Raw genomic sequence first — 126,055 nt, forward strand, 5'->3', positions numbered from 1 at the left:
TTAGCACTCTTCCCTCCATCCTCTGTCTGTCTTGTCTAGTTATAGACTGTCCAGTATCTGGAGCAGGGGCTGTCTCTCACTCCGTGTCCATGCAGCACAGTGGGGCCTTAGGTGCTACTTTAATACAAATAACAGAACCACTTTATCTTAGTCACGGGCTCTGGGAGAGGTGCAATCTTTAAAGGCATTTGTGCTAGTCCCTGCTGTAGTCTAGCAGCAACCTGGCTTTACTGGCAGCTTTATTGTTCACTGAAAGGGAAGCTGAAAATGCTCACTCTTGAAACACAGACTTTATTCAGGCCTCAAACAGAAAAAAGAGCTGAACAAAATCATTTCTCTTCTACCCTCTGCTTTTCCTTAACACCAGACGCAATGATGGCAAAAAACAATTCCGGAAAGAAAGTGCGAATGTAAAGAGCTGCCTTGGGGATGGCGTTGGCCATAAACACCTCCTGTTTCTTTCTGCTCACTGTGCGCAGAACTTCCTCAGCAACCTCCATTGGATGCACGCCATATGCCAGCTTTCTGAAAAAGACTGTAAATCAGACCAGAGAGGAGTGAGCAGCAGCCAGATGGTGTGGAGCAGGACAAAAGTGTAGCTGCACTGAGGCAGACCTGGGGAGCGATGGAGCAGCAGACAGACCAGCTGTGAATTAGTGCTAAGAAGACCCCAACCTGCTTCCTGAACCCCTAGTTCTTCCCACTCCCACCCTCCATCTGTCCCATTCCCTCCTCTCTCCCTCCATCCCCAGCTCATTTAATCGTTTTACAGCTCTCCTCTAAAAAGATCTCCTTCTGTTCCCTCTTTCTCCTGGCTTCCTTTTTCCCATACACATCATCCTTGTGTGAATTGGAAAGTCTACAGGCCTTTCCAACATTGAGCACATCTTTAATGTTTTTAAAACCCTGAAGAAATTTTCAGACAAGAAGCTTTGTTTAAGAAGAAGGTTAAAAGCATACTTCAGTGGAGTTCAGGTAACATTACCAGTTGCCACCACCAGCACCAGCACCTAAAAATATTACACTTAGAGCTATAGAATTCCCGTAAATTAAGGAAAAACCCTTAGAAACTGTTAGAAAGTCTGGAAATGCAATTAAGGTACCCAGGTAACTCCTCACTGCCACATAATAATCACTTAGCATTCACTCTCCTCTCAGGAGACATGCACACCCTACACAACCCTACATGTTTGTCTTTGTTTCTTTGTTAGGAATAAAAGCCTGGTTCTGAATGTCCTTGTACCTGTTGTATAGAGCTCTGTGATGTCAATGGAATTACTTCTGATTCCAAGAGAGAGCGATCAGAGTCAGGCCTTTGGTGTTTTATGCATAGTTCTGAATATACATTTTATGTGATATATTGTCAATATCAAAAGAAGCCGGCAATCGGGGGATATTATTGTGGAGGGATACTTGGGGGTGGTGGGAAGAATATGTTTATGAATTAGGACTGTTAAACGATTAAAAAAATGAATCACAGTTAATTGAGAGATTAAAAAAATAATCACAATTGCAGTTTTTATTGCACTGTTAATCAATAATAGAATACCATTTATTTAAATATTTTGTATGTTTTCTACATGTTCAAATATATTGATTTAAATTATAACATAGAATACAAAATATACAGTGCTTACTTTGTATTATTTTATTACAAAAATTTGCACTGTAAAAAAGATAAACAAAATAAATAGTATTTTTCAATTCACCTTGTACAAGTACTGTGGTGCCATTTCTTTATCATAAAAGTGTAACTTACAAATGTTGAATTATTATATTTTTACATAACTGTACTCAAAAATAAAACAATGTAAAATTTTAGAGCCTACAAGTCCACTCAGTCCTACTTCTTGTTCACCCAATCACTCAGACAAACAAGTTTATTTACATTTACGGGAGATAATGCTGCCAGCTTCTTATTTACAATGTCACTGGAAAGTGAGAACAAGCATTTGCATGGCACTGTTATAGCAGTCTCAGATGATGACATAGCACATGTTGTTAGCTAGCGTTGCAAGGTATTTATGTGTCAGATATGATAAACATTCATATGCTCCTTCATGCTTTGACCACCTTCCAGAGGACATGCTTCCATGCTGATAGAGGGTTCTGCTCAATAACGATCCAAAGCAGTGCAGACAAATACACATTCATTTTCATCATCTGTGTCAGATGCCACCAACAGAAGGTTGATTTTCCTTTTTGGTGGTTCGGGTTCTGTAGTTTCTACATCAAAGTGTTGCTCTTTTAAGACTTCTGACAGCATGTTCCACACCTCGTCTCTCTCAGATTTTGGAAGGCACTTCAGATTCCTAAACCTTGGGTCGAGTGCTGTAGCTATCTTTAGAAATCTCACATTGGTGTCTTCTTTGCTTTTTGTAAAATCTGCAGTGAAAATGTTCTTATATTGAACAACATGTGCTATGTCATCATCTGAGACTGCTATAACATGAAATATATGGCAGAATGAGGGTAAAACACAGAGCAGGAGGCATACAATTCTCCCCCAAGGAATTCAGTCACAAATGTAATTAACACATTTTTTTTAATGAGTATCATCAGCATGGAAGTATGTCCTCTGGAATGGGGGCCGAAGTATGAAGGGGCATATGAATATTTAGCATATCTGGCACATAAATGCCTTGCAATGCTGGCTACAAAAGTTATCTCCTCTAAATGTAAACTTGTTTGTCTTAGCAATAGGGTGAACAAGAAGTAGGACTGAGTGGACTTGTAGGTGCTAAAGTTTTACATTGTTTTGGTTTTGGGTGCAGTTATGTAAAAAAAAACAATAATTCAACATTTATAAATTGCACTTTCATGATAAAGAGATTGCACTACAGTACTTGTATGAGGTGAATTGAAAATTACTATTTCTTTTATCTTTTTTACAGTGCAAATATTTGTAATAAAATAATATAAAGGGAGCACTGTACACTTTGTATTGTGTTGTAATTGAAATCAATATATTTGAACATATAGAAAAACAGTATCTTCAGTATCTTCATTGATCTGACAAAAGCATTTGATGCAGTCAACAGAGGAGGATTATGGATGATCCTCAGCAAATTTGGTTGCCCACCAAAACTGTTAAAGATCATTCATTTATTCCATGAGGGGATGCAAAGTCAGGTACTTTTTAATGGAGATCTGACTGTCTCCTTTCCCATTTCAAATGGAGTCAAACAAGGCTGTGTCCTTGCCCTGGTATTATTCAATCTCTTCTTCACCCAAGTTCTCAACCATGCTACAAACAGGCTCAACAGACGCATATACATCAGATACAGACATGACGGTTCAGTCTTCTAATAAGAGAAGCACTCTTTGCGGATGATTGTGCCCAGGCCCTTTAAATTGTCCCCGGAGCCCTGGGGTAGCAGCAGTGGGGCTCCAGCGGTGATTTAAAGGGCCCAGGGCGGTAGTGGCGGCAGGAGCCCTGGGCCCTTTAAATCGCCACCCGAGCCCCGCCGCTGCTACCCCAGGGCTCTGGCAGTGGGGCTCTGGCGGCAATTTAAAGGGCCCTGGGCTCCAGCCCTTTAAATTGCTGCCTCAGGAAGCTGGTCCACCCCAGTATGGCGCACCAGCTCTTGCTGGCAGGGGTGGCAGGTTTGTAGAAATTTTGGTGGTGCCCAGAACCTGCCCCTGCCCAAACTCTGCCCCCCCAACTCCACCCCCAACCTGCCCAAGGCTCTGGGAGGGAGTTTGGATGGGGAAGGAGGTCTGGGGTGCAGGCCCTGGGCTGGGGCAGGGGACTGGGGTGCAGGAGGGGTGCAGGGTGCAGGCTCTGGGAGGGAGTTTGGGGATGGGAAGGAGTGCAGAGAGAGGGGGTGCAGGTTATGGGAGGGAGTTTGGGGATAAGAGGGGGTGCAGGGTGAGGGCTGTGGGGTGAGGCTGGGCGTGGATTTGGGGTGTGGCTGGGGATGAGGGGTTTGGTGTGTGGGAGGGGACTCAGGGCTGAGGCAGAGAGTTAGGGTGCATGGGGATGAGGGCTCTGGCTGGGGCTGGAGATGAGGGAATTGGGGTGTTGGAGAGGCTCAGGGCTAGGACAGAGGGTTGGGGTGTGGGGGGATGAGGGCTCTGGCTGGGGGTGTGGGCTCTGGGGTGGGGCAGGGCTGGGGATGAGTTTGGGATGCAGGCAGGCTGCCCTGGGACTGGAGCCAGAGAGGAGGACTCCACCCAGCCCTCTCCCTGCCGGCAGCAGCGAGCTCTGGGGTAAGGACCCCCTTCTCCCCCCCGGCAGCACACTCACCCCCACACTGTCACTGCACGTGCTCATAGGGCCCCTCTCAGGTCCAGGAATGCCCCTCGCCTCCCCTGTGGTGGGTGCCATGCCGGAGGGGCTGCCATCACATGCCTCCTCCCGTGCTGCTGCCCCTCACTGCAGCCTTACTGGGGGTGGGGGATGGGGCTTTCCCTTGCCCAGAATGGGGCAAGAGCGGTGACTGCGGGCAAGGGGGGGCGGCTCTAATGGTGGAGGATCCCACCGGAAAATGAAAGGGTCTGAGGGGGAAGGGCAGCCTGCCCTGGCAGTAGTGGGAGTGGCACTAGGACCCTGCGGTGGCAATTAATGCAGGCAGGCAGCATGGAGATTTAGGGGAGAGACACAGAAGGGAGGTGCATGGGGGCAGCAAAGGGGGGCCAGCCCACAGTCAGGGGAGGCGCGGGGGGGCAGCAGGTGGGGCCAGGGGGGAGACCCGGCCCTGAACATTCGTGGAGCCGGGCCCCTGGACCCTCAATATTGCTGGAGCCAGGAGGAGGAGTCAGAGAGGGAGAGAATGCTCCATTTTCTTGCCGGTAGCTACTGCACCTTTTCTTACCGGTCCTCTGTACTGGCCCGTACCGGCTTACTTTCACCTCTGTTCATACCACTACTATAGCTACCAAGACACTCACCAATGACTTTGTCTGCCCGATCTGCTCACAAGCATACGTGTCACACTTTGGACTTCAGAGTCACTCCAGAATCCACAAAAAGAGCTAGCATGAAAACATCATTGTCGAACCAATGGACTACACAAAACAATGCATGTGAAGACACACTGTGTGGAGAATGCCATTTTGCTCTTCAAAATGGCATTTTCCTTGCTGTCTGTGGTCGCAGGAGGATAAATCACTAAAATGGGGTCATATTGGCAAAAAGTTTGGAAGCCACCGCATTAAGGCAAAGTACAGTGGGGAGCTTGAGTCATCAGAGCTCAGACCCATCAAATTCATCTCACACACGGACCACCAAACACCCAGTTTTTAGCCCACCTGACATGAGGAAAAGCCTGAAAAGGTGAACTGAGTGAAAACTAAAGACTGAGACCAGATGGTAAAGAAACAGACCCAACATTTAGTACTTTTAAGTCATTCTCATGATTTCTAGGGGCCTGACTCAGTGCTTTGGGTTGGCGATACAGGATCAAATCAACTGGCTGCAAAAGCTTTCCCAGTCGAATACTCCTCTGGCAGAATGGTGAGTAAAGTTGCATGGTCTTTTCTGTCACCCAAGCTGAACTCATTCACTGTTTCTTCTCAATACCCCAATTATACTCCTTCTCCACTGTTCTTCCCTTCCTCACCTGCCCTTCTTGCTGGCCTTCTCTTCCATGCTCCCATCACACCTTTCCCCATCTCCACTTCCTTTCCCCATCACAGCCCCCTCACTTTCACTTCTCTGCCTGGCACCTTTCTTTTCACACACTCCATTACACTCTCCCCTGTTTCTCCCTCCTCTCCCTACACTGCTCACATGACTTATGCAATCTCTCTTTTATTCTGCCCCCATCATCTGTTCTCTCTGGGGGCTTGTCTCAATGAACACTTATAGTTTGTCTAAGGACGGGAGTGGGCTTCAGAGCCCAGGCTCCAGCCCAAACTGCAACTTCAAAGAGCTGTCAATACATCTATTTTTAGAGCTGTCCACCTGGACTGAGAAGCTCACTTCCACAGGCTGGGTAGACATACCCTTAGTTCTCAGCAAGCTGGGATGCAAATCTACCCTGCAGTAATGTGTGGACTCTGCTGCCATGCACCAACATTTCTCCAGAGCTTTTTGATCAGCTCTGATCCACTTTAAAACATGGTCCTCTTGTCTCCCTTTATCCACCCACCCCCTACCTCACTATCCTCCACTTCTACTACTCCTTTGGCTCTCATTTGTTCTTTGAACCTTACATTTCCAAATGGAGGCCTCCCAGTTGCCAGGCTCTGGTTGAACATGGTATGAACGGATGAATGTTGGACTCACGGTGCTGATACAAACATCAAATTCTTCCACTTCAGCTCTAAGACAATCAAAAAATCCTTGTGCAGCGTGCTTAGAAGCAGCATCTAAGAGAAAAGCAATAGGAGAAACAGCCTTATAAAATGCAGAAACACTGACTTATGCCTTGACATTTCTGCTTCGTAACTCTGCCTGCACATGGTAACAGTTTTCCAGAGAGAGGAGAGGAAACCAAAGTCAACGATCGAAGAGATTCACTCTGCAACTGAGGACAGGTGAAATGGACACCCAGTGGTACATCATACAGACACAGTTATGAAAGCACTGATCACCATTTCATAGCTAAGTTGAGCATAGTTGAGTTGAATGTAAGGTTTAAACCGGGGATTTAACCGCTTTGGTTAAATAGATTGTATCTCCCCAAACTTATAGCGCTTATTCTTTGCATACAGAATAATTTTTATAAGAATTTACAAGGAAATCTGTTAATCGGTGTCTGAGTTAAAAATAGTTGCCAGCTCCAGCCATTTCATAGAATAACCCAATTTTGAGCCCTGCTGGAGCTAGGCTAGCATTATTGAGAAACACCAGCCATCACACATTTCCAGTCCAGCCTGTACCTCCGATTGGCTTCTGTGCTCAGGAAGTAGGGGCAGGGGGCAGGCAGAACTTTCCCCCCTGCCATGGGAGCCAGAGAATACTTTTTGTGTAGGAGAGCAGGGAGAAGGAGCAGAAATATCCCAGCAGTTCAGGGCAGCTCTCCATGTAATGGGTCACTCTGCTCCCTGCTCTTCTGTCCCCGAATCCTGCAATACCAGGCCTGGGAAAAGGAGGAGGGGGAGTGAAGAGGGGCCAACTGGAGCTGACCCTCCAAGGCCTGCAAGCAGGCTGTGAAGATCCCCCAAGAGCTGCAGCAGAAGCAGAGGTGTAGGGTAGAGGGGGCACAGGACAGATGCTGGGCCTGGGTGACTGTCAGATATGGGGGCAGAATTGATTTGAAGTCTGAGGAGCAGAATTAATTGCTGAGCGGGGTGGGGGTGCAGACATTGGGCAAGCATTGACATGCAGTGGGGGCATATAATTAGTGGCAGGGCTGGGGATTAGGTAGGTGTCAGGGTGGGAGAGCCAGAATTAATTCATGGGATTTGGGGGTCTGAAGAAAAGCTGAATATTCTGCACCATCAGACAGCAGCGAGGGCTCCTGCTGCTGGGAACAGAATCACCTCCCTCAATAAATCTGGGAGAGTTGGTGTGACTGAATACACCCCTGTATTTACATCCTACACAGTATTCTAATAATCTTTATACAAAGCATGCCTTTTGTTGAGATTCCCTCTGAGACCTTTTCCACTTGGCTTATCCAGAACCCCTTTTCCAGTTCTGGGAGAACACTTCATCCAGTTCTCTGGGATCCAAAACACTCAGTTCTATTCTGGATTTCATCATTCAGGTTCCTTTATTTGACATACAGCAAAGCTACTCTGTGTTTATCAGACTCGAAGGTAGGGGTGGGTATAGGGCATACCACATATCCAAAGTTACACAGAAAACCTCTTCCTTTATATATATTAACACATTACTTGTATTTGCTTTACATTAAATCACACATTTTTTATTGGATTGGTTACTTTGCAGGAACCAATCCCTGTACAGCATGCTCTATCCATGCGCTGTTCACGGGGAACCTGATCTTTACATTCCAGTTTTATTTTGTCCATTGTCTCTAGCATCAGGGTGCTACTGCTTATCTTAGTTAGCACTATCCTGACTCTAGCATACAGTTTGTCAAGCCCCCATTCACCTTTCCAGTCATGCCCACCTAGAAATGAGGCAAGTCACTTATGTTAAGCCAGACCTACACCTTGTATGGTATCATTTGAAAAATCATAATTGGCTGGTCAGTATTGTCCTGGTAAAATATGTATGGCAACACTGTATGTGAAATTATAAGATTCCCCTGTCTGGTGTTATTAACGCATGTTCCAAACCCCACAGCCCTGCCCAGGCAGAAGTCAGGTCTGTCCTAAATAAAGAAAGGAATGTGTGCTTGCCTTAATTTGCATTTAAGCAGGAAACAGAGTCATCAAGCAGAAAGGAAAACAAAGGAAGTTCAAACAGGTGAAAAAAAACAGTAGAGACTGTCCTTCCACATAGACTCTTTGGCTCCTGGTTCTCAGCTGGATGTTTTTGAAGAGGGGAACTGAAACTATAAAAAGGAAATGCAAACACCCCAAGGCACCCTCCCCACACACACACTGCCCATCACATTCACTGCACCTGAATAGACAAAGGAAGAGGTGGTTGGACTCTGGGGGTGGGAGGGAGTCCTGACCTAATGAGTTTGGTCAGCAAGACTGCTGAAAGCATGTAGTGAGAAAACTTTGCTTTGAATCTAACATAGTTTATTAAGTTAGGCACCAGTATGTATTTTATCTTTATTTTCCTTGTAACCACTTCCGGCTTTAATGCCTCATTATTTATACTTACTTAAAATCTAGCTCTTTGAAGTTAATGAACTTGTTTTACTATTTTATCTAATCCAGTGTGTTCAAGTTGAAGCATCTGGGTACCTTCATTTGGGGTAACAAATTGTGTGCATATTATTCTGTTAAACGAATAAGGGACTTAACATATTTGTACTGTCCAGTAGAGGGTTGGGCAGTATAGAACATACATTTCTGGAGGAAAACCTAAACCTGGGAGTGTGTTGGGGTCACCCTGCAGCATAACCTAGGCTGGGAAGAGCCAAGGTGTGACTGGCTGGCTGGAGCACACACAGATGTAGCTGGGAGTGACTTACATGCTGGAGGCTGTTTGTGAGCAGTCCAGGTTGGAGCAGCAAAGCAAAGCAGAGTAAAGGGCACCCCATATTACAGGGTGGGATGACACAGCTACTCATTGATCTGGATTGTATCCTGGTATGTCACAGCTGGCAACTCTAATTATCACATACACATACTGGGATGGGGGAAGGAATCAACAAGGAAAAGACAGATCCAGAAATCTGATATAATCATTTTTTTAAAGTTTCATGATTTTTTGGGATCTGACCTATAATTTTTTAACCTTTGGAGCTCATGATACTTCAGCAATGTGTGTTAGTAGGACAGTCGAAGAAAGACAGAAACCGAGCCAAACAGAACTGTCCAGACAGGGGGTGTCTTCACTGCAGAGTTAGTTGATCAGCACTTGGGCCTGAGCACCCCAATTAACCTTGTCAGGGTGGGAGCAGCCACACTGCAAACCATACCCAAATTACTGTGTCCTTACTGATGCTGCACTTCTCTGTGTGTTTCTGGGGACAGAATGGTTTTTAATGCTGCAGTCAGCTGGATCACTTTAAGTGAATTATGGGAAACTTGTGTGTTGTTCTGGGCACACAGGGACTTGTGAGAAGACATTGGAAGACTATCAACACTGGAGAATTAGCCTGCATCCTCAATGCAAGGTGAAAGCAGCACCCAGGCTCTAGCCTATAGCCTGCTCTGAACCAGGCTGGCCCAGACTGAAAGCACTTCCATACTCATGAGAGAGTGTTTGTGTGTGAACGGGAGGAAACACCCACATAAATTAACTTTGCATAAACTTAATGTGTTAATATGTTAATTTGAAAATAGGTACCTCTAGAGTCTGGCCAACTGATTGCACATCCTGCTTCTTTGTAGATTACTATAAATGAATGTGTTGGTTAGGCTGGTACCAAGGAAGGGAAATTGTCTCTTCCAAGCCTAGAAAGAGGACCAGAACTCTTTGTTGAAGAGAGCAAGGTTCCATGAACACTGCTCCTGTATCCAACCCTGCCTGTACTAGAACTCCATCCACTTGTAATGTAATCCTAGGGTTACCATATTTTGAGTGTCCAAAAAGAGGACACTCCACGGGGCCCCGCCCCAACTCCACCCCTTCCCCAAAGTCCCCACCCCAACTCCGCCCCCTCCCCTGCTTCCCGCGAACATTTGATTCGCGGGAAGCCTGAAGCAGGTAAGGGGGGGTGGGGGGAGGAGGCGCGGCCCAGTCTGGCCCCCCCGGCGTCTCCAGCCTGGGTCGGCTCGGGCCCTGGGGTGCCAGCCCCGGGCCAGCCCCCGGCCTGCCCAGCATCGCCGGCCCGGCCCCCGGCCCAGCACCGCCGGCCCCTGGCCCAGCACCCCCGGCCCCCGGCTCAGCACCGCCGGCCCGGCCCCTGGCCCCCGGCCCAGCACCGCCAGCCCGGCCTCCGGCCCGGCCCCAGCCCCTGGCCCAGCACCGCCGGCCCCGCATGTCCCGATTTTCCCGGACATGTCCGGCTTTTTGGGATTTCCCCCGGACGGGGATTTGAAGCCCAAAAAGCCGGACATGTCAAGGAAAATCTGGACGTATGGTAACCCTAGTAATCCCATCCGGCATGTAGGAATTTACTGAGTTCACAGTGAACAAGCCAGACTCCAGTGAGGGCTTTCTGCCCCTCTGGCCCACAGGATCTCCTATGAGGTATCTGGTGCCAAATGGTGGCTTCTTCCTTTGCCATTACACAGATCCCTGCTTGTAGAGGATGTCCCTTGGTGAAGCATATTGGGATATGATGCCTCCTTTTCTAAAGGCCCATTACACAGCTTCCTCCAAATGGCAAGGATCTGGCTCCAGTGGTTTGTTACTCCAGAAGCAAATGCCCTCATGTTTTGGTTCCCCACATGATGTCACTCCTTTAGTCATCACTACTCCCTTTACAGTGCCTAAGCTCCTTCCTGTCCCCAGCTCTGGGTGAATATAAAAGACCATGACATCTGTGTCTTATGAGGATGCTTGTTGAGATGCTCATCACCATATATTAATGAAATTTAAGGCCAGAAGGGGCCATTATGATCAGCTAGTCTGACCTCCTGCATTGCACAGGCCATGGAATCCTGTGACTCCTACACTGAGCCCAATAACTTCTGGTTGGACTATAGTGTGTCTTTTAGAAACAAATCCAGTCTTGATGTAAAGACTGCAACTGAATGGGAAGCTACCACATCTCTTAGGAAGCTGTTTCAGTGTTCCAGTTACTCTCACTGTTAACTATTTGTACCTTATTTCCAGTGTGAATTTGTCTAGCTTCAACTACAAGCTGTTGGCTTTGGTTCTGGCTTTGTTGGGTAGATTAAAGAATCATAGACTTTAAGGCCAGAAAGGACCTCTAAGTAATCTAGTATGACCTCCCATATATAACAGGCCACCAACTCAATCCAACAACAGAAATTAAATCAAAATATTGTAGCCAACAGGAGACTAAACTATTGTGAGTCACAGGGAGAGAATTGGAGGAAACAAGGTACACCAGTGCCCAAGGCCCCTGCAATGATAGGGAAATGATTTAGTGAGAGATATCCAGATGATCCTGGCAAGAGACCTGTGCCCAAATCTTTCATGATCCAGTTAAACCCTGAGAATATGAGCAAGAACCAGCCAGCTAAGCATCTGAGAGAGAAAATTTTCAGTGCCACTTCAGGGCCCTGGCCTTCCCCATCCAATGTCCCATCTCCAGACATGGCCATCCTGAAGCTTGAGAGCAAGGAGAAAAAGAAACAAACAAAAAAGCCCTCCAAAACCAGAATACACTGAGGGGAAAAAATCCCTTTCTGGCCCCTGCAAGTGACCAGCTGAAGCCCTAAAACATGAGATTTTAGGACATAAGACATGAACCAAATGGGACCCCCAGGGCTGCTGAACCAGTCTTCCCCCCATCATACAACTGCACTTATAAATGTATCCAGCTTGCTCTTAAAACTAATGAGGTTGTTTGCCCCACAACTCATAGTGGGAGGCTATTCTAAAACCTCACCACTCTGGTGGTTAAAAACCTTCTTCTAATTTCCAGTTTGAATTTGTTCCTGACCAGTTTACACCCATTTGTTCTTGTGACAACATTGTATTTTAGCTTAAATAGTTTTCATAGCTCTATTTTTAGAGAGCAATCAGATCCCCTCTCAGCCTGCTTTGTGTTAGGCTAAGCAAGCCAAGCTCTGTGAGTCTCCACTCATAAGACAGGTTCTCTGTTCCCCTGATCATTCTAGTAGCCCTTCTCTGCACTTGTTCCAATCTGATTTCATCTTTTTTGAACGTGTGACCAGAATTGTACACAATATTCCAATGGCGGTTTTACCAGTGCCTTGTGCAGTGGCATTGATACTTTTCTATTTCTACTGGAAATCCCGCATTTGATATATCCCAGGATTGCACTTGTGTTTTCTGCAGCCACATTACATTGGAGGCTCATTATCATCCTATGATAAACCACAATATGCAGGTCTCTCTCGTCCTCTGTTGCTTCCAACTGGCTCAGCTTGTAGCAGAAATTCTTAGTGTTAAACCTTAAATGCATGACCTTGCATTTCATACTATTCAATTTCCTCCCATTTCTGTTACTCTGGTCTTCAAGGCCATCCAGTTCTTTCTGCATATTACAATCTTCCTCTGTGTTGATGATGCCTCTTTGTATCTTCAGCACATTTTATTGTACACTCCTACTTTTTGTGCCAAAGGTCATTAATAAAAATATTAAATAAGATTGGTCCCAAGACCAGTGCTTGAGAAACTCCACTGGTAGCCACCCTCTAGTCTGATTATTCTCCTTTCAGCACAATCCATTGTCCTCTCCTGTTTAGCCAGTTCCTTGCACATCTTATAATTCTTATACTGATCCCCATCTTCTCTCATTTAACTAATAACTTCCCATGTGGCATAGTATTGAATGTTTTACAAGAGTCCAAGTTATAGAGAACCTTCCGCTGTCACATATAGGACTCCTTAAAAACCTGCTGAGCAGATCCTGGCTGTGGATTTCCAACACGGGATACCCCATGTTGCTAGAAGTCCTGTTGATTCCATGTAGATGATGATTTCTTCAATGAGGCCACAAAGACTAAAAACGACACTCTGTGGCTTCTCTTTCCTGGCTGGTAATGGCCCCTGAATCTCAGGAATATGTCTGGCAGGGGGGTTTAATGCACTACATGGGACACCTGGAAATTCATAAGCACTGCAAATACCTTCTCACTTATGGTTCTAATACTCAAGGCATGTCTATGCTACAAACACAGCTGCAACTACTCTACTGTTGCACTGTAGAGTAGACACTTGCTACACTGAAGGAAGGGGATTTTCCATTGCTGTAGTAAATCCACCCCTTTAGAGGTGGTAGCTGGGTCAATGAAGGAATTCTTCTGTCGACCAAGCAGTGTCTACACTGGGGGTTAGATAAGCTTAACTACTTCTCTCAGGAGTGTGACAAATTCAGAGCTCTGAGTACTGCTGCTAAATCAATCTACCTTTTAGGTGTAGAGCAGGCCTCAGAGAGGTGATGACCTTGTCTACTTCTTGGCAGCTGAAAGGAAGCGCTCATAGAGTGAGGAGGCAGGCACAGATGAAGATCATAGAGAGATCAGACTCCTCAAACTGTATAGCACCTGATACTCCTCCTTAACTACTCAGGTACTAGGTAGTAACTTCTCAGTTCCTCTTCCACACAATATCACCATGATCTGGCCTTCCCACATCAAAAACATCACTTCAACACCACCAACACCCACCTCTCTATCTGCTGCCCCCTCACCAGTTTAGCCTTCACTTCCGGACTCTTTGAATGTGTCTCTTGCAGTTCCTGTCCTCTAACTCTAGCCAGGATAACACCAGTCTGGCTTCAGCCCTCTCCACTCCCCTTAAACTGCTCTTGCCTAAGTTTCTGAGAACAGCTTCCTGGGGAACTTCCAGGGCATCTCTTCATTCCTCATCCTTGCTGACCTCTCAGCTGCATTCCACACTGCTGATCACACTCTCCTTCTTCACACCTTGTTTGCTCTTGGCTTTTGTGACCCTTTCCTCTTCTGGTTCCTGTCCTTATCTTTCCCAGGTACAAGTACTTAGGGTCCAACCCTGTGTTCAGATTACTAAAGAGTTAACATTATTTTAACCTGATACTTGTCCAGGCTTCCTACCTGCCACACCACACTAGGGCAGACAGTAAAGCAGTCACCAAAGGTTTGAGTATCTTAATCTGTCAGTCATACCTGAGCTATAAACATTGCACCCTGCAAGATACGCTTGGATCCACTAGATTCTGAAGAAACATATGGCTAATATAATGCAAGTGATTTTTGTAAAATATATTTGAGTAGCAAATGTGGAGGATAATTATTTATTGGAAGGAAAGAGGAGAATTATGAAAAGCTGGTTTAGAAGACTTATAACTAATTTCTGGCAACAGTCCTCCCAAACAGTGGGCCAGATCTTCAGTAGGTGTAAATCAGTGTAGCTCTATTGGCTTCCGTGGAACTATGCCAATTTATACCAGCTGGGGATCTAGCCCATTACCTCTGTTCCCTCACTGCCTCGTAAGAATTAATCTTGAAATGTATGTAATAAGTATGTAACTAAAATGTGGTTCTGGTAAATGTTGTATTATTATCTCAGATCTATACATTGCTGTTATTTCCAGAAGCATATAGATTCTGGGGTATTTTTATGTACCCCATCAATAACACTAGTGGGGCCATCAGCCCCTGTCCTGCAATCTGATGCAGGCATGTGCACCCATGGGAAGCCTCATTAATTTCCGTGCCCACCCACTGCAGGATCTGAGCCTGATTTGATATTTCCCAGTTGTCCATGGCCATCGTTGTTGTGAATTAAAAAAACTATATTAACAACTGCATAGAACATAATGACAAATTTAAAAAATAAATAAAGCCCAATACCACACTAGCCACTTCTTTGCAATTTATTCACCCCAGAAGTCATAGAGATGATTTGCTGAACCCTACTCCAAATTAGCATATTTAATGAGCTAATATCATAATCTTCATGTCATAGGTATAGTTCACACTTTACAATGTAAATTTTGTCTTGTAATGACTTACAAGCAGCACGAAATGGGACTCCTAATTTTCCTTGGATATTATTTACTAGGACAACTTGGCCAGTTCTTCTTGAGATCATGTTGGGAAGAAGGGCTGAAAAAACAAAAACAACAAGAAGGAAAAAGTGAAAAAAAAATGAATCTGAACTAAGCAGAGATACAGAAATTCTGTTGTAGCCCTATTGGTCCCAGGATATTAGAAAGACAGGTAATATATTTTATTTGACCAACTTCAGCTGCTGAAGGAGGCAAGCTTTCAAGCTTTACACAGAGCTCTTCAGGTCTGGGAAATGTACTCAGAATGTCACAGCTAAAAACAACCTGGAGCAGATTGTTTAGCACAAATAGTTAACACATATTTCAAGGTACCATTCAAGGGAAAGTGGCCAGTTAACATCCCTCCAGTCATGGCGGGGAGGGAGGGAGAGATTAGAAAGGCTGGGGAGGGGGATTAGTTGGTTATAGATTGTTCTAATAAAAATAAGCCATACATTTAGTGTCTCTATTCAGTCCATGATTTTTAGTGTCTAGCAAAGTTATGAATTTAATCTCTCAGGCTCATCTTTTGAAGGTGTTGTGAAGGTTTCCTTTGAGGATGAGGACTGAGAGATCAGATACGGAGTTATCGTTTTGTAAAAAGTATTTGCCCATGGGTGGTAGGGTGTTTTAATCTTTTATTATTTTTTTTCTGTGAGAGTTCATTTGAGAACATAGTGATTATCTAATTTCACCCACATAGTTGTTATTGGGGCATCTAGTTCACTGCATGAGGTACACCACATGTTGTGATAGGCATGTGTAGGACTCAAAGATCTTGAAAGGTGTGTTGTGGAGGGTGTTGATCATTGTAACAATGGAGATATGTCTACACATTTTGCATCTGTTGTTCTGGCAAGGTCTGGTGCCACTTTGAGTTGGTATTTCCTGGTCTGTGGGGACTGGCTTCTGATGATGAGCTTGGAGAGGTTGGGCGGTTTTTTGAAGGCCAGAAAAGGGGGTTAAGGAAGGATTAATTCAGGATGTGGTCCCCATCAAGTATGGGTTGTAATTAGGGCTGTCAATTAATCACAGTTAATGCCTGCAATTAACTGAAAACAAAATTAACATGTTAATTTTTAATGTATTAATCACATACCTCTGGGTGGCGAGGGAGGTGTTGGAGGCAGGGGGAAGGGGTTGAAGCTGCAGCCCACAGCTCCTCAGGCGGTGCAGGAGGCTGAAGCCCCAGCCTTGAGCTCTGTGGGTAGCGGGGTGATAGAAGCCCCAGCCTGGCCATCCAGAGGTGGGCAGGGCTGAAGCCCCGAGCCCCACACCCTCAGAGGAGCTGAGCCTGGACCCTGGAGCCCGAGCAGGGCTGAAGCCCTGAGCCTCAAGCCAGGCTGATGCCTGGAGCCCTGCATACCGAGTAGGCTGAAGCCCTGAGCAAGGATGAAGCCCAGAGCCCTAAGCCTCAAGTGGGGCTGAAGCCTGGAGCCCTCTGCCTTCAGCAGGACTGAAACCCTGAGCTCTGCACCCAGTGGGGCTGAAGCCCCCTCCCTAAGCCCCCTAACACCCTGCGGCTGAAAATGGGAGGGTCCACAATTTTTTATAGGGGGGCATCACTTTTTTTTTAAATCCAAACGAGGTCGCCAGCACACAAAATTTGAGAAACACTGCCAAGGAGAACAGGGGCCTGGCAAGCTCAGTCTCCCTGCACCAGCCTCTCTGCCCCTGCCGCATGTCAACCCTCTGAGGTAAAATCCACCCTCCTTTGCAAGCAAGGGCTCACTCAGCTGAAGGGAGTTATGTAATAAATAAATAAATAATAAATAATTCTACATTTCTAAGTTAAACTTTAATGATAAAGAGATTGCATTACAGTACTTGTATGAGGTGAATTGAAATACTGTTTCTTTTGTTTATCTTTTTACAATGCAAATATTCGTAATAAAAATCCTTCTTGATCATTGGTATGATGGGTATAGCCCACTCACTGTGTGAAACCAGTGACAAGATTCCAGTGTTCACTGAACGGTCTAAATCAGCTTCCTCCAGAGGCTTTAGAGCATAAGGCACAACTCTGGGCTTGCAATATTTCAACTGAGTGTCAGATTTAGCAGTGAGCTTCTGTGACCTTCTGCTCATCTGCCCAGGTTCTTTTTTAAAATTTTTGGAATGTCTGTCCAGTATTTCTTGAAGATTTTGAGGTGCTTCTGTGATCACCTTGATCTCGGTCCAATCATCTTGAGCATCACAAGCCAAGGTCTGCCAGATTATGGTGGACACTTCCCTTCAATCATATACAAGGGTAAATGACTGATTGTCCAGCTAGCTGGATTTTTGCCTGGAGTATTCCTTCTAGGACTAAATTTTCTCCAGTATAAATCCTCAAAACTGCAGAGGTTTCTTCCAGGGGAACTTGTGACAAAGTCTGGTGATAGGCAGAAATCAGTGAAACAGCAGCTCCAGTATCAAGCTCCATTCTTGTAGGAACTCCTTCGATCAAGGGTGTAACCTAGATACCATCTCAAAATCCAGCTTCTGATAACACATGCAGTGCTAGGTCTTGGTCAATGTCACTACAGTTCTTGTCTTTTTCCACATGATGAATTCCTGATTTCAATCCTTTCTTAGGTTCAGTCTTCAAAGGTGTCTTCTTTGATGTTCAGTTACTCTGTGTTGCTGGTCGCTGAATTGTTTGACAGGTCACAGTGAGGTGTTTCTTCTTCTGGCACTTTCTGCCAATAACCTGAGGTGCCCAGCAATCCTTCTTAGAGTGTGTAGTTTGTGCATAATGGCCCTCACAGAAATTCTTTGTGTTCCTTTGGTTTTCTGTTGCACCGATGCAGGAGGAAAACTCGGTTCACACACCTTCTCTGAGCTCTTCACTGCAACTTCTAGTTCACATGGCCTTCTTGAACATAAACATTGATAAAATCAGTACCTTTCTCCAGACCTATATAATCCAGAGACTAATTGGTCACACAGGGTATCAGTTAATGTTTGTCCAAACTGACAATACTCTGATAACTTCCTTGAAGCAGCAACAAACTGTGCTACTCATTCTCCACTTCCCTCATGTTGCTGATGGAACTGATATCATCCTGCTATCATCAACGGGGTAGGACAAAAATGTTCCTGTGTTGCTGGAGTAATTGCACTGTCCGTGGCAGTTCCAGGTACAGCTGGAGATTATAGGTCATGCAGCAGTTCGTATGCCTTTGGACTTGTCACTGTCAGCCAGGTTGAAACTCTGTCCTTCTGGAATGGAGTTGCAGGTTACAGATTGCTCAAAAATTTCAAGTTATACCACCCATAATTTGAAGTTTTCATCAAACTCACTAACATTGCCCACAAAAGGTGCCATTTCTCTGTTCCCTTGTTGGACTTCACCCCTTTTCCATAGGGATTTTTTTCCCCTGAACTGTGTGAGCTGGATCATCCTCTATTGGCTGTGTGCTTGCATGCTCCTTTGGCTATACTTGGGCTCCCTCTGCTGGCTATAGACCCTCAGTGCAAGCTAAGCTGTTTGCCTGCTTGCATGAGGTCAGTCAAGGTGGCTGCTTGCTTCCACTTAGCTATCTTGTTTGAACAGTCCCAGCAGTAACTGTAGTACTAGGGTTACCATATTTTAAAAAAACAAAAAGAGGACACTCCATGGGACCCCGGCCCTGTCCCAACTCTGCCCCTTCCCCGCCCCCACCCCAACTCCGCCCCTTCCCCAAAGTCCCCGTCCCAACTCCGCCCCCTCCCCTGAACGCTCCTCCCCCCTGCTCCTCCCCCTCCCCTGCTTCCCACGAATGAAATGTTTGTGGGAAGCCTGAAACAGGCAGGCAGCAGGTAAGCTGGGGCTGAGGCTGGGGCTGGGGTGGTGGGGAGGAGGCGCGGCCCAGTCTGGCCCCCCTGGCCGAGCGGCTCTGGCCCCGGTGTCTCCAGCCCGGCTTGGCTCAGGCCCTGGGGCGCGGACCCCGGTTCCGGCCGAGCGGCTCCGGCCTGCCCCGGCCCCAGCCCGGCGACTCCAGCTCGGCTCGGGCCCCGGGGCTCCGGCGCCAGCTGAGCGGCCGAGCACCCCCAATCCCGGTTCTGGTCGAGCGGCTCTGGCCCGGCCCCGGCCCTGGGCGAGCGGCGCTGGCCAAGCACCCCCAGCCCCGGTCCCAGCGGCTCTAACCCGGCTCGGGCCCCGGTTCCGGCCGAGCAGCTCCTGCCCGGCCCTGGCTGAGCGGCGCCGGCCGGCGGCCAAGCACCGCCGGCCCCAGCGGCTCCAGCTCCGGCCCCAGTGGCTCCAACCCGGATCCAAGCCCCACGACCCCTCCCTATTTTCCCGGACATGCCTGGCTTTTTGGAATTTCCTCCCGGACGGGGATTTGAGGACCAAAAAGCCAGACATGTCTGGGAAAATCCGGACGTGTGGTAACCCTAGTAGTACTTTTATGTTATGTTTGATCTTGATTTTCCTACTTCCCCCCTCTGGCTGGCTGGTTCATGCTGTCCAGGAGCAAAAACAGCAGTCTGTCACCTTATGCCTCTATGACAGGTTTCAGAGTAGCAGCCGTGTTAGTCTGTATCCGCAAAAAGAAGAACAGGAGTACTTGTGGCACCTTAGAGACTAACAAATTTATTAGAGCATAAGCTTTCGTGGACTACAGCCCACTTCTTCGGATGCATATAGAATGGAACATATATTGAGGAGATATATATACACACATACAGAGAGCATAAACAGGTGGGAGTTGTCTTACCAACTCTGAGAGGCCAATTAATTAAGAGAAAAAAAACTTTTGAAGTGATAATCAAGATAGCCCAGTACAGACAGTTTGATAAGAAGTGTGAGCATACTTACAAGGGGAGATAGAATCAATGTTTGTAATGGCTCAGCCATTCCCAGTCCTTATTCAAACCGGAGTTGATTGTGTCTAGTTTGCATATCAATTCTAGCTCAGCAGTCTGTCGTTGGAGTCTGTTTTTGAAGTTTTTCTGTTGTAATATAGCCACCCGCAGGTCTGTCACTGAATGACCAGACAGGTTAAAGTGTTCTCCCACTGGTTTTTGAGTATTTTGATTCCTGATGTCAGATTTGTGTCCATTAATTCTTTTGCGTAGAGACTGTCCGGTTTGGCCAATGTACATGGCAGAGGGGCATTGCTGGCACATGATGGCATATATCATATTGGTAGATGTGTGCCTCTAGGTGAACTTAACCCCTTTTTTTTATAGTATCAGGTCAGGCAGAAGCAGCACTGAACACAATTGGGATATAAATTCCTAGTTGCTATGGTTGCCAGGTGTCCAGTTTTCAACCAGAACACCTGGTTGAAAAGGGATCCTGGCTGTTCCGGTCAGCACTGCTGACCAGGCCGTTAAAAGTCCAATCGGCGGTGCAGCGGGGCTAAGGCAGGCTGCCTGCCTGCCATGGCTCTGCCCAACTCCCGGAAGCAGCAGCATGTCCCCCATCTGGCTCCTATGTGTAGGGGAAGCTAGGGGGCTCCACACGCTGCCCCCACCCCAAGTGCTGGCTCGGCTCTGCAGCTCCAATTTTTTAGGAACCACGGCCAATGGGAGCTGCCGGGCAGCACCTGCGGACGGGGCAGCACGCATAGCCGTCTGGCCACTCCTCCACGTAGGAGCCTGGAGGTAAGCGCTGCCCGGAGCCTGCACCTCTTACCCCCTCCTGCACCCCAAGCCAGAAATGCCAAACCAGTGAAAAAAACGCAGAAATTGGGCTTGTTTTTGGCTTAATTGGCTTGTGAGTTGCTTGTTGGCTAGTTTTTGGATTGTAACTTGTTGCTTGTTTGGCTTGTAGCTCATTGCTTCTTTTTTTTGATCGGCTCCCAGCAAGCAGGGGCAAGGTACAAGCAGGGGCTAGAGGAGGAGAGAGTCGGGGTGCACAGCGGGCCCACCACAGTCCCAGACTGAGCACCAGGGGGATCTAGTCACATAGAGTGTTGGGGTTCTTAGAGATTGGCTTGTTTTGAAATGGGATTAGCTTGGTTTTTGGCTTATTGTGAAAATCTGGGTGTTTATTTGCCGCCTGAAAGTTGGCAGCTGTGCCCCAACCCCCTGACCCAGCTAGGAGCCCCCTTCCGCCCTCCGAACCCCTCGATCCTAGCCCGGAGCACCCTCCTTCACCCCAAACCTCACATCACCAGCCCAAACCCCCAGCTGGAGTCCTCACCCCCCCCCACGCACCCAAACCCCCTGTTCCAGCCCTGATCTCCCTCCCACCCACCAAACTCCTTGGTCCCAGCCTGGAGCACCCTCCCACACCCCAAACCCTTCATCCCCAACCCCACCCCAGAGTCTGCACCCCCAGCCTGAGCCCTTACACACATCCCAGCCCCAACCCCCTGCCCAAGCCCACAGTACCCTCCTGCACCCCAAATCCCTCATCCCTGACCCCACACCAGAGCCCGCACTCCCAGCCAGAGCCCTCACCACTCCGCACTCCAACTCCCTACCCCAGACCAGAGCCCCCTCCTGCACCCTGAACCCCTCATTTCTGGCCCCACCCCAGAACCCACACCCCAACCCCCTGAGCCAGCCCACTGAAAATGAGCGAGTGAGTGAGAGCAAATGACATAGGGAGGGGGGATGGAGTGAGTGGGACCAGGGCCTCAGAGAATGGGCAGGGCCTCAGAGGAGGGGCGGAGTAGGGGTGGGGCAAGGGTTTTGTGCAAGTAGAAAGTTGGCAACTACTACTTGCCAATGTTCTATTTCTAGATCCAGCAGAGAAGGAAATAGACAGTCAGATGCAGGGAGAGCTGATGGATGCACAGCTGTGGGCTGTGCTGGCTTTATGGTTCTGGCTGCAAAATTGAAACTAAAGAATATTTAGAAAAAATAAACGATACAGAAAATTTGAAGCGTTAGTTATTGGTCATTGGGGGTAACATACAGAGTATAGGGGTATGTTGGTGTTTTGGGGCTGGGCAGCACACATCATATATACAGACTGCAATATCCCCAATGAGGGGTGGGTAACCGGTGGGCGGGATCAGGAAACAGTCGATAAGCGGTGAGGGTCTATCACCCATACGGGAGGTAGAGACGGTCATGGGTATAAGAAACTAACACTAAAGTGAGTCTTTGCCCTGTGGAGGGGGGAGCACAGAGCCCCTGAACATTTAAAGGGACAGGATATTACAGGATCACTTGCTGCTTAGGATGAGATAGCGCCAGAATTTGTATGTTCTTTTCTGTATGTTGATTAGCATCGATCATTGGTGGAATTCCTGTACACTTGACGTATTTGTTTACAGAATTTCAGATGTAGGATATTTATCTGTCTTAGGTTCTTATCTGGCCTCCATTATCATAGTTACTGAGCACCTCACTGAGACATTCTATACCTTGGGGGAGCATCCTGGAACCCCCATATTCCTCATTTTTATATAATTGTGATATTATATATAAAGCATGCCTTGTAAGGTATCAGGGGAAGGTTATGATCTGCTGAAAGTCATTTTTCTATCCATATATGTATATCATTAATGAATATGAAGTTATGAGAATTTTGTTGTATGGTTGTCACTAAAACATGCTGTAAATTGGGGAATCAGCCAGATATTAAAACAACAAGGAGTCTGGTGGCACCTTAAAGACTAACAGATTTATTTGGGCATAAGCTTTCGTGAGTAAAAACCTCACTTCTTCGGATGCATAGAGTGAAAGTTACAGATGCAGGCATTATATACTGACACATGGAGAGCAGGGAGTTACTTCACAAGTGGAGAACCAGTGTTGACAGAGCCAATTCAATCAGGGTGGATGTAGTCCACTCCCAATAATAGATGAGGAGGTGTCAATTCCAGGAGAGGAAAAGCTGCTTCTGTAGTGAGCCAGCCACTCCCAGTCCCTATTCAAGCCCAGATTAATGGTGTTGAATTTGCAAATGAATTTTAGTTCTGCTGTTTCTCTTTGAAGTCTGTTTCTGAAGTTTTTTTGTTCAATGATAGTGACTTTTAAATCTGTAATAGAATGACCAGGGAGATTGAAGTGTTCACTTACTGGCTTATGTATGTTACCATTCCTGATGTCCGATTTGTGTCCATTTATTCTTTTGCGAAGGGACTGTCCGGTTTGGCCAATGTACATGGCAGAGGGGCATTGCTGGCACATGATGGCATATATGACATTAGTGGATGTGCAGGTGAATGAGCCCCTGATGGTGTGGCTGATGTGGTTGGGTCCTGTGATGCTGTTTCCAGAGTAGATATGGGGACAGAGTAGGCAACGAGGTTTGCTACAGGGATAGGTTCCTGGGTTGATGTTTCTGTGGTGTGGTGTGTAGTTGCTGGTGAGTATTTGCTTCAGGTTGGGGGGTTGTCTGTAAGCGAGGACTGGCCTGCCTCCCAAGGTCTGTGAGAGTGAGGGATCATTTTCTAGGATAGGTTGTAGATCGTGGATAATGCGCTGGAGAGGTTTTAGCTGGGGGCTGTATGTGATGGCCAGTGGTGTTCTGTTATTGTCCTTGTTGGGCCTGTCCTGCAGTAGGTGATTTCTGGGTACCCGTCTTGCTCTGTCAATCTGTTTCCTCACTTCCCCAGGTGGGTATTGTAGTTTTACGAATGCTTGATAAAGATCTTGTAGGTGTTTGTCTCTGTCTGAGGGGTTGGAGCAAATTCGGTTGTATCTTAGGGCTTGGCTGTAGACAATGGATCGTGTGATGTGTCTTGGATGGAAGCTGGAGGCATGTAGGTACGTATAGCGGTCAGTAGGTTTCCGGTATAGGGTGGTGTTTATGTGACCATCAATTATTTGTATTGTAGTGTCCAGGAAGTGGATCTCTTGTGTGGACTGGTTCAGGCTGAGGTTGATGGTGGGGTGGAAATTGTTGAAGTCCAGGTGGAATTCTTCAAGGGCCTCCTTTCCGTGGGTCCATATGATGAAGATGTCATCAATATAGCACAAGTAGAGGAGGGGCATTAGGGGACGAGAGCTGAGGAAGCGTTGTTCTACCGGTAAGTCAGCCATAAAAATGTTGGCATACTGTGGGGCCATGCGAGTACCCATAGCAGTGCCACTGACTTGAAGGTATAAGTTGTCCCCAAATCTGAAGTGGTTGTGGGTGAGGACAAAGTCACAAAGCTCAGCCACCAGGCTTGCTGTGGCCTCATCAGGGATACTGTTCCTGACAGCTTGTAGTCCATCCTCATGTGGAATATTGGTGTAAAGTGCTTCTACATCCATGGTGGCCAGGATGGTGTTTTCAGGAGGAACATCAATGCATTGTAGTTTCCTCAGGAAGTCGGTGGTGTCTCGAAGATAGCTGGGAGTGCTGGTAGCATCCACTAATGCATCCGAAGAAGTGAGGTTTTTACTCACAAAAGCTTATGCCCAAATAAATCTGTTAGTCTTTAAGGTGCCACCAGACTCCTTGTTGTTTTTGTAGATACAGACTAACACGGCTACCCCCTGATACTTGACAGCCAGATATTAGCTCCCCAGAGGCAACAGCAAGGAAAGTAACCCACGCCCGGGTGGGGTGTGAAACAACCCATCAACAGCCATTGTCCAGAAAGGGAGCTACAATTCAGTGACTCACCTGCATGAGGCCATACCAGGGGAGTTGATCAACCTTGCCTGGAGACTCAGGCCTTGTCTACACTGGCAAGTTTCTGTACAGTAAAGCAGCTTTCTGTGCTGTAACTCCTGAGGTGTACACACTGCCAAGCCACTTAGTGTGCAGAAACTGCACAGTTGCAGTGCTGTAAAAAAGCCATCCCAACGAGAGGGGTTCAGCTTTCTGCACCAGGGCTACAGCATCGCGGTGCCAGTATAGACACCCTGGTCGATTACAACACTGCAATTGGCCTCTGGGAGGTAACCCACAATTCCTGTTCTCGCCTCTCTGATCATTGGTTTGAACTCTACAGCCCTGCCCTCAGGTGACCAACCGTGAGCCCCACCCCTTAAATTCCTTGGGAATTTTGAAAGTCCCCTTCCTGTTTGCTCAGTGACGCATTCAGTGGTCTCAGCACATCTTTCCAGGTGACATGCCTGCTCCATGCACCAGGCAATCCCCCATTTGGAGCAATGCCGAGCTACTGGACCTCATCAGTATTTGAGGAGAGGAGGCTGTCCAGTCTCAGCTGCACTCCAGCAGTAGGAATTATGATACCTACAAACAGATTTCATGTTGCATGACAGAAAGGGGCCATGACCGGGACACACTGCAGTGCAGGGTCAAAGTGAAGGAGCTGCGGAACGCCTACCACAAGGCATGGGAGGCAAACTGCCGCTCCAGTGCTTTGCCCATGAACTGCTGGTTCCACAAAGAACTGGACACGATAGTTGGTGGTGACCAGTAGCGTAGCTAGCAGGGTGCAGCGGCTGCTTCCCCTCAGCAAATTTGCCAAAAGCTGCGCCTTTCCAAAGGCGTCCGGAGGAGCGAGGGGGGGCTCAGGCTGGCTAGCTGGCCGCCCGCAGCATGTGGCCGGCAGCCATGGGGGGGGGCGGCAGGCACACGGCTGGAGGAGCGGGGGGCGGGGGGGGACGCGCAGGCTGGCCGCCCTCAGAGCAGCCAGCAGCCATGGGGGGGCGGTGGGCGCGTGGCCGGAGGAGCGTGGGGGGGGGCGCAGCTTAACATAGCCATTACACTGCCAAGCTGACCTGAGGGGAAATTCTGTCCCTACCCCAGATCTTGGGATTAGATGGACTCTGAGCATGTGCGCAAGCCTCACCAGCCAGGCATCTGTACTAGCTACTGATGAGACCCTTGCGCTGTTCTGCTGCCCACACCACAAAGCCAACAGATGCTCCAGCCTGGAGCGCAGCATGCGGCCCACAGCGCAGCCGGCTGCCGTGGCCGGAGGAGCGGAGGGGTGTGTGTGTGGGGGGGGTCACAGGCTGGTGGTCGGCAGCCGTGGGGGGACGGTGGGCGCGGCTGGAGGAGCCGGGGGGCGCAGCATGGCAGCCGGCAGCCATGGCCGGAGGAGCGGGGGGGAGCCGCGGGGGTGGCACGGCAGGGCTGGAGGAGCCATGGAGGGGGGGGAGCCAAGGAGGGCGTGGCCAGAGGAGGAGCCAAAGGGGGGCACCTTTTTTATGTTTGCTCCCCCTCCTCTTAGAAGCTGGCTACGCCACTGGTGGTGACCCCACCTCCACTGCGAACATTTGGTGGCTTGCGTGCCAGTCGAGTGGACCGAGCCAGGAGGAGGAAATCTTGGATGAGGATGTGGACGGGGAGGCGGACCCAGAAGCGGAGGATGACTCAGAGGTCAGAGATGCATGCAGCCAGGAGCTCATCTTTACCCCAGAGGAGGCTAGCCAGTCACAGTGGTCGGAGCTTGGTGAAGTGCAAACAGGAGAGGAGGATCCTGGTAAGTGGCTTTGATTTTGGAAATCACTGAAGCGAGTTGTTGGGGGCAGGAGGGTTGCAGAAAGCAGGCTTGTGTCTGTGTGATGCGTGTACCACCACATGCCTTGTCTGAGCGGTGGAACAGGGTATTGATTGACTCCCTACTTCACGGGAATCTACCTCATGGAAACTCTCATGGAGATACTGAGCAATCTGCTCCTGCAATCTGGTTCTTTGGCAGAGCTGCTTTGTATCTTGCGCCATTAAGGGTAACTTTTCTGTGCCACTCTGCTGTCACTGGGGAGGGACCATTGCTGCACTCAGGCAAGCCGCATAAGGGCCAGGGCAGAAGCTGCAGTCTTGGAGAAGACCCTCCCTTGATTCCCTGCTCACTCTCAGCAGCGAGATATCTTCCATAATGAACACAGCCTGTGGAAAATGTGGGCACAGTAATGATTATAAGGCCCCCCCCCCCCCCCCCCACAGTGCTGGCTCTCCCCAAGAGCCACGTGCCCAGTGTACAGCAGGATCTCAGAAGAGTGATTTCCCCTGCCCCTGAGATAACTCACCATTTTGGGGGTCATGTGGCTCATATGTGCTTGCCTGGGGTCAGCCAGTTAGTGACAGGTATGTGAATAGTGGCTGTGTTTTAAATCACTGAATCAGTGATCTGTGTGTTGCAAACAATACTGCTTCTGTTGCATTTTGGCTTCACAGATATGGCCTTGGGAGTCCAGCCTCCCTCTTTGTTATCACCAGCTGAATGGCTGTGCAGAATTAGAAAGCAGCTGAGAAAGGAGGACTTTATAAGTGATGTCATGATGCACTCTGCCACCAAAAAACAAGAATTGAAGGAGTGGCTGGACAGTGAGAAGAGGAACCGAAAGGAGAACATGGCGCGCCAGAATGAAGCCACGGAGCGGCTTTTAAACGTTATGAAGGCCAAGCAGACACACTCAAGGTGCTACTAGCTCTGCAAATCAAACAGTTCTGCGCCCACCCTCTCCTGCAGCTGCTGTTGCAAAACTCTTTCCCATGCACCGCCCAGACACCACCAACACACTCTTGTCAATCTCCTGGCTCCAGTCTGTAACCGCTGCATTCCACTCCTGCCTTGTTACAGTCCAGCCCTGCGGACTCCCAGTACCCACTGCATTCAACACCCATCCCTCTGCAGTTTAGCTCTGCTGAAGAACAGTACCCACTGCACTGTACTCCAAAGGACAAGGTTGCATATGATACCTGGACATACACAAATCTTTAACTGTCCCAGGACCCCACCCCTTCCTGGGACCCTCCCTTTCCCCATCCCCCACAGTGCTGATGTGTTTTTTGTTTGTCTATTTCCTCCGGTTATTGTTTTTTAATAAAAGAATTGTTTTGGTTTAAAAGCAATCTTTATTCCATTAACTGAAAGCAAACAGAGCCCTGAAAAGCAACAGGCAATTTTATTAAACCATCACAGTTCATCATCCACCCCAATCCCAATCACCTCCTAGCATTACAAGCACTGCGCTCCTGAGCATAGCAACAAATATTAGTGGCTTTCAGCTTCAAATTGCTGCCTCAAGGCATTCCTGATCCTTATGGCCCTGTGCTGCACCCCTCTAATAGCCCTTGTCTCTAGCTGTTCAAATTCAACCTCCAGGTGCTGAGCCTCAGCGGTCCAGCCCTGAGTGAAGCTTTCACCCTTCCCTTCACAAATATTATGGAGCATACAGCATGCGGCTATAAGCATAGGAATATTGTCATCAGCCAGGTCCAGCCTCCCATATAGGCAGTGCCAGTGGGCCTTTAAACAGCTAAAAGCACACTCAACAGTCATTCTGCACTTGCTCAGCCTGTTGTTGACACACTCCTTGCTGCTGTCAAGGTTACCCATGTATGGCTTCATAAGACCCGGCATTAAGGGGTAGGCAGGGTCTCCCAGGATCACAATGGGCATTTCGACTTCCCCTGCGGTGATCTTCAGGTCCGGGAAGAAAGTCCCTGCTTGCAGCTTCCTGAACAGGCCAGTGTTCCGAAAGATGCATGCATCATGCACCTTTCCGGACCAGCCTGTGTTAATGTCCATGAAACGCCGATGTTGATCCACAAGCGCCTGGAGAACCATTGAGAAATACCCCTTCTGAATTAATGTACTTGGTGGCTAGGTGGTTTAGTGCCAGAATTGGAATATGCGTACCATCTATCGCCCCTCCGCAGTTAGGGAAGCCCATTTGCGCAAAGCCATCCACAATGTCACGCACATTGTGCAGAGTCATGGTCTTACGGAGCAGGATCCGATTAATGGCCCTGCACACTTCCATCAACACGAGTCCAACAGTCGACTTTCCCACTCCAGGCTTGTTAGTGACTGATCAGTAGCTGTCTGGAGTAGCTACTTCCACTGTGCAATTGCTACACACTTCTCCAGTGACAGGGCAGCTCTCATTCTCATGTCCGCAGGGCTGGGGCGAGCTCATCACATAGTCCCATGAATGTGGCTTTCCTCATCCGAAAGTTCTGCAGCCACTGCTCATCATCCCAGATGTGCATGACGAAGTGATCCCACTACTCAGTGCTTGTTTCCCGAGCCCAAAAGCAGCGTTCCACTGTGGTCAGCACCTCCATGAATGCCACAAGCAATCTTGTGTCGTAGCTACTACGAGTGGCGAGATCAATGTCACACTCCTCTTGCCTTTGTAGTTTAAGGAATAACTCCACTGCCACTCGTGACGTGTTAGTCAGAGCAAGCAGCATATTGGTCAACAGTGCGGGATCCATTCCTGCATCCCGAAGAGGCAGAGTGCACAGTACAAAAACTGTTGAAAGATGGCGTCAAATGCGGACGGAAGCACAGGGATTGCTGGGATGTGAAACAATGCATCATAGGGCATTGGGACAGGACCCAGGATGCCCCACAACCCCCTCTGCCTTCCCACAACTCTTAGTGGCAAAAGAAGAAGAGATGCTTTCTGGGATAGTTGTCCAGAGTGCATTATTCTGAATATTGATGCAAGTTCCACAAGTGTGAACATGCTATTGCACAGGCAACTGACAGTGTGAACACACAACAGCGGTTTCCCTTCAGCGCTCTCTGAGTGGCAATGTAAGCACATGGGACTGAGGCTATAAAACAGAACAGAGCAGGCCCATGCTTCGCCTTTCTTCTGCCCCCACCTATGCTGCAAGCAACAAAGACACTCAGAAGAAGACAAGATTCCAACAGAGGAGATTGGCCCAGGTTCAAGGGACAAACCTGTATATTAAGGACTGCAATATCCAGTGGGGTGAGAAAAACTGCTTAATCTAGATGTTGCCCAGTCTAGTAGGGTTGAGAATTTAAGTCTGCGTGGTTATATTTTATTTTGGTAACTAACGCTGACTTTTTGCCTATCATTTAATATCACTTAAAATTTATCTTTTGTAGTCAATAAATTTGTTTAACTGTTTATCTTTACCAGTTAGTTTGTATGAAGTGTGTGGCAAAACTGCTCAGGTTTACAAAGGCTGGGGTATATCCACTTTCCATCAATGAAGTGGTGAACCAATTAATAAATTTGCACTGTCCACCTTGAGCAGTGCAAGATGGTATATTCCTGGGGTAAAGTGCTGAGAGCTGGGGGGATTTGGCTGGTGCCTTTCTCTGTGTGATTCATGAGTGGCTCTGGGAGCATTCATGCAATCTAGCTGGGTGTGGGGCTCCACATGCTGTTGTGCTGAGTGATAGCAACTCCTGGAGGTGTTGTTGCTGGTCACTAGCAAGGCATTGTGAGAAAGAGTCCAGGTTGGAGAGAGTTAAGGGGGCATAGCGGTCTCACAGTCCCAGGCTGCACCTGGGGATCCCGTCACACTTACAATTTTTAATATATTTATTCTCACAATGCCCACACAAGGTAGGAAAGTGCTAGTATCCTTTTTTACCGATGGGGAACCAAAGTACACAGAAACTAAGGACTAGATTCACAAAGGGGATTTGGGTGTTGCAAAGCCTAAATCCTAGGCACTCTAGTGCCCAGTGGAATTCACAGCCCTGAGTTAGTTGCCCAAGCTCCCTATGCCTTGTATGGAGAGAGTTAGGTGCCTAAGAAAGGGATCCTTAGAACCCAGCAAGCTGAGCAGGGTGCTAGTTAAGCTAGCCCTCAGTGAAATGTAGAAGAAAGGCGTAGGGTTTAGGACCCAGATCCATATCTCTCCTGTTTAAGCTGTTCCACTTTGTATAAAATAATTCAATATTCATTGGGTCAGATAGACAGCAAGGAAGTGAGAGGTTGACTCTATAGTCCAGTGGTTCGAACACTCCCTTGGGAGGGTCATGTTCAAGTCCCCACTCCAATGGCTCTCTGCCATGGCTGGGTTGCCTGAGCCTCTGCCCCTGGCACTGATGGCTATGGTGTAGCTGGGATCTTCTTTTCTATTTAGTGTAATTTTGAGACCCACTATTTTCCTCCCATCTCTTTCACATGAAGAGATCTGGCAATTGAGAGATCCTTCTGCAGCCTCTGCCAGAGCCTGACTCCAGCTCGCAGCCTTCCCAGGGGCGTATACAACAGCTTAGTGTTTTGGAGAACACACTTTCAAGCATACATTGTCTGATGGCTGGGCTGAGGAAAACCAGACTGTTTTTTCCTTAAGAGTGAAAAATGTTAAAAAGTTAAAAATGAACGTGAGCAAGTGACTGGCAGTTCTAGAGGTGTCCTCCCTGCAATAGAGCTGATAGCAGTCTCGAGATGCTTTGCCTGGGATGATGAGAAAGAGGAACAGGGTAGAACCAAGAGCATCTGAATGATACTTTGGTTGCTCTTGGGACAGCAGACAAAGAATGAGGGAGGGAAGGAGGAGAAAGGTGGGAGAAACAGAAAGCAGCAAAATATCTGGCACTCTGAGGTACCTTTACAAAATCCCTCTGCCCTAAGGGCTCGATCCTTTATGGTGCTCTCACCCCAGTCCACTAAAACACTTAAACATGTGCTTAACTTTAACCATATGGGTAGCCGCAGTGAAGTCAATGGGACAACTCACATGCTAAAAGTTAAGGATGTGCACAAGTGCTTTGCTGCATCAGGACCAGAGTGCTCAGCACCTTGCATGATCGAGCCCTAAGTGCCAAATTTGTACACAATTATGTGCTGGATGCACTCTTGTCATGGCTAAGTTTTAGCCTGGCTGCATGCACTCCTTACTGATTTATGACAGTTGATGTCTTTACAGCAGAGCAAAAGCACATGCCTAAAGGGGTCACTGCAAACATACACCTGGGTGTTTTGAAAATGGGGCCATGATATCACTTATTGTTGATAAACACTCTTCTCTTCAAACTCAGGGGGCCTGATTCTGTTCTCACTTGCTCCAATTTCACACCACTGATTTTCAGTAGAGATTCTTCTGATTTATACTGCTGGAGCTGAAAGCAAAATTTGACCCAAGCCATACCATAACATGACACAATGACTTGGCACCCAATCTTTAAATAGCACTTTCAAAAGAAGAAAAAAATCAGAATACCTTTTGTTAGTGTTATAGGTCCAAAATAGTTGGCATCCATAATCTTTTTATCGAGTTCCAATGAGATACTCTGCACTGGTCCTTTCACCTTCATACTAGCATTGTTGATCAGTATATCCACACATCCATAGCAATCCAATATTTCTTTAGCTACATCTTGAATGCAGTTTATGTCTGAGAGATCCAGAAGTACAAGCTTTGGTGTAAATGTCTTTTTTTTTAAAAAAGGAAATAGTATTTTGTTATTTCAGACATACAAGGTTACATGAAAGGAGACTGTGTCTGCTCTGTTTTAAAGTGTATTTACTGTCATATGCGAAGAAAGTGCTCTCACCATCATTTTGAGAATATTGTTTTTCCTTTTTACCCACTCTCCTAGATTCATTTGTATGTAAAAACTGTGCCAAGCACCAGATCATTAATATTTTCCCTCCATTTCTGTACACTTTGACAAGGCACAAAGCAAGGAGAGGACATACTTACCACACTGGGGTCTGCCACACTGATTAAAGCATTATACAAGGCTTCTAACTTCTCCCATGTCTTTCCACACAACACTAACCTCGCTCCTCCAGAGTGAAAGACTCGAGAGCATTCTGGAAAATAAATATATTAATAAGGAACAGTAACAAGTCAGTTGGAGTAATTTCACTTTGAAATGATTATTCTGCTGTTGATGAAATTGAATGTTTTTTTCAAACTTCATTAATTTTGGAAAAGCAAACAATAAAAAATAACGACGAAACATAAAACCCCTTCACGGTACAGGAAATGTATACATGAACACTAAGTACAAAACAGATTAACATCTTTTACAATATTAAAAGCACGCAGAATGGTGCACTCTAGCCCCATGATCTAATCAAACTCTAAATAGCCAAGGAGCTTGCAGGTCATGGCTTTGAGGCTACATTTACACTGCAATGAGGATGTAATTTGCAGTTCATGGAGCTGTACCAGCACTATCTTGAATCTAGCTAGCTCAATCTGACACAGATGCCCATTGGTGGTTCTCTACTCTGTGTCAGCAACTCTTGTCAGGCCTGACTGACTGTACCTGACACACTGTTGTCAGAATATGTATCTAAAAGGTGTCATGTAAGGTATCATATGCAAATTGGTAACACACTAGTCTCAAAACTCATTGTGTGGTGCATGTATAGGGTGCGTACAAAGAGTTATGGATATGTATTGGAATTATGTCCTTAAGAAGTGTTTGGCAAGCAATGTCTAAGACGAGTCTGCTTTAGACAAAGGAATGTGGATTTCCTTGGCTGACCTGCCTGCCCATCAGGCAGAGACAATGAAAATACATTTACAAACAAGATAAACAAAGCTATCAAGCTAACATGCAAAGGAGACTATAGCATGACATCTAGCTCAGTGGTTTGTGCATTGGCCTTCTAAACCTAGGGTTGTGAGCTCAATCCTTGAGAGGGCCATTTAGGGATGGGGGAGGGAATTGTTGGGGATTGGTCCTGTTTCAAGCAGGGGTTAGAGTAGATGAGGTCCCTTCCAGCCTTAATATTCTATCTATATTCCAGCAGAAGAGAAAAGCTTTGTTGGGGCTTACTTTTCAAAGAGTTATTGAACTACTAAAGAGAGGGAGAAAGAACCCCTAGGTTATCATTCACGTAGAGTCAAAAATCAAGCATTTTGAGTTCCATATGTTGGGTCCTGGCTAAAGCTATATAAGCCAACCATGCTGGAAGAAAGACTATGGTGAGAAAAACATCTTTGAAGAAAAGACTCTAGTTTGTTGGGGTTCTTTTCTTAGAAGCATATTTTTACTTCCATTTGTTTGTAAACATTACTTGTTCCTTATATTTGGCATCACATAAACCTATGTACTTTTGTGAATAAACTAAGTTAATAAGCTGCTGTGAACTGTCTCTTTGAAGGCACAACATATTTGATAAGGTTTGTGGATGCAAAGTAAGAAGAGCAGAACACTGCAGAGAGAGGCATCTATGAGGAACTTGGGAATTGAGGTTCACTGACTATTATATGCTAGGCAAGGCAGGGCCGGTGCAAGGATATTTTGCGCCCTAGGTGAAACTTCCACCTTGCCCCCCTTCCCCCCCCCCCCAGCATCACTTATTTAAAAACTTTCAAAAATGAATACTGCATAATGTGGCATTGTTAATTAGAATTAATACATGTTCAGCTTGAAAATGTATTCATTTAATTATTCAGTCTACATATTTAATGAAAATAAATGAATAACCTGACAGTGCTGACATTGTTATTGTTTTCACTTTGCACAACATAGCATGGCTCTTAAAATAAATCACATACATTATACACAATACACTGTCACAAAGTAACACATGATAATTTAGAATTTATTTTTCCGCGGGGAAGGGAAGCAGACCGGATTCAGTCAGTGACGGTTCGAGTTTGGCTGGGAGGAGAAGGAAGCAGACTGGGTTCAGGTCACTGGGGGATTGGGTTTGGTGGGGAGGGGAAGCAGACCGGGTTCGGGTTTGGCTGGGGAGTGCAAGGGGAGCAGACCGGGTTCGGTCACTGGGAGGATCGGGTTTGGCTGGGGAGGGGAAGGAAAGCAGACCGAGTTTGGGTGTGGAGGGGGACGGCGGGCAGGGTAGGATTCAAAGAGCTGCAAGGTGAAATGGGCTCTCCTCTCCAGTCCCTGGCATGCAGCAGCAGTGGGCCAAGTGCACTTGCAACAGGGCAATGGGAGTGTGTGGCCTGCTTTGCCTTCACGAGTTCGTCCTGTGCCCAGGTTGGGGAGTTGAATGCTGGGCTCTCGCTCCAGCAGGGGGGCGTGGGGCAGGCACTGTGAAGGCAGAGAGGGCGCGGCCCTCACGCCAATGCAGGGTCGGGAGGGTAGAAAGCTGGGGTCCAGGGAGGTGGGTTAAAGCAGCTTAGCCGCCCTTCCACGCAAGAGAGCCTGCAAAGCTGCCAGCCATGGCCTCCCTCCCTTCTCTCCCTAGGAAGCAGAGCCTCTGCCCTGGAAAACCTACAGCCTGCTCTCTGAGGAGCTGCCATGTGCAAGCCGGCCCCGCTTGCACCACACTGACAGCACAGCTCAGCCCCAGCGGGGGGTCTTACACTTCCCGCGCAAGCTGCTCCACTCTCCTTCTGGCTGCTGCTGTGCAATCTGCAAGACAGAGGAGCTAGTACTGTAATAATGGACCTACCCACACAGCAATCTGTACAGTTATCGATTCACAATCAAAGGACTTCGCTGGCTTTCTAAATGGCAGGAGTCGGAGAGCAATTCATTGGGAGCGTGATTCTTATCTACGTCCTCCCTACAGTCTGCGATCTGCAGCCTGCGTCTTGATTGCTATCTGGTCCTATTTTTAGGCACCGCTTTTCAGCGCCCCCCAAATCTTGGCGCCCTAGGTGGCCACCTAGTTTGCCTAGTGCTTGCACTGGCCCTGAGTCAAGGTTATGACTGGCAGAGCCCTGAAGAGTTTGCTGGCAAGGAAGACAGGCTAGAGAGTCAGGAAGCTGACAATACGCAGAGCTTAGCAGCAGCGAAGTCCTCACTTGCTGAAGCAGGGGGTGTAACACAGTTGTGGGAACCTTGACGGGTCATCACACTGACTAAAAATTGCAGTGAGACTCCAGTGCCACCGGCTTCAGCTTGGGCTGCACAAGCCCACCAGCACCCCTGACACCAGTACAGGCCCAACCATTAGGACTGACCATCCCCACCATGGTTTCTGACATTTCCAGAAATTCAGGTCGCTTGCTGGTGCACTGGAAAAAGACTACAGTCGTGCCTGTCCTTTGCTCTACCTGCATCTGGAGTGTTAACACCTGCTGTGAATTATAAATAAGATGAAATCTGATGACTGAGCAGAGATCTGGTGATAAATAACACACAAACTTTCTTTTGGGTGACAATCCAAATCAATCAGCTGGCCACTTCCTAAAACTGGGTACCTAATTAGTAATGAAGTGTACATGCTTTAAAGATTGTCACAGATTACACTCTGTGGCCTTCTTTTGTAACAGGTTCCAACCAAAATGACTGTAAAGTAGCTTTGAAACTGAACAAGTTAATGTTAACTAAAACTGTGAAACACTGTACATGTGGCTACCATAGTTACTGGTTTCATATTGCCTTCCAAGTTCTAGTATACAGATATAAAATGAGACCAAGTGTGCAAACTTGCTGAACAGCACTAGGTTGTCATAAATGCAGGAATTCATCTTAGGTAGTTAGGAGTCAGATACTGGGGCTAATATAGTTCATTGGGAAATAGATTAAAAGGTTTGACTGCTATAAATCCATGGGAAGGAGATGTTGGTGAATTGACAAGTAAGTAATTGGCCAAATTGTCTTGTGGTCCAGCTTTGGATTGTTTTTCTTCTGTTGTGTTAGCGACACCAGAGTTGATAAACAATTGACACAACTAAAGCCCTATTTGACTCTTAGTCAAGAATCTAAACAAAGTCACCTTCCCAACATAGTAATTGAGTATACGTGTTATTTTCTCGTGTGATTTGATTCTGAAAAACTTAAATGGATATATTGACCAATTTTCTACTTTATGTTAGGCAAATCGTAGTCCAATACTATATTTGTTTTCTCAATATACTATTAAGCTGCCATTAAGGATATTTAATATAACTCTATAAAGCTAAATTCAATTCTCACGTCCTTAGGAATTAAAATTAAAAGAACCTTAGGAAAAGTGGTACAAGTATCAGCTAAGCAGTTGCTTAATTAAAGTTTGTTTTCTGCCCTGTTTTTCTAGCAACTGGGTGGCAGGGTAGCTGAAAGTTAGGTGCTGCAATGCTGAGCACTGGAACACCTAAATCCCTTTATAGAGCTAGCCCCATCTTCCTGTGCACTTACACACATGTGGCACCATGTGTAGAACCAATGTGAATGAAATTGTTTTTAAGTTATCCACTGTACCATTGTAACTTCTGTTACTACATTGTAACTTCCATTACACTTGCCATTTTGCTACATTGTAACTTTCATTACACTTGCCATTTTGCCTACATTGTAACTTCTGTGCCATATTGTAATTCAAACCCCATTTTAAAATGCTTACTCCATTTTGTAAGGGCTTGCTGCAACCTTCATTTTTGCAAACCCTGCTGTAACCTTATTAGTCTAGTTAAGATGTGTGAATGAGGGATGTATGGGTGATAGAATCAACCTCCAGCACCAGCCCGTCCTGATGAGATAAAGTTCAAATACCAACGGCTGAAGAACTAGACAACAGCTCTAACTCAAGCAAGAAGCATCCACCTTAAAAAGAAACAACAGAAGGAAGATCAAAGCCAGGTCCCAGGCTGACAGTCACGCCTGCAATTGACGGGTGATCAAGTCAAACCCAGAGGCGGCGTGACACAGCGAGACCTAGAGACTTTGAATCCAAAAACTCCTATAAAAAAGGAAGGGTGAGATGAGAGACTTTGGGTAACGTTCTGCTATCAACATCAAGGAGCATCGGTGCGCGCCCGACAGAGACCCGGCTCCCCCTCGTGCTCAGCTCTCCTGGCCAGTTAGCTGTCACGAGCTACGATCCCAAGCTGCGAACTCAAACTACACTCAGGACTGGTAACTATCCAGCAGCTGCAGAACATTTTGGTGTGTGTGTGTGTGTGTGACTGTATGTGTATAAGCATTGAGGTATTTGTTAATAGTTACAGATTAATAATAAATGTGGCATCTTTGCCTTGACCCCTAAAACGATCCTGTATAAGTTTGTGGGACAACACATGATGGCTGGGGACAATATCCGTTCATGATGAGCTGCATCCCTGGTGCTGGATTATTGCAATAGCAGTAAATATGGCATAGATTCTCCCATGTTCCTTTTCAACTGGGATTCCATGGAACAGCTGTTAATAAACAGTATTTTGTTTTTCAGGGCAGATGCTGCTGCAAGGTGGTCCCATGCCAAGTGAAGGATTAGAACCAGTGTACTGTACTGCAAGCTAGTGTCTCATTCAGCTTTCTGCGTCAGACTTGGCCCTGTAAAATGGACTTGTCCCTCACCTCATGCACAGTGACAATTTCAAATACTTTATAGGATAGCACACTGCTGGAATGACCTGGTGTCATTGCCCATTTAAAGATGCAAGCCACATCAGTAATGCAGAAAGACAGATTTGATATTTGAAACAGGATTCTCTAAGGAAGAGCTCACCACACCTAGTCATGAAGAATTGTATTGTTTCTCTCTGGCTTTGCAGGAAAGCCATATTGAATTACAGTTGTGCCTACTAGATTCTGTTTCACAGAGCTGTGTGTTTGCAGAGGATGCAGACCTGCTTTCTGTATTACTGCCTTGTGTTAAGAAACCAACTGTATAAATAAATAGCATTAATGTTGGGTCTTCCAGTTTATGTACCATGCAGTGTGAGAAGTGGCTTTGGGATATGGAAACTGCTGAGGGAGCAGGGGTGGGAGTGGAGATGTTGATCTTCCAGCAGACTGGGCACACAGAAGAAGGATGTTTGCAGCTATTTGTCTGAAGGAATTGGTTGTTCTGAGTATGTGCTTGCTTGGCTGGTTTTGCATGGGATGCTGGTCTAAGTCTCTGAAGAGGGTTCTCTAAATGCTTTTCAATGCACGTTCTTATATTTTGTGTGGCAGGACTGTAGGGTAGTGCAGACACCTGGCTAAGATGCTAGATATCAGAGTTCACGACGGAGGTAACGTTGCTCCCAACTCCATTCCCTTTCTCATGGCAACTGTATTCCGTTTATTTACACATACAATAGCCTGGTTTCCTTTTCTACCACACAGATAATTCCCTGAAGAAAACTTCTCTGAAAACAAAAATCCATTCCAAACATCTCCCATTTAGTGTAGGAAAAAACTGGAAAGAAAAAACAAAGTGTAAAGGCTGTGGTTCTTGTAAACCAAACCAAATCACAAAGGCACAATTTTAAATATTAAAACATTCCTTTAGAAGGCATGTTCTACAGGTAATATGAGAACGTATGAGCAAAGAGCAGCAGCTGTTCTGTCCCCAGAGAGGATGGAAATGGCTCAGCCCTTCTACACTGGAGGGAGTGGTGAGGCCCCAGAAGGGGGGAGGGATAGCTCAGTGGTTTGAGCATTGGCCTGCTAAGCCCAGGGTTGTGAGCTCAATCCTTGAGGGGGCCACTTAGGGATCTGGGGCAAAATCAGTACTTAGTCCTACTAGTGAAGGCCGGGGACTAGACTCAATGACCTTTCAAGGTCCCTTCCAGTTCTAGGAGATGGGATATCTCCATTAATTTAAAACACAAACAGGTGAAGTAGTTTTTTAAAAATGAAATAAAGGTCTAATATACTAATAATCAACAAACCATTAAAAAGGAATATAAATGAATATTTATAGATTTTTCAATTAATAGAGATTAAAATATAAATAAAATGATGTGTAAGTGCAATGTGATACATCTAAAGCAAGTAACCAAGACAGATATGCATCTAAATGAACCGCTATGCTAGCTTTATGTGACTATATAGCATGAACTGAGATAGCAGTGCCACTTGGTCACTGTGATACTTACTCTCTGCTGCAGCACACACAGATGTGCCTGTGCCATTGCAAAGCCACTCAATTAGGCCCAGATCCTGCAAACCTTTGTACTGTATTGAAGCCCATGGGACTCCTCATGCTTAAAGTTAAGCATACATATAAATGTTTGCATGATCAAGGCCTGATGGAGCTGGAGTGGTACAGACCTTATGGGTTATATTGGTTATATGAATCATCTATTTATAGTGACATGCTGCCACCTGATAGTGACTGTACATGTAATTAGATCTCACAGTGACAGCATGCTAAAAATAACTCCATCTTCATTTTCCTCTCAAACTTCTTATTCAACTGAGATAAATATATACATTAAAAGTCCATTTAAATCAGCAGCAATTCCTCTAAAGGGGAACAAAGAGTGCACATTCCAAAATTGTAGTATGTGTTTCTTTTTATATTTGCTTTCTCTCCATTTTGCAGGTGAACATATCCTATATAAGGTAACAGACATATAAGGTCATCTGACAATGCCCATGCTAGATACAATGATTCTTTCTCTCTATAAAACAGTGAAAAAAAAACCAAACCCGACAACTTACCCTTGCCCAATCCAGAGATGGCATCGGTAATCACTACCACTTTGTTTTGCACAGCTGACTTTGACATTAGCCGACCAACTGCTCGGTAAATATATATAATTCCACTGATTCCAAAAAGGAGCAAAGGAAGAATAAGCACAGCAAGGACACCCATTTTTACCTGAAAGAAAATAGACCAGGTTAGAGTCACAATAGAAATGAGCCATTCTTCATATTTTTCAAGATATCTTTTAAAATGAATCCTTGTCTCCATTCATGGAAAAGATAAGCAGAATGTATGGATTATATTAGACAGCAGCAGCCACAGCATGTCACCAGTTTTTAACTGTTTCAAGAGAAAACTTAGCTTGAAAATCAATGGTATAATGTGGCCCTATTTTTATCAGATCGGCTTCATTTTCCTTCTCACTATTACACATTATAGTCAAAGCCTTTTGTCATTTTATTCATGACAGTTCTCTTCTAGAAACAGAATTGCACAGTTGCAAGAGTGAATTCAGTATAACCGAAGGGATGTAAAATTATGTTACATTAATCTCTGATACATTTTCCTATCGTATTGGAACTACATAGATAAAGGTTTATCATTGTTATACCCAGATATACACATTTCACATATTACAGAAGTACTGAGAAGAGAATAACTTACTATGAATATGCAGCAGTCAAGGAGCAGATAAGTAACTAATTTATTCTAAGATTTTAATCAAATTCGTTCAGCATTTCTGGAAAGCAGTCTATGTACTGAGGCTACTTGTCTTGAGGGAGAACAGCTATGTATAGTTCTCAGCTGCATAAGAGATTTTTTAAAAAGTAAATATAGTATCTACAGCACGATCCACATGCCTGACCTATTTAGTTTCACAGGGCTGGAAAGTCTTTTTAGAGCTCTTTGCACTGTCCTAATTCAACTGCACAAAGAAGCTTCAATGTTTTTGTGTCTTGCCTTTATGATAAAATGGAAATATGTTCCTTGGATCACCTTGTTGTTTGGTTTAGGCCTTCAACTGATATTATGCATGAAAACAATTTGTACAAGCCCAATAACACTATAAAGGTTCTAGTGTCTTTTTCTTTTTCAAAAGTTGCAGTGGAAATAGTTTGTGTTTGTTCAATCTGAATATTCACTCCTCCATCTACGATCTAATCGCCCAGCTAGCTGTTAGGAGAGAGTTCATTCAGAGCCAGGCCCTTGGCTTCAAACAAAAGTTCTTAACCAAGACAATATCCGTCTCGCCACCAATTGAAGATCTACAGTGCAGTGGTTCTAACATCTCTCCTGTGTGGATCTGAGACGTGGACTCTTTATAGATGTCATAAAACAATCCTGAGAAGGGAAAAGCTCAGGGGGCACTGATAGGAGAGGGGATAAATTCAACAGAGAGAACTGGGCACCTGAGTTGGAATGAGCTGTGATATGGATTAGAGAAGAGTTAGGGAAACTCAGAGAACTAAACCAATGGAAAACAAGTGCTAGGAGCCGTGGGAAGCGCCACCAGGACCCCACACTCCGAACCCCCTCCTGCACCCCAACTCCCTGCCCCAGCCCAGAGTCCCCTCCCACATCCAAACTCCCTCCTTGAGCCTACCCACCCCAACACCCTGCCCCAGCCCAAATCCCCCTCCTGAACCCCAAACCACTCATCTCTAATCTGCCCCGAGCCCATACCCTCAGCCAGAGCCCTCACCCTCCTCCCACATCCCAGCCCCTGGCCCCAGCATGGTGAAAATGAGTGAGGGTTGAGGAGAGCAACTGACAGAGGGAGGGGTGATGGAGCGAGTGGAGGCTGGGCCTCACAGAAGGGGTGGGGCAAGGGCAGGACCTCAGTTAAGAGGCGGGGCGGGTCCCCGAAAAATTTTAAATCAAAATAGGGGTCCTCAGATTGCTAAAATTTCAGAACGGCTGGCTTATACTAAAAATACCTGTGATAAAAATCTTGGGGGGGTCACTGGAGGGGTGTGTGTGTGTGCCACTGTGGGGGGGGGCACCTGGGGCCAGTGGCACCAGCTGCCAGGGGCCGTGGATCACGGCTGCTTTGGCAGGCCAGCCGGGGACAGCTACCCGGGGCCGCGGACCATGGCTGCTCCAGATGGCCAGGGACCGCTGCCCGGGGTCATGGACCATGACTGCTATGGCCGGCTGACTGGGGATCGCTGCCAGGGGCCACGCACTGCAGCTGCTCCGGCTGGCCGACCAAGCACCCCTGCTGGGTGACGCCAGAGCAGTGGGTGGTGTGGCTGTACCCAGGGCCAGTCCAGCAGTGGCTTGTGTGGCTGTCCCGGGGACCACCTGAGCAGCTGACCCAACGCCAACTGCTTGGGCAGCTCTGGGGTCGGACACATTGACCCCTGCAGAAGTCACGGAGGTCACGGAAAATCATGGAATCTGTGACTTCCACGACCTCCATGACAGACACTGAGCCCTATACATAAGACTTCAGATTCCATATATCAGATTCTTAGCAGCACTGGTGAGTTGGCTGGCTTGAAAGTCCCTCTGGAACACATCCAAAGCTTGGATGGGTCATTCAGTCCTTTGTTTAATGCTTCAGTTTGTAGAGTAGTTGTTCCAGAGATAAGAAGCAGGATTGAAGACAAAATGGAGAAGATGCAGCTGCCTTTTTATATTCTTTGCCATGTGGCTTGTACTTCCTTTGTCCCAAACACAAATTCACAGCAGATGGACATGGAAAAGCACTTGCAGTCTGCTGTTCACAGGCATGTCCCTATATGTCCTGCTGACTCATAGGTGTAACCCCGCCTTCTCTCAATGGGATCATTGAATAGCTGATTGCCTTTGATATGCCATTAAGCAGGCTGGATAGCGCTGATGTCAATCTGTTCAGGGGTGTCACCAGAAACACAGCACAGGTTTGAGATACAGCTATACAACACATATTTATAACACACGATACAAAGATGATACATTGACTTCAACAGATCTTAGCCAACTGATAACTCCTGAAGATGTGGCCAGTTACAGAGCAGCCTGTGTAACTACCTGCATCCTCAAGAGCATCTCCAATGAGTGCTTCCTTCCCATGGGATTAACTTCCTTTTCTTGGTCCCAGGAAGCTGCTCCCCAGGCGCCCTCAATCAGTCCCCAGATTCCCTTCCTGCAACTGAATAGACAAGTGGCCAGAGAGCCATGAAGACTGGAGGTCTCTGTTTATCCTGGACCTTGTATAGGTGCAGGAGCCCCAGGGCTGGCTGCCCCCTGCAGAGTGCCAGGACTATTCTAGAAGTGGGGACCCTGGCAGGGGAGCAGAAGTAGTACTCAGGCCAAGAACAGGCACCAGAGAGAACCTGAGGCCAGGTGGGGAGGGGACAGTTGCAGTCAGCAGATGTAATTCTCACCCTCTTCCCTACACTCCTCCTCCATTTTGCCCCTTTTCATTTTCTTTGGTGGAGCTTCCAGCTCAGTAACTGCCCCAAACTTGTTTTTCCTTTCTTCTGTGCATGGGTTCAGAACCCTCTCCCCTCCTGTGCTGCTGCTGTTCCAAGCATTCTGGGAATAATGACATTGGCACCAATAGCTGCAAATGGCACAGACTGAGGAATTCATCCCTCCAGTCTCCTCCCCACTGTTCCTGGATGCCACAGAAAAGCAGGCAGAACTTCTCTGATTAGGGTGACCAGACAGCAAGTGTGAAAAACCGGGATGGGGGGTAATAGGAGCCTATATAAGAAAAAGACCCAGAAATTGGGAATGTTCCTATAAAATTGGGACATCTGGCCACCCTATCTCTGATAGGGATAGCAAAATAAAATAACTCTTGAGTCTGGTCCCCTTAGGCTGGGGGTGAGGCTGATCGTCCTGGCAATGAGACCCCAGATAGAATATCACTCTGTTCCTATGATAAAGGCTGATATTTCCCCTTCATACCAGCACCATTGTACGATAACTCTGAATACATTCTTTATTCTTTCATTTTCACACTCACCTCACCAGCTGCAGTACAAAGGGAGCATACACCTGCTGAATAAAGTCATTAGAGTTAAAATCCTGAGAACAGATGAACACCGTACACTCAGATGAGACAATCTGTAGCTTAGAATAAAAGTTGAAAGACTTCACTAACAAGTTAACTTCTGAATTGCCTTTAAATTCCAAGAGCCTGAAACTACTGAGGAGTTTCAAGTACATTCAGGATATCCCTAGAGAGTTCTCCCATCGTCCCCCTCCCTGAGACTTGTAAGCTGAGTCTGTGTTCTGTTCAGGAGGAATAGTACCATATGAAGCTGAGCACAGGACAAAGAATCTCCCCGGTACTAGTCAGTGGCACTGGAACCAGGGGGTTGGGAGGGGCCATATCCCTTCCACTTTTTGCCACAGTGGGCCCCACCCCCTTCTCCTCCTCTTCCCCTCGAGGCCCCGCCCCCTGGCCAGGAGCCCAGTTGAGGAGCCCGGGCAGTTGTGGGAGCCATCTGGACCCTCCACCTGCCTGTGTTGTGCTGGGGCTGAGAGCAGCCCCTGACCCATGTCCCCATCCCCTGGGCTCCCAGACGAGAGCAGGTGGAGGTGGAGGGTCCATGACTCCACACGGGCTCACCACAGCTGCCCACATGGCAATCCCTGACCCAGCTCCAGCCCAGGGGCTGGAGGAGGGGACCTTGGAGCCACAGCCTGGACATGGTAAAAGCAGACGGGCAGCTGCGGGGAGCCACAGTGCAGACTCTCCAGCTGCCCTGGTGGGCAAGGACACAGGCCAGGGGCTGCTCTCAGCAGATTCACTGCATCACAGGCAGGAGGAGGGTCTGCCGTGGCTCCCACAGCTCACAGGGGAGGGTCTGCCGTGGCTCCCCACAGCTCACAGCACAGCTTTTATCATGGCTGGGCTGCAGCTCTGAGGCACCCCCCCCCCGCGAGATCCAGGTCAGGGAGAGCCTCCACCTGCTCTGGGTGGGGGCTGGGGAACAGGGACACAGGCAGGGGCTGCTTTCGCCCACCCCGGGAGAGGGCAGACGGGTCTGGGCGGCCTCCCTAGCCATGCTCCAGCTTCTGGCTTCTCTGGGGGCGGAGGCCTCTGGGGGAAGAGGAGGGCTGGGACCTTTGGGGGGGAAGGGGACAGGCCTCACTGGTGTGGGCCCCCACTTTGGGAAGGCTCTCACACCCTCGGTGCTAATTCCTGTTCTGTCCCTCTGGGTGAAACCCACCCACAGTCTGGAGAGCCACTGCAACCCTCTGTGACGTTACTGACATAACCTATGGCAGTATAGCTCATGGTTGCAGCCACTGATATATATTTGCAGCAAATATTGTACAAAGGTTGTCGTGTGAGGTGTCTATAAAAAGGTTATGCTTTGTTGATTATGATGATGCTATCTGTATGGTGTATCAATTGTTGTTGTTAAAGTTATGAATATTGGCTATGTACTTGTATCTCAATGTGTTTTGATTCTAAGAAGCCTCAGTGAAGCATTTGGTCAGCTTCTTAAGAAAGGGCTATTCTCAATAAGTGCCCAATCAAGAAACACTTGGCTGACAATGAACTTTGGGAGATGCCAATCCACATCTGAGCTTTCCTGGGAACGTTCAAACTAACATGTAAACAATGGCATCGGCCTGTAAAGAACTGAGTCAGCATGGACATGTGGCTTTCCCATGTGACTCCAGGCTCCATCTTGCTGCTGTGATCTTCCACAGGGCAGAGGATATAAAAGGCCATGAAAACTCCTCCATCTTGTCTTCAATCCTGCTTCTTACTTCTGGAGGAACCTTGCTACAAACTGAAGCTCTGAACAAAGGACTGAATGACCCATCCCAGCTGTGGATGTACTCCAGAGACTTGATTTGTGCCTGCAGTTTATTCCATCACTGCTACAAGCCTGAACCAAGAACTTTGCCATTACTGTATGTAATTGATTTCATTTAACCAATTCTAGCTCTCATCTATATCTTTTTCCTTTTATGAATAATCCTTTAGATTTTAGATTCTAAAGGAATGGCAACAGCGTGATTTGTGGGTAAGATCTAATTTATATATTCATAGAATCATAGAATATCAGGTTTGGAAGGGACCTCAGGAGGTCATCTAGTCCAGCCCCCTGCTCAAAGCAGGACCAATCCCAACTAAATCAACCCAGCCAGGGCTTTGTCAAGCCTGACCTTAAAAACCTCCAAAGAAGGAGATTCCACCACCTCCCTAGGTAACCCATTCCAGTGACGTGGGTCTGGGTCTTGGTCCTTTGGGATCAGGAGAAGCTTTTTTCTTTTACTGGGGTATTGGTTTTCATAACCATTCATCCCCATAGCGAGTGGCACTGGTGGTGATACTGGGAAACTGGAGTGTCTAAGGGAATTGCTTGCGAGACTTATGGTTAGCCAGTGGGGTAAAACCAAAGTCTTCTCTATTTGGCTGGTTTGGTTTGCCTTGGTGTGCAAAGGAACCCCAGCCTTGGGCTGTAACTGCCCAGCATTAAGCAATTTGTCCTGAATTGGTACTCTCAGTTGGGTCCCACCCAAGGCAGCATTGTTACACCCACACCATGACAATCCCTATCCTGGGGCTGCAGGGAGGGAAAGTAGCTCCAGCACACCATAGAAGGGGAATCCAGCATCACCAAGTGGTGCAGAGGGGCTGCAGTCAGCCTTCTAATGCTGGAATCTTATGGCTTGGCCCCAGGATGGGGGTGGCTTTCACCTTCCGCTGGGTGCTGGGGAAATCAAGTATTAGGGATCATGGGATAAGAGAGGAAAGAACGGGGAAGTGTGGTGCTGCCTCTTATCACTTACCCCTCTGCCCCTTCTCCCTGCCCCCTCTGCATTCAGAAAGCTCCATTGAGAGGGTCTGATTTCCACAGGCTCTTTTGTGGGAGGCTTAAAGGCTTCAGGAACCCACCTCTGCCTCCTCAGCATCAGCCTCAAAGGGTCTGTCTGTGGTGGGAAAAGTGGCTGGGATTAGCTAGCAAATCTCCCCCTCCCCCACTTTTGTCTAGACTGCCCCCAACCATCTTCTATATTCTGATTCCCCCCCATTAGCGGAGTGATTGTTTGAGTCCGTGAGTTCCCCGTTTGGGGAGAGATTGTCTCATTCCCACATAGTCTCACATTGCTCCAGGTTATGCCAAAAACATTTATTTTTTGTACATTGACTCCCTTAGAGACCAGAATTAAATAGATTCTAAAAGTGCTGGAGCCAGGATAGGAAAATGTGGTGTTTTGGGTTCTATGTTAGTCAAGGGTGATGGGAAGAGTGGGAGGGATTCCCTCCTCCCCCCTTCACTGTCATTCTCCGCCCTGACACAACAGCCTCTGGCTGAGCCTTGGAGAGCTTATCCTCTCCTCATTCTAAACCCCCCCCCCCACACACACACACACCCCTCCCAGCACGGCACTTCCAACAGTGTTCTTTGCTCTCCATGCTTAGGAATCACACTTTGATTTCTTTGATCCTGACTGTAGTAGGTCCTAGCCGGGGCTCGACCCTTCCGGACAGGAGGGGAGCCACACCGACTCACTACTGTGGGAACAAGTAGTCAGTTAGTCCCGAAACTCCGGCTCTTTAGTGCAGAGTCGGAGCAACCACAGTTAAAGCTCAGGCCCTTGACTGCAGGGGCTGAGCGAGCAAATAGTTCGGAGCCCAGGCCCTGGGTCAGGGCGGGGCAACCACAGTTAAAGCTCAGGCCCTTGACTGCAGGGGCTGAGCGAGCAAATAGTTCGGAGCCCAGGCCCTGGATCAGGGCGGGGCAAACACAGTTAGGCTCAGGCCCTTGTTTGCAGGGGCTGAGCGAGCAAATAGTTCAGAGCCCAGGCCCTGGATCAGGGCGGGGCAAACACAGTTAAAGCTCAGGCCCCTGACTGCAGGGGCTGAGCGAGCAAATAGTTCAGAGCCCAGGCCCTGGATCAGGGCGGGGCAAACACAGTTAAAGCTCAGGCCCTTGACTGCAGGGGCTGAGCGAGCAAATAGTTCAGAGCCCAGGCCCTGGAGCAGGGCGGGGCAAACACAGTTAGGCTCAGGCCCTTGTTTGCAGGGGCTGAGCGAGCAAATAGTTCAGAGCCCAGGCCCTGGAGCAGGGCGGGGCAAACACAGTTAGGCTCAGGCCCTTGTTGCAGGGGCTGAGCGAGCAAATAGTTCAGAGCCCAGGCCCTGGATCAGGGCGGGGCAAACACAGTTAGGCTCAGGCCCTTGTTGCAGGGGCTGAGCGAGCAAATAGTTCAAAGGTACGCCTAGGCTTGCTGTAGCCGAGCGTTGGGTGAGGGGGAAGCCTGCCACCCGTGCAGGGGGTGGCAGGGGGGAACGCAGGCCCACCCACTCCACTGCGTTCCAGCCCGGGGCCCTAACAGCGGTTGCTGCCGCTGCTGGTCAGTGGGGTATCCAAACCGCAACACACTGACATAGGCTCACACTCAGTTGCAGCCGGACCGGGGTCGGCTATCCCCGGGCTACTTCCGTGATCCCCCTCACAGCCTACCTCGTTCGTTACGCCGGGATCGGGCCAGTCCATCTCCATGGGCTCCTCTCTGCCCGGGCTCGGCGGCAAGTCTGGTAGCTCTGCCGGGAAGTCCGGCCAATGGTCCTCAGGCGGCTCCTCTGGATAGCAGCAGGGGTGAAGGGGTTCGGGTCCAGTCTCACCCTCAGGGTTAGTGGGGTCCGGTTCCCAGGGGTTCTCCCAGTGGCGGGCGTGAACGGGCTCCGGCGGCTCCTCCTCGTAGTGGGCCCGGGGTAGCTCAGGCCAGCCAGGGTCCAAGCCCCGGTCTTCGACGGTCTCCTGGCCAGGAGCTACCGGCCGCACGTCTGCTCCCTGTGGTGGCTGAGACCCAACTGAGCTCTGGCGGCTGGCCTTTATACTTCCTGTCCCGCCCCTTGACTTCCGGGGGGCGGGGACAGGCGGTGGTGGTTCCACCCACTCCGGTGCCGGCACGTGGGCTCCCTCTTCTGGACAGGAGGGGAGCCACACCGACTCACTACACTGACATCCTCCTGAGGGCTAGAGGTGAAAGTTTCCCAGACCTGGAGGGGGATTCAAGTGAACCCCTACAGCTTTGTTTCAGCTTTCTGAACTTAAGTCCCCATTTTCATCTATTGGTAAAGTGGCTTCGGAGCTTAGACCAGCCAAGTCCAGAAGATTTGTAGATGAGCAGATTTTGCCTTTCGTTTGCTTTTGTTTCTTTTTTTCTTTCTTGCATTACGATGATGTTGAAACTTTTGTAAATGACACAACGAAATAATGAGAAGGTGCTGAGTGCAACAGGTTTAGCCAGTTCAGAAGAAAAAGGATGAATTTGTTTTCCTTCTTCTGGGAGTTAAGATTCTGTGGGATTTCACTTTATGAATCTGTAAGTGTCAATGTAGGCCACTTTGTAGTGTTGGTTTGTCTCTCTTACTGAAGGCCGTTTGGTCACATACTTTGATATTAGTTTAGTCTGACAGGATCTAGCACAGCTTTATTGAGGACTTTATGATACAAATGACAGCAGAAGAGTCCTTTTTAAATTTTATTTTAACCTTTCTTTACCCTTTGTCATGAAATTTTTGTGTTGTTTGAACAATGAAAATTATAAACATCTCTCAGCCTGAAAACCAAGGGTGAGTGCTAGATTCACACTCTGAAAGGCTGAGACAGAACGGGGATGGAGTTACTGCCTGATCCCTTCAGAGATGTGAGATACAGTTAGGAGGTGGAAAGGGTTGGAGGTGAGGGTGTAACTGTACCTCAGTGGGTCACAGCTGAGAATTCCAGATTCTTTACAAACTGCTGAGAAATGGGGTAGATCCATCTCAAACTGTTGGTTATTCCTCCACAAGATATACCAAACCAGTAACAAAAGTAAACTTCTGTCTTAGCACACTGGTCAACAAGAAGTCAGAAAAGCAGTCTCCCTAGGTATCCCCATCCTTGTTTCACCACCCAGCCACTAGATTTTATGAGTGGTTATTTAAAACCAATTTCATAAAACAAAGAGTTTTTCTAATCCCAAGAGGTCAGCCATATACCCAGGTCAATACATAACTCAGATCTTACTAAATAATCACAATTTTGCCAATTCTTTAGTATCTACTATCTAAAGGTTTATTTAGAAAGAGAAAAGAAAAAGGAAAGAGTTAAAATGGTCAAAGGAATCAAATACATACACTCAATGCAAAGATCTTGTATGAGGCTTGAAGCAGAAATGGAATAAACTGCTGGCTTGTAAAGTTCTGGTAACTTCAAAAGATTGGAAGGTCCTCAGTCCATTGGTTGGAATACTCCTTTTAGTGTAAGTCCATAGTCCATGTGACAGGTTGGACCCTTGGGATGTCACCTGATGAGCTGAGATATCACTGAGCCCGCGTTTTCTGCCAGCCTGGGCACCCTTTACCAGGTCTTGCTGGGCCAGGATCACAAGCCTCTTCCAGCCAAGCACACAGGCAGGGCTGGGCCCAGCTGCAGAACAATATAGTCACTGAGATCAGCTCTGGGAAGACTTAGCTTAAGGGACCTGCCACAGCCCCAGGTATTCAGCTGCCTTGGAGTACAAACCCCAAATTATATGAAATTCGGCTCCTCCCTCAATGTGAAGGAAGGTATGCACAACTTCCTGCCCCCAGTTAGAAATTACATAAACTGGGTTATATTATAAACCAGAAATAAGTTTATTAACTACAAAAAAGGTGTATTTTAAGGGGTTAAAGAAGTAGCAAACAAAACAAAGCACATTACTAAGAAAATAATACAAAGCACGCCAACTAAGCTAGATTCACTAAAGAAATTGGTTAATAATTCCTCACCCTAGATATTGTTTTAGGTAGAATCCTACACAGGCCAAAGGTGTCTTTCCAGCCTGGGTCCAGTAGTTCTTCCCTCCCCCCTGACCCAATTCAAGTCCTTTTGTTTCCAGGTATTTTCAAGTATCCCTTTGGGTGGGGAGGCAGGGGAGAAGCAAACGGTGTTTTGCTGGTGTGGTGTTTGTGCTGGTGGAAGCCAGGGGAAGCCCTGGGGCCACCAGGAGCACTGGGGACTGAGGGTTGCCCTCACCAGTACAGGATAGGTGTAGCAGCATACACTCCACACAGTGCCTGGCTCCTCTGGAGTGCTCAGTACAGCTGGCAGTGCCTTTTGCCCCTACCCGTTTGCCATCAGGGTACTTAGGCAGCAGCAATATTATAGCTTCCACATGCATGGGAGTGCTGAGGGAGGGAAAGGCCTTCTTGGCCCTCTTCTCACCTCCATCACCACTAATGCCTCTGTGTGATGGCAGCAATATTTTGACCCTGTAATAAATAGATAGGAACTGCTTCTGCCAGGAAAAATTTCAGGTGAGCATAGATGGCCCTCAGTAAGGGAAATAGGAAATGCAAAATACTTCTCTCTCCTTTCTACCCACCCCCCAGAGAATAAAATATACCTGCATGGAGACAAACTCATCTGGCTCATCTTTACCCTACAGACTTCAAAATTTCTTTCTGAACAAGCCCTTTCATCTCCAATGAGATTACTCCAGAAGCTTTCTGGAATCTACACTCCCTTTGATCACAACCTTTCTAAGTCAAGGCAACAGGACAGGGCATTGTTGCCTGTGCCTGCCGGCTGAGTTGATGAACGATAATGGTCAGAGATCACACCAGTATAGAAGTATATTAAAGGCAAACCCTAAGGAAATAAAGAGTTTAAATTATCCTCCATATGTCCTGCGTCCCACTAAAATAAATCCAACCCACAGGTCACTTGGGCACAAGTATCAATGTCAGGATGCTACATTGCTAGCCCAGTAAATTAAGCTGCAAAATAAATGATGTTTAAATGACCTCACTCTATTTTTTACAATTCTCTATTAGGAGGTAATTGATACATATGTACACCAGGCAGGGTCATTTGGAAGCCGAAGACTTTATGCTTCCAACCCACAACACTGTCAAGATTTAGCAAATTAGGACAAGTCAGCAAATAAGAACACCCTTACCTATGAGCAACTGCGCTAATGGTAACAATTTGCTACCTCTTACTACTACTGGTAGCAAATTACATCAGATAGCAGTTTTTTACAATACCAGTTTTTTTAACAATCCCTTACATATGACTAACAGGTACAGGTAGCAAATTCCTACAGGCAGCAGTTTCTCAGCTCCAACACCCCTATATTCCCCAGGTATCGCTGTCCCAGCCCTCCCCATGGCATGGGCTTCATGCGCCCTGAAAACAATGGGAGCTGGTGGCAGCTTTCCTGGGCATACGGCAGGGAATCGCAGCCAACTCAATCGCACCCTCCCCCTGCAGCCAGGATGGAACCAGGAGGCACCCCTCCCTGGGGCCACCGGGGGTGGGGGAAGGTTTCTCTTACCTTCCCTCCAAGCACTGCCCTTCCTGGGAGCAGGGGCTGGGGCCCAGGAAGGGGGGGTCCTGGCCAAGCTGGGGTCTCTGCTCTGGGAGAGGCTTTTCCTGCAGTTATTGAAGCTTTTACCACAGTCAAGTATTTATGGGTTCTCTCTCTTGTGTGGATTGTCTGATGTGAAGCAAGGTTTGTTCTTTGAATGAAACTTTTCCCACAGTTGAGGCATTTATAGATTCTATCCCATGTGACTCCTCTGATGCTTAGGAAGGTATGAGCGGGGATTGAAGCTTTTCCCATCATCCAAGCATTTATGGGGTTTCTCTCTTGTGTGAATAGTCTGATGTCTAATAAGGTTTGAGTTCTGACTGAAACTTTTCCCACAGTCCAAGCATTTATAGGGTTTCTCTCCTGTGTGGATTCTCCCATGGTTAATAAGATATGAGCGCCGACTGAAGCTTTTCCCACAGTCCAAGCATTTATAGGGTCTTTCTCCTGTGTGGATTCTCCCATGATTAATAAGATGTGAGCGCTGACTGAAGCTTTTCCCACAGCCCAAGCATGTACAGGGTATCTCTCCTGTGTGGGTTCTCTGATGTTTAATCAGAGTTGATTTCTCATTGAAGCTTTTCCCACAGTCCAAGCATTTATAGGGTCTCTCTCCCGTGTGCAGTCTCTGATGCACAATAAGATTTGCATGCTGACTGAAACTTTTCCCACAGTCCAAGCATTTAAAGGGTTTCTCTTTCATGTGGGTTTTCTGGTGTACAATAAGGGCGGATGGTACATTAAAACTTGTGCCACACTCAAGGCATTTATGTGGTCCCTTTCCCATACGAATTCTCCCATGGCTAATAAGGCTTGAACTCCGACTGAAACTTTTCCCACAGTCCAAGCACTTAAAGGGTTTCTCTCCTGTGTGGGTTCTCTGATGTACAATAAGGGCTGATGGTACACTGAAGCTTGTCCCACACTCAAGGCATTTATAGGGTTTCTCTACTATGTGGGTTCTGATGTTTAATCCGATCTGATGTCTGATTGCAGCTTTTCCAACATTCAAGGCATTTATACGGTCTCTCTCCCGTGTGCACTCTCCGATGAGTAATAAGGTGTGAGCTCACACTGAAGCTTTTCCCACAGTCCAAGCATTTATAGGGTTTCTCTCCTGTGTGGGTTCTCTGATGTACAATAAGGGCAGATGGTGCACTGAAAGTTTTCCCACACTCAAGACACGTACAGGGTTTCTCTCCCTTGTGGATTGTCCTATGGTTAATAAGCCCTGAGTGATGACTGATGCGTTTCCCACAGTCCAAGCATTTATAGGATTTCTTTTCTTTGTGATTTGTCTGCTGGGCTGTGGTTTCATTGGGATCCTTTCCTCCTCCTCCACATTTGATTGATTCATCCAGTTTCTTAGTTTGGTAGTGCCCCAGCTTCCTCTCTGACCTGTGGCAATTACTCCAGACATTTCTCTGTTCCAAGCACTGGGAAAAATTCCCTTCAGCTCTTCTCAAAAAGGTCGCCTGGAGTTCCACTTGATCAGGACCTTCCTGCTGTGGATTCCCCTCACCCATTGTCTCATAACCTGCTGGGGGAGAGAGAGAGAATCCAGGCAGGAGTTAGTGCCTGGGCTGATAGGAAGGACAGAAAAGAGTGAAAACAGAGTAACTGTTGGGGAGACTGAGAAATTGGATTCTCTCTCCACATCCCAACCGAACACTCACAGGGGGGTGAAGTCAGGCAGAAAACTCCTGACAGCTAACAGGGTGGGTGGGAAGGCATGAGCGATATCTGCCATGATGATGCAACACCTTCTGATCAGAGCCTCACCTGTGTGAGATGAGACAGAACTGAGGGGGCTCACACCACATTTTGGGGATTTTTAGCTTTTTCCTCCATTTGCCATATAGTTTCTGTGTTAGTGTCTCTTCACCTGCGTGCATACCTCTTGGGATCTTCCTTTCCTCAGAGTCCTGGAGATCCGGGATCCACGGCTCTTCCCCTGCTTCCAGTCGGGCGATCAGGTCAGGTTTGGGAATGGGGAGTCCTGCTCAGGGGGTGAAAACAAGCATGATCTGAGTGCACTGAGGATTGGTGGAGTATTTGTCACAAAGGGCACATCTTGAGTTTAAACTGACCCCATGATTTCCTGGGGGGTTGTGGGATCTGAACAGATGGGAACATGGTAACTGAGCCCCCTTGGGAGAGGCAGATGTCTAGGAGAGGGGGGAATTGTCACACCCTTACTAGGAGTTTTCAGGATCTGTGGGCTCTGGGGAACTTGCGGAGGCACAAACAAGCTCTAGTGTTAAACCTCTGCCTATGTCTAAACCACCAGAGCCCAGAGCCCTCCCCACATATGGAGCTAGTCCCAGGAAGGGAGGTGCACAGAGATACTGCGTGTGAGTGAGAATTAATGCAGATAGGATAATACACTGCTTCAGCTCCCATGAAAGCTGGAGGGATGGGGATGAGTTAGCATGTCCATTAGGTTCATGACTCCCCTATCCCATTAGAGGGGATTTGGAGGTGAATGGCTCTCTCACTTTGGAGTTGTGGACTATGTGACTTATCTAAGGCTGGGTCTACACTACCCGCCTGAATCGGCGGGTAGAAATCGACCTCTCGGGGATCGGACGCGACAATCGATCCCCGAATCGACGCTCTTACTCCACCAGCGGAGGTGGGAGTAAGCACCGTCGACGGGAAGCCACAGAGGTCGATTTTGCCGCCGTCCCTACAGCGGGGTAAGTCGGCTGCGATACGTCCAATTCAGCTACGCTATTCGCGTAGCTGAATTTGCGTATCTTAAATCGACCCACCCCGGTAGTGAAGATGTAGCCTAACAGATCAGGGAAGAACCTGACCAAATGTAGAAATGCAGACCCCATGGCTTCAGATAGCTGAGGGGAAAGAAATCCTTACCCAGCGAGGTGACAGTCTCATAATTCTCCTGCATGACATCCCTGTAGAGGGCTCTCTGACCGGGGTCCAGCAGAGTCCCTTGCCCCTCGGTGAAGTACACAGCCACCTCCTCGAAGGTCACCGGCATCTGAAACAACAGGTGCTCCCCACTCAGTACCTGCTGCCCCAGACAGAATCCCACTATTCATGAGGGAAGAAGCTCAAAAAGAGGACAGCTCTGGGAGGGCAAGGGGAGAAGAATCCCACCCACTCTGCTCACAATCTTCCGGGGGGGATTTTTTAAAATCTAAAAATGTCCGGGATTTCCCCCCGGTCGGCTATTTATAGACAGAAAAGCAGCAGCCAAGCAGCGCTGGGCACCCAAAGCCCCTTCCCGGCTCCCCCCATCCCCTGCAGCCTTACCACGCTGTCCGGCCCCGCAGCTGTCTTCCCCTTCCTCCTGTTCCCTGAATGCTCCGCCCACCTGCTCCTCCCCCTCCCCTGCTTCCCGCGAATCAGATCTTCGCGGGAAGTCTGAAAAGAAGCAGGGGCAGGCGGGAGGCAGCAGCAGGTAAGCTGGGGCGGCGGGGCGCGAGGAGGAGAGCTCCGGGGAGGTGCGGCCCTGGCTGAGTGGCTCCCTCTGGCCCGGGCCGAGTGGCGCCCGGCGGCCCCAGTGGCTCCGGCCCAGCTCGGGGCCCAGCGGCTCTAGCCCCGGTTCCGGCCCCAGAGCGGCAACCCCGGTTCTGGCCAAGTGCACCAGCCCGGTGCCAGCCGAGCACCCCCAGCAGCGCCGGCCCGGCCCCCAGCAGCACCGGCCCTGGTTCCGGCCAAGCGTGCCAGCCCAGCCCCAGATGAGCACCTCCGGCCCGGCCGCAAGCCCAGCAATCCCGGCCGGAGCTCCGGCCGGAGTGCAGCCCGATTCCTGGGCTCTTTAAAGCCAGCCCTGGTCAGGGGACAGGGAGGGGGGGTTGGATGGGTTGGGAGTTTGGGGGGGGGCTGTCAGAGGGGCAGGAGTGTGGAGAGGGGTTGGGACAGTCAGGGACAGGGAGCAGGGGGGGTTAGATAGGTCTGGGGTTCTGGAGGGGCTGTCAGGGGGGCAGGGGTGTGGAAAGGGGTTGGGACAGTTAGGGACAGGGAGCGGGGGGGTTAGATGGGTCTGGGGTGGCTGTCAGGGGGCAGGGGTGTGGAGAGGGGGTCGAGGCAGGCAGGTAGCAGAGGAGGTTGGATGGGTCAGGAGTTCTGGGGGTCCTGTCAGGGGGCTGGGAGCAGTTGAATAGGGCATGGGAGTCCCCGGGGGTCTGCCTGGGGGCGGGGGTGTGAATATGGGGTGGGGGTGTGGATAAGGGTCGGTGCAGTCAGGGGACAGGTAGGGTTGTAGGGGGTTCTTAGGAGGGGGCAGTCGGGACAAGAGGCAGGGAGGCTTAGATAGGGGGTGGGATCCTAGGGGGCAGTTAGTGGCAGGGGTCCCAGGAGGGGGCAGTCAGGGGACAAGGAGCGGGAGGGGGGGTTGGGAGTTCTGAGGGAGGCAATCAGGGGGTGGGAAGTGGGAGGGAGTGGATGGGGGCGGGGCAGGGCTAGAGTGGGGCTCCTCCCCCCATCCTCTTTTTTGCTTGTGGAAATATGGTAACCCTAGCCCAGACCCCAGAGAGACAGTCACAGGGGACATGTTTCCCAGTGACACTGAGTCCAGCTGGGCTTCACTCTGGTAAGAGACTGATCCAGGGAGCAGCTTGTAAGAAGCGTCTCTTTTATTCACAGCCTGCACCCAGTATTTCAGCTCCACCCCAGCTCTGGTGATGCCGCTCGGTCCTGACCCACAGGCTGCTCCCCACCTGCTATTCCAGCCCTGGGAGATCCAAACCCCCACTCTGCGCCTCGGTCCTGAAACCCAGACTGCTCCCGCCTCCAGCCAGTGCCTCTATCCCCGCACCCAGCCCCAGGGGAGGGGCTATCGGGGGGGGGGGGCCGCGGGGCGTTTCCATGGGCGGCCGGACGTGGGCGCTGACCGGGAACCGGCTCCCGGGTTCGGGGTGGGACGGGGCCAGACCGAGCCTCACTCACGCTCCCGCCCACCCACGAGGGCCCCGGCCAGGGCTGCGTTCGGGCCCCGCCTCCCTGCACCCCACGGGCTGCGGAGGGGCCGAGGGAAAATGACGTGTCAGCGGGGCGGAAATGGAAGCTGCGCCGTTGGAGAGAGGCGCGGCCGGGCTCTTGCCGGTGTCATATTCAGCCTCAGCCCCGCGCCCAATGCGGGCACCGCCCCTCCCCCAGCGCAGGGTTCCGTAGAGCGGTCGCCACCCAGTGCTCTACCTGTGGCTGCCGGGAGTTCCTGGGACCGGACTCTGACACCTCCCCCCATTTCCCCTCAGCCCCATCTCCAGGACCCCTCCCCCAAACCCCGCCCCCTGCCTTGCCCTGGCCGGGCCTGTAACTGGGGATGCGGAGGCCGGGGGGAGCAGCCGGTGCAGGGTGAAAAACTGGCGGCTCCCCGGCTTCCATCGCTACCAGCAGCCGGACTGAGATGTGCGCAGGGGACTGCAGCTGGGAGCAGCCTGGGGCCAAACCCTCCCCCTGCAGCCCGGGGGGCACCGCTCCCTGGGGGGATGGGCAGGTCTCTTACCTTCCCTCCAAGCGGTGCCCTCCCTGGGAGCAGGGGCTGGGGTCCTGGCCAGGCTGGGGTCTCTGCACTGGGAGAGGCTCCTGGGAGGAGCGGGACTGTCCCTGCTGGAGATTCCCCTCTCCGGGGTCCCAGCAGCAGCGGCCGGGGCTCGGGGATCTTGTAAGGAGCGTGGGCTCCCCACAACGCCACAGAGTCACTGCAGGGAGAGCGATTCACTTCCTGCTGCCTGGACTGAGTAACCCCAGTGATCGCTCCCAGAGCAGCATCCCAGCTGCTGCTGGGTCCTAGCGAGCAAGGCATTGCACTGCAGCCCCCCTGCCCCAGACCCTGCCTCCTGGGGCCCCACGTCCCCTGGGCAGGGGCAGGTTCTCTTAGCATTAAGGGGGTGTCGTGCATAGAAGCCACAGTATCAGTGGGCAGAAAGGAGACTGGCAGATCCCCAGGACGGGGGAGAAGAGGGGTTTCTACAGAGATTGAAGATTGTTCTAGAGAGCCCCCCAATATCAAGAGGAAGATGGGGGGGGTGATGGGTCTTGGTCCTAGAGAGGTTGCCTGGGACCAGGAGCTGCAGATGACGTTTCTTGGTGACACTGACTGTGTGTGATTCACTTTGGTAGCAGACGGGCACAGGGAGCAGATTGTCAGAGATGGTCTCTTGTCTCCATGTCAGGCTCTCTACTCCCCTAACTCGTGCCATGGAGTTGTCACTTGTCAGTGATTTACCACCATGTTTGTATGGTGATGGGCAGAGCCAGATTAACCCATCACTGGGCTTTAGGCAAAGGTCCTCATGTCACCCCCTCCCCCAGGGTTCCCCTCTGCCCCTCCTGGATGCATCCCCCATGGAAGCCTCACTACAGCTCCCTGTCAGGCACCTGTATTTATTTTCATGTTTACTGTGTTTATTAATGTTGTTGATGCTGTTGTGCTTATGGAACATTTAAAGGACTTGGTACTTTCCAGAAGAGACTGGCTCTGTGGAACTTTTTGCGACACTTTATAAGGGCTGTGTGCCTGTCAGCAGTGGCTGTCTGATAGAGAGGCAGCCAGTAACTATCTATTTGCGCAGGCTTCAGGAGGTTTCCTTCACCACAAATCATCGTCATAATCGATCCGAGTCATCTTACGCCTGAGACTTACTTGTTGTGTGTGACCCAGTGAACTTACCATCTGTTCCTGTGCTCCTGATCTGCTGAAGGTCCTGTGCTCCTCCTGTCCCCGGCAACTGCTTGAGGCAGTGGTAGGTCCAGGACCCACCTAGCCCAGCTGCAGACGGCTGCTTACTTCCATCAGATGCTGTGTGTGTCCATCATCATCCCATGGGTCCGTTGGGACCTTGGTTTGTTGGGGACCTGCAAGTACAAACTTTTGGTTATTGCCAAGGGTCATTTGGGGAACAGGCTTCAGGCCCACTGTTGGGGCAAATCACTGAGTTATTTACTGTTTTTATTTTCCTTTCCCCTTTGCATTCCCTGGTATTGTTAAGTTCCCTAAATAAACCTTGTTTGTTTTGGAAGATATTTCCTTGTTAAGTCTTCTGTTTACCTACTTACCTGGTCAGCTGAGGGAGGTTATTCCCCAGATAATAGATGCTGGTAGCCAGTCAAAGAACCTGGCCCTGTTACAAAACATCTGGGTAACACCCCAATCCCATTGTGAAGATGGGGGGCACTGGGGCCAAAATTGAGTGAGTGGCCTTGTGACATGGGTTGCAATCCCACTCAGTCAGTTTTGGCCTGGTGGCCCTCCCCCGAAAATAGGTCGTAGTTCTGGGCCTAACCTGAGTGGGCAGTGGGGCAGCTAGCACTGCGCCTTCCCACTGCTACCGTGGGGCAGGCAACTGAGCCTCTCTCTTTCTCTCTCACACACACCCCACCTAGACATATGACACAGAGAGACCTAGACACAGACCTAGTTTACCTGTTCCTTAATCCAGCCCTGACTACACCTGACCCTCCAGGGTGGGGGTCTGGTGGGGAGGGTGTGGGGAGTTGATTCAGTAGCTGTTGTGTCCAGAGGGGTCTGGTCCCTGCTCAGAGAGGAGGCTGCGCTCGATCTGTCCCTGTTTTCCATCCTGGTCACAAGCTGCTGCCTCCTCCATTGGGATCTGGGAGCCTGAACGGAGCAGCTGCTGCTCTCCCAACACAGTCTGTGCTGGGGACGGGGAGAGAACTTCATATAAAGCCCCCTCTGTGCCCAGTCCAGATGGAGACGTTCACTGGGCCACAGAGAGAGATTGACACTGCAGGACGGTGATTGGGGCACCCGCCTGTGAGGGTCCAGTCCCATTTCCCAAGGACTCTGTAATGACTCACCCAAAGTTTGTGCAGTGTCTCTGTAGCCATGTTGGTCCCAGGAGATTAGCAAGATAAGGGGGGGTGAGGTTATAGCTTTTATTGGATCAAGTTCTGTTGGTCAGAGACACAATTGTTCAAGCTACACAGAGCGCTTCAGGTCAGATATTACCTTACCCAAAGTGTGACAGGTTCAACGGGAGGCTGAGGGGGCTCCACACCAGAAGATCCTATGACCCCTTGGTTAGAGCACTCTCCTCGGGATTTGAACAGGGGGTTCCCACAGCTGTTTCTCCCCATTCGGCAGTGGGGGGAATTGACCATGGTCCCCCACACAGCATGGCTGCTCTCATGCCTGGGCTAAAACATTAAGGGAGGAATTGCCCCCAGAGGCAAGTAGAATTTGGGGGGAGCGATAGCACAGTGGTTTGAGCATTGGCCTGCTAAACCCAGCATTGTGAGTTCAATCCTGGGGGGGGCACTTAGGGATCTGGGGCAAAATCAGTACTTGGTTCTGCTAGTGAAGGCAGGGGGCTGGACTCAATGACCTTTCAGGGTCCCTTCCAGCTCTATGAGATAGGTATATCTCCATATATTATTATAACTAGCCACCTGCCTAACTCATTCTCATGAGAAAAGAGCATGGGCACCTAAGCCACAGGACTACAACAAAGGGGTTCCCAGCTGTGCATTCACAGTCAGAGAGAGGCACAAAATCCAGGTTGCAGGGAGGGGCTTATCACTACAAGAGGGGTGGGGGTTAGGACATCCCTCTCTCTCCTCAGCATCAATTAGGTGGCCCTCTGCCTAGCCTGCTGGCTTTTGTGGATCCTATTCCTAGGTGTGTATCTCTCCCCATACATTGCATAGGGAACCGAGGTGACTAACTCAGGCATGGGGGATCCTCTGGTTTTTCCAGTGATTTTCTAGATGCCTAAAAGTTAGCCATTACAACACTAAAGTACCTGTGTCGACCTAGGCTTCAGTGGCTGCCATCAGCCCAGTTGTTGATCTGCAGAGAATTATAGACCTGGTGGAAGCTGATGGGTCTACTGACCAGATGGTAGGGGACCCATGTGTCCTATATTTCCCCTTTTAATTTTCAAATGTTCAGCAAAATCCCCAGTTTTCTGCTGATGATTTATAACAGAGAAAGGGCAGAGACAATAAATGCTCTTCAGCACAACCCAGAGCAATGGGAAAATAATCTGGAATGAGACAACCCACCCCAAAGGGGAAACTTGACAACTCTACCATTCACTCTGCTAATAGGATCCGTCTCAATGAGATGCAAAGGGTCGGTCTAGACCAGGAAAAGGGATGGGAGTTCAGTCAGGGTCCGAGGGAAATGTGCTAGCTAAGCCCAATCATGTTTGCTAGTCTGCACAAACCTAGTCTGCTGCTGAAGCGGACGTGGGATCCCCAGGCCTCTAGGCTCTCTGGAAATCAGTCCCTCTCAATGGTGTTTTGGAATGCAGAGGGACAGGGGAAAAGGGCCGAAGGGGTGAATGAGAAGGGTCATTAACTCCCCTGTGCTCTCCCTCTCTTCTTATTCTATGATCTGCAAACACCAGATAGCCCCAGTACCCAGCTCCCTCTTATTCCCATCTCTACCAGCCCCAGCCATTCAATCCCCCCAGTTCTCTGCCCAACATCATACATCCCGGTCCCTTAACGTTTGATCCCCCAGAACCCAGCACATGGGGGATTTGGGGACGGGAGGGGGGGGGAGGAGTTACAAGTTTCAGGGATGCTCATTCTTTAGGCAACAGCTCCAGGTAAGTGGGGGAGCCCAGCCCAGTGGCTGAAGGAAGATGGGAGATGGGAACAGGTGTCTACGATGAACATGGGGCATGGTCCAAGTGTTCTTCTCCAAATCCCCATGGAAGGGGGAATCACATTGGGAAGGGAAAGGGGGGAATTTCAGCCAGGGAAAGGGAGTGTCTGTAGGAGTTTCTCTCTGTTCCTTCCCCCACCTGTGGCCCATCAGCTCAGCAGTTAGGCCTGCAGCAGGGAGAAGGGGGTGATCAGGGTTTCTCCTCCTCTGCCTCAGGTTGGAAACGGGACCCCAGAGCAATAGTTCTTGGTATTTAATGCCCTATTTGGATGCATGGGGCAGTTCTGCCCACTCAGAGCCGATGTTCGGTCGGGACACTGGACAAAAAAGCAATTTTGCCCTCCGCTCCGGCGCTCACGCCCCCCCCCCTGACGCCGCCCCCTCCTTCCCCCATTGGATCTCTCCATGGAGGGAGGAGGTTAGGAGGAGGGAGGAGGGTCGGGCAACTACCAGGAGCGTGGGAGGGGAAGGGAAAGTTGCCGCGGCTGCCGGGGGCTAGCTGGGCATGGCCCGGGCTGCGTGCAGGCAGCAGCCGGGGCTGGCTCTGGCCCGGGTGGGCAGCGTGGGCCGCCGGAGACACGCGGCGAAGAGGGGCTGCGGGGGCGAGACTTGTCCCAGGCAGGGAGGCCGGCGGACAGGGGCGAGGGGCCAGCCGGGGTCCCCATAAACTTCCCCGCCGCTGCCAGGGAGCCCCGCGCCTCTCTTGCTCGGCTGTGCTCCAGCGGCTCGCCCCGCCAGGAAGGAGCCGCTGGAGCGCAGCTGAGCGGGAGAGGCGCGGGGCTCCCTGCCGGCGGCGGGACGTGCCGCATGTGCCCACGGCGGGCTGGGGGGCGGGAGGCTCTGCGGGGCTGGGAAAAGCCCTGGCTCCTGCCCGTTGCCCAGCCTGGAGCCCCGGGGAGCCCCTCAGGAGACCGGCCGCTGCTGTGGCTCGGCTGTGCCAGCTCTGGCCCCCTGCACGCCCGCGCCGCGCTGCCCCCGGGGTCCCCGGCTCACATGCACTGTCGCTGCCCCGCGGCCAGCCCCAGACTTTGCTTCACAGTGCTTCTTATCGGTGTCCCCCCCATGCCCTCTTTATCCCCAGCCCCTTCTGCATCGGGGCCAGCTTTTGCCCTGGGGTGGGCAGCATGTGCGCCTGCTAATGCCCCCCGCCCCTGCGAAACTGCTTTTTTTTTTTTTTTTGCTCCGCCACCATTTTTTTTTGCTCTGCCCCCCCTCCGCCCCTCCCCGCGTCCCGATATTTCATCCCTGTGATCTGGTCACCCTAGTTCAAAGCAGGACCAATCCCCAACTAAATCACCAATCCCCAACTAAATCAATCAATAAATAATCACCCTGAAAACAAACATTCTCCCCTCTCCTCTGCATCATGCTCTCTGCTCTGTCTTAATTAGTTTGCGTAAAACACCCTGAACTGCCTCAGACAAACTGTGTGTGGAGTTAGTTGCATTTTCTCTGTCTTTGTCACAAATTGTTCCTTTTCCTTCTGTTTGTGGTGTTGGAACCTTTAAAACTGGAATCCATTTTCTGGGGCTTGTCTGGACTGAGCTGTGAAGTGCAGACTCAGAAATAATAAAACAAGATTTCCCATGTTAAACGATAAAATCACTCTTCATTTTAAGGCTCTGTCATGTCCTGGTGCAATCTAGACCGGGAGCAGACATGCCACTCGCGATTTCTGAGTAAGTGCCTGTTTATTTTCCTTTCCTGCCTGCAGTGGACCTGAGTTACCTCAGAAGTCTCAATTTTTTTCTCAACTTTAAAATGTGGAATTTTCTTGGTGTTTGGTTTTAAATACTCTCCTGTGAGAACTGCATCTCAGTCACTGTAGTGTTGTGTTTAAGAGCCTTCTGGAAAGTAACTAGCCAACTCTCATGATTTTGTCATGAGTCTCATGATAATGATTGTTTTCCTTAAAGCCCCAGTTCCGGGAGTCAAGTGGATATGTGATGATTTCAGTCTTCATTCTTAAACAAAAATGAAGTTTCTAGCCCTCGTGGCTGTGGAGAAAGCTTCAAAATGTGACCCCAGTGCACCCTAAAGGCTCAAAAAGCAGAAAGCAAATAAAAAGAACTCCAAAACTATTATTTTTACATAATCTCATGATTTCAAAGCCAATCTCGTGATTTTTGGTGGGCCCAATTCATGATTTTTGAACATTTGGGGTTGGCAATACTGTAAAAGTGACTTGAAAGGGTCAGTTTCACTCCCTTTTAAGGTCAATTTCTAGTGTATTATTTGCAGTGGGGTAACACCCCTAGAGCCCGAGGCAAGTGCAGTATAAACCTATAGGGTCTTGTCCTAGTAGACTGTTTCCAAAAGTTAAATGATCTGTTCCACGCTTGGTGAACTGCAAAAAAGAGATAGAAAGTAATCTAGATTTTTCTACAGTTGTTTCAATTGTTGTAAACAAGAGTTAGTAACAAAGTCAGAATATACATTAACATTTTAAACCTAACCAGTATCCTTTAAGTGAGTTGACACAAGATGTGAGAACATGTTACTATTAGAGCTGAGTGGGTGTAATATTTATTTAATTCTCTTTTTTTATATAGGAATTAGACACAGTGCTCCCGTCAGCTAAATTCTAAATAGCCCCTGGAATCACAGTTAAAGTTGTGTCCATTCCCCACCCACCCCAAACTGAAATGGCACCCCTGTGCTCCTGCCCCCCCAAAAAGGGGGAGGGGGTGGAATTCACCAGGCAGAGATAACTTTATTTTAAACTGTGATTCATAGGAAATGGGCAGGATTCGAATACCTTGGGAGGAATCATTTAATAATCAGAACAGAAACCAGGAACAAAATTGAAATGGCTAAATTTCTCCTGAACTAAAGCATTAAAGTGATGAATTCTCTAAATAACAAATGACACCATCACTTTCAATGGAATCTACAAATCTCACTGTCAAACAGTTTGTCATGTAAGACCAGTTCCTCAAAGGTTTTTAGGTGCCTAACTCCCATTGATTTCAATGGGAATTAGCTGCCTAAATATGTCTGATCATCTGGGCTTTTTTCCTTCTCACTTCTATTCATTTTTTCCCCTTCAATTCCCAGGTTCCCCACTCCAGTCCCCACTGTCTTCTACCCACTATTGCCTCAGAGTTCAAAAATGGTGAGCCAGGCCACCAAAAATCGTGGGATTGGCCTAAAATTCAGGAGAATTTAAAAATATGCATTTTTTAAAAGATCCTGGCTTGGGTCCCCTGCCAAATGTTCCAGAGATAATTTCAGTTTGAAAATATGATAAATAAATCCTGACATTAAAGACATTAATATAATAAATACTAATACATAATACATAAAAGTATAATAAATACCAATACATAATATAATCAATAAAATAAATATATTTGGCCCATCATATTAATATTTATAATTATCAAAGTAATTAATGATCATTAATTCAATACTCTCCCAATATCCCCAGCCCTCCCCTCTCCCTTTTGAAACCAGCTTTCTGAGATTTCCCTTCACCTCTCTCCCACTTCTCCCAGCCCCCTTTCCTCCATAGCCCTTTTTCCTGACAGCTATCTCTAACTTTAGATTTTGGATAACTTAAGAAATTATTATTAATAAGAGTAATAACTTTGGATTTTAATTACAGATTAGTTTCATAGCAAGTTGCCTATCATGGCTATTGGTGTAACTGCATCTCTGAGCTCTGAAAAGCCTCCATTGTATGAAACAATAAAACAAATATTGTTTTAAAAAATGTCTAAAGAATTGTTTTAACAAAAGAAAGAACAATACATACAAACAAATATATGTACAACAGAAATAAACTTTATAAATACAGGGGAATGAATTTGGGAGGGGGAAAGCACATTCATTTGCCTTTTAAAAACACAAACACTGATCTTGTCTGTCACAGATCCAGTGGCGTAGCCAGCTTCTAAGAGGAGGGGGAGCAAACATAAAAAAGGCATCCCCCCTTTGGCTCCTCCTCTGGCCATGCCCCCCTTGGCTCCTCCTCCGGCCGCACCGCCCCTCCCCCCCTTGCTTCTCCGGCCGCGGCTGCCAGCCGCCATGCTGCGCCCCCCCCCCCGCTCCTCTGGCCGCCCCTGCCCCCCCCCATGGCTGCTGGCCGCCAGCCTGCGCCCCCCCTCGCTCCTCTGGCTGCGACTGCTGGCCGCGTTGCGGGCCAGCAGCCTGCGCCCCCCCCTCGCTCCTCCAGCCGCTGCTGCCAGCCGTGCTGCAGGTCGCATGCTGCGCCCCCCGCTCCTCCGGCCATGCCACCCCGGCTCCTCCAGCCGTGCCCGCCGCCCCCCCCATGGCTGCCGGCCACGCTGTGGGCCACCAGCCTGCGCCCCCCTCACTCCTCCGGCCGCGCCCGCCACCAGCCTGCACCCCTGCTCGCTCCTCCGGCTGCTTTTGGAAAGGCGGGGGAAGCGGCTGCTTCCCCTGCACCCTGCTAGCTACGCTACTGCACAGAGCAGTGTATATGTGACCGTGATGTCTGTATTCTCCCCCAGGGTGGAGTGGTAGGGATAGGGCACCAGCCACTGACACTATGCGCAGTGTGTGTTTGGGGACTGTAGCATCATGCTGGAATGCAGTTCTGGATGGGTTGCAGAGGACAATACCGGATTTACAATGGCGCCACTGGTGCCGGGCCCACGGTTGAAAAGGGCCCCGGCCCGCTCTTCTCCACCCCCCGCTCTCTCCTGTTAGGTCAGAGAAGCTTGATGCTGCTGGCAGCAGCCTGGTTCCTACCCCGCCCCTTTCCCCAGCATGCTACGTTCCCTCCCCCCCTCCCTGCCGCAGATCAGCTGGATCAGCTGCTTGCCAGCAGGAAGGGGGGGGGAAAGAGTAGGGAGCACCCCCCTCACATACCCCGAGCCCCCTGCCCTGACTCCTGCACCCCCCCACACACAGCCCCCTGCACCTCCCACACACATCCAGCCCCCTGTCCTGACCCCTGCACTCCACTCACACCTCCCCAGCCCTGACCCCTGCACCCCCCACACCTCCCCAGCCCCCAGCCCTGTCTTCTGCATCCTGCATTCCTCCTCCTGCCCCCCCAGTCCCTGCCCTGAAACCTGCACCCCCCTCACACATCCCCAGCCCCCTGTTCTGACTCCTGCACCCCACCACATCCCCACTCCCATCCTGAGAACCAAACAGGAGCTGCCCCACGTAAGCGCTCCACACCCCAACCTCCTGCCCCAACCCTGAGCCCCCTCCCTCTTCCTCCCCCGAGCTCCAAACATTTTTTTACAATATTTGGAAAGATCATTAAGTGGTCCATCGAGACCCTCCGTGATTTTCAAGTGGTCTGTGGAAAAATAAATTAGACAACAAGAACAATCAAGGTACCTCACTTTATTTTCATTTACTTGCTATTACTTATAGGAGGAGGATGAAGAAAAAAAGAATAAAAAACGGGGGCAGGAGGAGATAAGAGAGAATGTTCTTTTTCTTGGCTGGGTCCCAAGGAGGAGCCCCAAAAATGAAGCTGAGCACAGGGCTGGGGGGCCCCACTAACTAAATCCACCACTGGCTGTCACGTCACCTGGGCTGGGGACACTGTCAGGGCCAGTGTAACCACTAGGTGAACTAGGCAACCAACTAGGGTGCCAAGATTTGGAGGTACCCAAACATTTTTTTTTTACACTACAGTGGAGTCACATCTTATGCGGGGGTTAGGTTCTAAAGTCACTGCGTAAGAGGAAAATCGCATATAGTGAAAATTACCATAAGATACAGTATACACAGTATACACTAGAACAGGGGTCCTCAACATACGGCATGCATGCCGCTGAGCCTGCTGCCGACCTGGGGTTCTGTTCACTCAGCCGGCAGCGGGCTGAGCAGGGCCAGCAGTGGGCCGGCTCCTGTCAGCTGGGGTCCTGGCCGCCGGCCCTGTTCAGCCCACTGACGATCTGAGGTTCTGGCTGCCGGCCCCTTGCCAGCCAGGATCAGCCCCGCTCACCCTCCTGACGGCCTGGGTGAATGGCAGGAGGCTGAGCAGAGTTGCCGGCTGGGACCCCGGCTGGCAGCTGAGTGAACGGAACCCCAGGCCTGCAGCAGGCTCAGCGGTGGCTGGGACCCGCAGCCTGCCATTAAAAAAAAAAATTAGCTCGCGTGCCACCTTTGGCACGCGTGCCGTAGGTTGAGGACCCCTGATCTAGTAGTGTATACTGTGTATACTTAGTTTATGGTAATTTTCACTATACGCGATTTTCCTCTTACGTGCTGACCTTAGAACCTCACTCCCACGTAAGATGTGACTCCACTGTATTCATTTTTGAAAATTTATAATAAGCGATGCTTGGGGGGGATGGGGGGGGGACGACAAGGTGGAAGTTTCGCCTACGGTGCAAAATATCCTTGCACCGGCCCTGGATACTGTGTCAGCTGATCCCCACAGTCTCCAACCTACCTGGGCAGTACAGCAGACATGGCCATGCCCACTAGCTCCTCTCCACTGCCTAGCCCCCCCCACCACTTCCCCCCCCCTCAAGGCTTAGCCCTCTTACTTTTAAAAATGATTGCTTGTCCCTCTCTCCCCCTCAGGCTTTTCTGGCAGCCCTGTTGCCAGGTATCCCGTTTTAGACTGGAAACTCCAGTAGAAAATGGGACCTGAGTGTCCGGTTAGCAGTGCTGACTGGAAACTAAATGTCCGGTTATAGGAGTAAACACATTAGCCTCCGCTCCTCCCACTCCCAACACCCACCCCAGAGGGCTGGAGGAGAACCTGTCTTGCTGCTGTGGGAGGAGGGGCAGCTCAGTGCAGAGAGAGACAAAGAGAATGGGCTAGAACCAGGTAGGTACCCGCTCTATGTGGGCAGGGGCGGAGAGGATCCTGTTTACCCCCCCACCGGCCTACTGCACTTGCAGTTTGTCCCTGACCCTGCCTTGCTCCAGAGACCAACCCTAGCTCCTGCCCCACTGTACTTTTACCCCCGGCCCTTTTTACAATCATTCCCCAGGAGGGCCCACAAATACGTTTGGCGCCGGGCCCACAAAAAGTTAATCCGGCCCTGGCAGAGGGAGGCGAGCTCAAATGTGTTGCACCTGAAGTCAGCCAGGCTCCTCAGCATGTCTGTTTGCTCCTTCAGAAGCGCTGTCATCTGCTGCGTATCATGCTCATTCTGCTGAGCTTTTCTCCTGTCCTCAATGTCCCTGTCCATTTTGTGCGAGACCATGATCTCCATGCCTCCTGCTTAGTGTTCGCTGCTCCAGAGGCTTGCATGATCTCTGAAAACATGTCATCCCGCATTCTCTTCCTTCACCTCCTTATCTGGTTCAGCTTCTCCACTGGTGTGGAGGGAGAAGTGAAGGTTGCATTTGCAGCTGCAAAAGCTACAATGTACAGAGGCACTATTGTGAATGCATAGTTAAGCTATAGGACAAGCTTGCTATATTGAAATCACTCCCTTAATCCATGGAAGTTTAAAGAAGTATATTCTCACTTTGGCCAGGTATTCATGGATAGCGTTGGCTATCCCAGCCATGGTGAGTAGGGCCCAGGCGGGGGTGGGGGTAGGGAGTAGGGGATGGGCTGGCACAAGACAGGGGGTCACCGTAGTGTTTGCGGTTTGGGCAACTGAACTGAATACAGGCATTGTTTCCCACAGGCAGTGGTGACTTTAGCTGATTTCTCACTCCTGAGGGTAACAGAGGTGGAAAGGGAATAGCTGCTGCACAATCCTGGTCCATATGGTCCTAGCCTGTGTGCTGCAATAATGCCTTCTGAATTAATAGATGAATGCCATAGGAAATTGTCCTACTATGGCAGGAGAAATAAGGTAGCCCTTCCCAGAAACCTTTGGCAATGGACTACAGATTACCTCCAGGAAAGTTTCCTTGAGATCTCTATGGAGGATTCACGGGACATCCCAGTGTGCATAAACAAACTGTTTTGCAGAGTCCCCTTTGCCTAGCTGTGCCGGGCAATGAGAAGCAGACAGCCACTCTACCTCCACTAGTTATTTCACTACCTCTTGTAACACAACTAAAGAATAGTAAATGAGAAGATGTGTTCCTACAATATCAATGCAAACTGCATACTTACCAGAGGTTCCTTCCCTGGCATCACGGTTGCCCATGCTGGACTGCTCCAGGGTTACAAACAGCTCCTGGCTCAGCATGACAATGGGTCCCTTGCTCGCCTGTGCCCCATTCTTCTCCTCTTTTTCATCCAATACCTCATCCTCAGGGTTGCCCTGCAGTGGCCTCTGACTCCAACTCCAGGGGCCCCTTGGTGGTGGAAGTCGGGTCATTGCAGAGGATAGTATGCAGCTCCTTGTAAAAATGGCGGATCTGTGGTACTGCACTAGAGCAGCTGCTTGCCTCCCTTGCCTTCTGGTATGTCTGCCGCAGCTCCTTGGCTGTGTATCTCTCTTGTAGCCCTTCTCCCCCATGCCCCGAGTGATCTGCTTATCAATGTCCATATTTCTATGGCTGGATAGGATCTGTGGCTGCACAGCCTCTTTCCTCCACAGACCCAGGAGATCCACCATTTCCTGTATGCAGTCCAGGCAGGGACACATTTGGACAGTGTAGCCAGCATGCTCAGCTGGGCAGTTGCTACATGAGGTCTCCATGCCAAGCAAACAGGAAATGGAATTTAAAAAATTCCTGGTTCTTTAACAGGGGAGGGGCTTGTTCCGGTGCACCTGGCCGCTGGACAGCACAGTTCAAAATGGTGACCAGAGCGGTCACAGTGGAGCATTGTGGGACACCTCCTGAAGGCCACTAAAGTCGACATAAGCAATGCAATGTCTACAGTGTTGACCTAACTATGTCAACTTAAGAGCTACGTCTGTCACGGAGGTAGAGTTAATAAGTCAACATAGAAGGTGAGTTACATCAGAGAGAGAAACTCTGGAGTGTAAATGCTGACATTATTAGGTCAACATAAGCTTGTGACACTTAGCTGTGTTGGTGAGTGTCTGTTGCTGGGACAGTTTGTCAGTTTGACCGTGTGCTTGATTGCTTGCTTGTTTGTTTGAAAAGTGTGAATTGGGAGTGCTTTGTTCCAGATGGGCCTTGAGTGGGTCTGACTGGTATATAAGGGCAGTCAGCAGCGAACCAGCTGAGCGGCGAAGAGCAGAGGCTAACAGAGGGAGTTCGCCTGGGGAGAACTCACTGAGGCTTTCATCTGCAGGTTTCTCTGAGTAGTTCCTGCAACAGCTGAGGAAGCTCTTAAGAGGAAGGTGATATGGAAGGTGAGCGATCAGCTGTTGTAACCTGCACAGGTTGTGCCATGTTTGTCTTTCTTCCACAGGACAGAAGCGACTTTGTCTGTACAAAGGGCAAGCTGGTCTCCATATTAGAAGAGAAGGTTCGAGGTCTGGAGAAACGAGTATCGACTCTGTGTTGCATAAGGGAAAATGAAGATTTCCTGGACAGACGTCAGGAGATGCTTCTACAGCCACAATGTTCTGAAGATTCAGAGCAGGCGCAGCAGGGACAGAAGGATGGTGAAGAAGTTTGGCAGCATGTGACCTCCAGAAGGAGAAAGAGGAGCGTACATGTACCAGCAATGGAGATACAGGTGAGCAATCGTTTCCATGTTCTCTCTACAGGTATTAATGCGGAGAGTGGACTAGATGACCCATCTGAGGGAAGGGAGCAGAAGGAGACTCCACCGATTGGAAGGCAAAAGATGCACTGTCCTAGGGATGGGGGTTCCACGACCACCACTCCCAAGAGGAGGAGGAGGGTGGTGGTGGTCGGGGACTCCTTCCTCAGGGGGACTGAGTCATCTATCTGCTGCCCCGACCGGGAAAACTGAGAGGTCTGCTGCTTGCCAGGAGCTAGGATACACGATGTGACGGAGAGACTGCCGAGACTCATCAAGCCCTCGGATCGCTACCCCTTCCTGCTTCTCCATGTGGGCACCAATGAAACTGCCAAGAATGACCTTGAGCGGATCACTGCAGACTACGTGGCTCTGGGAAGAAGGATAAAGGAGTTTGAGGCGCAAGTGGTGTTCTTGTCCATCCTCCCTGTGCAAGGAAAAGGCCTGCGTAGAGACCGTCGAATCGTGGAAGTCAACGAATGGCTACGCAGGTGGTGTCGGAGAGAAGGCTTTGGATTCTTCAACCATGGGATGGTGTTCCAAGAAGGAGGAGTGCTAGGCAGAGACGGGCTCCACCTAATGAAGAGAGGGAAGAGCATCTTCGCAAGCAGGCTGGCTAAACTAGTGAGGAGGGCTTTAAACTAGGTTCACTGGGGGAAGGAGACCAAAGCCCTGAGGTAAGTGGGGAAATGGGATCCTGGGAGGAAGCACAAGCAGGAGAGCGCAAAAGGGGAGGACTCCTGTCTCATACTGAGAAAGAATCATAGAATCATAGAATATCAGAGTTGGAAGGGACCTCAAGAGGTCATCTAGTCCAACCCCCTGCTCAAAGCAGGACCAATTCCCAACTAAATCATCCCAGCCAGGGCTTTGTCAAGCCGGGCCTTAAAAACCTCCAAGGAAGGAGACTCCACCACCTCCCTAGGTAACGCATTCCAGTGTTTCACCACCCTCCTAGTGAAATAGTTTTTCCTGATATCCAACCTGGACCTCCCCCACTGCAACTTGAGACCATTGCTCCTTGTTCTGTCATCTGCCACCACTGAGAACAGCCGAGCTCCATCCTCTTTGGAACCCCCCTTCAGGTAGTTGAAGGCTGCTATCAAATCCCCCCTCATTCTTCTCTTCTGGAGACTAAACAATCCCAGTTCTCTCAGCCTCTCCTCATAAGTCATGTGCTCCAGACCCCTAATCATTTTTGTTGCCCTCCGCTGGACTCTTTCCAATTTTTCCACATCCTTCTTGTAGTGTGGGGACCAAAACTGGACACAGTATTCCAGATGAGACCTCACCAATGTCGAATAAAGGGGAACGATCACGTTCCTCGATCTGCTGGCAATGCCCCTACTTATACAGCCCAAAATGCCGTTAGCCTTCTTGGCAACAAGAGCACACTGTTGACTCATATCCAGCTTCTCATCCACTGTGACCCCTAGGTCCTTTTCAGCAGAACTGCTACCTAGCCATTCGGTCCCTAGTCTGTAGCAGTGCATGGGATTCTTCCGTCCTAAGTGCAGGACTCTGCACTTGTCCTTGTTGAACCTCATCAGGTTTTTTTCTGCCCAATCCTCTAATTTGTCTAGGTCCCTCTGTATCCGATCCCTACCCTCTAGTGTATCTACCACGCCTCCTAGTTTAGTGTCATCTGCAAACTTGCTGAGAGTGCAGTCCACACCATCCTCCAGATCATTAATAAAGATATTAAACAAAACCGGCCCCAGGACCGACCCTTGGGGCACTCCACTTGAAACCAGCTGCCAACTAGACATGGAGCCATTGATCACTACCCGTTGAGCCCGACGATCTAGCCAGCTTTCTATCCACCTTACAGTCCATTCATCCAGCCCATACTTCTTTAACTTGGTGGCAAGAATACTGTGGGAAACAGTATCAAAAGCTTTGCTAAAGTCAAGAAATAAGACATCCACTGCTTTCCCCTCATCCACAGAGCCAGTTATCTCATCATAGAAGGCAATTAGGTTAGTCAGGCACGACTTCCCCTTCGTGAATCCATGCTGACTGTTCCTGATCACTTTCATGTCCTCTAAATGTTTCATAATTGATTCTTTGAGGACCTGCTCCATGATTTTTCCAGGGACTGAGGTGAGGCTGACTGGCCTGTAGTTCCCCGGATCCTCCTTCTTCCCTTTTTTAAAGATGGGCACTACATTAGCCTTTTTCCAGTCATCTGGGACCTCCCCCGATCGCCATGAGTTTTCAAAAATAATGGCTAATGGCTCTGCAATCTCACCCGCCAACTCCTTTAGCACCCTCGATCGATGAGTTATCTTAAGTGCCTATACACAAATGCAAGAAGCCTGGGAAACAAGCAGGGAGAACTGGAAGTCCTGGCACAGTCAGGGAACTACGATGCGATTGGAATAACAGAGACTTGATGGGATAACTCACATGACTGGAGTACTGTCATGGATGGATATAAACTGTTCAGGAAGGACAGGCAGGGCAGAAAAGGTGGGGGAGTTGCGTTGTATGTAAGAGAGGAGCTCCGGTATGAAACTGCAGAAAAACCTGAGAGTCTCTGGATAAAGTTGAGAAGTGTGAGCAACAAGGGTGATGTCGTGGTCGGAGTCTGCTATAGACCACCAGACCAGGGGGATGAGGTGGACGAGGCTTTCTTCTGGCAACTAGCAGAAGTTGCTAGATCGCAGGCCCTGGTTCTCATGGGAGACTTTAATCACCCTGATATCTGCTGGGAGAGCAATACAGCGGTGCACAGACAATCCAGGAAGTTTTTGGAAAGTGTAGGGGACAATTTCCTGGTGCAAGTGCTGGAGGAACCAACTAGGGGCAGAGCTTTTCTTGACCTGCTGCTCACAAACAGGGAAGAATTAGTAGGGGAAGCAAAAGTGGATGGGAACCTGGGAGGCAGTGACCATGAGATGGTCGAGTTCAGGATCCTGACACAAGGAAGAAAGGAGAACAGCAGAATACGGACCCTGAACTTCAGAAAAGCAGACTTTGACTCCCTCAGGGAACAGATGGGCAGGATCCCCTGGGAGAATAACATGAAGGGCAAAGGGGTCCAGGAGAGCTGGCTGTATTTTAAAGAATCCTTATTGCGGTTGCAGGAACAAACCATCCCGATGTGTAGAAAGAATAGTAAATATGGCAGGCGACCAGCTTGGCTAAACAGTGAAATCCTTGCTGATCTTAAATGCAAAAAACAAGCTTACAAGAAGTGGAAGATTGGACAAATGACCAGGGAGGAGTATAAAAATATTGCTCAGGCATGCAGGAGTGAAATCAGGAAGGCCAAATCACACTTGGAGTTGCAACTAGCAAGAGATGTTAAGAGTAACAAGAAGGGTTTCTTCAGGTATGTTAGCAACAAAAAGAAAGTCAAGGAAAGTGTGGGCCCCTTACTGAATGAGGGAGGCGACCTAGTAACTGAGGATGTGGAAAAAGCTAATGTACTCAATGATTTTTTTGCCTCTGTCTTCACGAACAAGGTCAGCTCCCAGACTGCTGCACTGGGCAGCACAGTATGGGGAGAAGGTGACCAGCACTCTGTGGAGAAAGAAGTGGTTCGGGACTATTTAGAAAAACTGGACGTGCACAAGTCCATGGGGCCAGATGCGCTGCATCCGAGGGTGCTAAAGGAGTTGGCGGATGAGATTGCAGAGCCATTAGCCATTATTTTTGAAAACTCATGGTGATCGGGGGAGGTCCCAGATGACTGGAAAAAGGCTAATGTAGTGCCCATCTTTAAAAAAGGGAAGAAGGAGGATCCGGGGAACTACAGGCCAGTCAGCCTCACCTCAGTCCCTGGAAAAATCATGGAGCAGGTCCTCAAGGAATCAATTATGAAACACTTAGAGGAGAGGAAAGTGATCAGGAACAGTCAGCATGGATTCACCAAGGGGAAGTCGTGCCTGACTAACCTAATTGCCTTCTATGATGAGATAACTAGCTCTGTGGATGAGGGGAAAGCAGTGGATGTGTTATTCCTTGACTTTAGCAAAGCTTTTGATACGGTCTCCCACAGTATTCTTGCCGCCAAGTTAAAGAATTATAGGCTGGATGAATGGACTGTAAGGTGGATAGAAAGCTGGCTAGATCGTCGGGCTCAACGGGTAGTGATCAATGGCTCCATGTCTAGTTGGCAGCCGGTTTCAAGCGGAGTGCCACAAGGGTCAGTCCTGGGGCCGGTTTTGTTTAATATCTTTATTAATGATCTGGAGGATGGTGTGGACTGCACTCTCAGCAAGTTTGCAAATGACACTAAACTGGGAGGCGTGGTAGATACAGTAGAGGGTAAGGATCGGATACAGAGGGACCTAGACAAATTAGAGGATTGGGCCAAAAAAAAACCTGATGAGGTTCAACAAGGACAAGTGCAGAGTCCTGCACTTAGGACGGAAGAATCCCATGCACTGCTACAGACTAGGGTCCGAATGGCTAGGTAGCAGTTCTTCAAAAAAGGACCTAGGGGTCACAGTGGATGAGAAGCTGAATATGAGTCAACAGTATGCTCTTGTTGCCAAGAAGGCTAATGGCATTTTGTGCTGTATAAGTAGGGGCATTGCCAGCAGATCGAGGAACGTGATCATTCACCTCTATTCGGCATTGGTGAGGCCTCATCTGGAGTAGTGTGTCCAGTTTTGGGCCCCACACTACAAGAAGGGTGTGGAAAAATTGGAAAGAGTCCAGCGGAGGGCAACAAAAATGATTAGGGGGCTGGAGCACATGACTTATGAGGCGAGGCTAAGGGAACTGGGATTGTTTAGTCTGCAGAAGAGAAGAATGAGGAGGGATTTGATAGCTGCTTTCAACTACCTGAAAGGGGGTTCCAAAGAGGATGGATCTAGACTGTTCTCAGTGGTACCTGATGATAGAAAAAGGACTAATGGTCTCAAGTTGCAGTGGGGGAGGTTTAGGTTGGATATTAGGAAAAACTTTTTCACTAGGAGGGTGGTGTAGCACTGGAATGGGTTACCTAGGGAGGTGGTGGAATCTCCTTCCTTAGAGGTTTTTAAGGTCGGGCTTGACAAAGCCCTTGCTGGGAAGATTTAGTTAGGAATTGGTCCTGCTTTGAGCAGGGGGTTGGACTAGATGACCTCCTGAGGTCCCTTCCAACCCTGATATTCTATGATTCTGTGTGATTCATGAGTGGTTTTGGGAGCATTCATGCAATCTGGGTGTGGGGCTCCTTGTGTGGTTGTGCTGAGTGATTAGTGTCTGCAGAGGTTTGCTGCTTTTCTCTAGCAAAGCATTGTGCGAGACAGCCCAGGATGGAGAGAGAAGAGGGCACAGCAGTCCCACGGTCCCAGGGTGCACCCCAGGGATCCTGTCAGAAAGCTGCCTTATGATGACCTAACTCTGTAGTGTGGAACAGGCCTTAGTGTGCTTTACTTTCCCCTATCTCCCCACCCCCCCATCCAGTTTCAATGACAGAGTCTGACCCATGATCTCAAGAGTCCTCCCAGATCATAGAGAACAGTGATAAAGGGGCTGCACAATCCCCGGGACAATGAGATTGGCTTCTCCATCTCAATCACTCCCAGCTGTCTATGGTTTGACAGTCCAGACCCCATGGAACTTCCAAGGTCAAAAAAATTGCACAGAAGAAAGTCTGCATAGAGACAGGTGTCTACATAGAGACTAGACAGACTGATTTCAGGGTCCCCAGTGGGGTGTTCCGCCCATGTCTCAGTGACACACTCTGAGCTGGGATCTTGCCCCCACCCAGAGACAGGGGTGGATTCTCTCTCCAGTGAAAGAGGCTGGCGGGAAAGTGAAGATCGGGGTCTCATTATCAGCATCAAAAAATGTCACCTGCCCCCTTTCATAGTCCAGACAAACCTGGATCTTGCTGGGGACCTGGCTCAGGGTCAGGGGAGGTGAGAGCTTATTACCGATCCACCTACCACATCACAGCCCAGATCCCCCCCTCAGGGTTATTTCTGATCCCTCCCGTCCTCCTCACAGACTCTCTGGCCACCCCCACAGCCCCGCACATCCCATCCTCCAGCTCCACCTCCCAGCAATATCTCCCCGAGGTGAACCCCTCACAGCCCAGCACACCGTGCTCAGTGTCAAATCTGTCATGATTGTCAGGTAGATCCTGCTGTGTGAATCCCCAACTCACACTTTTCCAATCCTCAGACAGGATGAGTCGGGGATGAGCCGTGTCTCGAGCCAGAGTCACATTCACTGAGGAGAGAGAGAATCAGAGCATTAGAGGCAGAGCTCAGTCCTGGGGGAGGCTGGGGCCATTTCTCACACTCTCCAGCAATAGCCCTGTTCTGGCTGGGACAGTCCTGGACACTGGGATCCTGAGACTGAGCAGAGATCTCACTGCAGTTTCTCATTCTCTTTAATGGGAGCTGCTCATCAGTTTCTCATTTTTTACAGGGGCTACAGCTCCCTGCTCCCCCTGCTGGGGCTGCTCCATTCCCAGCAGCTGACACAGACAGGAAGGTCTCAGAAGCTTTTAGCGAGGAGAGAGCAAGGGAGGCAGGTACCAGCTCTAAACCCCAGAGGGAAGCTCCCTCTGCTAAATGCAGCCTCCATTCCCAGCCAGCGAGCAGAGGAAGGTGCAGCATTGGGGAAGAGCCACTGAAGACCACTGATTAGGAGGTTGCACTGGGTGGGGGACAAGCCACTTTTCTCCAGTTAAGAGCACAGAGTGTCTGGAGGGGGCAAGGACAACAGAGATGAGATTTCAGGCTCTCACATTTATAATGGCGTTCCCACTTTTAACTCACATAACTGTCTTTTAATTAGCCAGAGAAACAGACTGAGAAGGACAGAGACACACTCAGGTCTGTAGTATAAACTAATTTCCCATTTCCTCTTTCATTCTGGCATCTCACAGCACTGGAAACCACAGCCACTAAGCCTCACAACCATTGTGACACTGTATGGAATATGTGGGACACTTTCTGATATTGTTGACACCAATATTGTAACATTGCACAGAATCTGACCAGTTATGCTGTGTAAGGTATCTGCGAAAATTTTATAATTTGCCAAGTATGATGATCTTGTTTATATGTTTGTATCACATTTGTATTATGAGTTATAGATCTGTAGGGTATATCTGTATTTCCAAACTTGTGCTGTGTTTCTGGGTGACACCCTCAGACAGATTGGCATCAGCACTGCCTGGCCTGTTCGATGGCTCATCAAGGTTCATCAGTTATAAAATAAATCTATTGAAAGACCAGGGACTATACCTAATGAGTCAGCAAGACATGTAGGAGCATGTCTATGGACAGAACTCTAAGGGTTTTCCATGCCGTGTGCTGTGGAGCTTGTGTTTGGGACACAGGAAGTACAAGCCACATGGCAAAAAGAATCATCTCCATTTTGTCTTCAATCCTGCTTCTTACTTCTGGAGTGACTTTTCTACAAACTGAAGCTCTGAACAAAGGACTGAATGACCCATCCATGCTTTGGTTGTGTTCTAGAAAGACTTTCAAGCCAGCAAACTCACCAGTACTGCTGAGAACCTGATATATGGACTTTGAAGTCTCTATATGTATTTGCTTGCTTTACCATTAAACAACTCTCTTCTATAACAAATCTTTAGTTTTGGACACTAAAGGATTTGCTGGCAGCGTGGTATTTTGTGTAAGACCAAACCTATACTGATCTGGCAATGTGGCTGATCCTTTGGGGTCAGAAGAGCATTTTGTATAGTGAGCAGAGTTTTTTAAATAACTTCTCACTCTACTGGACCTAGGTGCTGAGTGGGTAGGGATACAAGACTGGCGAGCTGGGAAATTGGATGTTGTCTCCTGTTTGTCCTTGAGTGGCTTAGGTAAAGCACTGAGGTAACTCAGTTAGGTGTGTGGCATCACCTGCTGTCATTGGGTGATAACAGGGCCTGGAGGGGCTGGCTGTGTATCACCAGTAGAGCAGAGTGAGAAAGGCCAACTCAGCTGAATTGTTAGGAGACACAGCAGTTCCAACGACTGCCAGACTGCACCCTGGAGAGTGACAACCTGTCATAAATGGGACCAGACGCAACTGAATAGTGTAGCTCTCCTAAATGTGCATCGAGACAATGTCAGGGAACTAGATGTAAATAGGATTATTGACAGTTTCATCCAGAAAACTACAGTGAGACATACTGTCTTTAAACTGGGACGTTAGTGAACACATCTTCTAGGTGATTGCAATGATTTTAATATACTGTAATTCATGATAATGTAATTATGTAGTTCATAACAATTTAATCATTATTAAAATAGTAAAGATACCAATGACAGGCACATTCAATAACTAGAATATGAAAGAAGTGTATAAATATGCTGAAAATAGCCTCCCCCAAAACTGGCAGAGCCCCGCCCCCAACACACATACCTCTTCAAAAGCACCCACCAGCAAAAACAAAAGTCAATGTCTATGGTCTACACCAGTGGTTCTCAAAACCGGTCCTCCGCTTGTTCAGGGAAAGCCCCCTGGTGGGCCGGGCCGAATGGGGCCGGGGGGGTTGCTGCACTCCTCCCGGCACTCCGGCAGGGGATTGGGGCCGGAGGTTTCGCCGTGCTCCTCCTAGCGCTCCGGTCGGGGGATCGGGGCCGTGGGTTTTGCCGCGCTCCTCCCGGCGCTCTGGCCGGGGGAACGTGACCGGAGGTTTCGCCACGCTTCTTCCAGCACTCCGGCCGGGGGAGTGGGGCCGGGGGTTTCACCGCGCTCCATCTGCTGCTCTACCCCGGGGAGCGGGGCCGTGGATTTCGCCACGCTCCTTCCGGTGCTCCGGTCGGAGGATTGGGGCCGGGGGTTTTGCTGCGCTCCGCCCGCAGCACCGTTCCGGGGAGCAGGGCCGGGGGTTTCGCCGCGCTCCTCCCCGTGCTCCATCCCGGGGAGCGGGGTCGGGGGTTTCACTGCACTCTTCCCGGTGCTCTCTCCGGGAGATTGGGGCTGGGGGTTTCACCGCGCTCCTTCTGGCGCTCCGTCCCGGGGAGCGGAGCCAGGGGTTTCGCCGCGCTCCTCCCGGCGCTCCGGCCGGGATAACGGGGCCGGGAGTTTCCCGCGATCCTCCTGATGGAGTGGGGCCAGGGGCTTGCCATGCTCCGCCTGGCGCTCCTCAGTGATGAGCAGTCATTTTTAGCACCATTTTCAGGGAAGATTCTGCATGCAAAACGCCACATTCCTCAGGTCTGACCTCACCACCCCTACATAGCAGCCGCATGCCAAATTCCCTCCCTGTTTCCTGTGGCCCCACCCTTGAGTGAAGGAAAACCACCCAGGGCAGTAGCTGTTCCCGTCTGGGTTCCTCTGCAGGTGGCACAGCTGCCTTGGTGTCAATATAGAGCCAATACTTATAACTTTAAATACAAAAATAATATATTCATACAGATAGCATAATCATAACCAGCAAACCATAACCTTGTCTTAGACACCTTATTTGACCTCCTTTATACCAGATTTGGTGCCACTATAGGACCTTGGTTGCAACAATGATCTATATGGTCCCAGATTATATCAATAACATCACAGGGTCTCATTTCAGCCACCAGAGAAAGTCCCCACCTGTGCTGGGCACGAAGGGAGCTTTAATGAAGGTCTCTCCCCAGCACAGACCACACTGGTGGAGCAGCAGCTACTCAGGTTCCCAGATCACAATGCAGGCAGCTGCATCTGCCCAGGGAAACCAACTCCAGATCTCCAATACCATGATCGGAGACAGGCAAGGTGGGTGAGGTAATAACTTGTATTGGACCAACTTCTGCTGGTGAAAGAGATATGGGTTTGAGCTACACAGAGCTCTTCTTCAGGCCAGAGAGCGGCAGACACCAGCCTCTTCTCCCTCAGTAATACTGAGATCCTGCTGGTGGCAGCAGCTAATGACTGTGCCCCCCTGGGCTCCCTGGGCAGCCGCAGGGACAGCCAGGCAGATGCTGATCCCATTCGCCCATCTGGACCTGCTATTCTGGGGGGTGACTCTGAGCCCTGAATCTGCACAGAAATCCAAGAGGGGCCCTGGTCTGTCCTGTCATACCAAACAGTCCCAGTCAGGAGCCAGAGCCCAGAAATCATGAGTTTGGCCTAAGAAAATAATGCAATAGTGTGTCTGTTGGGGGCCAGTTCTGTGGAGATATTCACCTTGTAGGTTCGGAGTTAGTCCTCTGCCCCCTCCACCACCAACAACAGTTTGACCATTTCCAGTAAAAACAAAATCCCCCGTGGCTGCTGGGTGGGAAAAACCTCGGCCCTTCGCCCGCACCATGGGCTGGGGGAGCTGCCATTGTAGCTCTCACCATCCCTTTACTTTATCACTAGCCTCTCTCCCCCTCCCCCAGCCAGTGTCCTCTGTCACTCTCCCTCCAGCCCCCCTGTTTCATCCCCCCCCCAACTTTCTCCCCCTCTTCCTTTCCCACTGTCCCACACTCACATTTTCTTCTCTCCCAGCCCTGTTCCCATCTGCCCCTTGATTCTCCCACTGCAGCTTGATTCCCAGGAATTGCCTCATCCTCCCTGCAGTGCACCCACTGCCCCCCCCATCCCATCCCTGTTCCCTCCCTCCTGCCCCCTCACACATCCCATTTCATCCCTCATTCCCCTCTGGCCCACACTCCCCCTGCCCCTTTTCAGCCCTCTTCTGGATCCAACGCCACTCTTACTCCTCAGGTGTCGCTGTCCCAGCTGTCCCCATGGCACAGGCTGGAAAAGGCTGCCAAGTCTCACAAGATACTTAGGGCTAAATTCACAAGGAAACATAGACACATAAATCTGGGTTTAAGGGTCTAATCTCACTTTCAGGCTCCACTGATATTTCTAAAATTCCTGCCAAACTCTTTAGGTGCCTAAACTCACTCAGTGCCTACATTCTCAGGGTAAAAGGTCCCAGGGACCCTTAGTTTCTGCTTTAGAGCATGCGCACTGCTGCTTTTCTCCAGGCTGCTGGATGCCTGTTTCCTGCCTAAGCCCCAGAGTGACTCACAAACTAGGGATGATAGGGAGGCAAATGCTTATCTTGCTTGTGTGGCCCAGTCCTGTATCCATGCTCAGAGCCTGCCTACTTGATCAGACCTCATTCAGAATCTGGTCAGAGGATGAGGACATGGTATTTCACCACCCGTTGTAACTTTTGACCCAGTGGTTAGTGCACTCACCTAGGAAGTGGGAGACCCTGTCTCAATCCCCCCATCAAGCAGAGAAGGAGAAAGGAGCTGAAAAAGGATCTCCCACATCCTAGGGGCTCACCAGTGGGCTAAAAGTTCTAAGGTGGGCACCATCCTCCTCCTTCTCTGAACATTTTAGGTGGAGTTAGGCTCCTGCCTAGCTCATTCTCACAAGGAGGAACAGCTTAGGTGCCTGCTCCACCTGACTCCCGGAGTTGGGTTCCTATTCATGGATCACTAGACAGAGCTCGGCATCTACCTGCAGTGGGGAATTAGACACCAAACTCTGAGCCATGCGTTGCTTAGGACACATGCTCTGTCGGCATTTCCCATTGGCTAGCTAAGGCGGCTCCCTGCCTAGCATGCCAGCTTTTGTGAATCACACACTAAGGTGCATATCTCTTCCCATTCATTGTACAGGGAGCTTAAGGGCATAATTCAGGCTTTGTGGGTCACAGAGTTAATCCTGTGACTTTCCAGGTGCTTATAAATTAGGTATCGTGGCAATTGGTATCACACCATCTAAATGCCTTGCTGAATGTAGCCACTAGGCCTTGTCCTCACTGCTGAAAAAGGGGATTTTTTTCTTTTTTCTTTTTTAACCTTTGGGTAGCTAAGGTGCGGGAGCTATTCTGAGGTAAGAACACAGTGAGGACAAGGCACTTCTGTTTTAACAGTGAGGAAAAGGCTGGAGAAAATGTTTCTGAAATATGACCAGAGGGCAATGGGCTCAGCTGTGTGTGCCAAAGTACAGAAACTTTGTGCTGAAAATGTGTTTAATATGTGTGTCATAACTATAAAGGGAAGGGTAACAGCCCTCCTGTGTACAATACTATAAAATCCCTCCTGGACAGAGACTACAAAATCCTTTTACCTGTAAAGGGTTAAGAAGCTCAGATAACCTGGCTGACACCTGACCCAAAGGACCAATAAGGGGACAAGATACTTTCAAATCTTGGTGTGGGGAAGGCTTTTGTTTGTGCTCTTTGTTTTGGGGGTTGTTCGCTCTTGGGACTAAGAGGGACCAGACATCAATCCATGCTCTCCAAATCTTCTGAACAAGTCTCTCATATTTCAAACTTGTAAGTAACAGCCAGGCAAGGCGTGTTAGGTTTATCTTTGTTTTCTCAACTTGTAAATGTTCCTTTTGCTAGAGTGTTTATCTCTGTTTGCTGTAACTTTGAATCTAAGGCTAGAGGGGGTTCCTCTGGGCTCTTTGAATTTGATTACCCTGTAAAGTTATTTTCCATCCTGATTTTACAGAGATGATTTTTACCTTTCTTTCTTTAATTAAAAGCCTTCTTTTTAAGAACCTGATTGATTTTTCCTTGTTTTAAGATCCAAGGGGATTGGATCTGGACTCACCAGGAACTGGTGGGGGGAAAGGGAAGGGGGGAATGATTAATTCCTCCTTGTTTTAAGATCCAAGGGTTCACCAGGGAATTGGTGGAGGAGTCTCTCAAGGCTACCCAGAGAAGGGAGTTAGCACTTGGGAGTGGTGGTAGCAAAACCAGATCTAAGCTGGTAGTTAAGCTTAGAAGTTTTCATGCAGGTCCCCACATCTGTACCCCAAAGTTCAGAGTGGGGAAGGAACCTTGACAATGTGTAACAGTGACAATGGGGGGAAGTCTGAATAAGGAACAATGGGAGATTTTCTGCCTAATGGCTTGTATTTAAAACGTTACTGTCAGTGTCCTGTGTACATTAAATGTTTATTTACTACAGAAACTGTGTGGCCTATGTGATGCTGGCAGACCAGGTGCCAGCTCATGCCAAGGCCCCTCAGCCTCACTGCCCCCTGACAAGGGGGAGGGATAGCTCAGTGGTTTGAGCATTGGCCTACTAAACCCAAGGTTGTGAGCTCAATCCCTGAGGAGGCCACTTAGCAATCTGGGGCAAAATCAGTACTTAGTCCTTCTAGTTCTATGAGATAGGTGTATCTCCATATATTAATCTCACTTATAGCACCTGCATCCTACCTTTTAGGGTAACATTTAAGTATCTGCTTGGTAACTATAAAAGTGTTTGGCCTTGGCTACACTTGCGAGTTACAGCTCTGTAAAGCCGCCCCCAGTGCTGTAACTCACTCCCCATCCACACTGGCAAGGCATTTGCAGCGCTGTATCTCCGTGGTTGCAGCGCTGCATGTACTCCACCTCCCCGAAAGGAATAGCGAGTATTGCGCAGCCGCTGCAGCACCAGTGTGGTCGCCCAATGCGCTGTGAATGGCCTCCAGAATTATTCGGCAGTATCCCACAATGCCTGTTCTAGCCACTCTGGTTATCAGTTCAAACTCTACTGCCCTGGCCTCAGGTAACCAACCATGTGACCCACCCTTTACATTCCCCAGGAATTTTAAAAAATCCCCTTCCTGTTTGCTCAGCCCAGCGTGGCGTGGAGTGCTATCAGCGAATCTTTCCAGGTGACCATGCCTTCACGCGCCAAGCGAGCCCCAGCATGGAGCAATGGCAAGTTGCTGGACCTCATCAGTGTTTGGGGGAAGGAAGCTGTCCAGTCCCAGCTGCGCTCCAGCCATAGGAATTATGATACCTTTGGGAAGGTATCAAAGGACATGATGGAAAGGGGCCATGACCGGGACACCCTGCAGTGCAGGATTAAAGTGAAGGAGCTGCGGAGTGCCTACCGCAAAGCCCGCGACGCAAACGGCCGCTTGGGTGCTCCCCCCGTGACCTGCCGATTCTACAAAGAGCTGGATGCGATACTTGGGGTTAACCCCACCTCCACTCTGAGTACCACCATGGACACTTCAGAGCCGGTGGGGGGGGAGGAGGAGGAGGAGGAGGAAAATGGGAGTGATGGTGGTGGGCCGGATGGAGACACCCTGGAATCCCCGGAGCCATGCACCCAGGAGCTCTTCTCGAGCCAGGAGGAAGGTAGCCAGTTGCAGCAGCTGGTACTTGGTGGAGGACAAACAGAAGAGCAGGTTCCCAGTAAGCGGGGTTTTTTTTCAGGAAGGAATTTTTTTGGTGCGGGCTCGTTGGGAGAGGAGGGTTAGGCATGCATGCCTAGATGCGGAATAGTGCATTGATGTGGTTTATCACATCGCGGTAATCGGCCTCGGTAATCTCCTCAAATGTCTCATCCAGAACATGTGCAATGCGCTTGCGCAGGTTTATCGGGAGAGCCACCGTGTTCCTTGTCCCAGCCAGGCTAACATGTCTGCGCCACTGTGCTGCGAGGGGCGGGGGGACCATTGCTGCACACAGGCAAGCTGCATATGGGCCAGGGCGGAAGCCGCATTGCAGTAGAAGACCCTCCCTTGCTTCCCAGGTCACCCTCAGCAGCGAGATATCGTCCAGGACAAACTCCTGTGGAAAATGTTGGGACAGTGTTCAGTGTAGGTGCCCCCTGAAGCTGTTGGCTCTCCCCAAGGCACAGAAACCCAGAGGACAGTGCAGCCCTGAAACAATCAGTCCCCCGTACTCATCATTTTGAGGCTCCCGTGGGATATGTGTGCTCTGTTTCGGATGGGAAAATTATGCTATTGTGTAGACCCTGTGTGTTTTCTACTCCTTAAGTGCGGGGGGAATCATTACTCTGTCTGGTATAAACAATGCTGCCTCTGTTAAATGTTGCAGTTTGCCTATACAGCTGCATCAACCTTGAGACCTCAGCTGTCCCCCTTATTGCCTGCTCAGAGACTGCAAAGACTCAGGAAGAGACCGCGAAAAAGCAAAGAAGACATGCTGCAAGAAGTGATGTGGCAATCTATTAAAGAGAATGAGAAAGCACAGAACTGGAGGGAGAGAGAAAGCAGGATCCACCAGGAAAACGCAGCGCACTGGCGGCAAAGCACCGCACACCGGCAGCAAAGCACTGATAGGCTCATAAGCATCCTGGAGCACCAAGCAGACGCTATCCAGGAGCTGGTAGCCATGCAGAAAGAGGAGCAGTACCGCAAACGCAAACTCCACCCCCCCCTACAGCCCTTGTCCCAAAACTCTTTCCGTTGTGCCCCACTGTCACCTCCAACCCACTTTCCCCAACTTCCGTGTTCTTCACGCTACCCACTGCCTCCAACACCAGTATCTTCACCACCCAGCCCTGAAAACCACGACCCTTACCCTCTGCACTCAACCCCCATCACCATGCAGTATAGCTGTCCTGAAGTGCAGCACTCACTGCACAGCACACCAGACAGGACATACGTGAATATGTGATTGTACTGTTCCCCACTCCACCCCCTTGTTTCTTTTCAATAAATGAATTCTTTTTCTTTTCAATAAATGGATTTTTTGGCTTTGAAAACATTCTTTATTATTGCATAAAGTAAAAGACTCCTTAGCCCAGGAAATAAACAGGCACTGCAAGTCTGCTTGCATGATCTAAAAAATAAAAAGGAGTCATATAAAAAATGGAAACTAGGACAGATTACAAAGGATGAATATAGGCAAACAACACAGGAATGCAGGGGCAAGATTAGAAAGGCAAAGGCACAAAATGAGCTCAAACTAGCTACGGGAATAAAAGGAAACAAGAAGACTTTTTATCAATACATTAGAAGCAAGAGGAAGACCAAAGACAGGGTAGGCCCACTGCTTAGTGAAGAGGGAGAAACAGTAACAGGAAACTTGGAAATGGCAGAGATGCTTAATGACTTCTTTGTTTCGGTCTTCACCGAGAAGTCTGAAGCAATGCCTAACATAGTGAATGCTAATGGGAAGGGGGTAGGTTTAGCGGATAAAATAAAAAAAGAACAAGTTAAAAATCACTTAGAAAAGTTAGATGCCTGCAAGTCACCCGGGCCTGATGAAATGCATCCTAGAATACTCAAGGAGCTAATAGAGGAGGTATCTGAGCCTCTAGCTATTATCTTTGGAAAGTCATGGGAGACGGGAGAGATTCCAGAAGACTGGAAAAGGGCAAATATAGTGCCCATCTATAAAAAGGGAAATAAAAACAACCCAGGTAACTACAGACCAGTTAGTTTAACTTCTGTGCCAGGGAAGATAATGGAGCAAGTAATTAAGGAAATCATCTGCAAACACTTGGAAGGTGGTAAGGTGATAGGGAACAGCCAGCATGGATTTGTGAAGAACAAATCGTGTCAAACCAATCTGATAGCTTTCTTTGATAGAATAACGAGCCTTGTGGATAAGGGTGAAGTGGTGGATGTGGTATACCTAGACTTTAGTAAGGCATTTGATACGGTCTCGCATGATATTCTTATCGATAAACTAGGCAAATACAAATTAGATGGGGCTACTATAAGGTGGGTGCATAACTGGCTGGATAACCGTACTCAGAGAGTTGTTATTAATGGTTCCCAATCCTGCTGGAAAGGCGTAACGAGTGGGGTTCCGCAGGGGTCTGTTTTGGGACCGGCTCTGTTCAATATCTTCATCAACGACTTAGATATTGGCATAGAAAGTACGCTTATTAAGTTTGCGGATGATACCAAACTGGGAGGGATTGCAACTACTTTGGAGGACAGGGTCATAATTCAAAATGATCTGGACAAATTGGAGAAATGGTCTGAGTTAAACAGGATGAAGTTTAACAAAGACAAATGCAAAGTGCTCCACTTAGGAAGGAAAAATCAATTTCACACATACAGAATGGGAAAAGACTGTCTAGGAAGGAGTACGGCAGAAAGGGATCTAGGGGTTATAGTGGACCACAAGCTAAATATGAGTCAACAGTGTGATGCTGTTGCAAAAAAAGCAAACATGATTCTGGGATGCATTAACAGGTGTGTTGTGAGCAAGACACGAGAAGTCATTCTTCCGCTCTACTCTGCTCTGGTTAGGCCTCAGCTGGAGTATTGTGTCCAGTTCTGGGCGCCGCATTTTAAAAAAGATGTGGAGAAATTGGAAAGGGTCCAAAGAAGAGCAACAAGAATGATTAAAGGTCTTGAGAACATGACCTATGAAGGAAGGCTGAAAGAACTGGGTTTGTTTAGTTTGGAGAAGAGAAGACTGAGAGGGGACATGATAGCAGTTTTCAGGTATCTAAAAGGGTGTCATGAGGAGGAGGGAGAGAACTTGTTCACCTTAGCCTCTAAGGATAGAACCAGAAACAATGGGTTTAAACTGCAGCAAGGGAGGTCTAGGTTGGACATTAGGAAAAAGTTCCTAAGTGTCAGGGTGGTTAAACACTGGAACAAATTGCCTAGGGAGGTTGTGGAATCTCCGTCTCTGGAGATATTTAAGAGTAGGTTAGATAAATGTCTATCAGGGATGGTCTAGACAGTATTTGGTCCTGCCATGCGGGCAGGGGACTGGACTCGATGACCTCTCGAGGTCCCTTCCAGTCCTATAATCTATGATTCTATGATTCTATGATTTGTCTGCTAAGCAGACACTGATTCCTAAAGATTGGAACTACTGCACTTCACTCCCGTGCAGGGTACCAGATATCACTGCTGGTTTTCAGCCTCAAATTGCTCCCTCAAGGCATCCCTAATCCTTGCAGCCCCGTGCTGGGCCCCTGTAATAGCCCTGCTCTCTGGCTGTGCAAATTCACCCTCCAGGTGTTGAACCTCAGAGGTTCATGCCTGAGTAAAGCTTTCACCCTTCCCTTCACAAATATTATGGAGGGCACAGCACGCGGATATAACCGCGGGGATGCTGTTTTTGGCCAAGTCCAGCTTCCCATACAGAGATCGCCAGCAGGCCTTTAAACGGCCAAAGACACACTCCACAGTCATTCGGCACCGGCTCAGCCTGTAGTTGAACCATTCCTTGCTGCTGTCAAGGCTCCCTGTGTAGGGTTTCATGAGCCACGGCATTAACGGGTAAGCGGGATCTCCAAGGATCACAATGGGCATTTCAACTTCCCCTACCGTGATCTTCCACTCTGGGAAAAAAGTCCCGGCCTGCATCTTCCTGAACAGCCAAGTGTTCTGAAAGTTGCGTGCGTCATGCACCTTTCCGGGCCAGCCTTTGTTAATGTCAATGAAACGCCCATGGTGATCCACAAGCGCCTGGAGAACCATATAGAAATACCCCTTCCGATTAACGTACTCGGATCCTAGATGGGGTGGTGCCATAATAGGAATGTGCGTCCCATCTATCGCCCCATCACAGTTAGGGAACCCCATTTGTGCAAAGCCATCCACTATTTCCTGCACGTTACCCAGAGTCATGGTTCTTCTGAGTAGGATGCGATTAATGGCCTTGCAAACTTACATCAACATGATTCCAACAGTCGACTTTCCCACTCCAAACTGGTTTGCGACTGACCAGTAGCTGTCTGGAGTTGCCAGCTTCCAGATTGCAATAGCCACCCGCTTCTCCTCTGGCAGGGCAGCTCTCAATCTCGTGTCCTTGCGCCGCAGGGTGGGGGCAAGCTCCTCACACAGTCCCATGAAAGTGGCTTTTCTCATCCGAAAGTTCTGCAGCCACTGCTCGTCATCCCAGACTTTCATGATGATGTGATCCCACCACTCGGTGCTTGTTTCCTGAGCCCAAAAGCGGCGTTCCACGGTGCTGAGCATGTCCATGTATGCCACAAGCAATTTCGTGTCGTACGCGTTACGTGGCTTGATAGCATCGTCGGACTCCTCACTCTCACTGTCACTTTGGATCTTAAGGAATAGTTTGATAACCAAACGTGACGTGCTGGCGAGATAAGTCAGCATACGCCTCAGCAGTTCGGGCTCCATTTCCCGCAGACAGATCGCGCTGCACAGAAACTGTTGAAAGATGGTGCCAAAGGTGAACGGAAACAAAGGGATTTCTGGGATGCGAAGCGATGCATCACGGGGCATTGGGACAGGACCCAGAATGCCCCGCACCCACGCCCCCTTCCCACAACCCATGGTGCCAGAATGGGAAAAGGTGCTCTGTGGGATAGCTGCCCATAATGCACTGCTCCCAATAGCGCTGCAATTGCAGCAAATGTGGCCACGACAGTGCGCTGGGCAGCTGTCAGTGTGGACAGACTGCAGCGCTTTCCCTACTCAGCTGCACGAAGTCAGGTTTAACTCACAGCGCTGTACATCTGCAAGTGTAGCCAAGGCCTTTGTTATGAAACCAGGAACGCTCCCCAGTCAGAAGAGAAGCATTCCCAAGTGTGAAATACTAGTGTATCACAGGAGGTGTCATCTCCTGTCCAACACAAGAAGGTTTACAGCCATCAGACAAGCTATTGTGGAAAATTGTGGACAAAAGACTTAGTTGATTGCTTCCCCCCACACCCATGTAGAGGAGCTGGAGGCCCAAACACTGATCCCATCAGTTAACAATGCCTAGCCAGAATGATCTCTATGCTGCTTGGATGCTGGTGGGCCGGGGGGGGGGGGGGGGGGGAGGGAAGATGTTTTAGTGTTTTAGGCACAAAGGCCTTGGCTACACTTGCAAGTTACAGCGCTGTAAAGCCTCCCCCAGCACTGTAACTCACTCCCCTTCCACACTGGCAGGGCACTTACAGAGCTGTATCTCCCTGGGTACACCGCTGTAGGTACTCCACATCTCCAAGAGGAATAACAGCAGCAGAGGAGTGGCTACGACTCATGGGTGTACCTTGTCAAGTGGCCAATCCTCTTCATTGTTATGACCGGCTGCAGGAATGCGGAAGTGCCGGTTTCAAAGCTCGTACCACAGAGAAAAGCAAACAGTTTGCAGCTTGCTTTGAGTGAGTAAATGAATGAGCAGGGGGCCGGGAGTTCGGAACTTGCAAAATAGAGAGCTGACATGCTCCAAAAAGCACTCTTTTTTCCCCCACACTCTCTGTCACAATCCATCCCCCATTTTGAGAAGCACGTTGCAGCCACACGAATGCTGGGATAGCTGCCCATAATGCACCGCTCCCAACACAGCTGCAAATGTTGCAAGTGTGGCCACAAAACTGTGCTGTCAGCTGTCAGTGTGGACAGACTGCAGCGCTTTTCCCTACTCAGCTGTACGAAGACAGGTTTACCTCACAGCACTGTACAGCTGCAAGTGTAGCCAAGGCCAAAGTGAGACAGCTGCAGCTACTCAGCTTGGGCTAGTTCTAAAGGACATACAGAGCTTGCTTATCATAGAAGCTTCTATTATCTTTTGAAACTTACGATTGTAACTCGTTTGTGTGTATACATTTGCCTGCTTTAACCTTTGAAATAACTCTCATTTCCTTCTTTTAGCCAATAAATCGTTAGTAATTTGTTACAGGATTGGTTACAAGTGTTGTCTTTGGTTTGAGATCTGACCTGCAATTGAACTGAGGTAAATGACTGGTCCTTTGGGAGAAAGCAAATATTGTTGTGATTTTTGACACAATGGATCATCTATCACAAAGGCAGGCTTGCCTGGGTGGCAAGAAGGAGTATCCAAGGGGACTGTCTATAACTCTATGGTAAAGCTGTTACAGTGTTTGAGGAGTTCACACTTGATACTTGGTTGTAGAACACACGGTCAGCCCTCAGGTCAGTACTCACATTTCTGAGCTACTCCTAACAGTGTAATCTACAATGGAAAGAGACTAATAAAGAAATAACAACACCTTCATTCAGGAGGTTACATACAATAGCCCTGCAGTGTAATTCTGTAGAATGCTTTTCCAAATAATAAAAATACCTTTCTTTGCATCGAAATCTAAAATAGAGATTTCTCAATGATAGCAAATTGTGACAGCGGCAGCCTTATTGTGTGTCATAATTCGCTACACATGGACCAAAGGATGGGAAGGGGGTAGCAAATTATGACAGTCATGCCCCCATTCATCTCAACTTGCTACCAATGGATCAGAGGATGGGAAAAGACAGAGGTAGCAAACTGTGACAGACATACCTCTCTCTGTCACAACTTGTGGCCTCTGGACCAGGAATTGGGAAAGATAAAGGTGTCGGAGAAAAACTGAGTTCTCACTGTTTTTGTTTAGGTGCAGCAAGTCAGAGGCTTTATTATTAACTCTCACATGTGCAGAGGAGAGAGCAAGTAGGTCTCTCTCTGGTAACTAATTACAGCAAGCATTTATACCTTTTATTACAGAAATAATGAGGGACAGCTGCATTTTGTTTATACATAGGCCATCTTGATATCTCATTTCCTTACTTGTTTTGACTCTTGCCTACATACAATTAGTTTCTATACCTTATCTACACTGAGGTCACAATGACTTCTTACACAGCTCTTTCTCACCCGTCTCACACAATCCTCACACAATCCTCACTTCTACAAATCTCGCGTTATCAGGGTTATCAGGGTCACAGCTAGCTTGACTCTTGCTAACAAAGACTGTCTCTTGCTAACGAAGCCTGACTCTTGCTAACAACCATCATGCATTGCAGTTCCCTTCTGTCAGTTCTTTTCTCTGCTTCCACAACCCCCCCCTTTTGTACTTCTAGTACAACAAACATTCTCAAATCTCTATTTGCATCAAGTCCTGGACTTCAGATTCTAAATTAGATGCTTCAACCTTAGGGGTTTTGATTGGATGCAATGATAATGCATGATTAGCATGAACATGAAAGGTATTACTATTATTACGTCTTTTACAACAACAATAACATAATCCTAAACTAACTAATAACAATACAAGCAATAACATTCCCATAGCAATACTATAATGGGGTTGTTGTACAGCCTTTGTCATAAAGCACAATACATCATATTTAGTACATAAGGTAGATACTCTATAAGCAGTGTGAAAGGCATACTTTTCTACTTGATATACATTTTGAAGCATGTGAATTTGCCCTTGTACCTCAGAGATTTTTCTGAATCTCAGGTAACAATGAAAGCAAATTTTGAAATCTATCAGATAGTAAACTAGTCCAATTAAAGGGTATCTGGAACCTAAGGGCTACTTGAAAAACTCTATCTGCAGGCCAGTAAATGATATGATTGCCTGCAGTGGTAGTGAGATTAAAATGTATGTCTTGTGATATGGTGTCATTAACATACACACAGCTATCATTAGCTTGGAAGAGTAAGTGTCCTGTCAGGGTAGTTCCTTGTCCCCTACCCTCCCAGCAAACGTAGTCATAGACAGTGACGACTTCTCCTGGCTTCAGTTTACGTGTACACTGAAGCTGTGGGGGTTCTAATGGCCAGAATATCCACAGGTTACCTAACCCCATCCAAATGTCAGGTGTAATCCTAGGAGCACTAACTAAAAATCGATTGGGCATACCAGGTGGTCTAATTTCCCAGATGTCTCGATGAATTACCCAATCCCATATGCATCCTCCCCATGGACCCGGCAGGATACGGTATGTGGGAGCCCACACCCCCTGTACCGGTCCATATGCTTGGAAGGAGCACTGAGAACGTCCACACTTCCACCCAGAAAGTTTCCAAGTATGTCTCCATGGCCACAGGTCAGATGGCACTCCTGACGTGTCTGTAAGGGCAGTGGGCCAAGCCTGGTGCTCTAGATCATTCCGAATGGCCATTAGCTGGTCATTCAAGAAATCCTGAATCTCTGAGCATGCTAGATCCCACTGCAATGCCTTCCCAGCCTCAGTGATATTCAATACCATCTCTGTCAGTAACTTCTGGGTCATAGAACTAAGGGCGGAGATAACATGTAACTCACCAACTCCAGCCTGTACCTGGGTTAGTTGTGCTCCAGAAACAAGGCCTATGGCCTTCTCTAGTTGGCCCAATTTCTCATCATTGGAATGTGTAGTACTGTTTGTATCTGGATAAGTTACAGTGGTGGTGGCAAGGGTCAAGGGACTAGTGGTAGGTGTAGTCTTTGTGGTGGCAAGGCGTTTTTGATATTTATCATCTGAAAGCCAATTAGGGAGGGCAGTGCATCCTGAAGGTACCTGTCCATAAGCACAAAGCCCTGATCCTGGAAAGAATCCACCCCACCACTGGACCCCACATTCCCAGGAACGTTCCCCACAGTTCCCTCCTTGCCAATAAACAATACTTCGTTTCTTCCACCAGGGCCAGTTCTTAATGTCTTTTGTAGTTAGAAAGTTCTGGACTTTGGTGGTTTCAGCAGAGTGAGTGTTTCTTCTTTTCTTCTTCAAAAGCAGTTGTGATTCACCATAATACCGGGGAGAGGTTACTAGCACTTCACCCTGTACTGGTGTGATTCCTGTAAAAGAATTCAAAGGCACAGTAGATCTGTCAGTGGACAAGGGAGAGGTTACTAGCACTTCACCTTGTCCTCTTTCCCTGCTGTCCAGGAGGCACAGCAGAGTTAGCAGGAGAAATAGGCTGATCAGCAGCTGGAGAATCCTCTCCAGGCGGAGGGGTCTTTTTGCAGTGCGAAGCATGGGTCCAGGTGGGCAGTCCTTGGCACTTCACAGCAGTGTTAGTGGTTAACAGGACTTGGAAAGGGCCTTTCCAGCGTGGAGCCAAGGCAGTCTTTCGCTGATGGACCTTTATGTAGACCCAGTCTCCTGGTTCCAGCGAGTGGCAGGGCTGCACAGGATCCTTGGGTAGTGCTTCTTTCACCTGTGTATAGAAAGACTTAACACATTTCATTAGTGCCTGACAATACTTAAGCATTGTGTCATCCATTAAATGAATGTCCATCTGAGCTAGGGTCAGTGGGGGCGCAGTTGGTAGTCTCATCGGGCGCCCTGTCAGAATCTCATGAGGGCTGAGTCCAGTCTTTCGATTGGGAATGGCCCTCATACTCATTAGTGCCAGAGGAAGGGCATCTGGCCACTTCAAGTTTGTTTCAGCACAAATCTTGGCCAGTTTATTTTTCAGAATTCCATTCTGGCGTTCCACTGTCCCAGCAGACTGCGGATGGTGGGGACAGTGAAGGTTGTGTTGAATCTGCAAAGCTGCACATAACTCCTTTACAATCTGTCCGGTAAAATGAGTTCCACGGTCACTGTTGATACTCACAGGGATGCCAAATCGTGGTACAAAATCTTTAAGCAGAAGTTTCACAACAGTCCTGGCATCTGCTTTCCTGCAGGGAAAAGCTTCAACCCAATTTGAAAATACATCCACCAAAACCAATACATATTCATAGCCACAACATTTAGACAGTTGAATAAAATCAATCTGAATATTTACAAAAGGTCCCCAAGGGGGAGGGTGAGCTGCCTGCCTAACTTTAACAGCTTTACCAATGTTATGCTGCTGACAAATCACACATTGTTGACAGTAGTGATGTGCAATGACTGGGAACCCGAACGCACACCAATCTCGGTTAACCGCAGCAACCATCCCCCCTTTGCTCACGTGAGCCATTCCGTGGTATACACGAGCAAGATAGGGCATTAGCATCTTCGGTGCAACCAGGCAACCAGCTGGGGCACGCCAAAGATGGTCAGGGTGTAGAATACAGCCATTAGCACTCCAAAAACGTTTCTCAGCTGCCGATGCAGCTTCCTGGATCTTGGCCAGATCCTCAAGGGAGGCTAGTGGAGGCTGTTCAATCAAAGCACAAGTATATTCAGCCTGAGGTGCAGAAAGGGCCGCTGCTTTGGCTGCAGAGTCTGCCAAAGCATTTCCACGGGTAACTTCATCACGAGGGGTCTGGTGAGCTGTACATTTCACGACAGCTATAGCTTTGGGCAATAAAAGAGCATCTAAAAGAGCAGAGACATACAGACTGTTCTTAATAGGAGAACCAGTGGATGTAAGAAAACCTCTATACTTCCAGAGCAACCCATAATCATGTACCACTCCAAAAGCATAACGAGAGTCTGTATAGATTGTAACTGCTTGATCCTGAGCGAGAATGCAGGCTCGAGTTAAAGCCACAAGTTCGGCCACTTGAGCAGAAAACACAGAAGGAAGGAAAGCACTTTCAATAACAGCATGTGCAGAACACACAGCATAACCAGCAACCAATTTGCCCTTAGAATCTCGCAAGCACGAACCATCTACAAAGTAAATAAGATCAGGATTTTGCAAAGGCACATCTAGTAAATCATCTCTTGGACGAGAGAGAACCGATGTCACAGACACACAGTCATGTGGGTCTCCGTCTTTGGGCCCAGGCAACAAGGAGGCAGGATTTAGAACAGGGCAACGAGCCAAAGTAATATGAGATGAAGACAACAAGACAAGCTCATATTTTGTAAGACGAGAAGTGGATAGATGCTGTGTCTTAGATTTTAACAAGAGAGCAGCCACAGCATGAGGAACAGCAACAATCAAAGGAGATCCTAAGACAATAGATTCAGATACCTGTACAGCAAGAGCTGCTGCAGCTACAGCACGCAGGCAAGGGGGAAATCCAGCTGCCACAGCATCTAGGGCAGTACTGTAATAAGCAATGGGACGGTGTTTGTCTCCGTGCCTTTGCGTTAATACAGCCAAAGCAAACCCATTACGCTCATGACAGAAAAGAGTGAATGGTTTAGCATAATCAGGAAGTCCCAGGGCTGGTGCACTGGACAGACTTTGCTTGATAGCAACAAAAGCTTGTTCAGCCTCTGGAGACCAAGGAAGAGGCTCAGGGGTACCTGACTTAGTCAGATCCTGTAAGGGTTTAATCATTGTTGCATAGCCTAAAATCCATTGTCTACAGTACCCAGTCATGCCAAGAAAAGTACGCATTTGAGAAATAGTTCCAGGCCTCTTAAAGGAACCTGGAGTGCATGTGCCACACTTCTAGTAAGATAACGGGTACTTTCCTCAGAGGGATTAGAATCAGGGGAGCTACTGGGAGGCTCAGAATCACCTCTTTGTGGTGAAGAGGAGGCTTCTCTCCCAGGGGAAGAGAGAACAATGTGTGCAGCTGATACATGCAGTGGTGAAACAGGCACTGCCGGGTGAGATTCGTTAGCAGACCCATGCTGTGCAGGGGGAGGAGGCAGCACGGGCTGCTGCTGCTGCTGAATGTTACTGAAGAAATCTAAAATATCCTCAGCAGTTTCCTCCTCACTGTCAGACCTAACTAATTGGGGATAAAGGGGAGCAGAAGGAATTGCTTGAACAGGATTAGGATACACAGGAGCAGAAGGAATCGCTCTAGGGGTTAAACAGCTGGATGCCTTGCATTTAAGCTGTAAATGTTGCACTTGGGCTTTTAACTTTTCCTGGGAGTCCTTTAGACTCCGCACTCGAGACTCGTGGAGTCTCTTTGTTGCTTCCTCCCACCAACAGACAAATTGCTCCCACTGTGTATCAGAGGCTTTTGGTGAAGCCAGAGTTTCTTTAAGGTATTTAAGTTTGTCTAAATCAAAGGTACCTTCTAGTGGACATTGTTTAGATGGATTAGCACGCGTGTAAAGATTCCAATTATCTAAATACCTGCAGGTTTTCGGGCCATAATGTACGTACATGAAATAAGCTGGGGTACCCTTAGGGGGTGAAAGGGAAGACTTAGACTGTCCCCCACCCATTTTCCAATCACACACTCAAAGGGGGAAGGATGCCCTGTCCGCGCTAGCGGCTCATAAACTAAGGATCTCTCCCTACAGGGTATTCACACAGGAGTGACTAACGAGGATAGCCATGACCCCCTACACCTCCCTTCAGCAAAGAGCGTCGGCTAATCTCAGAGAGAAAGCGCCGCTTACTCTGTTGCATCCAGTGAGATGGTCAGACTGTCAGTGGCTCACACGGAGAGGAAAAGGGGAGGGAAGATGGGTGCACACACTCCTAGACCCAGGTAGCCCCCTCGCCGGACGATGCCAGGCCGAGTCAACCTACATGGGTCGGATCTCCTAAAAGATCCTCTAGTTACCGGGCTTGCGTTAGAGTAGTTCTGGTCACGAGCCAAAAGACTTCGCAGAGTACTCTGGGCGTCTTCCGGTAACACTCAATTCACACTGTGTACACACACACACACACACACACACACACCAACATACCAAGGCCTTATACCAGGTACTACTCCTGAGTACCTCCAGGTACTATTCCCAAGTACCTTGATGCATCACTTGAGGCGGTAAAAACCCCTCTTGAGGCAGTAACAACTCCTCAATACAGGTGCAAACCCTATGCACCTAGCATATGCTTACAGGGGGCGGCAAACAATTCCCCTATTACGCCGCTCAGCATCTGACCTTGCTGCACAGTCAATAAGTTCGGATGGCGTGAGCCCAACAGGGGCAGACGGCCCCACGGACAGTCCTCCTCCGACACCCCAATAGAGATTTCAAAAGGTCTCTTACCTCTATTGTGGCGCCATGGGGTTCGAAGGGGAACGATCCGTAGCAGCTGCCGTTGCCTCAGTGGGCGTTGCCATCCCGGACGAGCCCCCAAATTGTCGGAGAAAAACTGAGTTCTCACTGTTTTTGTTTAGGTGCAGCAAGTCAGAGGCTTTATTATTAACTCTCACATGTGCAGAGGAGAGAGCAAGTAGGTCTCTCTCTGGTAACTAATTACAGCAAGCATTTATACCTTTTATTACAGAAATAATGAGGGACAGCTGCATTTTGTTTATACATAGGCCATCTTGATATCTCATTTCCTTACTTGTTTTGACTCTTGCCTACATACAATTAGTTTCTATACCTTATCTACACTGAGGTCACAATGACTTCTTACACAGCTCTTTCTCACCCGTCTCACACAATCCTCACACAATCCTCGCTTCTACAAATCTCGCGTTATCAGGGTTATCAGGGTCACAGCTAGCTTGACTCTTGCTAACAAAGACTGTCTCTTGCTAACGAAGCCTGACTCTTGCTAACAACCATCACGCATTGCAGTTCCCTTCTGTCAGTTCTTTTCTCTGCTTCCACAAAGGATAGGGAGAGTGAGGGGAGTAAATTGCAATGAGAATTTCCCATCCATCAGAATTTATTACCCCCTCCTGAAGATGAGGAAAGGAAGAGGAAGGAAAACTGTCACAGGTGTACCCTCATCCATCACAATTTGTTACCCTGTATCAGGAATGGAGAAAGATAAAAGCAGCAAACTCTGATAGGCATATAGGCATTCATCACAACGAGCTACCTCTGAATCAGAGGATAAAGAAAGGTCTGGAGCAGAGGCAGGGGTGAGGGATTCTTCCTAAAGTGGGGAAACCATGAGGCCCTGCTCCTTCTGTAGACCCACCCCACACCTTCTCTCCCACTTGAGACCCCGCCCCCCAATGAAGCTGGAAGGTGCAGCTGGGCCAGGCAGCCTGGGCCCCTCCACCTGCCAGGGTGGGGGGCCCGAGAGCAGCCCCCAGCCCATGTCCCTGCCCCCCCCCCGGGCAGGTGAAGGGTCTGAGGCACCCCACAACTGCCTGTATGGCTCTTACCCTGACAAGACAATGGTAAGAGCTGCCAGGGCAGGTGTGGGGAGTCACAGACCCTCCATCTGCCTGGAGTGGGGGGCGCGAGTGACGGGGACATCGTCCAGAGGCTGCTCTTTCACACACACACACACACACACCCATCCTGGGCAGGTGGAGAGTCCATGTCTCCCTACAGCTGCCTGGGCTCCCCATGGCCTCTCTTACCTGGGCTGGGCTCCAGCTTCTGAATCTGGCCTGGCCAGGGGGCAGGGCCTCAGGGAAAAGAGGAGGGACTGGGGGCTAGACCATGGAGAAAAGTGGACAGGCTGTGTCCCCTTGGGCCCGCCCCCGTGTTCTGGCACCCCTGAAGGGGATGGGCAAAGGTAGAAGTAGAAAATTGTGACAGGCATATCCGATATCCATCACAAGTTTCCACCCCTGTACTAGGAGATAGGGAAAGGCAGAGAATGGGGAAAGGTGAGAGATAGCAAATTTTGATGGGAATGTCCCCATCCGTCAGAATTTACCAGCCCTGGACCAAAGGATAGAGAAAGGCAGAGGTGGTAAAACTATGATAGACTAACCCCGTCCATCACAGTTTCTTACCCCTGGACCAGAAAATGGGGAAAGGTGAGAGGTACTATATTGCGGTGGGAATGCCTCCATCCAGCACAACTTACTGCCCTGGGACTGCAGGATGGGGAAAGGCAGAAGCAGCAACTTGTATGGCAGCAAAAGGGAGAATACACAGATGTCAAACAGCTACCAGTCAGGGTGAAGGGTAGCATGTAGTGCCGAAGAGAGAGAATTGGAGGTTTTTTTCCTACAGCCCAGTGATGAGTTAATTTTATCCTACAAGTAACCAGAGGAAGCTGGCGGCATAGCACTCGCAATTCCACGCCCTTAACTAGGGGAACAGCCCTCGAGGCTCAGACCAGGGCTCGCAGACAGAGACATGTGGAGAAAAGAGACCCAGTGCAATCGGTCTCGCTAGGACCCAGAAGGCGCCGGGCGGAGCGATTCCCGGGGTCACTCAGCCTGGCAGCAGGAAGTGAATAGCAGTCGCTGCAGTGACTCTGTTGCAAGACCCCTGGGCCTCGGCTGCTGCCGCTGGGGACCCCAGAGCCCTGGCTGCAGGCGGGGGAGGAACAGTCCCACTGCTCCCCGACAGACTGTCCCAGTGCAGAGACCCCAGCCTGTCCCACTCCCCCTTACTGGGACCCAGAGCCCTGCTCCCAGGCAGAGCCCCACGTGGATAGAAGGTGAGACCTGCCCCCCTCCCCAGGGAAAGACGCTCCCGGTACAGTCTGTCTGCAGGGGCAGGGGGATGCCCCAGACTGCTCCCAGCTGGGCTGACTGCGATTCCCTGCATTGGGCAGAGGAAAGCTGCCCCCAGCTTCCATGGTTTGCAGTGAATGTGAGGGATTAGGGGTGGGATAGCAACATGTGGGAAGCAAGAGGGGTGTGGGAGCTGGAAGGGGGTTGAAGAGGGGCAGGGGGCTCTGAGAGCCAAAGGGCATTGAGGGGAGAACAGGGATGTGTGAGGGGACAGGGATGCTGGGGGCGGGATGGGACTATGGGACTGCTGAAGAGAGGCTGAGGGAATACCCAGGAATCAGGGGGAGAATTGTGGGTCTCAGGGGAACAGAACTGGAATAGAGGGAAACTCTGAGTGGGAGGGGGGGGATAAAGAGAAGGAAAGGGGACAGGATGTGGGGAGAGGGGCTGTGGGGAAGCTGGAGGGAGAATATGAGAGCAAGTGGAGACTGGCTGGGGAAGGGAGAGCCAGAGGATAGGAGAAGAGAGAGGGTTGGTGAGAGATACAATGGCAGCTACCCCAGCCCATGGGGTAGTAGAGGAAGAGGGGGCTGCCCCGTCTAGGGTGACCAGATGACAGGAAGAAAATATCCGGACACAAGGGGGGGGGGGGGGGGTCACTGGCAGAGCAAAAAAAACCAAAAATCGAGTGCTGCCGGTGTAACGACACAAACAGCTCCCTCTCCCAATTCCCTATTGTGGCCCAGTGCTGCCGGCAGTCGGGGGCGGGAGCTGAGAACAGCCAAGTGCTGCGGGCAGTCAGAGGAGATTATGCACCCTCCCTTAGCTATGCATACCTTCAGCCTCTGGTTTTCAGGAGGGGGGGAAAAAAACCAAGGGAGAACAGCTGAGTGTCGCGTTTTGTGCTGATACACCCGCAGTCAGAGGAGAAGGAAAAAAAAAAAGCCGAGAACAGCTGAGTGCTCCTGGCGGAGGAAAAAAAAAAAAAAGCGGAGTGCAGCGTCCCGACTGAAGATCAATCGGGACGCGGGACAAATACCTAAATATCGGGACGGTCCCGATTTTATCGGGACGTCTGGTCACCATAGCCCTGTCCAGCACCCGGGGGGAATCTTATTCCTTAGAAATGGTCAAACATTAGGGAGTGGGCAGGGGACTTTTCCCTAAGGGATCAGAATTTACAAGGTAAATATCCCCCTCCCATACCCTACTCCCAATTTAGACTTCCATATTTTTAAAACAATCTCATTATTTTGGGGGTCTGACTCCTGAATGTTAAATGTTTGGGGTTGACAGGATTGAACAGGGCCCAGGGGGAGGATCAGAGTGTGAAATGGACTAAAATTAATTCAGAAACCTCCCCAATTGCCCTACTCACCCTGACAGCCTGCAGAATAAAAAATACATTTTGCTCCAGATCATCCCATCTTCCTAGGGGCCGGGGAAGGGAAATGGCTGTGAGGAAGCCAGCTCAGGTAGGGGATATTTTGAGGAGAGCTGCTGGGGAGGGTTGTTGTAAAGGGGGAGGGGCAGGAAATACACAGGGTGAGGCAGGGAGAGGGACAGGGTGTGATAATCCTGCTGGGACATGCTCAGCCTAGGGCCTGGTTTATGAACAGGCCCATTGTGGGTGGGGTTAACAATCCTCCGTTTCTGAAAGAGGAAACAACTCCCTGGATAGGGCAGGGGAAAGAGACCAGAGTGCTGGAGCCTGAACCTTCTAGCCAGAGATTGCAGTGAAATACAAAGGGAAGGTGTTGGGATTCCTGTCACTGTTCCGTGCCCAGAGCTCTGCTTCCCCCATCAGCCTGTGCCTAGTAGGTAGGTGTGTGGTAAATGAGAAAACCCTGCCCTCCTCTGTCTGCTGGGAAGAACAAGGAGCCTTCACAACCTCTCTGTTCCCTGGAGCCTCCTGGCCACTCTGAACAGGGTGGGGTGGGATTCCGCTCTTCTGGCCCTCCCAGAGCTGTCTTATTTTTGTGCTTCTTCCTCCGTGAATAGTGGGATTGTGGCCGGGGCAGCAGGTACTGAGTGGGGAGCACTTGTTGTTTCAGATGCCGGTGACCTTTGAGGAGGTGGCTGTGTATTTCACCAAAGGGCAGGGGGCTCTGCTGGACCCCAGTCAGAGAGCCCTTTACAGAGATGTCATGCAGGAGAATTATGAGATTGTGACCTCACTGGGTAAGGATTCATTTACCCTCAGCTATTTGAAGCCATAGGGCCTGCATTCCTGCATTTGGTCAGGTTTTTCCTTGGTCAGTGAGATTAGAGGAGAAAGGGTCACATAGTCCACAGCCCCAGTGTGAGAGAGCCATTCACCTCCATACCCCCTCTAATGGGATAGGGGAGTCATGAACTTAATGGACATGCTATTTTATCCCCATCCCTCCAGCTTTCACAGGAGCTGTGTATTATCCTATCTGCACTAATTCTCACTCACACACAGGATCTCTGTTCACCTCACTTCCTGGGAATAGCTCCATGTGTGGGGAAGACTCTGGGCTCTGGTGGTTTAGACATAGACAGAAGTTTAACACCAGAGCTGTTTGTGTCTCAGCAAGTCCCCCAGAGCCCACAGATCCTGAAAACTCGTAGTAAGGGTGTGACAATTCCCCCCTCCCCTAGACATCTGCCTCTCCCAAGGGGGCTCAGTTACCATGTTCCCATCAGTTTAGCTCCCACAACCCCCCAGGAAATCATGGAGTCAGTTTAATCTCAAGATGTGCCCTTTGTGAGGACATACTCCACCAATCCTCAGTGCACTCACATCATGCCTGATTTCACCCCCTGAGCAGGACTCCCCATTTCTAAACCTGACCTGATTGCCCGGCTGGAAGCAGGGGAAGAGCCGTGGGTCCCAGATCTCCAGGTCTCTGAGGAAAGGAAGATCCCAAGAGGCACATGCACAGGTGAGGGGTCAGTGACACTGACACACAAGGTATATGGCAAATGAAGGAAAAAGCTGAAAATGTGGTGTGAGCCCCCTCAGTTCTGCCTCATCTCACCCAGGTCAGGCTGTGGTCAGCAGGTGTCATATCATCATGGCAGATATCGCTCATGGCTTCCCACCCACCCTGTTAGCTATCAGGAGTTTTTTCCCTGACTTCACTTCTCTGTGAATGTTTGGATGGGATATGGAGACAGAATCCAATTTCTCAGTCTCCCCAACAGTTGTTGTGTTTTCCCACTTTTCTATTCCCCTTTGTGTCCTTTGTACTAGCCCAGGCAATGACTCCTGCCTGGATTCTCTCTCTCCTCCAGCAGATGAGACAATGAGTGAGAACAAGGAGGGGAATCCACAGCAGGAAGGTCCCAAGGAAGTGGAACTGCAGGGAACCTTTTTGAGAAGAGCTGAAGGGAATTTTTCCAAGTGCTTGGAACAGAGAAAAGCCTGCAGTAATTTGCGCAGGTCGGAGAGAAACCTGGGAAACCGCCCAATAAAGAAAGTGGATGAATCCATTGAATGTGAAAGAGGCGGCAAGGATCTCAAGGAAACCACAGCCCAGCGGACTAATCACAAGGAAAAGAAACCCAATAAATGCTTGCACTGTGGGAAAAGCTTCAGTCAGCGCTCAGTACTTACTAACCATAGGAGAATCCACACAGGAGAGAAACCCTATAAGTGTCTTGCATGTGGGAAAAGTTTCAGTCAGCACTCAGGACTTACTAACCATAGGAGAATCCACACAGGAGAGAAACCCTATAAATGCTTTGACTGTGGTAAAAGCTTCAATGAGAAATCAACTCTAATTAAACATCAGAGAACACACACAGGAGAGAAACCCTATAAATGCCTTGAGTGTGGGACAAGTTTCAGTGTACCATCAGCCCTTGTTGTACATCAGAGAACCCATACGGGAGAGAAACCTTATAAATGCTTGTACTGTAGGAGAAATTTCAGTCGGTGCTCAAGCCTTATTAGACATAGGAGAATCCACACAGGAGAGAAACCCTATAAATGCTTTGACTGTGGGAAAAGCTTCAGTCAGAGATCGGCTCAGATTAAACATCAGAGAACCCACACAGGAGATCAACCCTTTAAATGCTTGGACTGTGGGAAAAGCTTCAATGAGAAATCAGTTCTGATTAAACATCAGAGAACCCACACAGGAGAGAAACCCTATAAATGCCTGGACTGTGGAAAAAATTTCAGTGGACCATCAGCCCTTATTGCACATGAGAGGACCCACACAGGAGAGAGACCATATAAATGCTTGGACTGTGGGAAAAGTTTCAGTCGGTGCTCAAGCATTATTAGACATAAGAAAATCCACACAGGAGAGAAACCCTATAAATGCTTTGACTGTGGGAAAAGTTTCAGTCAGGACTCACACCTTATTAGACATCAGACAATTCACACAAGACGGAGACCCCATAAATGCTTGGATGATGGGAAAAACATGGGAGAGAGACCCTATAAATGTTTGGACTGTGGGAAAAGCTTCAGTTGGCGCTCAATCCTTATTAGACATGGGAGAATCCACATGCGGTAGAAACCCTATAAATGTTTGGACTGTGGGAAAAGCTTCAGTCAGCGGACAGGCCTTATTAAGCATGGGAGAACCCACAAGGGGGGAAATTGTGAAAATGCCTCCAGTGTAGGAAAAGTTTCAGTCAGAACTCACACCTTATTACACATCCAGACAGTCCACATAAGAGAGAATCCACATAAATACTTGAATGGTGGGAAAAGCTTCAATCCCAGGTCATACCTTCCTAAACATCGGAGAATTCACATAGGACAGAATCTATAAATGCCTCAACTGTGGAAAAAGTTTCATTCGAAGCTCAAACCTTGTTTCACAGACAATCTATGAAAGAGAGAGAGCACATAAATACTTAGATTGTGGGAAAAGCTTCAATGGCTGCAGAAAAAGATTCATTCTAAGCTCACACATTAGTCCCCATCAGATAATTCACAGAAGAAAGAGCTTGAATGTGGGGGTGCCTTCATTTGGTGCTCGCACGGCATCAAGCATCAGCAAATCCACCCAGGGAAGAGCCCTCTCCGATGTCTTTATCTTGGAAAATGCTTTAGATGGAGCTAACACCATACTGGACGTAAGAGACTCCTCCACACAGGAGAGAAATTCTCTCAGTTCCCTGACTAGGGCTGACCAAAGTAAAAACTCCATTTCCTAATTCCCACACACAGCAGTGGCATTTGGCTCCCAGGTATCCAGCTGCCCATGTCTGGGGGCAGGTTCCAGCAGCAGCTGACCCTGAGCTGATCAGCAACCCTCTGTTTTTGCCTGGTCTAAGCAAACCCCAGGCAGAGAAGTCCTTATCAGCCCCTGCTGCAGCCCTGGCTGCTGAACTGATAGGCCTTCCTGCCTCCTGGTAACTTGCTTGGGGAAGGGAGAGAGAAACACTTCCAGAAGCTCCCTGTGCCTGGATAAAGTTCCTCCCTCTCCCTTCCCAGACGTGATGCCCCTTCCATGGAGATTAGGAGAGGGATACTTGGGCCGGGCCTCACATTCACTCTGGATGCCTGTCCCCACCTCACCCCCATTTCCCAGCAGCCCTGGCCTGGTTTCCCCCACTTACCTGGAGCTGGTCCCTGCAGAGTGAATGTCCCTGGGGCTGGCAACTCTTCCCCTCCCTAAATCCCTGAAAGTGCTGGGTTCTGGGGGATCAAGTGTGAAAGGACCAGGAGGGATGGGTTTTGGATAGGAACCTGGGGGATTGAATGGTTGGGTCTGGTGGATGTTGGAAGCAGAGGGTGCTGGAGAAATCAAATATTAGGGATCATGGGCTAAGAGCGGAGAGTACCAGGAAGAGAGGTGCTGCTTGTATCACTCACCCCCTCTGCCCCTTTTTCCCTGCATCCTCTGCATTCAGAAAGCTCCATTGAGAGGGACTGATTTCCACAGGGTCTTTTGTAGGAGGACTAAAGGTCTAGGGATCCCACCTCTGCCTCCACAGCATCATCCTCCAAGGGTCTCTCTGTGGTGGGAAAAGTGGTTGGGATTAGCTAGCAAATCTCCCCTGACCCTCCTCCACTTTTCCTAAACTAGACTGACCCCAACCATCTTACACATTCCATCCCCCTTTAGCAGAGTGATTGTTAGAGTCACTGAGTTCCCCCTTTGGGGAGAGATTGTCTCATTCCTACATAGTCTCACATTGCTCCAGGTTATGCAAAATAAATAAATAAATTATTTTTTGTACATTGACTCCCTTAAAGACCAGAATTAACAGATCCTAAAAGTGCTGGAGCGGGGATAGGAAAATGTGGTGTTTTGGGTTCTGTGTTATTTGAGGGTGATGGGGTGAGTTGGAGGGGTTCCCTCTTCTCCCCTTCGCTGTCACACTTCACCTCGACACAGCAGCCTCTGTCTGAGCTTTAGAGAGTTTATCCTCTCCCCATTCTCTCCACCTCCCAGGATGGCTCTTGTCACAATGTTCTTTGCTCTCCATGCTTAGGAATCACACTTTGATTCTTTTGATCCTGACTCAGACTCCTGAGGGCTAGAGATGAGTGTCCAAGACCTGGAGGGGGAATTCAAATGAATCCCAAAGCTCTGTTTGAGCTTTCTGAGCTTGAACCCCTGTTTCCATCTATTGATAAAGTGGCTTCTAGGCTTTTTCCAGCCAAGTCCAGAATATTTGTGGAGGGGTAGATTTTAGGTTTGGCTTTTTTTTCTTTTTCTTTTTTAGATCACGACAATGCTAAAACTTTTGTAAATGACACAACCAAATAATGAGGAGGTGCTGAGTACAGGTTTAGCCAGTTCAGAGGAAAATGGATACATTTGTTTTCCTTCTTTTGGGAGTTATGATTCTGTGGTATTTCTCTTTATCTAACCTGAATGTGTTCTGTAGCCCATCTGGTAGTGCTGGATTTTCTCTTTTCTGAAGGGTGTTTAGTCACATACTTTGATATTAGTTTAGTTTGACAGGATGTAGCACAGTTTTATTCAGGACTTTATGAGACAAACGATCATTTGCCAGAAGAGTCTTTTTTTATTTCATTGTAACCTTTCTTTACCCTTTGTCATGAGATTTTTGTGTGTTTGAACAATGAAAATTATCACTATCTCTCAGCACGAATACCAAGGATGAGAGCTAGATTCACACTCTGAGAGGCCGAAACTGAACGGGGCATGGAGTTACTGCCTGATCCCTACAGAGATGTGAGATGCAGTCAGGAGCGGGAGAGGGTGGGGAAACAGAGCTGGGAAACTGCAGACTTTTCTCTTGAGAGTCAGAGAGCTGATGCTGAAAACTGAACTTGCTGTGCCAATGCCAGAGAGACACAGGAATTGCCTTGTGAGTGCTGGGTGAAGTCCCTGAAATCTAAAGGGTTACAAATGATGCCCAGAGATGAATTATAAGTGGAGCAGGCAGCGTCTCCCGACTGCTGAGAGGAGAAGCCTGGGGAGAGACAAGAAGGAAACTGGGGAAGCCAACAGGTCTGGACTAGCCTTGAAGCCAGGCTGACCCCCATCATAGAGGCCAGACGGAGATGAGCCTGACAAACCAGTTGGTCACCCCTCCCCATCTACCAGTGTCCTGTGTGGGGATGACAGAGACGCTGTCTATCCCACTCACACCACACTGTATCTGTCTAATTGCAGCTCCTTGGATTCCCTGCTCTCTGAGTGTTTGCTTTGTGTCTTGGGGATTTGGGCATAGCAATGTGCTGGGCTGGGGAAGTAAAGTACCATGCTGAGCTGGGCTGGGGGTGGGGAAAGGAGTCTGTCTTTTTTTTGTTCTTTGGAATAATAAAGTAAAATTTAGTTTCTCACACTCCAAGTGTAGTTTGTTTTGCATTAAATACCCAGCAGATTCAGAGTGGAGTTTAACAGTAAAAGCAATGCTAACATGGTCTGGTACGGAAATACACAGTGAGGTCACCCATACAACCTCACCTCTGCCCTGTCATAGGCTAAATTTTAGGCAGTATATTCACAAATTGATATACGTATAATATGGCTGAAGTGATTCTACTCTCTGAACTGGGTTTCATCCCAAGATCCCCACTCTCTCAGCCTTACCACCTGCCTAATTCTAACTCAGATCCATTTAAATCAATGGGGCTATTTGCTGTAGTAAAATTAAACATTTGAATAAGGTTTTGTGGGACTGGGAGTTTAGATTGCTGGGTTTGGGAACCTCTCTCTGTTGATGCTTGGCCTGTTCCTCATATCACAACTTTCCCCAAATTAATTCATGGCTGATTACCAAGTAATTGTGTCTGAGTTAATACCTTTAATTTTAATACAGCAGCAGTCAGAGGCTCCACAGAAGACTAAGACCTGGTCTACACTGGGGGGGAAGAGGGGGGGAAATATCGATCTAAGTTACGCAACTTCAGCTACATGAATAACGTAGCTGAAGTCGACGTACTTAGATCGACTTACCGTGGTGTCTTCACCACGGTGAGTCGACTGCGGCTACTCCCCCATCGACTCCACCTGCGCCTCTCGCGGTGGTGGAGTACAAGAGTCGACAGGAGAGCGCTTGGAGGGTCGATTTATTGCGTCTAGACTAGACACGATAAATCAACCCCCGCTGGATCAATCGCTGCCTGCCGATCTGGCAGGTAGTGTAGAAATACCCTAAGGCCATATTGTTCTAGGTACTGTATATACACATCATGAGAGACAGCTCCTAAGGGAATGAGCTTACAATCTCAATATGCAGAACAGCCAACATAATGATTTTTTCAATGTCAGAAGTGACTCTGTAATCTAAAGGGCTACGAGTGATGCCCCAAGTGGAATGGTGAGGGGAGGGGGCAGCACCTCTCGATTGCTGAGAGAATGAGGTTCTGCACCTAAAGCAGGTATTCAACTTCTGTTATGTGTGAAATATGCCAATTGTTCTTTCCCAGAATTACAGCACTTACCCCTTGTCAAGGCTGAATCCCCAGTCTAGCACTTCGAGTGCAGAAGGTAGGGGCCCGCAAGGATTCTAAAAATTAATACTTGCCACTCCAGGCTTGTATTAAACTCCCAAGGTTACAGCTTTTCTCTGACCTTGGCTTGGTAAATGCTGCCACCACCCAAATGCAAAATACCCCCTTTGACCCAGGAAGGAGCACTTGGGAATTCCTCCCTGTGGGGTACCCTCAAGCCCTTTTATCCTCACCCCCACCCTCCGGGGAGGAGCTGAGAAAGAAAACAAAGGAAATTAGCTGTTGCCACCAGCTAATCAAACAGCATATGCACAAACCTCTTAGGACACCAAAATCCGATCCTGTTCTTAAAAAGGGTAAATTTTATTAAAAACTAAAAGGAAGAAAATATATTTGGAACTTAGGCTTTTGCTAGATTTTAAAAGAGCAATTACAAAAAATTAAGCACCCAAAATAGCTTTTTGGGGGTTCAGCTTAAAAGTTACCAGCAAACAAAAGCATCTGGGGTTAGCACAGAAGAGTCCACAAGCCTTAAAAATAAACAGAAATAAACCTAATTGCGTCTTTCTAAACATTACTAATTTACTTACATATTTGGGTTGTTAAAAGTAGTTCTAGATATGATCTGATGATTTTCATATCTGGTTCAAACTTTACACAGTATTCCTGCTGCCCCGTCTCTTCAGCCCAGAGAGAACAACCCCAGACAAAGGGAAAGTTTCTTTCTCAATTTTTAAATTGCCTGCCCATTGGCTCTTTTGGTCAGGTGCCCACTTCCTCTTCTTTATCTGGGGGACTTTTTAACCCTTTACAGGTAAAGCAAGTAGAGAACAGCTACCAAGAGGGATTTTACAGCTAACTGGCTGGGACTGGGTGTCCATCATAGAACAGAATCATAGAATATCAGGGTTGGAAGGGACCTCAGGAGGTCATCTAGTCCAACCTCCTGCTCAAAGCAGGACCAATCCCCAGACAGATTTTTGCCCCAGATCCCTAAATGGCTTCCTCAAGGATTGAACTCAAAACCCTGGGTTTAGCAGGCCAATGCTCAAACCACTGAGCTATCCCACTGAGCTATCATCTCCCCCTCCCCCTTCATTTATCACATTTTCTGAGAAAAGTAAATCTGTTACTGGCTTTAGCAATAATCATTAGCAATGGGTCTGTTCAGCCATTTAGCACCGACTGTCAGATCCTGCCATATAGTGCTTCCCCTCAAAGCACCATACTATTCTGAGTAAGGTATTTTAGTGCTTGTGGACCCAGATTATGTTAAACTGAGGTTTAGGTTTTGGGTAAGTTTTTCAAAAGCCTCTTTTCAAATATGACTTCAGGTTGGACTTTTTTTAAGGTATTAGGCAGCTGAGGCTGTAGATAGGGGCCTAATGGGGTTGTCAGAGCAGGTTAGGAAGCAGGGGTAGCTCCTGAAAAAGATTTTGGTGCCGGGCTGCTACTTTCACTTTAGGTACCAGAATCTGCCATTTAGAGGCCACTGATCCTCAACCGCCTCCCGCACTGAGCTGCTGCCGAACTCTGAAGGTGTCTAAAGATCCTATGCACCTAATTTTCCGTCATTTAATTCCCCCTCATGCCAACAAATCTGGTAATGGACATGCATACAGCTGCCTCAGACTATGCACACTGATCCCTATTTCATACCTAAGCCCCAGCACACTCCTCACACTAAGGCTATGTCTACACTACCACAGTAAGTCGACCTAGGCTTCACAACTCCACCTACGTGAATAATGTAGCTGGAGTCGACGTACCTTAGGTTGAGTTACTGCGGGTGGTCAATGGGAGAAACTCTCCCCTTGACTTACCTTACTCTTCTCGGCAGGGGTAGAGTACAAGGGTCGACTGGAGAGCAATCTGCTGTCGATTTTGCAGATCTTTACTAGACCCGCTAAATCGACTGCCGGTGGATCAATCTGAGCGTTGGTCCCGGCTGTCGTGTAGATGTAGCCTAAGTGTTCCCTGGCCTATCTCGCATGTGGCTGCCCCACTGCCCCCTCAGGTTTGTCCCAGTTCCCTACCCCATTTCTGAGGGGGAGGGGGCCTGAGGCCAAATTTGGTGCTGCAACCCACATGGCACAATGCCACTCGCTCAATTTTGGCCCCAGAGCCTCCCCTCCCCCTTACATAACTGTGCTGGGACATTATGGCCTATGCAGAGTGCGCAGAGCAGCAGCCCCGGAACCAGACCACCTGGTGCTTCACCGCCCACATCCAGGCGCAGCATGGGGAGCTGCCGACAGTGCCCACATGGGGGACCCAGACAGGAGAAGGACATGAGAGGGTTTTGCCAACAGCCCACAGATGGAGATATCCTATCTCCTAGAACTGGAAGGGACCTTGAAAGGTCATCGAGTCCAGCCCCCTGCCTTTGCTAGCAGGACCAAGTACTGATTTTGCCCCAGATCCCTAAGTGGCCCCCTCAAGGATTGAACTCACAACCCTGGGTTTAGCAGGCCAATGCTCAAACCACTGAGCTATCCCTCCCCCCTATGGGGAGATGGGTTAATCCAGCCCTATGAATAACCAGAGGAACCTGATGGCAAAGCACTGACAGCTCCATGAGCCGAGTTAGGGGAGCAGAGCTTGTAACTCCGGCCCAGGGCTAGTAGCCAGTGAGCCTGGTGTGGAGACAAGAGACTGTCTCTGACAATCTGCTCCCTCTGCCCATCTGTTACCAGAGTGAATCACACACAGAGTCAGTGTCCCCGAGAAATGTGTTTCCTACTGCTCCTGGTTCTGGGCTGCCTCTCTCGGACCAGGACCCATCACCCGCATGACCAGGTTGATATTGGGGATGCTCTGGAACAATCCCCAGTCTCCACAGAAACCCCCCGTCTCCCCCTTCCCTGGGATCTGGATGTCTCATTTCTGCCCATTGACACACCAGCTTCTATGCATGATGTCCCGTTAATGCTGAGAGAAGCTGCCCATTCCCAGGGGACATGGGGCCCCCAGTAGGCAGGTTCTGTGGCAGGGGGGCTGCAGTGCAATCCCTTGATCGCTAGGACCCAGGAAGAGCTGGGATGCGGCTCTGGGAGCAATCGCTGGGTTCACTCTGTCCTGGGGGCAGGAAGGGGGTACAATATGAATCGCACTTGCTGCAGTACCTGGGGCACTGCGGGGAGCCCACGCTCCTTGCAAGGTCCGCAAGCCCCGGCAGCTGCTGCTGGGGACCCAGGAGCCCTGACTGCAGCCTGGAGAGGCAAATCTCTAGCAGTAACATTCCCGCTGCTCCCCAGGAGCCTCTCCCAGTGCAGAGACCCCAGCCTACCCCTTCTCGGGTTCCAGCCCCTGCTCCCAGGGAGGGCACGGCTTGGAGGGAATGTAAGAGAACCTGCCCATCCCTACTCCCCCCCCCAGGGAGCGGTGCCTCCTGGTGCCACCCTGGCTGGAGGGGGAGGGTTTGTCCCCAGGCTGCTCCCAGCTGAGCTGGCTGCAATTCCCTGCTCTATGCCCAGGAAAGCTGCCGCCAGCTCCCATTGGCTCGCAGCAAAATGTATATTGGCTTCTTTGTTCATTTCTTTAAGTTGCCTTTTGCTTGTCTTGGAGCTTTCCATGGGGTCGGGGGTGGGGCAGAGGACTAAGCCCTAAGGGCTCTGAAGCTAAAGGCGAATATCCCCACAGAACTTGCCCACAACAGACACACTATTTCATTATTTTCTTAAGCCAAACTCATGATATCTGGGCTCTGGCTCCTGACTGGGACTGTTTGGGGTGACAGGATGGACAAGGGCCCCTCTTAGATTTCTGAGCAGGAATCAGGGCTCAGAGTCACCCCCAGAACAGCAGGGGATAGAGCTGGATGAGCGAATAGGATCAGCATCTGCCTGGGTGTCCTGGGGGGCTCAGTCATTAGCTGCTGCCACCAGCAGGTCTTGGGTATTGCTGAGGGAGAAGAGGCTGGTGTCTGCCTCTCTCTGGCCTAAAGAAGGGCTCTAAGTAGCTCAAACACGTGTCTCTTTCCCCAAGCAGAAGTTAGTCCAATAACTAACCAACTGGTCTCTCTCTGCTCATGGTATTAGAGCTCTGGAGTTGGTTTATGTGGGTCAGATGCTGCTGCCTCCTCCATTGTGATCTGTGAGCCCAGACTGAGAAGCTGCTGCTCGGCCAGTGGGATCTGTGCTTGGGAAAAACCTTCATTAAAGTGGGGATTTTCTTTGATGGCTAGAACCAGGCCTCTGGGACAGCTTTGGTCTCTGCAAACATCAACTATTGAGCCGAGACTCCAGGTCAGTGGTTCTCAACCTGCAGCCTGTGGGCCACTTGCAGGCCCAATGAGCACACAGATGCAGCCCAGGTGACATCGTCAGTGCAATACAGGGAGTATTGGATGCAGCCTGCTCACATAACACATTATGGGCCACCTATGTGGCCCACAATGGTAAATAGGTTGAGAACCTCTGCTCCAGGTGATGGGAGACACCTGGGTGAAAGTGCTGGGGATGGGCAGGGCAGGAAAGTGATTCTGCACAAATGGCCTCTTTCGAGGGACCTGTTGGTGAATTTGTACAGGAGGGGAGGGGAGAAAGCAGTGCTTAATTTATGCCAGGGCTGAGCTCCAACACCTCTAGGCTTGGTAGTTCCTAGTCCCTGAATGTCTGGGCTTGCAGCGTCAGTTATGAAAGTAAAAATTTGCCTCAGCCCCTGTTTCATTGCAGATAAAGCACTGGGAAAACAGGAAAGAGACTGAAGCGGCAGCAGGAGCAATAAGTGGAGAAAGAGGTTCCCAGCTCCCAACCCTGCCCAGATCCATTCACTGCCTCACCCTGGGCAGATTGACTTTCCTGGGAACAAGGTGAGGAACAGAGAGAGGAGAAGCCAATTCTTTTCACTGCTGAGTCAGTGGTGGGGGGACGTGCTGCCCTCAAGGACAATGTCAGGGTGAATCTCCCAAAGTGGCTCTTTTGATCCTGCTTTTTTATAGCATTTGCTTCAGAGACTCTTTTTCTGGGAGGGTTTAAAATTGTCTCAGTGGGAGCTTCTGTCTGCAGAGGAAGAGCCAGCGGCTAATCAGGGAGTGAAATGGACTAAAGCTCCTTCTGAAACCTCCGCAATTTCCCTTCTCTCTCTGACAGGCTGAATATTAACATCCATTTCCAACTCCAGATAGTCTCATCTACCAGGGGAGGGGCAGGGAATTGGCTGTGGTGGAGCCAGCTTAGGTAGGGGATTTTCGGGAAGCTGCTGGTAGGTTTGTTCTACAGGGGGAGGGACAGTAAATACACAGAGCGAGGCAGTGAAGGGGACAGGATGTGTTAAACCTGCTGGGACATGTTCAATCTGGACCTGATTTTCTGAACAGGCCCACTGGCAGGGGGTGAACATTCCCCCATTTCTGAAACAGGAACAAAACTCCCTGCACAGGGCTGGGAACATTTCCCACTGCCCAGTGCTGGAGCCTGAACTCACTAGCCAGGAGACTGCGTCTGATGATGTCTCAAGGTCCCTTCCAGCCCTACATTTCTGTGATTATAAGAAACATTAGAGGAAGCTGTTGGGATTCCTATCCCTGTCACCTGCTCGGAGCTCTGCTCCCTATATCAACCTGTAGCTAATAGGTGCGTGGAAAATGAGAAGACCCTGCCCTCCTCTGTGTACTGGGAGGGACAAGGATCTTTTACTTTCTTGCCACCCCCTGAAGCCTCCTGGCTGCTCTGATTGGGGGAGATTCTGCTACTTGCCATCCCAAGAGCTTCCTTCCTCCCTCCCCTGGGACAGCAGGTGTTCAGTAGGGAACATTTGTTGTTGCAGATGCCGGTGACCTTTGAGGAGGTGGCTGTGTATTTCACAGAGGGGCAGGAGGCTCTGCTGGACCCTGGTCAGACAGCCCTCTGCAGGGACGTCATGCAGGAGAATTATAAGAATGTGATTTCACTGGCTAAGGGATTCCTGTCCCCTCGGTTATTAGAAGTGGTGGGGTCTGCATTTCTGAATCTGGTCAGGTGCTTCCCTGGTGAGTTAGACTGGAGGTGAACAGGTCCTATAATCCACAGCTGAAATGTGAGACGGGTGTCAAAACCTAGTGGACATTAACTCATCCCCACCTCTCCAGCTTTCAAGGGGCCAGAAGCCGTGTATTGTCCTGTCTGTACTGTTTCTCACTCACACCAAGTCTCCATTTCCATCTATTGGTAAAATGGCTTCTGGGTTTTTTCCAGCCAAGTCCAGAATATTTGGAGATGGGCAGATTTTAATTGTCTTTTTGTTTGTTTGTTTTTGTTTTTGCATTAGGACGATTCTAAAATTTTTGTAAATGACACAACCAAATAATGAGGAGGTGCTGAGTACAGCAGGTTTAGCCAGTTCATAAGAAAATGGATACATTTGTTTTCCTTCTTTTCTGGAGTTATAATTCTGTCGGATTTCACTTTATGAACCTGAAAGTGTTTTGTAGCCCACCTTGTAGTGTTGGTTTTTCTCTCCTCCCAAAGGCTGTTTTGTCACATACTTTGATATTAGTTTAATGTGACAGGATGTAGTACAGTTTTATTGAGGACTTTCCGAGACAAAAGATCATTTGCCAGAAGGGTCTTTTTTATTTTATTTTTACTTTTTTTTTTTTACCCTTTGTCAGGAGATTTTTGTGTCGTTTGAACAATGAACGTTATCAATATCTCTCAGCATGAACGCCGAAGGTGAGTGCTAGATTCATACTGCTGGAGTCCGAGACTGAAAGGGGCATGGAGGTATGGCCTGATCCCTGCAGAGATGGGATACACAGTCAGGAGGAGGAGAGGGTGGGAGGTGAGGGGGCACAGAGCTGGGAAACTACTGACTGTTCTCTTGAGAGTCAGACAACTGAAGCTGTGAAGTGTGAACTTGCTGCACCAATGCCAGAGAGAGACAGGAATTTCCTTATGAGTGCTGAGTGAAACCATTCTTGAAATCTAATGAGCTACACATGATGCCCCAAGAGGAATGATAAGGGGAGGGGGAAGCATCTCCCGATTGCTGAGAGGATAAGGCTGGGCAGAGGCAAGAAGGAAGCTGGGGAAGCCAACAGTCTGACCCTCATCTTTGAGGCCAGAATGAGATGAGGAGCTTGACAGGCCAGCCAGTGACCCACTCCCCATTTACCCATATCCTGTGTGGGAACGACAGAGACTCTGTTGCCCCACTCACCTCACTCCGCATCTCTCTAATCTCAGCTCCTTGGATTCCCTGCTCTCAGAGTGTTTGCTTTGTGACTAGGTCCCAGCATCTCTCCTAGATTCTCTGCATTTTTCTGCCAGTTTGTAAAAATTTCATATTCTTATATTTCATTTAGTGACACATCATAATTTACTGTCAGTGAAAGTTGCTGCTCTAATGGGCCTGAAATTAGAATTCATCTACTTCTCCCAGCCTCAGAGCAGGTGCAGCACAGGCTCTGCCAGTGAAACCTACTTCAACTGTGGCCTGGAGCGACCACCTCTGGGGATAAAAGGGGAATTGAGTCTCTATGGCCAATTCAAATCTTGGCCTCCATGCTCTGAGGGACAGGAAGGTCTCATATTAAGTGTTATAGAAATCTGTTCACTAGGAACTAGACTGATACACCAACTCCCCCCTCCCCAGCTTATTCCACACAGGTCTCCAAACAGTACTTGGGTGGGAAAGACTCTTGACCACTGCTGTCCTGGGCTGAAGGGTAACAAGTGCCCCAGCAGTGAAAGGCCCATATTCCATCCCCGCAATCCTGAGGCAGCCAGTCCCCAGGGATGTGACATCTCTAGAATATAATTTAGGTTAGTCTTTCCCATTCAATAGGTAATTCCAGAGTCTTCTATAAAACAGTGAGAACCTCAGGATGAAGTTGATCAGAGAGATTTGTATCCAAAATGTGACCTCAAATGTGAAGAACTCAAATGTGAAGTTGCGGAACTATTAACTATGGTTTGTAACCTATCCTTTAAATCGGCTTCTGTACACAATGACTGGAAGTTAGCTAATGTAACACCAATATTTAAAAAGGGCTCTAGAGGTGATCCCGGCAATCACAGACTGGTAAGTCTAACGTCGGTACCGGGCAAATTAGTCGAAACAATAGTTAAGAATAAAATTGTCAGACACATAGAAAAACATAAACTGTTGAGCAATAGTCAACATGGTTTCTGTAAAGGGAAATCGTGTCTTACTAATCTATTAGAGTTCTTTGAAGGAGTCAACAAACGTGGACAAGGGGGATCCAGTGGACATAGTGTACTTAGATTTCCAGAAAGCCTTTGACAAGGTCCCTCACCAAAGGCTCTTACGTAAATTAAGCTGTCATGGGATAAAAGGGAAGGTCCTTTCATGGATTGAGAACTGGTTAAAAGACAGGGATCAAAGGGTAGGAATTAATGGTAAGTTCTCAGAATGGAGAGGGGTAACTAGTAGTGTTCCCCAAGGTCAGTCCTTGGACCAATCCTATTCAACTTATTCATAAATGATCTGGAGAAAGGGATAAACAGTGAGGTGGCAAAGTTTGCAGATGATACTAAACTGCTCAAGATAATTAAGACCAAAGTAGACTGTGAAGAACTTCAAAAAGATCTCACAAAACTAAGTGATTGGGCAACAAAATGGCAAATGAAATTTAATGTGGATAAATGTAAAGTAATGCACATTGGAAAAAATAACTCCAGCTATACATCCAATATGATGGGGGCTAATTTAGCTACAACAAGTCAGGAAAAAGATCTTGGAGTCATTGTGGCTAGTTCTCTGAAGATGTCTACGCAGTGTGCAGAGGCGGTCAAAAAAGCAAACAGGATATTAGGAATCATTAAAAATGGGATAGAGAATAAGACTGAGAATATATTATTACCCTTATATAAATCGATGGTATGCCCACATCTCGAATACTGTGTACAGATGTGGTCTCCTCATCTCAAAAAAAATATACTGGCACTAGAAAAGGTTCAGAAAATGGCAACTAAAATGATTAGGGGTTTGGAACGGGTCCCATATGAGGAGAGATTAAAGAGGCTAGGACTCTTCAGCTTGGAAAAGAGGAGACTAAGGGGGGATATGATAGAGGTATATAAAATCATGAGTGATGTGGAGAAAGTAGATAAGGAAAAGTTATTTACTTATTCCCATAATACAAGAACTAGGGGTCACCAAATGAAATGAATAGGCAGCAAGTTTAAAACAAATAAAAGGAAGTTCTTCTTCATGCAGCGCACAGTCAACTTGTGGAACTCCTTACCTGAGGAGGTTGTGAATGTTAGGACTATAACAGCGTTTAAAAGAGAACTGGATAAATTCATGGTGGTTAAGTCCATTAATGGCTTCCCTAGCCTCTGTTTGTCAGAGGATGGAGATGGATGGCAGGAGAGAGATCACTTGATCATTGCCTGTTAGGTTCACTCCCTCTGGGGCATCTGACATTAGCCACTGTCGGTAGACAGAATACTGGGCTAGATGGACCTTTGGTCTGACCCGGTATGACCGTTCTTATGACCTTTCCCACACATTTTGCTGTAGAGCCCTGGGGAGATATGTTGTTAACATCATCTCCAAATTCTTTCCCAGCATTATGAAGTGTGAGGGGGAGTGAAAGAGAGCCACATACCTGCTCAAGGTGCTTCTGATGTCCTAGAGGAGAGAGAGAAAGAGATAATTTCAGTCCCACCTGACACACACTTTGAATTCCAAGGAAAGGATTTTTCAAGTGTGGGGTAAAGAGGCCTTGCCATGGCTCCAGGGCCATGGATTCCCTGAGCTAATGGGGCTTTTCCATTTCTAATATTAATGTGTCTGTGAGTCTGCAAAGGACAACAGCCATTCACATTTAAGCAGTGCATACAATGAGTTACACCAGGGATCAGTAACCTTTGGCATGCGGCCCATCAGGGAAATCCGCTGGTGGGCCGGAATGGTTTGTTTACCTGCGGCATCTGTAGGTTCAGCCGATTGCAGCTCTCACTGGCTGCGGTTTGCCATTCCAGGACAATGGGAGCTGTGGGAAATGGCGGCCAGCGCATCCCTCGGCCCGCACCGCTTCCCGCAGCCCCAATCTGCCCCACCCCACCTTTTCCTACCCCAGCCCTGCCCCCATCCCCCAAATCCCCGCCCCTGTCCTGCCTCTTCTCCGCCTTGTCCCCTGAGCGCACCGCATCCCCGCGCCTCCCCTTCCCTCTGAGAAAGTCCTAAGCACCGCCAAACAACTGTTAGGTGGCGGTGGGGGGGGAGGGAAGCACTGGGAGGGAGGGGGAGGAGTGGGAACTCAGCGCTGGAGGGGAGAAGGAGGCGAGGACGGGGAGCTTGGCTGCCAGTGGGTGCAGAACACCCACTAATTTTTCCCCGTGGGTGCTCCAGCCCCGGAGCACCCACGGAGTTGGTGCCTATGGGCTCCGAGCGCTGGGAGCCGTATTCCCAGCGCTCGGAGCTATTCCTCTCATGGAGGTGGATTAACAGGAGCTCTGGGAGAGCTCTCTCCCAGTGCTCGTTCATGACCACACTCACACTTCAAAGCTGCCTATTTGGTATCTCTGAATCTGCCTGCGAATGCAATTGTTCATCTGGAAACAAAGTAGAGAGTCAGCCCCACTTCACCAGCAAAGGTCTGAAGCTAACAAATTTTGCAGGATATTCAGTATTTGGGTTGATGCTGCCTGCTGTCCCACTGCACCTCAAAGGCAGGCAGGGTTCCATAGATACAGTGTCCCACCAGATACTCTGTGAACTCAGTACACAGTGCCCAAAACTGGGATCCAGGACACAATGGCATCAAATGTCACCTGTACAGGTAGCTGTTTAAAATTCCATGCACTTCACAAACCTCTCTACTTATTGACCAGCAAGCGGCATGGTCACAACTCTAGATGGAAGTCAAGTGGATACCTTCTTCCCTCTTTTTACCAATGCAAAGCTTTTGATACGGTCTCCCACAGTATTCTTACCAGCAAGTTAAAGAAGTATGGGCTGGATGAATGGACTATAAGGTGGATAGAAAGCTGGCTAAGTCATCGGGCTCAATGGGTAGTGATCAATGGCTCCATGTCTAGTTGGCAGCCGGTATCAAGCGGAGTGCCCCAAGAGTCAGTCCTGGAGCCAGTTTTGTTCAATATCTTCATAAATGATCTGGAGGATGGCATGGATTGCACCCTCAGCAAGTTTGCAGATGACGCTAACCTGAGAGGAGTGGTAGATATGCTGGAGGGTAGGGATAGGATACAGAGGGACCTAGACAAATTAGAGGATTGGGCCAAAAGAAATCTGATGAGGTTTAACAAGGTCAAGTGCAGAGTCCTGCACTTAGGATGGAAGAATCCCATGCACTGCTACAGACAAGGGACCGAGTGGCAGCAGTTCTGCAAAAAAGGACCTAGGGGTTACATTGGACAAGAAGCTGGATATGAGTCAACAGTGCGCCCTTGTTGCCAAGAAGGCTAACAGCATTTTGGGCTGTATAAGTAGGAGCATTGGCAGCAGATCAAGGAACATGATCATTCCCCTCTATTCGGCATTGGTGAGGCGTCTTCTGGAGTACTATGTCCAGTTTGGGGCCTCATACTACAAAAAGGATGTGGAAAAATTGGAAAGAATCCAGCGGAGGGCAACAAAAATGATTAGGGGGCTGGAGCACATGATTTATGAGGAGAGGCTGAGGGAACTGGGATTATTTAGTCTGCAGAAGAGAGGGTGGTCAAGCACTGGAATGGGTTACCTAGGGAGGTGGTGGAATCTCCTTCCTTAGAGGTTTTTAAGGTCAGGCTTGACAAAGCCCTGGCTGGGATGATTTAGATGGGGATTGGTCTTGCTTTGAGCGGGGGGTTGCCTGGAACTGGGGCACAGGCCTGGGACAAACCGAAGTGGGCAGTGGTGCAGCCACATGTGAGATAGGCCAGGGAAAACTTAATTTGAGTAGCGTACTGTGGCTTAGATATGAAATAGGGATCTGTGTGCCTAGCCTGAGGCAGCTGTGAGCATGCCCAGAATCAGATTTTTAGGCACCTGTGGGATTTTAACAGCAGAAATTTAGGTGACTAGGATCCTTAGACACCTTCAGTGTTAGGCAGCAACTGGGTCGGGGTTTGAGATTCGGTGGCATTTAAATGTCAGATTCAGGAACCTAAAGTGAAAGTAGGAGCTAGGAACCTAAATATTTTTGTGGATCTAGCCCCTGGTGCCCAACCCGCTTTGACAACCCCACTAGCCTCCTATCTGTATCCTCGGGTGCCTAATACTTTTAAAAATCCAACCCTAAGTCATTTTTGAAAAAATGCTTTTGAAAAACTTACCCAAAAGCTAATGGGCTTTAAAAATCAGTTTAATATAATTTGGACCCACAAGCATTAATATAACTTAACCAGAACAGCATGGGGTTTTGAATGGTATCACTCCACGGCAGGGTCTGACGGTGCTAAATGTCTGAACAAACCCATTGTTAATGATTATTGCTAAAGCCAGTAACAGATTGACTTTTCTTAGGGTACGTCTTCACTACCCGCCGTATCGGCGGGTAGCAATCGATTTATCCGGGATCGATTTATCGCGTCTCGTTAAGACGTGATATATTGATCCCCGAACACACTCACCGTTGACTCCGGAACTCCAACAGAGAGAGCGGCGGTAGCGCAGTTGATGAGGGAGCCGCAGCCATCGATCCTGCGCCATGTGGACCCCAGGTAATTCGATCCAAGATACTTCATCTTCAGCTACGCTATTCATGTAGCTGAAGTTGCATATCTTGGATCGATATTCCCCCCTCCCCCCACAGTGTAGACCAGCCCTTAGAAAATGTGTTCTGCACTCTAGGAGTAAGTGCTGTAATTCTGGGGAAGAACAATCTGTATTTTTCACACATAACAGATGTTTAATACCTGCTTTAGGTGCAGAGCCTTGTTCTCTCAGCAATAGGGAGGTGCTGCTCCCTCTCTGCATCATTCCTCGTGCGTCATCACTCGTAGCCCTTTACATTTCAGGGTTGCCTCTCACATTTATAAACTCATTACATTGGCTGTTCTGCATATTGAGACTATAAGCTCTTTCCCCGAGGAGCTGTCTCTCACGATGGGTATATACAGCGCCTAGCACACTATGGACTTAGTCTTCTGTGGAGCTTCTGGCTACTGCTGTATTACAAATAATCATGGTATTCACTGAGACACAATTATTTTGTAAGCAGAGAAGTATGAATTTGGGGAAAGTTGTGGTATGAGGAACAGGCCGAGTATCAACAGAGAGAAATTCCCAAACCTACCACTCTATACTCCCAGTCCTGCAAAACCTTAGTCACTTGTTTAATTGTCCTACTGTCAATAGCCTCATTGATTTAAATGGGTCTGAGCTAGAGTTAGGCAGGTGGTAAGGTTGAGAGAATGGGGGTCTTGGGCTGAAACACAGCTCAGAGATCAGAATCGCTTTAGCTCAGCTTTGTGCCACAGGCTGCCTGTGTGTCCGGGGTCCCAGCGTGGTGGTTTCTGAGCTGTCCCGCTGCCCAGAGCAGAGGGGTCGGGGTCCGGGTCGGCGCTGCTGGTCTGCCCCATGTGGTGAGGGTCTGTGGTCCAGGGGTGCTGGTGGGCCCCACAGGGTCAGGAGTCCAGGGCTCCCGGCCAGCCCTGCGGGATTGGGACCTGGTGCAGCTGCTCAGCACTGCAAGCTCCAGGGTCTGGGTCCAGAACAGCCGGCCTGCCCCATGTGGTGGGGGCTGGGGCAGCCATCTGGCCCCGCAAGCTCTGGATCCCAGTCTGGGACAGCCAGTACACCCTGCAGTCTGGGACAGCTGGCCCAGCCCCCTGGGGTCTGCGGAAGCCAGCCAGTCCCATGGGGTCTGGGGCAGCCGGCTGGCCAGGGCAGCTATGTGCTGGGGTCCAGAGTCTGGGACAGTCACCTGGCCCCATGGGGGGCCACCTGGCCTGCCCCGCATGGGTCATGGGCAGTTGGCCCCGTGGGGTCTGGGCAGCCACGTGCTGGGCTCCAAGGCGGGAAGTCATGTGCTGGGCTCCAAGGAAGTGGGGTCTTGTTCCTGGGCGCAGTGAGGGTCAGGGTCGGGGCTGTCGCTGCCCTGCAATGAACCCCTGCGGTCCAGGTGAGTATACTGCCTGCAGCTGAGCCTATGACAGGGCAGAGGTGAGGTTTTATGGGTGACCTCACTGTACATTTCCATACCCGACCATGTTTGCATTGCTTTTACTATAAACCTACCTCTGAATTTGGTGGGTATTTAATGAACAACAAGCGACACTGGGAGTGTGAGAAAATAAATTTGACTTTATTATTCCAAAGGACAAAGACAGACTCCTTTCCCCTCCCCCACCCCAGCTCAGCACGATTAGGGTTACCATATTTCAGCAAACAAAAAAGAGGACGGGAGGAGCCCCGCCCCTGCCCCTCCCACTTCCTGCCCCCCCAGAACCCCCAACCCTCCCCCCGTTCCTTGTCCCCTGACTGCCCCCTCCTGGGACCCCTGCCCCTAACTGCCCCCCAGGACTCCACCCCCTATCTAAGCCTCCCTGCCTCTTGTCCCCTGACTGCCCCAACCCTTATCCACACCCCCACCCCCAGACAGACCCCTGGGACTCCCACGCCCCATCCAACCACTCCCCACCCCCTGACAGCCCCCCCCCCAGAACTCCCAACCCATCTAAACCCCTCTGCTCCCTGTCCCCTGACTGCTCCGATCCCTCTCCCCACTCCTGCCCCCTGACAGCTCCCCCCCAGAACTCCCAACCCCCCACCCCCCCGCTCCTTGTCCCCTGACTGCCCCCTCCTGGGACCCCTGCTCCTAACTGTCCTCCAGAACCCCACCCCCTACCTAAGACTCCCTGTTCCTTGTCCCTGACTGCCCCCTCCTGGGACCCCTGCTCCTAACTGCCCTCCAGAACCCCACCCCCTACCTAAGACTCTCTGTTCCTTGTCCCCTAACTGCCCCCTCCTAAGACCCCCCCCAACTGCCCCCCAGGACCCTACCCCCTACCTGTACCCTGACTGCCCAAAACTTTCTCCACTGCCCCCCAAAAGCCCCCCCCTGAACTCCCGACCCCCCCCTGTTTCTTGACTGCCCCCTCCAGAACCTCCCTGCCCCTTCTCCTGTCCCCTGGCCCCCTTACCCTGCTGCTCAGAACAGGGTGTTGGGCTCTGTGCGAGCCGGACACGTGGCTGCGCTCCCCAGCACAACACACAACCCGGTCCCTGGCCCTGCACAGTGCTGCCGGACCGGGACACTGGGCTGCAAGGGAGGAGGAGCTGCCGGCTCAGAATGCAGGGAGGGAGGGGGGAGGAGGAGCTCCTCTACAGCTGCTCCGGAGTCCAGCCCGTGACTTTCCTGCAGCCCTCCCAGCCGCTCGCTCTGCTCTGCCGGGGAGGGGAGAAATCCCGGACATTTTGAGTGATTTACAAATTCCCCCCGGACGCTATTTTTAGCACAAAAAGCAGGACATGTCCGGGTAAATCCGGATGAATGGTAACCCTAAGCACGGTACTTTTCATCCCCAGCCCAGCACATTGCTGCACCCAAATCCCCCATGCACCAGCAACAAAGCAACATTTACAAACTGGTAGAAAAGTGCAGAGACTCCAGGCAGGTCCAGATTAACTTTTTGTGTGCCCGGTGCCAAACATATTTGTGGGCCCCCATTGGGGAAATAGGGCACGTGATAGGGGGCTGTCCGCAGAGTGAGGGGCCGGTTGGGGGCAATGAGACGCAGCGCAGCAGGAGTGGTCCCACTCAGCCCAGCACAAGGGCACTGTTTACAATCCCCAAACTACTAGACGCACACTGGCCCGTCCAGCCCTGCGCTGCCAGCGTGACCCTTCCACACTGCCCCCCTGCCCAGTGCCCTGCCCTTATGCCAACGCCCCCTCACGCAGAGACTTCCCCCACAGATCCCTATGCCCAACACCCCCTGCCTAGAGACCCCTCCCCGCTGACCTCCCACCACAACTGCACAGCACCCTGCACACCATACCCCCTCCCCAGCTCCCCCACCCACAGATCCCCTACTGTCCAGCACCCCCTTCACAGTCCCACCATCACAGCTGTACAGTGCCCCATATTCCTGAGGGAATTCTGCATCAAATTCTGTGCATAATATTTTAAAATTCTGATTTTTTTTTATAATAAATAAATGTGGAAGCTCCACCATGGCAGTGGGGAGCACAGGCCACTGGCTGCATGGAGGTGGGAGAATACCCTGCAGTCTCCCTCACCCCCCTTGGACAGAGACTTGGCAGTGAGACTGAACCTGACCCTGACACAGCACAAGGGCCAGGCCTGCCACAGAAACACCCTGGGGCCCTGCCCCTTTTGTGCCAGGCACACCAGATGTGGGCAGGGAGGCTCAGCCCGGCAGTAGGATCTAAGTGCAGAGGGACTTAGTGTGGGGGTATCCAGATGGGGGTAAGAGGGTTCTGTGTGGGGGGTAAGAGGGTTCTGTGGGGGGCAGTCTGGGTGCAGGCAGCTCAGTGGGGGATCTGGATGCACAGGGAGGTGCCAGGTGCAGG

General features: G+C 49.2%; 3 protein-coding genes across 5 annotated transcripts; 1 reads left to right on the forward strand and 2 right to left on the reverse strand.

The window, feature by feature from the left end:
• Positions 1–271: 271 nt before the first annotated feature.
• On the reverse strand, positions 272–52,456 carry DHRS7C (dehydrogenase/reductase 7C). 2 transcript variants are annotated; one of them, XM_054047380.1, is made up of 7 exons: positions 52,167–52,456; positions 39,905–40,064; positions 32,320–32,432; positions 31,837–32,047; positions 15,079–15,171; positions 6,160–6,315; positions 272–535 (listed from the first exon to the last, which is right to left on the reverse strand). In XM_054047380.1, the coding sequence occupies exons 1-7, from the start codon at positions 52,452–52,454 to the stop codon at positions 330–332; spliced, it is 1,227 nt and encodes a 408-aa protein (XP_053903355.1). In that variant the 5' UTR covers positions 52,455–52,456; the 3' UTR covers positions 272–329. The 2 variants fall into 2 exon arrangements, with proteins under 2 accessions (XP_053903355.1, XP_053903354.1); XM_054047379.1 differs by lacking the exon at positions 52,167–52,456 and adding an exon at positions 40,554–40,672.
• A 681-nt stretch (positions 52,457–53,137) lies between these two features.
• LOC128847882 (zinc finger protein 300-like) lies at positions 53,138–55,506 on the reverse strand. Its single transcript, XM_054047617.1, has 4 exons — positions 55,482–55,506; positions 55,080–55,206; positions 54,100–54,201; positions 53,138–53,742 (listed from the first exon to the last, which is right to left on the reverse strand). Exons 2-4 carry the CDS (start codon positions 55,204–55,206, stop codon positions 53,138–53,140), a joined length of 834 nt encoding a protein of 277 aa, XP_053903592.1. The 5' UTR covers positions 55,482–55,506.
• Positions 55,507–99,588: 44,082 nt separating this feature from the next.
• LOC128848284 (zinc finger protein 501-like) lies at positions 99,589–105,274 on the forward strand. Of its 2 annotated transcripts, none has more exons than XM_054048193.1 (4): positions 99,589–100,745; positions 102,816–102,942; positions 103,557–103,670; positions 104,023–105,274. In XM_054048193.1, exons 2-4 carry the CDS (start codon positions 102,816–102,818, stop codon positions 105,252–105,254), a joined length of 1,473 nt encoding a protein of 490 aa, XP_053904168.1. In that variant the 5' UTR covers positions 99,589–100,745; the 3' UTR covers positions 105,255–105,274. The 2 variants fall into 2 exon arrangements, with proteins under 2 accessions (XP_053904168.1, XP_053904169.1); XM_054048194.1 differs by having other exon boundaries at positions 104,026–105,274.
• The last annotated feature ends 20,781 nt before the right edge of the window (positions 105,275–126,055 follow it).

Source organism: Malaclemys terrapin, chromosome 13 (assembly GCF_027887155.1).
Source record: "Malaclemys terrapin pileata isolate rMalTer1 chromosome 13, rMalTer1.hap1, whole genome shotgun sequence".
Classification (NCBI taxonomy): Eukaryota; Metazoa; Chordata; order Testudines; family Emydidae; genus Malaclemys; species Malaclemys terrapin.

Excerpts from the sequence above, each read along its gene's own strand:
- DHRS7C (XM_054047380.1), bottom strand. The coding sequence starts at position 52,454 with ATGGGAAAAGCTTCAATCCCCGCTCATACCTTCCTAAGCATCAGAGGA. Across the intron at positions 32,048-32,319 it reads GTGTGGCAGACCCCAGTGTG|ACATTTACACCAAAGCTTGT; the intron begins GTAAGTATGTCC and ends TTAAAAAAAAAG. Across the intron at positions 6,316-15,078 it reads AGTCCCATTTCGTGCTGCTT|ATGCTGCTTCTAAGCACGCT; the intron begins GTAAGTCATTAC and ends CTTTTCTCTTAG.
- LOC128847882 (XM_054047617.1), bottom strand. The coding sequence starts at position 55,206 with ATGCCGGTGACCTTCGAGGAGGTGGCTGTGTACTTCACCGAGGGGCAA. Across the intron at positions 54,202-55,079 it reads TGAGACTGTCACCTCGCTGG|GACTCCCCATTCCCAAACCT; the intron begins GTAAGGATTTCT and ends CCCCCTGAGCAG. Across the intron at positions 53,743-54,099 it reads GGAAAGGAAGATCCCAAGAG|CAGGTTATGAGACAATGGGT; the intron begins GTATGCACGCAG and ends TCTCTCCCCCAG.
- LOC128848284 (XM_054048193.1), top strand. The coding sequence starts at position 102,816 with ATGCCGGTGACCTTTGAGGAGGTGGCTGTGTATTTCACCAAAGGGCAG. Across the intron at positions 102,943-103,556 it reads TGAGATTGTGACCTCACTGG|GACTCCCCATTTCTAAACCT; the intron begins GTAAGGATTCAT and ends CCCCCTGAGCAG. Across the intron at positions 103,671-104,022 it reads CCCAAGAGGCACATGCACAG|CAGATGAGACAATGAGTGAG; the intron begins GTGAGGGGTCAG and ends TCTCTCCTCCAG.